We start from the raw sequence: 144,179 nt of genomic DNA on the forward strand, positions 1-144,179 counted from the left end.
GCATGTTGAGCAAAGCAAGATGCTCAGTTGGCTGTTTTTTTTTAATCTTTGATTCACTGCAGTTACAGAAGAATGTAATGGAAATCCAGAGTAGGAAAATATGTCAAAATGCCCATAGAAACTTCTCAGACCTTCTGCAGCATAATCCAGGTCTCTTCTGTTAGTCTGAATGTGCAGTCTTTTACCAAACTCACGTAGTTTCTCTGCGACAGAGCGACACTCACGGATTCTGTGTCGTCGTATTGCCTCGCAGTTCTGCTACCTGACTGGGGCTTCAGGTCGGGTTTGGGTATTTTCAAATGTAATTTGCTGAGAAATTTCTTAATTTTTTCTCTCCGACTGAGCCAGTCGTCTGCTTCCCTGTGTATCCTTTGATGCAAGTAGACTCACAACGTCGAGTGGAAAGAGGACAAGCCAGTGCTATGCGATGGCTCGGCGAGCTAATGGTCAGCCCTCGGGTCCGGTTCAAGTCTCCGATTTGGCAGCTAGTCAGCTTCTGGTCTTAATTTCAGGCTCATGCAGATGTCTATTGCCTCCTCAAAGCTCTGAAGCTCTGCTTGAAGTGGTGTATTTATTGAAACCAGCAGGCTAAAGCAAGGCTGGGTAAACTGCAGGCCAGCCGGTTGCACTGTAGCTACACCAGCAAGCAGCTCTTTGTTCATTGCTGAGCTTTCTGAACTACATTCGTTTGTCAGTTTACTGTATTAGGTCCATGTAGATAAAACTAATGCAGACTATTACAATTGTCCTGTTAAAAAAAAAAAAAAAAAATCATCCCTACACGAAGGTTATAATGTTCGGTTTTCATTTAAACTGTTTCAAAAGAGGCGCTGCTTTAACTCTATTTTCTTTTGTAGGCTGACGTTTGTGGTGCTGTTGAACTGTACTATGTTGTACTGGCAGGCGTTTCTAATATTTTGTTCTCCTGATTTACATCAGTGAGGGTGGATTAAAAATGACAGAATCACATCTCTGTATAATGTGCTACAGTTAAAAAACACATCCAAACTACGTCCTCAAAAATGATCATAAAGGTGAACCAACACCTCAGCTAAAAATAAAACTGAACTTTATAACCGTCACGAAGTTAGGATTTATTGCATGACTGTTGCAGTAGACTGCGTTAGTTTTAGATAGGTGTACCTAATAAACTGCCAACTGAGCGTATATTTCCTCGTATAGCAGGTCGTATGACATAGTTCTGGGGAAAAAACTTCACAGAAGGGGTTAAAACATTTAAAGTTGCAGCTCATTTGTTATTCTTCCCTTTTTTGTCCTTTCTTGAGCTGGTCGTAACGTTGAGTTTGGCAGCTAGAATGTTAACATGCTAGAGTACAGCTGAGGCAGTTGTGATTTGGTCATTAGTTTTAAATGTAAGCTGAGGACATTTTGACCCGTTGGTGCTTCTAAAAGAAAAGTCTCCTTTTCTAACACTAGAAGGAGAGTAGTTAAATGAGCATGACATTTCGGTGGAGGGCGACTGGAAAACAGCATAAATTAAAAGAGTCATGTCTGCACACTGAACCAAAAATGTATTTAAATTGGCAGCGTTTCGATCCCAGTTGCACCTTTGACCTGATGAAGATTCGACTGGAATCAAAGAATTGTCCACCTAAATGAATATGTGGTTTGGAGTTAGTGTGCAAGCGTCAGGCTTTTCTAAGACTAACATTCTTGGTCCATTTAATCTGGCAGCATAGAAGCTTGGGAAATCTTGATACTTGGATTAAGCCCAGAACACTGGTGATAAACCGGGAGTGAAATGGCAGAAATTCAAGCCAAAACCTCGACATTCGGCTCTGCTTACTGCCTGAAACACACCAGCAGTAATTACTCACCTGCAGTAAAACTAGAGTGTGACAGTAAGCTGTTTGTTGACCTGTCTGACTCGTGTTTTCAGACGAGGCCACCGTGGTGTTTTTCTGTCTCTTTTACCTTCAAGAATGTTTGCCGACCTCATTTGAGAGTTTCTCGCCACAGACCAGCTGCAGTCACATGCTCAGTGCAGGTAATAAAACTATCAGCTTCTGTTTGTTTCACAGAATGTTCTGGAAAACTGCTAAGTATCACACAACGTGGTGGAGCCTTTTTAGACGAGTATACAATTTTCAGGACATGTGCTGCGTAGATGCAGCTGGAAATACTGAATGCTGGCAACATTTTGCCAAAATGAAAACCCCAGCGTTTGGGAAATGGGTTATTCGAGCTCATTTGAAAATGATCAGTAGCGCCACAATGTTAAAGGCGCTCTGTGGAGTGTTTAACCTCTAGTGCAGCAATATTTTGACGAGCGGGTCCCCATAAAACATGAACAGGTGAAACATCTTGAACAGATGGAAAGCAGCTAGAAGATGTCATCAGTCGCTAGCCGAGCCTGAACCCCAAATCGCCCAATGGGATGGTAAATGTAACCGGAATTGACCTCTTTTGATACTCCCAGTGGGGGCACCGCCAAAGTCAGAAATGTTCTAATTGTACAGATGACCTTCAAGTCAACATTTAATTCACAAAGAATGACTAGATGGGTCCAGATTTACACTGTTCACAAAAAGGCGCACCTCAGTCTTCAGGAGTGACCCTGGCATGCTCGTTAGCCAACATGAGCATTAGTTTGGGCAAATTAGAGCCTTTGCCTCCTGCTCAACCCTTGGTGGGGGGAACAGTCTGTCTTGGGTTCGGTTTTTTTGTTTATAAAGGTTTTTTTTATTGACATGCCTTGGAGCATTGAACTACTATAGGAATTCAATCAAATTAGCTGTTGGAAGCTTCATCAGGTCCACCGAATGAGTGAACGAGGACGGGGTAGTTCTGATAGTTCTGGCTAAACATTCGATCAAATTTTGAAAAAAATCAAATATTTGAACCTTAATGACCTGTTTGAATTCAAAATTTACAGTCTATGAGCGCATCAGAGCATTTGAAGTAGTTTTCCTTTTGGTCCAGCAGAGGTTCACATAAAACTCACTATCGGCTTGACCTATTGCATGTCCTTTTGATCTATCAGTAAAGTAAGCTAAGAAATAAAATTGGAGGAAGACATTACGAGCAGCGCCGTGCTGATTGGATAATGGTGACACCAAAGAATCTGAGAGCTCTGAGCTTGATTTTTTCAAAAGGTGACAGCCCTAGTGCAGATGTGGCCTGTAAGGTGGTGCTGATCGGGTTACTGGCCAGCTTGGCATATGTAGCTGGTTTCTGAGAGGCTGTTAACCCTCTATTTACCCTTTCCTTTCAAAGGTTTCTCGGTTCCCTTTTCTGGGAACCTTGAAACCTTTTAATGAACTCATGAACTTTACATGTTTTGACAGGAGAAACTGAGGTCTAAATTCAGTTCCTAAACATTAGCTCGTGTTCCTGGGCGAACAATCAGGACAGAGCTTGTTATACTGATTGTCATCGACCAGCCAAACACAAACCTCGTGGCTGCTACAACTTATACACAACATAAATTAAACAACTCTGGGTTTTGCTGCCATCAGTAATGAACTTCGATTAAACTATGGAGCTTACTTCCCGTCTAGTCTAGAAAAGGGCCAAATAAAGATGTGGTGATCTCAAGATCGAGTGTTGAAACAAAATGAAACATTACTTGTTTATTGTTTCAGCTCAGTAACGTACTAAAGCAGAAAGTTAACTTAAACCATCATCAGATTGTCACCATCATTACTGGCCCGACTCCCACCGCCCACGTGAGGGAAGGGAAGCCACACAGAGATGAGTCGAACTCACTGGAGTTCAGGTTGGCCTGTATCCTTTCTTAGGTGTTGGCAACAGATGGCACTCAGTATATAAATGTGTTGGGGCCTGTTACTAGCTGGTATAGCCATAAGGCTTAGAATGAATAAATTCCCTTAGATGTAACAAATAATTTCGACATGGTGAAATTGAAATAGGTTCAACTTTATGCGGATGTCCTTGGACGTGCAAGGACAAAAACCTGTAGCACTCACATTAATTCCCCGATGAAACTGAAGCACGGAGTTAATTTCTACTTCGATCAATCACAAAAAAGGAAAAAGCCAAATGAAAAGAAAAGTCAATGGCGCATTAGAACTTTAGCAAGCTACCGGGACTTGAATAAGAAAAACGATTCAGGAAAATGCGGAGCTCGTGAGATAAACTAGCTCGTCATGTGTCAGTATTGGGGACACGAGAAAACTAATGCCCAATCAGACGTGGATATGTAAACTATATGCTAATCGCAAACATGGCTGCAGGCTTCGGGCTCGTGAGAGTCAAGAGAGAAACTGACTGTGAGCTCCTTGGTTTCTCCTCCACAACAACCCCTTGTCAATTATAGCTCTTTAACATGGCCGGAGCGTTGTCTCAGCTCTGATCAGGACATGTTTTGACAGATAGGAGGTCAGATGTGAACCAACAACGCCTGTTTTAAATAAGGTCTGCAGTGGCGGCAAACAGCCAGCCAGCCTGCAGCAGTGCAGGTCAGGGTCTTTGGTCTGCACTACCCCCCCCTTCTGCCCCCACAGCGTTGCTTCTCAGGCAAAACCATTTTCAAGCTGCTCTGCTCTGCAGCCAGCGCTGCAGCTCAGCTCTTTGTGTGTTGGGGGAAGGGAGCTCAGCAGGCAGAGAAACAGCCGGAACAGTAAACTCCACAACTGCTCGCTCTCCATTTTGGAAAGGTTACCTCGTGACAGATATTCTAATCCCAATATGTCTCAGCTGTAGAATTACACTGCTCCATGTACTTTGTGTGCACTGCTTTCTGCTGAGCTGTCAGGCCAGTAAACTGTCTGACAGCCACATGGACAGCCGAGGGAGGAGGTCAGATTTGTTTTTTGTGTCTTGAATGTCGGAGGCAGGGAAGGAAAGCTATTTAAAGTGAAGGTCTACAGAGAGGGGAAGCATTTGGGTTTTTTTCAGTCTGAGCCAGCGGTAGACGCAGCAGAATAACAGCGGTCCCCTCTTCTATCTTCTTCTGAGATTTGAGCGGAGGAGCCGATGAGAGGAAGGAGAAGAAACAAACCGGTTCCTTCCATCATAAACAACATGGCTGCTTTCAGACGGAAAAACCTGCGCATTAAAAAACTAAAAAACAAAAAAACAACTGCTGGCTGTGTAAACAAAATACATTTCTCATTTCTTCTGTTTAGACAGCCACGTGGAAAAACAGAAGTGGGAAGAGAACCGACGTAGAGGCCAATGAGACAAAAACACATCAAATGCAATCAGAGTGATGACTAAGGCAGATTTCTATGGTTTTCATGTAAACAAAACAGATTGAAAAAAAGAAAAATCTGCTCTGGCAGCAAAGAAATGAAGGAAAAGCCAACAAAGGATCATAACTTCATGTTTTTTTAATTGAAACAGCAGCAGGGTCTGATGATGAGTCTTTGGCTTTAACAGCTGTTAGTCACGAAAATGTTTGTGATGTTTCCGTTGAATAGAGAGTAACGATGAGCCCTGAAAACTGGGTCAGCTCATCCTTTCCTGTGCTGCAGTTGGGGGGGGGGGATTAACTTCAACAAACACCAAGATTGAAACTAATAACTTTAATATCAATTAATCTTTCGATTTATTAGTCATAAGAGTGGCATGGCTCTCAGTATGGGTCAGTCTGTTGGTCAGTCCACACCACTTTTATCCAGCATGAAATAACTCAACAACTGTTTCATTGAAAGACATTTGTGGTCTCCAGAGGAGGAAACCTGATGACTTTGGCTTTCCCTTGACATTTCCCCTGGTGCCACCATTAGGTTGACATTTGTGGTTTTTAATGAAGTGTTTCAGCACCTGTTGGAAAGATTACCATGAAATATGGAACAGATTTCCAACGTCCACCTCAGGATAAAGCATAATTTAATCTAACACCCCCCATGAGGTTGAATTTTAATTTGTCCAATGGTTTATGACCACACACCTGCAAAACTAATTGCAATGCTGATTTTTGCATTGCTTCATCTGCACGAATTTGACCACTGGACCATTTGTGTCACGGTTCTTGCCTTGGTCCTGTTTTTGTTGCCTGTTCTGCCTCCGTCTCTGCCTTCACCCACATTCTCACTTCCCCCATGTCCTCGACTTCTCTGGAAATTTCCAGTAACTGCCATTCTCCATCCAGCCACCAGATGCCCCTGGACTTTCCCTTCCTAGGCACACACCTGTTCCCAGTTTCCTCATCAGTTCTCCCAGTTGCACTTGCTCCCTGCCAGATCATTATGTCTCTCATGATGGGCACTCCAGTTTCTGCCATCTGTCTGTGTGTCTGCATTTGGGTTCCTTCCCTGTTGCCCCAAACTCCAATCATGACAGTTTGTGCAGTCTGTGTTGATCGCCCCAAACAGCAAATGTATTGACTGTAAAGATGTTAGGATTAAGTTAGCTAATAATGTACACACCAACCATGTCTGTGTGTTAATTCAGCGCACCCTCTGACTGATCTCTGAACTCACCAGAAACTCTATTTATTTCCCTCCAGACTCTCTCCTCTCCCTCTCATCTCTATACATTTATGAAACAGGTTCATAAAGCCCCAAGTTCAGCACAGTTTTTAAGAGCTGGTTGAAAAATTTTCAAGTTGAGTCTAACTCTGCCAACTCTTATCTTTCCTTTGATTTTTTTTTTGCAGTCGTGCTGCCTCTAAAATCTACTTCACGTTCTGTCTGAACACAAATTTAATCTCGTTTTTTAAAATAAACACTTATGAGAATACTGAAAATATCCACCAAAATTTCAAAGCGTCAACAGTTTAAAACCAGATATATTCTGTTTATGATGATAAAACGGGGGAAAAACAGCAAGTCTCTTTATTAAATGACTTCTGGTACTTTTGGTTGACTGGTCCGTCTTTCATCAGCATGCTGCTCAGGGTGTAGGATGAACATGAGGATTTTATGGAGATTAAAAGTGACATTGACTTCATGGAGCAGAGTCCCATGAATTTAGTTTTTTCTCAAGGTGAAGTTGTTGGACTCGTAGATAATGGCACAGCCCAGAAAAGCAGTAGGTTTTTTAATTAACTAAGCGAAAAGCACATTTTTGTTTCTTACACTTTTTTTTGTGCGGATTAAAACGCACTAAATATCATGTTAGTTATTGAGCTTTACAGGTGTGTAGTTCATAGACAGATTTTGTAAATGTTGGACAGAGACAGGCTAGCTGTTTCCCTGTTTCCAGTCTTGATGCTGAGCTAAGATAACCAGCTGCTGGCTGTAGCTTGATATTTAACGGAAAGACTGGAGGGTGACATCGATTCTTGTCATGTAACTCTCTGCAAAAAATTATGCATTTTAACAAAGGGACACAGCATTAGATCTTGTGTTTTTTGTTTCACTGCATCCATCACTTTCAACCTCCGGAATAAAAACTTCTGCTTCGTGGAACTGAAAGTCATTGCACTGTGATATCAATCAGTTCAGTCCGATATCACAGTGCAATGACTTTCGGTTTCACAAAGCAGAAATTTTAATTCTGGGTCAAAACATGTTTACGTGTTTGGAAAAAACCTTTTTTTAAATTTCTGTTTGTGCGTGTGTTTGTGCATGACTGCACATTGATTTTGGAGGTGAGTAAGGCCTGTCATGACTAGTTGACGCTGGATCATTGTGGTTCCTTTGTTCTCAGGTGATGTGGGTGCAGTCAATAAAAACATCGCAACAACTGTTTTTTGTTTTTGTTTTTTTTTCCTCTCAGTCATCGCCCATGACGGTGTCAGATCATCTTCCGTCTTTGAGGCTTGTGACGGTCGGGGGTATCGCCGGTGTCGGAAGACCCCGCAGTGATTTCCTCCACAACGCCTCTTATGTCATTTAAATGTTTTCTGACAAAACCGGCACATTCACAGAGCCTCACTGCTGAAATACAACACCGTCAGTGACTGACAACAAAACTAGAATTACTGCCTGGTGGTTGTTTGCCTCCACCAACCAGTCAAGTTGCAGTTTACATCCATGTCTGCCCAGAGTCATATGAGTACTAATATATCAAGTGAAGACTTTGAAGGAATTTAATTAAAGGAATTAGGGCTATTATGTCATAATTAGCGTATGAATTCTTGAGTTATGGCCAAAAACGTGTTCTGTGAGGGCAAAGTGACCTTGCCCTCTGACCTTTGACAATCAAGTTCTAATCAGTTCATCCTGGAGTCCAAGTGAACGTTTGCGCCAGATGTAATGAAATTCCCTGCAGGCTTTCCTGATGAGTTGCATTCAAAAGAATGGGACAGATGAAGGCACAGACGAACATACTGCTTCGGGCCACGGCTGTCGACAGCGCAGAGGCATAAAAAAGCAGCAGACAGCCAGATGGATGGAGTTTAATGTCTTCTCAGAGGTTGTGATTTTAAACAATAGGGGACATTTGGTTGTTTGAGGAAATGCAGCTGCTCCAGTGTGACAGTACTTTGTGTTTAATTTTCAGCCAGTTTCTCTCTGAGTGAGTTAAAGGATGAGGCTTCGGATTTATTCACATTTGATGCTAGAGAGTGTTTACAGCAGCAGGAAGGTGTGTGAATTAATAAACTATAGTGTGTGTATATGTTCATGGTGATGAAGAAACATATCACCCAGTGCAACAGTGCGTCTCACTGATGTGTGTTTAATAGTTTTTGGACAACATCTGAGCTGCAGAGGAACAAGATAAATCAGGATTTGTCTTTGAATTAACAACCAACTCTGTATCTCTATGCAGGGTTTTTTTTTTTTCTCTGGACTTACAAAACCAGCTGCTCTCAGCTCAGCAGACGGACACAGTTAGAGACTCGCTGGTGAAAAAATTGGAGCATTTACCAGCTTAAGAGCCAGACACGGTTCTCAGCAGTTGGTGGAGAACAAATAAGAGTCAAAAGGAGAGTGAATATTAGACTCAGGTGGAAATAAACACAACTCCAGTGGGTTGATAATGTTGTGTGTGCTGAAATGTTAGCCATAAGCCTGTTAAAAAAAAATAAATTATATGCCCATTGCATTTTGTTTTTTTTAGGGCTTTTCTGCTCACTAGTGGTCAAAAATACCTTAAGGCTGTGTGTGTGCCAAGCTCTTCGTCTCAGAGCTTTTGTCCATCATAGAAGAATCAGTAACAAAGATATTTATTTATTACAATAAAAGCATGAAGCCGCTGTGGCTAACGTATTGGCAAACCTACTTCCATATCCAGTAGACACAGAGCAATATCATCGTCCCATTGGAGTCATGTTTGTTTCCAACTAATGAATGTAAGTCCAATGCTGTCTGCTGAGACTGAGCCATACAGTAAAACCATAAAACCAAAAGTAGGAGCTAAAACAGCCTAAAAATCACCATAGAGCCATTGCGTTTGTTTATAATTCTCGGGTGGCTTCCCAGCTACCAGAAACACTTTCACATTACACAGAATCATTTGACTGATTGCTAATAAAAATACTGATTTGATTTTCCTCCCAGAGACCAACTGGGTTAAGTAAACTGAAAAAAAAAAAAAAGCGGAACCATGATACAGCCAACAGGTTACTGTGGTTTGTAAACAGACACCTCCAGTTTTACTGGTTCAACTGGTTTTACTGGTCCAAGTCCAAAATCTTTGGAGGTTCTTCAGGTTCTTCTGGCTCGGCCCCCTGACTGTTGTCCTGTAAGAAGCAGAAAAAAATGATCAAAGCAGGAAACCAACACCAAAAGTAAACTTAAGTATGTGAAGGGCTGTCCACATACTTTTGGTCAATTAACATGAATATTTATGGCCATTCCCATATTCATCCCACCAGGCAGTACGCCTCCTGCTGAACTTCAGAGTGAAGGAAGTGGTCTGGACTTTGTGATTCTCTTCACGTTTGACCGTTGTAATTTCATAGAGAGGCTATGGCCTCTAGAAAGCCTTTCTGCTCAGTGAAAAAACAGTTAATTCAAAGAGTGAAGCCTGGGATTCAAACTGTCGATTGAGTTTGTTTGAAAGAGTGGAAAGAACCTGCTGTGGGACAACAAATAACAAGATTCAAAGGTCAAAATGTCCCTAAAGCAACACATTTTGGGAAATTCGCTTATTTGCTTTCTAGCAGAGTTATATCCAACCTGGCTCTGTGAAAGGTAATAAAACCCATCCACCAGCGCCTCTAAAAAGTTCACCAATTAACACGTTATATCTTGTTTTGTTTTTTTAATCCGGGCAAAAACCAAAATCTACAAACAACAATTTGCCATTTTACGGGGGATTTGGAAAGACCATTTCTTGGCTCTGAGCAGTTGTCAGGCAAACAGCAGAGACTCTGGGAAGTTACTGCGTCTGGCCAAGAAATTGTTTGGTAAAAAAACCACCTATAAAACTGTGAACTGTTGTTTTTACACATCAGGTTTTTTTTGTACAGATTAGAGCTGAAACAATTAGTCATTTAACCGATTAGTCAATCAACAGAAAAATAATCGACAAATGTAAAAAAAAAAAAAAAAAAAAAGCCAAATAATCTCTGATTCCAACCTCTCAAATGAGAAGATTTCCAGTTTTCCTCTGTTATACTGTCATACTGTATAACATTTGCACTTTTGGTTGAACACAACAACGTCACTTCCGGCCCTGCAAAGTTATGATGGGCACTTTTGACATTTTTTTTTTATATTTCATTGACTAAACGATTAAGCTAACCCACTGCTGGCTGTAGCCTCAACATTTATTTTTTGTCGATTAAAAACAAAATACAACAAAGTGCAAGAAATTGACTTAGTGAATAAATCATAACGTACATGAAGCACGTGGGTAAAACTGCCACTGAGGAGACGAAAACAACAGTTTGACTGCCGCGCTGTTACTTACGTCATCTTGTCTCCAATGGTTTAATGGCACCCGACTGGAAAATTAGCGCCACCGACTGTTTATTTCGATGAACCAATTCCTTTTATTTGCATTAACAGTAGCGGATTGAAACATGCATTAATTAGCATTTTCTTTCGCGGATTTTCTCAAAATTTGTTTAAAATTCGCGCTACATTTGGATAAAAGCCCACCTATTGTCTCAGGCAGCGGCCGCAGTGGCTGAACAGCGGACTCTAAATTGACTTTAACTACGTTTGTTTTAGACTTCGACTGACTCGATGGTCAACGTGAACTGCAGGTGACTGCAGGGGTGGAGCACAAAAAGACTGCCAGCGAGTTGGACACATTTTACTTCCCGTAGTGTGAGTGAGCTCACAACAGTCAGTTTTGGGCTTATATACTATACAGCAAATAAAGGCTAATAGAGAAACACAGAACACCTGTTCTGTTTGAAAAACTTTAAATTTAACAATATGAGTTTTACCCTCAATATGTCAGACTGTTTCATAAAAACCTATACGCACTGTTTTTTAGGCCAGACACTAGTTTTCATTAGGGGTCAATCCATACCAACTCACCCAGGGCCTCCCAGTTCGCATCATGGATTTTCTTGAAGAAATTAATGTGAAAACTTCTATTGAATTAATACCTTGCAAAATCCTATAGTTCAACTCTAAGTACTTTTTAATTATGAATTTTGAAGTCCGGCCCTCAGACGTGAATTTGATCATTTCTGCGACTCTTCGTAAGCCTCACCAATCGCTTGTTTTTCACTGGATTGGGTTGAAATTTGTACTGAACACTCAAGAAAACCCGGAGGATAATCTGCAACTTGTAACTTGTCATGTAAATAGTTTTTTCTGAATGTGTTACAGTAATCAAATGATCTTTTTTTACTCGAATCTTTCATTTTCAAAAAATTACTATCTCCACTGGTTCTATTTTTTGCAAGCAAATTTTGATTCTCTGTAGGATTGATGTAGCTCTGTCACATCTAGAAGTTACTCAGCCCTGCATAAAAACAACTGTGTGCCACAGATCTTGCTAAATAATGCTTTTTAAGATATTCAGACTATATATTTTCCCAAGAGGGATCATTTTTAATTTCCTTGAAACTTTTCTTCGTGGGAAAGTGGTGATTTAACTCTATGTGTGATACCTATTGAGACTGTTCTTCATTGGGTTCAGGAAATTTGCGCGTTACAGCTTGTAGCTCGGTTTGTTGCATACTACATGATGTCATCTTTATCTCTGTGTCTGGACAAATAATAAGAGTGACATGGTGATGTTCTGCAGCGCTAGCGAAAATCGGGCAAAATTTCTAACCAGTGTGGTGGCAATTCTCTCTTTCCCATATAGTACAAGGCGTCATATCTCGTCTTTCCGTATGTTTAATTCAGCATCTGCAGATGGTCTCAGGCATACAGAGATCAAAGGTCACGCAGCAATGAGCGGTGCATGGCAATGAGCAAAGAGTACAAAACTTAGTATGCATTTATACACTTTAGTGTCTGGAAGGGAGAGGTTGCTGTGTAACTGTTCAAAGAAATAAGACACACACATATTAATTGTTCCATGGCAGCTGCAGGGAGGAAGGCCATCGCCTGGCATCGTTTTATTGCCGAAGGCCAGAGGAGCGGTGAGCAATCAGTGCTTTCTATAGATTAACATAACTACGACATAACAGGTGAATAGTAAAATGTGAACACTATTAAAATTTTCCATTACAGCAGCATGCATGGTTCTGAGTCCAGCACGTATGAAGGAGCCTTATAGATCTGTATTAGACTCTGATCCCGTAGGCTCTGACAGCAGTGAGATCACAAAGCTGAAAAGAAAGTGAAGTCAGTCTGTTCTCTGATAGAGAAGGAATGTGTAAACTACGGAGAAAAGTGAAGACCGCAGAGTGTCTCTCACAGACAGTAAACAACAGTGGGAACACAGCAGTGTTTGTGTCCAACCACGTCCAGATATTTGCTTTTTATTATAATGAGGACACTCAGACTTTTTAAACAAAAAACAGCAAAAATCTGGTTCTACATGCATAAAGATCAGCTTGTGAAACAAGCTGCTTGATTTACGTAATTTTTTTTATTCAAGAGACTCTGCATCTGTACTGAAACTTATAAGAAATATATAGTATTATATAATGAATCATTATCCGTAATTAACAAAGTTTATAACTTTCAGATTTCAACACATTTACATTTTTGGCTTAAACAGAAATACATCAGTATATTCCCACTTTCATTTTCTTTCCAAATTTTTCCAATTTCAAGGGACATTTAAATTAAACTGTCTTTATAAACTATGTGACCTGATCAGACAGAATTCGGGAGCTACCGATAATACTGGCACATCGTGACAATAATTGCTCCTTTCCGACTAATCGCAGCATAATTTTAATTTCATGTAATTTTAATAAATGAATTTGTCTCCTTTGTCTACATATACTGTGTGGTGTGTTTGTTTTTATGAGCTGCCATTATGGCAGAAATGTAATGGTGGCGCCTTATGCCCGTCTTCATGTCATACGGGAAATACTAGGGGTGAAGGAAAAAATGTATATATCGCAATTCCTTTTTTGTGTCCTCGCGCTAGACCCCTAACCCTAAGTTGCCTGACTTGTAAGTCGCTCTGGATAAAAGCATCTGCCAAATGAGTAAATCCTATATAATGTAATGTAATTATTGTACTTGACTGTAGACTGTATTTTATCATATTGTTAATCAAATTAGTTGTTAACTCCTGTCCATCTATTAATAGTGCTTGAAATCATATTAACAGTTAAGTGGTCCCGTACACCATTCTGAATAATTCCTTGATGTGCTGTGCTGAGAGTGTTGTTTGATCCATACGCTTTCCTTAATATTCAATGCGCAACACTTTTACTAATTTGTGTTGAGAATCACTACTGATTGACCATGGTGATAAACTGAAGTATGTGATCTTTGCACGTAGAAGCCTCAGTTAATCTCCGTGGAACAAAGAGAGGTTCCAGATCAGATCACCCCCCCCCCCATTCCTTGAAACAAAGGAGTGAATTCCCATTAGAGCCAATTTGCATTTTGGGTGCAAAAGTCCGATTCTCTGCCCCTAATGCACGCCTAGACCTTGATTAAAAAAAAGAGCTGACTGATCTGTGCTCCTCAGCACTTTTGGCCCTTACACTAGCTTCCTTTTTTTTTATTTTTCTGCCCTTCTCTTGACTTCTACTTTTGGCTAGATTTTTTTTTCTTTGCCCTTCAAGATTTTCTTGTAAAGCCTCACCAAGCCTTTTATTTTATCTAAAGACTGGTATTCCTGCAACATTTTTTTTTTCATTGTTAAGCTGTGTTTTGATCTTTAGTTGAAACAAGCCTCAGTTTGTAACTCAATACCAAACTGAATGAGCCTAAGTTTTTATAATTTTGTACATCAGTAAGTCTCGCTTCCATAGCATTTTGCAAGTTTGGTCGTCTGGGTAACGCAATTACTTTCAAGACTATTTTAACAAGTCTAGTTAAGGAAAGTGAGTGTAGCAGAGCCCTACCCGCCTACAACCACAACTGACAAAAAAAAAACAGCAGAGGCTGCATCATCTACCAACATCTGCCTGCTTGCAGGAATCATCATCAGCTTCAACTCCGCTCCACCAACCCTGGAGTGAGCTTGCCAGATCAGCTGAGAAGCCTGCTGATGACCCTTGTTGCCAGGCAGCCGCTGCCTCCTGGGAAGTGTCACCTTGCTTGGGAGAGCCGCGCGTGAAGTCAGCAAAGAAACTTCAGCCACAACATTAAAACCAGTGGTGAATACAAACGACGACAAGCTAGCTTCTCTCGAGTCGCTTCGCAAGGCTCTCCAGGATGGATACAATGAGCAGTACAAGAAGCTGGCAGACCTTGGGATGCCGGAACTTCAGGATTACCGGGATCGCAGAGGGCACAGAGAAACGAAAACCAATTGAGTTAATCTCTGAACCGTTGTGGAAGATTTTCTACAAAGGACTCTGAACACAATTAAACACACAAAACACTGATCGGGTTAAAGTGAAATATATTGTAAGTTACAGTATAGGACTCAAATCCTTATCACAAGAAGTCAAAGGAGAGTCTATCAAGACAAAGTCTTACAATCATCTTTATAGTGTTTCTTGAGACAAGGAACTTAGTCCCAATTGGTCATCTTTACTTCAACCCAAACACATCATCCAATAAGACAGAAACATAAACAATGTTCTCGCTCTGCCCATGCACTGGTCATAAATTGAAGCTCCGTCAGGCAAAACTTGGCGTATTAACATTTATGGTACGGTGACAGGCTGCTCCATAGGTAGGCCCCCCAGGAACCATAAAACATCAGTCTAAGACCCCTGGAAGAGACCTTGAAACTTCCATAGGAGCATCACCAAAAGTGAAGAAATGATAAACCAACTTTTCCTTCACAGACCTCATTCCATCTCTGCTGGCAGCTGACCACTTCCCAGGCAAAGTACTGGTGGATGGAGCACGCTGCTCCTTGGGCCTTGAACTTGCTGTGGGTAGATGCCCTTGTCCCTTCATCGTCAGGCAGCACTACTACCGAACCTGAATTTATGGCAAAGCTTGCTGCTCAGAAAGCTCCACTACTCTACCACGGTGTGAAATTTTTTTATCTTCACTGATCTAACGGCTGATTTACTTACCTGCCGTAGAGAGTTTGACAAATGACTACAAACTTTGGCTGAGTACAAACACCGGCTTGCAGAGAGCACACAAACCAGACAACTTTCATTTTGGCCTGTTATCAAGTTACTCTCAGAATTAACATTAATTAGCAACAGCTGGTATGACCTGTAGCCAACAGTCATTTTAACTGGTGAAAGCAAATGAGAAACCGCTACCTTAAACCTTTTGTACACAGAACTTTGCTAATAATAATTTGCCAACCTCTTTGTCTGAACTCGGAGTCAATAACTGGTGTGCACAAATAATTTCACACACACACTCTAATTTTCGCTCAGATATGCAATGAAGTGGTCGCGGTGCAGAGCCTGGCCGTCATTAAGGGGAGCAACGCTGCTAAACTAGCAGGCTGAGATGGACAAACTCACTAAAGAAAGGATCTTGAACTGGTTCATTAAGATATGCCTGCATCTGCACCGAGGCCAATTCTAAGGATCGGCTTGGGATATCTCTGCTTAGTAATATGACAAATTGCCATGAAATGGAAACAAAAGATGCGTCTTGTCAACCAAAGTATGACACTCAAGGTAATTTAAACCAAATTTTATGGATATAGTGTTATATTGACCATGCAGCAGTACTGACGGTTAAAAATACCAGGTTCAACACAAACGTGTTGAACTTGTCTATACTTTTGCTACAATGCAACATCATCCAGCAAGACGCCTAGGTGGCCATTAAAATACATGTAATTGCACATTCCCGGTAGATTATTTTGCAATATAAACACTGTACTAATACTGTTTAATTCAAAATTGTGACGAAAGATAAAATAATTACTACTGTCATAACTTCCCAGAGCTGTAAAATCCTGTCTCATAGTAATATAAGATGCTGTGCAGTGTTTTTTGGCAAAGTCATGGATCTCTTACTGAAACTCGACTTTCTGGTTCATATTTAATTTCTCACCAGTGCCTGAACCAATACACCCCCACCAACACAGCCCCTTGCATTGTTTTAACACAGAGCTGTTTTCCATCTGAATGCCCATTTAGTCTGGATCCTCAGTGGTTTAGTTTAAAAAGAAGTGGGCAGCTCAGCTCTGCTGCTGACGTAAATGTTCAGATTGGTCAACTCACCCCAAACGGCTCGCTGAAGGCCCTGGAGCCGCTGTACAGGGGGTTTGGGATTGAGACCAGTGTGGGTTTGGTCCTGCCTCCCACTGCACCGTCCTCACCCTCATTCTGTCACAGAGGAAATAACAGGAAGCACTGTCAGCTGTTAGCAGGGCAACAGTGAACCACCGGCAGCTGAATCACTGATTAATATCACGTTTTTTTTGTTTGTTTTGTTTTTTATACACAAGGATTAGAATATCAAACAAAACCAACATTAAAACCTGTTTGACAGCTTCAAAATTCACAGTTGAGATAGTAAAATATGTAAAATTGATATCACACACCACATGAAACTCTCAGGCTTCAAACCAAAGAGTTTGTTTTCTGAATAAGCGGGAAAAAAGGAACCAAATGCCTTAAAGTGCTGAGTCACTTCTTCACTTCATATGGGTATCCCTCCTATTCAAACTGGCCGTTAGACGATGCCCGTCCAACGTGCTTCAAATGGAAGTGATGGGGGACAAAAAGTCCTTGTTCTTTGCAAAAATATATTACTAAGTTTATCTGAAGTTAATATGAGGCTTCAGCAGTCTGAGTTACTCAAATCAAGTCGGCCGAAATCTTCCAAAGTTAGTCTTTTTAGTACCAAGTTCCCTCTTTGTGTTTCCCTGGACAGTGTTTCTTTGCTTATCTTTGGTGGTAGGATAGTAAAACAGAGAGAGAAATTTCATACTAAAGTGACTTTCTCTCACAGCACGACGACTGTTGATTTAACCCCCATCACTTTCGAGGAATCTTCCAATGGTGACAGGAGGAATGATAACAGCAAACGAAATGTGTTTCAATGTTCATATGACCATCTGACTGATTGTTTTAAGACTTAAAATATTGTGAACCTATCATTTAATCTGTCCGATCTAGAAGTGCATAGCTGAGGTGTGATATCTTTCCCACTTCATCTGGAAACAGGATGTTATTGATTTATGACGGGAAAGATTTCTACATTTATGACTTGCGAGCATTCACGTCATCGCACAACTCAGGATGGCAGCTTTCCGCTTTCAGATAGCGGTCTTGTATTACTGCTTCTCACTCATTACTGGAGATTCCAGCTTTCTTAATCAGTAAACGCTAACAAATAAAAATAGAAAGACACTGATGTTGGCTACATTTCTTCAAACACCGTCATACGGCCTAACAAGCAAATTGTTTGCTAAAAAACCCCTTAATGGCGACTGTACAGGAGTGTGATATGAACAAAGTGCAATAACAAGGAGTGATGGTTGTTTTATTGCAGAGTTGGATGTGTGAGGGTTCAAAATACTGTGCTTGTTCAATATAAATCTATATCTCTTACATTTCAGTCCTTAATTACTTTTAACAACAGACTTTACTGGCACTTCTGTACTTTTTTAGCTCCAAGTCATGTATGTCTTGTTACCTTGTTGTCTGCGCTTCCAGAAGAATTTGACTTTCCCAGTCATAGTTGTGACTTGGATGATGACGTGAACGCTATTGACCAGTGGGAAACTGGTAACCACAGTAACTTCAGTGTGACGTTAACGTGGCATGAGCCGGTAGTTTTCAAACTGAAAATTTTGACTTGATGGTGCTACAGAAAACATTGAGGGATAAAGGGATACTAAGAAGTGATAATAATTCATCCTGAGGGGGACATAAATGTGTGTACCAAATGTCATGCCAACTGATTCAATGGTTTTGAGAATAATACCTCAAAAACATAAATGTGAACTTCATCGTGGTGCAAGAGGAAAAGTCAGATGATCACCAAAGTCATTAGGATTCATCATCTAGAAAACATGAATTTCTGTGCAGAATTTCAGTTTGAGTAGTCGTTGAAATTTTCAGTCTGGACCAAAGTGGCAGACTCAACGACCAACAGTCAGACTGACATTGCCATCCATGGAGTCACGTTGTGAGCATGGCTAAAATGTAATTACCATATTGGCCTGAATATAAGATGATATGCTTTTCTGGAAATTAGGTTAGAAATAGTGGGGGTTGTCTTATATTTGAGGACTAAACAATTACGTGTTCACAAAATCAGATATTCTTTTTGAATAGAGAGAGCACCAGTGTAACTACACGGAGTGTTGAATTAAGGGTTGTTTGTAGCCTTAATGTTTCTAAGCTGTCTGCTTATGGCAAGTCTTTCAGAGTCTGTCAGCCCTGAAGTGTTTTGTAAACACATTTGAACCTGCAGGAGTTTCTGAAGGGCCAGGTAATGTGTTTTCTGTCGAGGACATAAATTAATGACGACTGAGAACAAGTTCTTATTTCTCCCGACGTCTTTAGTGCAGAAATGAACCAGTGAGAAAATCTATCCAACAGCCAAGAATTACAGCTGGCAAAGATGATGATCTCAAAAAGACTTGACTGGAGAGAGTGAGAGTCTGTGACTGATAGACAAGATAAACAAATGTGCTTTTACGTATTACCGTATTTTATGTTTATATTATAAAAGAGAAAAAGCTTCGATGATGAGGACTCTCTTATCCTTGGATATAATGGTATCGCAGAGAAACTTTCCCAACATTACGACTGTAAAAGTGTTTTTTTGTCCTCAGAAAGGCTCAAAATCTTATAATCCTATGCGTCTTATAATATGGTAATTAATTAATTCATGTACTCATTAAAATGCCACTGAAAAAACGATTACATCTACAAACAGTGTCACTTCTCAGCCAAATTCAGCATCAGCACATACTGGGAACATAATCAGCTCACACCAGTTCCGCCACTCTGTGTTTGTATGTGTGTGTTTGCATGCATGTGTGTGTGTGTGTGTCTCACTTGGAAGTAGTGGAAGCGGAAAGCATCGGTCTTGTGTTTGAAGACATAGTAGCCGAGCGCAGCCAACACACATGCCAACAAAACCGACACCAAGATGGCCGACGCCGTGCCGCTGGAGTGGGCGTGGCTTCGGGAAGCATCGTGGGAGATCTGAAGGTGACAGGTACGACAAAGACACACGTGAGAATATCACATAAAACCTTTTAATCCTCACCACAGGATGTCACATACACACTCACTCTTTATCTGTCCAGCTCTAATTGCCATGGCAACAGTGCAGCAAAGTGTAGCTGTTGCCATGGAGATGTGACTCTCTGTACCAGGTCGTTACCACCAGCGTTATTTCCCCAGAGGAAGATAAAATCTCAACCAGTTAAAGTGATTAATTAATGTTAAAGTTCCAATCAGAAGACCCACAGGACCAATGATCCTGTTCACATGTCCACAGGAACACCCCCGTCCCCTTATTTGACCGTTCCTGGCTCCTCAATCCCCGCTTGATCCGGGAATCGTTCAGGTTCTTTATCTACAATAGTGGATCTGTAGGTCAGATTGACAAAAGAGCCATGGATGACTTTCTCCATTTGATTTTATCCTCTTTTAATGTGTTTCCTGAATAATAATATAATAAGGGCGAGGAAGACAATCTGTTTTTATCGTCAGTTCCATTCAAACACATGTGAGGCTGAAAAACTATCTCTAGTACAGGTCAACTGATATTAGATCAGTGATCAAGGAGACCGATAACCGATATTTGGAACCCATATACAGTTGCAGAAGAAATCAAAATCTTTTTGTCAAAATTTAGCCTCACAAAAAAATCAATACAAAACTTTGCTGAAATGCCTTTAAGCATATATTGAATCTAAAGAGAACTTTTCAACATTATCTTAATGCACAAAAAGTGCAGGGAGCTCTCAGCAGCATTTCTTATAAAGTTAACTGAAAATTTGAGTAAAATAAATAAATAAACAAAACAGCTGTACGTATTGCAGACTGCCTTCCCTGGTGTTCCCAGGATAAGTGTAATACTCCCATACTGCACTTTTTTTTGTGCATCCACCTATAATGAGGGATTAAACCATCCATGCAGCCCTTGTATGGATTAACACAGGCCTTAGATGCAGTTCTATTATGTCTAAAGTCTCTATATCCTGCACCTCTCTACAAGAAACAGAGTAAGAGACAGCGTCAGGACACACTTCAGTAACTTTACTAGTTGTTGTGGGCTGAGACTGAGAGTACGGCCGGCCCTAGTAAATTACGTGCAAAAAATTACGTTATATAGCCTATCAACTTTTTCGCTAGTCAGATGGCTAAAATATGGATCAACAAATGAGCCTCTCGACATTAGCTATCGCATTCAAGTTAGCTCTACAAGACTCAACGTTAGCTTACGTTATTATGACCATCGGCTACCTATAAGACTTAAAAATACCAATTCATACAGGCGAGTAATGTTATGTTCGCAATATGGTAGCTAAAATAAGTTCCAGTTGCCCTGGCACCAACGTAGCCATCGCTACATAAACGAACTATGTTATCTCGTTATAGTTGACTCTATATCACTGCAACAAAGTGCATTATTCAGACATCTTCGGTGAACCTGGGAAGCTGGGCATGCCTGTCATCATTGAAATAGACCTGAGGATTATGATGTTTGTTGCAACCAAATGCAATGCAAATGCCTTCCTCTGTGCCCATCCGTGGCACAGTAGCCTTTAGTGTTGATTGGCTATTACTCGTGATGTGTAACCAATCAGATCACATCAGACCACAGAGTGGTGACCACAGACAAACAGGGGCGGCTGCATCAGAACCAAAGTAACGCATTTTTAAGTTAATTTTTTTCAAAATCAGCAATCGGGTAAAAAAAATAAAAATCCCGATCATGATAAAAAATGCTGCATATCAGATCCGATAATCGGCCAAGACCGATAATCGGTTGACCCCTAAGAGACAGATGCTTGTTTTAACAGTTTAACCAACATTATAAGGAATTCATTACAGATAAAGTATATGACAAGAAAAACAAACATTTTTGCATCAAATTATACAAAGATATTTTATAACTACTACAAATTTTAATTGTTAACTCAAGTTTGACCACAGTTAGTTTTACAGTTATGATAAATTATTAGGGCAAAAGTTAGGTGGAGTTCCTTAATTGGTCTACTTGGCCAAAAAATATGTACTAGCCTGATTAGGATAAATTATTTATGCCAGTGTTTTGATCTGGATTTAAAGTGGTTAAATGAAATAAAGCACCCTGGTGGAGTCAACATGGTCAAAAAGGTTTTGTACAAATCAAGATTCCAAAAAAGTTTTTAAGTTTTACACCAAATGCGTTTAACTCCCACATGATCTGGCTCTTTCACACTGAGAGGGAAACTTCTCCAGATTGAGAACTATTTTGACGCCGAGGTGGTGTTTTTGTGTTAATACGCCGTATTTTGACCATTTGTTGTGGTTTTACCTGATTGAAGGCTGTGAGTTCAGACTGCAGTAAAGTGTCAGTGGCTGCTGAGTGCTGTTGAGAACTCAGTGACCTTGTGTAGATGTGTGATAACGTGATGACGTTCAGAGGAGGAGACCATAAAACAGCAGCACTCAGGCCTGTTTTTGGTTAATCCTTGAGGCCCCACAGTGTCTCTGCTCTGACACTCGGGAATGTGCTCAAAATAAGAATAAAGAATCTTTAACAAAGATTCAGGAGATACAGAGTTTGGAGTGTTTGTTAAAATCTACAGTTTGTTCTCCCATTCTTACCTTTCCGCAGGCTGTAGACAGGTTTATATCAATTTATTTGATTAGCAAACTGTATCAGTAATGTGCAGTCTGTTAAAACTGTTCCTACACAAGTGTGTCAGAGTATTTTTTAATAATTAGTTTCTTCAGATTCATCCAATGGTGCCTTTTTAAATAACTAAACTTTAATCTCAAATGATTTGACTTGACCCCTCCCTTCTTTTGTGAGTCCAACTGTGTAGCCATGAGGAGTTTCACAACTCTGAAGTTGGGTTTGAATCAAGTGGATTGAATTAGTCTCCGCTGTTATATATACAGTATCATCCTGTAAAATTTGTTTCAGGGATGTCAAAGAAAACAGAGTCTGTTCGAAGAGCAAAAAAATGACCAAAAAAAAAAAAACGTACGACACGTCAAGCATAGAGTAAATGCAAACTACGAAAAACACAGATGGAAATGTCCTTGGTATTGGACTGTAGTGATGCACTGCAGTGTAATAATTAATTGAATTATTTACTCAGTGGGTCATGTAGGTTTTTCCACTGGTACAGTCCAGCTGTTTGAGTTACGTCTCATTCATTTCCGTTTCTCCTGAACCACAGCAGGATGTCGCCACATGACCTGTGATATTGGCCAAAATGTGACGTCACCTGCAGCTGAGCTGCGTCAGCATCAGTCTGAAACATGTTACATTACATTTTAGTGACAGCTGCAGGGTCTTTCTTTTTCCACCAGATACTGGATCGAAATACAGAACCACCAATAGACGCCAATTCGCACTTTATGTAGTCGAAGAAATTAAGTTCAAAAGAAAAAGTTTGAAACCTTATGAAGATCTCTATTCAGTAGATGTAATAGTATGCCCTAACTTTTGCACATGCCTTAGTTACTGTTTGATTTTATTTAACTTCATGAAATAAAAAGTACCGGTGCATTAACATTTGAAGACGTGCCCTTTTCGGACGTCTGTTTGCTGCAGAGGTTGTATTTATTTCTTTTCACTTCAAAAACCACAAAATCTACAAAATATGTAATTTTCCCAGGGGTGTATCTGAGATCCAACTTTGTTAAACTGACCCGTTCCACAGTCAGTTCGTGGAGGGGGACGAGGACAAGAGGAAATAAGCGGAGCACTTAGCATTAGTCATCTGGGGGAACAAAAATAATTATTAGCCAAAGGTTTCAGATTAAACTGTTGTGATCTCGTTCTCACATCATGAATACTGATTAGTTGTGATGTTATGAGGATGGAAATGTCTTCATTTCCTGACAACTTTGCCAAGAAACTAGACGCAGCCATCTGCTCTCTGCTACAAGTGCTGCCTAGCAAGAACAGAGAGAAAGACAAGGTCACCATGGCGTTTCCTGGCGGCTGGTGGTCAGAACTTCAATAGTTCACTATACAGGAAAACATTTCATCTCATTGTTAACGGGCTTATGAAGGAAAAAAAAGTCAATTTATGATGAATAAAATTTCAGTTTGGAGCACGTAGATTTTACGAGAATAAAATAATCCCTCTGTTAAACTTAAAATGTTGCTGCTGAGGGTCAGAGCAGGACCGTACAGTAAGAACGAAATTAAACTGACGTAATAATACAGACATAAAGAGTCTTTCCTAAATGATGCCTTCCCTCTCGTCACCTACACTTCAAGAGACTTGAGTGTGATATCACACATTATTTCTGCTAGAAAGGAGAAACTCCAGAGTGTAAGTAGAACATGACTGTTGTACTGATGAATTTGTGCTGTGGAGAAGTACATTATACTAAATTTACCATCCGAGCTGTTGTAGTAGACTACAGGTAATTCCCTCAATATTTTTTACCTGGCCTGTATCAGCGGCTTGTCCTTTGACTGTGCTAGCCACGTCCCCAACTATTGAGGCTGTCACTGTTTGAATATCGGTTTATGAGAATTTGCTGTAATTCCCTTTATCACCACACTGCTTCATATCAGCACAGTCCAAGAGATATAAGTATATTTCCATCTGCGTGTTTATTTGTTTTCAATTTATCAATTTAAAAAACCTGAATAGAAATGAAATGAAAACATGTTTTCATTCTCCACCCAGGTGAGGTATTGATGAAGAGAAAGTGTTTTTAAGGCCAATCTGAAATTATTTTTGGGCTTTCTACTTTTACTACTAACTTTATCCCAGCAATGATGGGACATACTGAGCCTTCACTTTAAAAAAAAAAGAAGAAAAAAGTTTTTTTAAAAAGTATATTATGTATATATATATATGTAAACCACTCACCACCGGTGGGGGCGCTGTCAGCGGGGCCTCAATGACATGGATGATCCCATTTATGGCGGGAATGTCCCACTCCAACAGCAGCCGCTTGTTCACCAGTTTACAGCTCTGAGGGCGACCGTTCAAAATAACAAATATATAAACATTTGATAATAATTTTGTTAATGTATCTGTCAACTACTATAACTCCTCCTGTTGACACCCATAGGTAGAGGCTGGTGTACAAACAGATAATGATGGACAATACAGTAAAACACGCAATGTCGTCATAGGAGAAGCTATCTTGAATGGCACCAGTTTCTCATACGGCACCATTTATAAAGGGTTCATAAACAGTAATTAATGGCTTTAGCAATGGTTAATAAATAGTTTACTAATGTTTTATAGATCAGTTATAAGTCATTGATAAGAACAACTTTCGGGTTGCCAGGTTGCAGAAAATCCTCCTCCAGCATGAAACCTTCGTCTGGACCAAAATCCATTTACAAACTCCTTCTCAAACATTTATAACTACAAACTTGATGAATTATTGTAGAACCCTTTATTTATGGTTTATTAACATTTATAGGTGACTGACTAACGTTTACTGATGGCTTATTAAAAACTGATAAACCCATCACCCTTCATTTACGGCTTACTAACATTTCATAACTGCAGACTTGAAGGTTTGGAGAGTCTCCCTTACAAATTTAAGTGCTAGCAAAGTGTCATGCTGGGGGAGGATTTTCCACAACCTGGCAACCCAAAAGTTGTTCTTATTAAAGGTTTATAAGTGATCTATAAAGCTTCTGTTAACTATTCTTGTATGTATGTGTGTTGGTCTGTTTGTTTGTTTTTCTGACCTCGTTGCTGCCATGGGTAACAGTCAGGTTGAACCCGAGCCGCGACGCGATGACTTCATCATGTCCCAGATCCTTGAATGGTCGTCTGCTGTGGTTGGCTGAGATGTGATACTCAAGATCTCTACCAGACAGAGTCTAAACACACAAACACAGAATAGAAACAGATTAGATTTCACCGACAGCTCCATCTGTTTGAACCTGTGGGTGATCTGATTTAAATACTTCGGTTCTAAAGGATAAAAACTTCATCAGGTTAATATGCGGTAGTTAATATGTTTTAGTATGGATCTGTCTGTTTCTTGAAAATCCAAACACTTAGGTGACTCATAGTTCATTAAAACTCTGTAGTCCACATTCTTTGTTTTAATCCTTTACTTAGAGTAAATATAAAATGAAAGATGGTTACAAAATACAATAAAACATTAAAAACATTCAAATACTTGTGTACTGTCCAGGCCCAATATCTTCATCTAAACTGGCGAACAAACATAGAGGTGACTTGTTCTAAATATTAATGAATTAAACCAGAAATATGACTCCATTATTGGTTACTGGAAATATAGACCTTGTTATAATCAAAAAGTTAAATAATACAAAATACTAATTACAGTATTTACAAATATTTCTCTTTTGTAAGAATGGCTATAACAATATGTATCGGTAACTGTTGATTTTAGATTAACTTGTGTATTTTAAATTCTTGCAGTTATACTATTATAATACTAATTAATTTCAACCTAACAGACCTACTGTAACTGTACTTTAAAGGTTAATATATGTATTATTTAAATGTAAAATATATTGTACTTATTAAGTTACTCAAAAAATAATATATTTGTTACATTTTTAAAAAGTAAACAAATTAATGTATTAACTTTTTAAATGTTGTTAATTATGATAATTTTGCTTACAGACAGGCAGTTAGCAAAATTATATTTCTAAATCTTCAGATGTTTCCATTAGTCATCCTTTATTTTTCTGTGCTACAATATTTGAATTTTCTGTTAAAATGGTATTTTAATATTTCTATTTATTTCTATTTCTATTTTGTCTAGTCCTGTATTTCTAATTTTTTTTTAATGTTAAGAGCCATTTCATTTGCCTTTCATTTGGAGATGCACAATAAAAATGAACCTTCCTTGTCTTAATTATTAATGGGTGTAGTGTAAATATTTTAATACTATTCACATTTTACTATTCACCTGTTAAGCTGTAGTTATAATATCTATGGAATGCACTGTTTGCTCACTGTTTAGCTGAAAGGTACAGCCTGACCTTCAGGGATGAAACGAACCAGTTGGTACAAGGCAGCCTTCTCACCAATAAATAATGAAACTAGGTATATGTGTGTGTTTTATCTCTTTGAAAAGTTACACAGCAACAGCTCCTTTCTGTACTGACTAAGGCGTATAAATGCTCTACTACGTTTTGTGCTTTTTGCTCATTGCCATACACTGCTCATTGCTGCGTGACCTCTGATCTCTGTATGCTTGAGACTATCTGCAGATGCTGAATTAAACATACGGAAAGACAAGAGTTGACTCCAAGTGCTTTATTGAATAGAAAATTGCCACCAGAGTGGTAACACTTCCAGTGCATTCAGAAAGTATTCAGAACCCTTCCCTTTTTTCACATTTTATGTTGCAGCTTTATGTTAAATTGCTTAAATTCATTTTTCCCTAGTTAAACTATACTCAATAGCCCATAATGACAAAGCGGAAACAGAATTTTAGAAATTCTTGCAGATGTATTTAAAAGGAAAAACTGAAAATATCACATTTACATAAGCATTCAGACCCTTTATTCATTACTTAGTTGATGCACCTTTGGCAGCGATTACAGCCTCAAGTCTTTTTTGTTGTGACACAACAAGATTTGCACACCTGGCTTTGGGGACTTTCTGCCATTCTTCTCTGCTGATCCTCTCAAGCTCTGTTGGGTTGGATGGGGACTGTTGGTGGACAGGCATTTTCAGGTCTCTCCAGAGATGTTTGAACGGGTTCAAGTCAGGGTTCGGGCTGGGCCACTCAGGAACATTCACAGAGTTGTCCCTTAGTCACTCCTGGATTATCATTGCTGTGTGGTTAGGGTCATTGTCCTGTTGGAAGGTGAACCATCGGCCCAGTCTGAGGTCCTGAGCACTCCAGACCAGGTTTTCATTAAGGATATCTCTGTACTGTGCTCTCTTCAGCTTTCCCTCAACCCTGACCAGTCTCCCTGTCCCTGCTGCTGACAAACACCCCCACAACCTGATGCTGCCACCACCATGCCTCCCCGTTGGGATGGTATTGGGCAGGTGATGAGAGGTGCCTGGTTTTCTCCAGACATGAATATTAGAATTATTGCCACACAGTTAAAATTTAGTTTTTTTCACACCACAGAATCTTGTTTCTCACAGTCTGAGAGGTGCTTTATTGCAAACTCCAAATTGGCTTTCATGTTTCTTTCATTTAAGACAGGCTTCCGTCTGGCCACTCTGCCATGAAGCCCAGATTGGTGCAGTGATGTTTATCCTTCTGGAAGTTTCTCCCACACAGGGTCTCTGGAGCTCAGCCACAGTGACTATCAGGTTCTTGGTCATCGCTCTTACCAAGGCCCTTCTTCCCTGATTGTTCAGTTTCACCAGATGGTCAGATCTAGGAAGAGTCCCTGTTGTTCCAAACTTCCTCCGTTGAAGATTTATGGAGGCCACTTGCTGCATTCTGGAGATGAGCAGCAGATTTTTTTTGTTTTTGTAGCCTTCCCCATATCTGTGCCTTGAGAAAATCCAGTCTCTGAGCCCTGCAGGCAGTTCTTTGGACCCCATGGCCAGCAATGAGTCCTGACTTTGATCCTATTGAAAACCTTTGGAGAGAGCTGAAATCTGCCGTTGCAAAAAGGACTCCTGCAAACTTAAAAGAGCCTGAACGTATAGCAGTGGAAGAGTGGCAGAAACTACCAGCAGACAGGTGCAAAAAGCTTCTGTAAGGCTACAAGAAACGTTTAGAGGCCGCCATTGTTGCCAGAGGTTCTGCAGCCAAGTAGTAGTGAAGGGTGTCAATGATTGTGTCTGGGGTACATTTTAAGTTTGTATTTTTTTCACTTTTATGCAAGTTTAGTTTTTTCTTCTTTTGTTCAGAAACCTTGGACATTTTATTAAAAATATTTCAGTTTTTCCTTTTTAATAAATTTGCAAAAATTTCTAAAGTTCTGTTTTCTCTTTGTCATTATGGGGTATTGATTGTTATTGATTATTTATTTTTTATTTTAGCATGAGGATGCAACATAACAAAAATACCTGACCATTAAGTTAATACAGAGATTGGCAAGTAAAGTAGTAATTTATAATACGTCCAACCTGTTTAAGTTATTGGTTTTATTTACATTAAAAATCATTAGTCATTTAACTTGAAATCATGTGACAAAAAATGGTAATTAGTGTTGGTATTTTAATTAATTTAGCAATGAATAAGTAATTATTGAAGTGTTGAGGCTGTACATCACCTGGTTTTGGGCGAAGCCGGCATTATGAGGAACAAACAGTGTGACCTCAGATTTCCTGTGAGATAGAAATTCAATGAGCTGTTTGCCGTCCGAGGTCGAGTCGCTGTAATCCAACAGCAACTACAGAGAGAGAGAGCCAGAGCGAGAGCGAGAGTGAAGTTATTTAGATTTACAGTCAATTTCATGTCAACACTTAAAATCTGCCCAGTCATTCGTGATGCGTGCTCATATTTTGTAAAAACTGGAAACTGTAACACCAGACAAACACATAAAATTTAGTCATGTAGAATTTTTACCAGATGATCCAATGGGATATAGGTCAACAGATCACTGTGGTGGATTAGAGTGCGTGGACCTGGTTCAGGTAAATTCAGGTCATCTAGTTTTTGGGATTACAGGTAGTGAACTTTTAAGGACCTGCTGTCCTCGCTGTCCTATGAACTACTATATGTCAAAATAAATATATGGCTATTTACTATTTTACTTATTTAGTTTGTATTTCTTGTTGTATTCTGTTGTCTGCTTTGTACAATACATTTGATGGTATCTGATGTTGCCTAGCTTTTACGTGAAAAACAACTGTTGATACTGTGTGCGTTTGCTTCGTCATTGCTTTTGTTGTACACGACTAAACTGGAATCAAGTTTGACACTGAAGAGACAAAGTGTGCCGCTCTGTTCTGTTCTGAGGCGTCACTTTGTTTGAGGATGAAGAGGAAATGGCTCCATGCTGAAACTCACCTGGATCAGAGCCAGAAAGACCTTTATCCCAAAATACACTTTAAAGTCCTAATCACTGAACGTAATGAGTGATGTCTCCAGATAAGTTTATAATTATGTAACACCAGCTTTTATCTGAAGATAATTAATAATGAATTCAGCCTCATTAAATAAAATCATTAAAATGATAACAATGTTGTGTCTATAGTCTAAAAGTCTCACACTTTGGCGCCCCACAATTGGAAGTTGGAAGAAGAAAAGACCTTCTGTAACAAAGGAACCCAGAGGAGGCCCTGAAAACATATTTTCACACTATTTTCAGCCAAAGTTACAACAGTTTTGGTTATTTCACATGACAGATTTCTTCGCCTCTGTGCTTTTCTCACTAGTTTGAAGTATCTGTGGCTCAGTTGGAAAAATGTGAAGTCATTAAATCCAACCAGGATTTCACAACATTTGAATCAAAATGTGACGGCAGTCGTTTGCTTACGTTTCCAAGCCACAGTCAATAAAATCTGATCGAACCATATCTACACAATCCTGATAAAACAGTTTAATTTCAGATTAGAAAGGAAGACAGCATTAGTTGTGTGGTTTATTAAAGCTTTGGTCTTATTTTTATGGTTTTGTCCGTCCTTGTTATTAGGTCAGAAAGAGTTTTTACACTGAAAACACTGCTTTTTCAGAGCATCTGCAGGTCTTGAAAAATTCTTTAAAAAGCTTTGAATTCAGTTTCTTCGGAAAAAAGGCCTTAGAAAGTATTAAAATGTCAGTTTGGAATATTTTCTCTTGCCTGCTGTTGACAGCAAAATTTGTTTTAAAATATTTTTGTATCTGGTTGCTGGGAGATGTTATACGCCTACAAACCAATAGTGGACTTTGTGAAGGAGGCTGTTCAGTCCTTTTTTGTGGAGTTTCAGTAGGCACCATCAGACCTGTACTGTCACTGCTGCTAGCTACAGTAAGCAGGAAGCTCATCAACTCATAATGGACAAATGTTGATTTTAGCAAAAACTGAAATGAACTTGGCTGACCCATTCATCCATTTTCTGCTGCTTATCTGTGTCCAGGTTGCATTGATTTAATTAATTATACCATTAGAAATTATCGTTGCTGGAAGGTGATGGAGAAAGAAGCGGTATAAAGGTAATCCCAGGCCTATCGTCCCTACTGGTTTTAATCATACATTCACAGTTTGGCTGGGACGATCATTAAACAGGTACTGATTTGCATTCTGTGTGGTATTAAAAAGGTCTTAAAAAGTCTTAAATTTAACTTGGTGAACCCTGCAGAAACCCTGTCTATAAGGGAGCTCTTAAAAAATCTCGGCTGCAGTAAGGCTCCTGTTGAATCCCATTAACAAACACACATGAACATTAGATCTTAGTTAAAATCTACAATACCAAAATAAAGCACAGAGGGAGTAGGTTGTGGTGTTGGACGAGCTGCAGCAGCAAACGGTGCTGGTATGAGTGTATCAGCAGAGTAATATTGAGAAGTGTCAAGTTATCAGGGCAGTGCAATCTGCATGAATATGACTGGATGTTATTAGTCAGCTGGTAGACAACCGGCTGACTTATAAGCCACTGATGGCGCAACATGAATGAAAATGCTCATCAGGTACTTGCAAGCACACTGCGTGTTATTATTACTAAGAAGAATTAAGGGAAAAAATGGAAATACTGACTCAAGTTATAATAAAACAGAATTATCCTTGAACATCTAAAAGAGTCCAACTATCACACTCACCTTGTAAAAGATGGAGAAGTTGCTGTATGTTGCGAGGACACTGGTCAGGACGCCGTTACAGAAGTCTCCGTTTCCAATGTAACCAGCGGGACATGCACATGAAACGTCTGCACACACAACCCATTTATTATCACTAGTACTTTTAACATATTAGGGTTGTCAGGGTTGTTTGTCAGTGACCACTTTGTTATTTGTTAGTTCAACATCGTCCCCCCTCTGGTTTGTTATGCGTTTTTAGGTCTGAGGTTGAGTCACAACTCTCTTTTGTTGTTTGGTGAACATCGTCTATTAATTCATCAGATTGAAATATTCTGGAGTTCTTTGTAGAGTAGGACAAACTGATTGATATTTGTCACTGCTTCACAATAATATAAATTACTGATCTGTTGGCATTGTTAAGCATATTAAAGCACAAACACTCACAAAATTTAAATAACTATGTTGGTGCTGAAAAAATTTGTCAACTAACTGATTAGCCAATGGACCCGGATTAATAATTTAAATAATTTATGAAGCCAAAACAACAAACACTCTTTGATTCCAACTTCTCAAATGTGAAGTTGCTGTTTTTTCGCTTTATGATTTATTTTTTGTTTTGTGATTGATTTCTGATTCATTTTTTATTTTAATTTAATTTTCAAATTTTTAGATTCAGTTTTCTAGTTTTTTTGTTCTTATTTGGCGTAACAGGTCCAGGATTTTATCGTTTTGCGCATGACAAAATCTGATATCTGATATGTATCTGACATATAATATATTTTATAAATATATTGCATTGTTGTCAGTAAACCAAACTGATTATCACTGTACACTGAATATCTTTCATTTTTAGTCATCACCTTGGACTCTGGACACTTGTGATTGGCATTTTTCACTGTTTTCTGATATTTTACAGATAATTAATGAATTATTGGAAAAAAAAGTGGCAGAATACATGGTGAAAATATTCATTAGTTGCAGCTCTGTGTTATAAAGCCAATACAAACAGCCTTCTTGTGACTGGGAGTTCAACTGAATCCACAGAGAGGTTGGTGACACTGCTGCAGACTTAACGACAAATTAAAAAATTCACATGAAAACAACAGATTCTGTTCAGCAACTTCAGTCTCCAGTGGTAAAAACAGCAGGGACTATTTCCAAAGATCTGTAAACAGGTTGGACCTGCTTCTGTGTGACCACAGAAATTGTTCTGCCGTAGTACCTTTGAGCCTGTAGCAGTAGGCGTCGTATTTGCCGCTCTGGTCCACAGGGTCTTCCATCATAACCAGGCCCACGTGGTTGTTTCCACACTTGACTGAGGGGTAGAGGGTCGGGTATCCCACCCTCCCCCCCTCCATCCAGCCGGCCACGCACAGATGCATCCCCAGCTGTCAGGACCAGAGAAGGATGACAGCAGCAAGATAAATGACTGACCACAAGTTCCAGCATACACTGCTGTGGTTGGGACGGCTGATAGATGAGAATAAATAATTCACAATTAACTGGAGGTTGTTACAACGTGGTTGTAAATACTGTGTATGAATACATGGGTTGGATTTTTAAACAGACCTCAGCTGTTTGACAGGTTGATTGATGGCCACCGAGGATCAGTTTTCAGTCCTATTTGTCTGTTATTTAACAGAATATCTTAAAAACTACTCAAAGCAAAGCTTGATTTATACTTCTGCCATAAGGAGAGAGAACAGAGCAAAAGTCCATTCTACCCGAGCCTCCGCTCCCCTGTTTGGAGACCATGTAAGGAAAGGACAAGATCGGAAGAGAAGAGAGAAAATGTCTGCGTTAATTTACAGACTGAAAGGACATTGGAGAGCTGCGGTTTAAATGAGGGATGTACTTTTGAAGTTTGCTGACCATACATAATGTTAACTGCTGCTGCTGCTTATCAGTTGTGAGAGTAACGGAACTTACTTCCCAGTGAAATGCTTAGAATTCTAAAATGTATACCACGTATGGACGACTGATATGATGGAAATAGCGAACCCCTCCTCTCAGCTCCAGCCATATAAAAGATGTAACTTGGAGAAGGTTGCGGTTTTAAGGTAGATCTCAGCTTGGGAAGAAGCTTAGTAAGAAGACAGAAGAAGGACTTTAGGGAGGAATATCTTAGGGAAAATAGCTTAGAGGATTTTTTCAGAAACGTTACTCCCTTGTTTTAACAAGGAATAGTTATCTTTTTTACTTTTCTATATTTTTAGATTTTGTATTTGTAGATCGTTTTAATCTATTGAAAGACAGAATCCTTTCATCTCTTTTGTGCTGTCACTGCCTCGATCCAAGGCTTCTTCGACTACTTTTTGGTAAGGCCCCTTGCTTTTTAAGAATTCCCTAATACGTTAGATATGCTAATCCCTGCTCCTCCAGAGAGGGAATAGTGTTAGATTTGTTAGGAAAGGAGCCACCGTATCCGGGTTAAGCCTAGAACATGCAGCATATCTTCCTCTGTGCTGTGGCTCTCTGTCAGACACTGACAAATTTCTAGGATGAAAAGAGACTTCTTTAACTCATACTGATTGCACTGATAATAATAAGCTACCATGTTATTACTTTTTTACCCAGTGATTAGAGACGCTGGGAAGGTATTCATTCTCGCTCACCCTGGTGCTCTATTACAGTGAGTAAAAACCTGACAAACCTGACAACCTGGCTGACAGGCAGGAGGTAGTGCAGTGGTCCAAGTAGCTCGAGCCCTATGGCGGTACTTGAGAACGGGAAAATAGCACCAAACCAATAGGAACAGGATTTCATTGGACCGTGGCTTAGGGTCCTAAGCAGTGCCCTGATGGACATTTTAGAGTCCATCAGAAACAGTTAACACATAAGCCATACCGACGATAACTAAATGCGAGGCACTGAGGTTATGCCTCAGCTGTTGTGCGCCCACTAAAAAAACTTTAAAATGTAACTACACATTGGGGTTCCAGCAGCTACAGGCTTTTCAAGTATCATGTTAGGACTAGAAACTGTGATTGGCAGAATGTGCTCACACCTACACGTTTCTGACACTGGTGGAGATTGTTGACAGTGAAGACAACAATTAAACAAGTCGGAAAATGCTGTGTTGTCCTCTCATGTTCTGTCGAATTTTCATTAACAAAGATATCTCCACTGCAAACACTTAAATACAGTGACCGCAGGGAATAGTTTCATATTGAGTAGTGAACTCGCTTGTATCACAGAGTAAATGAAAGAATGAACACACAGTTGTTGTAGGGAATACAATTAAAGCACAATATGGGCTGATGGTGTACGATACGTCTGTCTGGTGTTGCGCTGGTTCTATCAGCAGGCGAACTATCGATTGAAACCTGCAGGGTGATATGTACGGCTGGACTCATGTTAACCCCCTCGCATCAAGAATAAATCTGGCTTCATAGTTCAACATTTGCGGAAATGTACTTTCTTGCCTTCTTGCCCTGAGTGAGATGAGAAGATCAATATTAATGGATTGATGGTTCGATAAACTGTTGTTCATCAGGACAACATCAGCATTTTTAAAAAGGCTCAGTAATTTCCTGAAACAGCTGAACACTAGTGTCCAGCTAATGTTACTCAGACAGGAAGATTTAGTGAATTTGTGGGGGACTATTTTCATCAGCGGATTAATACACATTTGTTGCTCTAGTGAGTATTTCCAGCAGCAGGATGGTAAATGTGGAAGGGAGTCAAAATAAACTACAGTGTGTGTGTGTGTGTGTTCATGGTAGTGAAGGAACATGTCATCCAGTGCAACAGTATAGCTCACTGACGTGTTTAATACTTTTCGAACAACAATGGCGCTTAATGGCAAAGAGTGATAAGATATATCAGGTTAACAAAACTTGTTAGTAGCTCAATTCATTGTTTGATTTTTTGACAATAAGAAAAATATAGAATATCGCCAGTCTTATGCTTTATGTCCACAAAATGACAAAGTAAATAGTTAATGTAAATTTGCAATATGCAGGCCTAAGCATACAAAAAAATTCCTAAAATTTCTCTTGATATTTGCTTGTGATTTGCGCCAATTCAGCCCCAGTGTGATCACTCTGGTGGTTGTATATCTCCATTCTTCTTCACACTAACTTGGCACCAATTAAATACCCAACTTCAGTCTGCCAGAATGACACTGGACATGCTGTGATGAGGGAGGTGTCTTTAGGATCAAATTGAATTTAGATAATTTTTTAATGGAAAACCTCCCAAAATGTAAGGCAGCTGTTTAGGGGAGTGCAGATGCATTCTCCACCAAAATAGTAGCAGTGTTTGTCTGCTCAAATATATATATTTTTAATTAATATACTGTAAATATGTGAGGTGTATTGACCTGCCTGCTGTCACTATGACAACCACTTCTGTAGGTGGTTTACCTGCTGTGCATCTCCCATCTGTTTAAAGTTGGCCAGCGTGGCGCCCTCAGCCTGGCAGGCAGCGGCGGCTTGACTGAAGTTCATTTTGTTCTTCCCCTCTGGAGAGCGCAGGTGGAACACTCCAGCTGTGTCGGCTGAACCACAATAATCATGTTACCTTGAACATTTCCTCAGATTACTGTCATCCTATAGTGCTCAGTAAAAAAATGTAATCTTGACGAGTGAAAACTAAAATTCAATTCACTGATTTGAGGCTGAAAATTATACTGATATGAAAAATTGCCACTGATTAAATAAAGTTCTGCTCTCTGATTGGTGTTTGATTCCCTCGCAGTATTATAAACATTTTGAATTTCGACCACAAAACTGCAGAATATATTATGAATTCTGCATAACCAATCCACCCTGATTAATGAACACCAGGTAAAAATCATCTCTGGGTATTAACAGGCTCTGAGCCTTAAAGAGCCCTGGGCGTTGCCTGCTGTATTCCGCTTGTGCTTGTTGACGTTTGTTTACAGGTCTCCAGAAAAATCACTACTCAAACCTAGAACTACTAAACGAGGTCCTTCATAATATCACCATGGTAACATGATCACCATAAAGGTCAGCTACCATTGAATCTACAGTTGCCATAGCAACTTCAGTGGAGTAGGACTGTGGTGCAAAAATGGCTCCTGTTTAACAGAGGCCACACAACACATGAATACACTGCAGCTACTGGGTCATTGCAGATGTGTTACCACGGCAACACAAAATAATTGGTGTTACAGGATGAATGTTGTGGACGTGTTACAATCAACCTGTTACTGTTGCATTGATAAACATTGTAACAGAAGTCACTGTGGATATGTTACTATGGTAATAAAAGGCAGTACAGGTATGTTACCATGGTAACAGACATTACTACCAGTGTGTTACCATGGCAAGTCAATGCATTTCTGATAAGTTGCCTTGGTAACAGTTATCAGTATGGATGTTACCAGTGTACTCTGGTAATAAAAGGCACGTGTGTCGCCATGGTAATAAAGTTCATTATGGATCTGTTGCTCATGGTAACAGAAGTCATTGCAGATGTGTTACCATGGTGGTAATTCAAGGCATTTCTGATGTGTTACCATGGTAACAGATTCGTTATAGTCTTGTTATATATACATAATGTTACAAAGGTCATAACTGATCCGTTACTTTTGCGATGGAAGTCATTAAAAATGTGTTACAATTGTGATAAAAGTCAATGCAGATGTGTTACCATGATAATGCAGGTCTTTGCAGGAGGCCACAGGGTCGCAGCCTCCATTGTCTTCCAGGCAGCGGTCAACAGGGGGCACCACCTTCTCCAGACACTGGACTCCATTACCCACATACCCTGGCAGGCACTCACACTCTCGCTCGTTCTGGAGGAACCAAATTACTGAGTCATCAGGTTAAAGCAGGAAATCAGGTTATGTGTTTAGATGCTGTTGGTCAGTGATCTTGTTTCTGACCTCTCTCCTCCTAGTTTTCTGAACCAGGTAAAGAGAGCCCACCAGCAAGGAGGAGCGAATTTGGGGTATAAAAGATGATGTCTAGCAATGCTTTTTTCAGTTGGTTTTCGGAGCTAACTCGGGTTTATCTCTTGTGAAAGAATAAACTCCACTGCATTAAAGTCTGATCATCTCCAGTGAGCTTTTTTGAACTTTCTGAGACTCCAGTAACTCCAGTAAATCACCTTCACAGAAGTTAAGCGTTGGAAGCGAGGTCCAGAAATACACTCTGATCTGGGCATCTTTTTCTCCCACAACGGGTTGTAACAGGAAGATCAATACAGTTTTATTTGTTGAGTTTGCTGCACTGGTGCCACACTGACACTCATTTCCTGGATCTTTGTCAAACAAATATCATTTTGGAAAAAAAAAAAAAAAGACACCAACTCGCTTAATTCTCAATTTTGATAAAGGAAGGTTATGTATGCAAAGTCAGAAATTATATTACTACTGTAAGACATGAGAACTCAGATGGCTCAAACTGTTGTACTGACAGTGACAAAAGGATAAATTATAAAGAAAGATAAATACTGCATATTTATCTTTTTTTTTAAAAATCCAACGGTTTTTACTCACTGGACCAGTGAACTCGCAGGAGGCGAAGTCACTGCAGCCACCATTCATCTCCTCAATACACCTGTAATACAGACAAACAGAAAAGCAGCAGCCTGATGTCACCCCTCTAACTGTATCAAATCATTTTTGATAAAGAAGAAAAAACCACAGAAGCGTAACAGGAATATAATTTAGAGAAATTATATTACACCCACCTGTTGATGGGCTCACAGGAGTAACCATCGCCTTGGTAATCACTGTGACAGGTGCAGTTGACGACCAGTCCCGTCTGGTAACAGTCTGCGTTCTGGTGACAGCCGCCGTTATACTCGGAGCAGAAGTCTGGAGCTGCAGAGTGTTTAATGAAAATGTAATCTGATCTGATCACATGATGGACTAAACAGATTTCATTATCTGCTCTGTAAATGTGTAAACTTCAAATTTTCACATCCTCATTATTATGCAGTATATTGAGAGCAGAGAGAAGTGTGGGATTTCCAATATCAATACACACAACTGAAATGTTGCGCCTCAGACAACTGAAATTTCTGGTAACCATTTGTTTGAAGTGGCAATACTCGCTATAGTATCAAATGACAATGTGAAAACTGTGACAATGTGAAAGGAGTCACTCATAATGATGAACCTACAGAGAATTATCACTTGAATCTGCAGCTCCCCTCGGCTTTACACAGCTATTATAGTGAGTTTCAGCTCATTGTTTAGCTGTCCAGCTGCAACTTTACTGTTCTGGTTCAGTCTCACAGCTCTCATAGTGCTGTTTACGCCCTAGCAGGCAGCTGTTTTCAGCAAAAAAAAAAACTATTGTACACTACCTGCTCAGCACCAAACGGCAGACAGGCACACTTAGAGACCAGCTGGTGAACATAGTGGAGCATTGAGCAGCTAAAGAGTAAGGTATTTTTCTCAGGAGTTGGTAGAGACCAAAAACAGAGCTAAAAGAAGAGTCAATATTGGACTTACATTCATCAGGTGGAGACAAACCCAAGTCAAATTATAATGTTTCTCCATAACTGCCGGATGTGTAAATAAGCAACTGTTTGCTTAGAAGTTCACCACATCAACTTAAAAATTTACGATAGGCTAATGTTGTGTTCACACTTGTTTCTACTTCCCCCAAGTGGCCAAAAATATTACTGCAATTTTAAATTTTGTAAATGGTCAAGACATAATATCAAATAAAGAGAAAGAAGTTCCAAAGAAATTGTTTTTTTTTCTTTAGAATATATATTTAACTTGTTTTGTCTGTGCTCTATCAAATTGGATTTGAAATGAAACAGCATCTATGAGGTTAAAGTGCTGGCTTTCAACTTTGAAGGTTTTTATATCCAGACAGGATAAATAGTGTTAGATGCATAGCCCTTTTTAAAGTTCCCAGTTTTAGGACAATGCAGCAGGACAATAACAAATCACACAGACATCTGAAGTAAGTGAGTAGCGTACCTTTACTCACTGATTTTGATGTACCCATGCATTTAGGTTTTTGTCTATTTTTATACGCTGGTCCTGAGAGAAACAATAATTAATTCAGGTGTATTTTCTATGGTAGGACAAATAATTAAAAGACTTGAAAATTGCAAGACAACCAATAACTTTTTACAGCCAAACAGTCGATTAATCTTGACTGGCCAAGTGAATCATATGACCTCAAGCCACTTGCTCATCTGTATCACTGCTGAAGACCAGGTTGGCGGCAAAAATCCCCAACAAACAAGCAGGAAGTGAAGCTGGCTGCACTCCAGACCTGCCAGAGCATCGCAAGGAAGATACCAGGAGTCTGATAACTTAAAGTTTATGTAAACTTGACCAGTTCTTACACTGTTGATACAATGTAGATGTAAGCACCCTACCGTCAGTCAACACTAACTCCATAGTCAGAGTTTTCTTCATCTCAATGAGGAAAAAAAAAAGTCTGAAGTCTGAAGCCACAGAAAGGTCAGGGTGATCTAATATCCTGCAGCAGACTTGCAGCCAAATCATGTAGTGGAGTTTTCATTGTGTATTAAGCTTTGAAGGTTAGAATTCTAACCTGTTTCCAGTTTCTCGTCCTTTTGTGGTTGCAAAGTACTTTACAATCTGTTTTTAAATAAGTTATTATTATTATTATTATTATTATTATTATTATTATTATTATTATTGTTATATGAGACATTCACCATGCTCTGGTCAGTTTGAAATGTCTAATTATTATGTTGCTCCTTTAACTCAAGAGAAACTATCATCAAGCGGACAAAAGACTGCAGAGATTTAGTATCTCCAGCTGGTAAATTGTTCTCCTGAGCTGCAGAACACTCACGTGGCTCTGGGCTGCAGAAGGTGCCATTCCCCTCAAACCCAGATTTACACTGACAACCAACACCTGGCACACAGTCGGCCTGAGCATGGCACTGCCGGCACTCCTCTGGGATCGAGCCTGGAGAGACAAACGGATGATTAATCAAAGGAGGAGTTTAAGAAGGTGATCAAAAACTGTAAAAAAAAAAAAGTTCAGGAGTTGACATAAGCAACGTGCCTGTATGACAAGTAACAACTAGAAAGCACTCAGACAGCACACGTCCATCAAGGCTGCAAAATCCTCTAAGTCAATTTTAAAAGGGAAAAATGTCACACACACACACACACACACACATATATTTCAGTCTTTGTAAACTAAAAACAGTCGAACTGTCAGTTGAAAAATAATAAGATGACAGCAGTTCTCTAGGAGTGATGGTTTAGGTGAAAATAGACTTGGCCTATAACTGCACATTAGTCCCTAGAATGGTAATCGCAAAGCTTTTCATTTAAATAAGTGTGTGTTGACTCATTATCTATCACTGAATGAGGTGACACAGTGGTGATTGAGCCTAGGGCCCCCTGATGAAATATTGCAATATTTATATATTTGCAGTACTTAGAATTGGGTGTCTGCAGCGACATTCCCTGAAAAAATGTTGTATTAAGTTACCGCTAATGCAAACTGAACATTTTCTACTGATGCAGCTTCACAATAAAAGCATTTAACCCGTAAAACATGAGTTGACTTTTATTATGAAGTGGCCACAGGAAATGCAATGTGTTTGTCAGCAAGCTCACCAATATTTTTCTTCAAAAAAGCATCTACATAACATGACAACGGTCGTTTTCATTTGTATTTTTGGGCAGTGGATCGGTTTGAAATATTGCAGGCTGTAATGGAACAAGAAGGAGCTGCCACAGTGAGCTGTTAGATGAAGAGCTGCAGGCGACAGGCTGCACGCCTCCAACTTCTCAGCCAGGTGACTTCTTTATTAAAACGACAATAGTTTGTTTTGCTGCCCCCAGAATTCTGTGACCTGTAGTGTTAAATCTCATTTGCTGTTACCACCTGTAACTAATGGGCCTGCGGCGCATTGGTTCCATAGACAGGGTAGGGGAATATAAAAAGGCTCTTTGATTTTGGTCTTTTCATGGGATTTGTTGACAATGAGAAAAATACAGAATATCACCAGGCTTTCCCTTTTAAACATTCTGGATGTAGGAATATTGAAAATATTATAAATATAAATATATTATTATACCATACACAATGTGCTAATGTACATGTCCTGTAGAGTCAGGAGGGAAACTCACCTATTTTGTTCTGGCAGCGATCGCCCTCCCAGCCTGGGTTACAGACACATTGTCCAGAACCTTCAATACCCTCATCACACCTTCCCTGCTTCCCACAGCTACAGACTGAGAGAGAGAGAGAGAGAGAGAGAGAGAGAGAGAGAGAGAGAGAGAGAGAGAGAGAGAGAGAGAGAGAGAGAGAGAGAGAGAGAAAGAGGGGGAGAAACCAAGAGAACACATGACTCAACCTCCCTGACTCTGACCATTTAAAATAATCTAAAAACAGAGTTAAGATGGAGGAGTTATAGACAATGTTAAACACTTCAGGGCTTGGATGGATGTGAAACTTTTTTCATTCAACCACCAGTGTAAAAGATTAACAACTGCGTTAGAAAATATGCCAACGACTGTGTAAGTTTACTGTATGTCACACTGTGCGAGACGGGACTAATAAAATCCCGGTTCACAATCAGACTGCAGTATATCAATATGAGGAATGTCACATTGTGCAACGAATGCCTAGAAAAATCATCAGCTTATGGCATCCATCCATGTCAGGCTCACGTTTTGAAAATGCAGCAAAACAATAAAAAAGCTTTGGCCACAGTGCTGATACTTCTATGTATTGAAAACCCACGAGAGAGGAGGAGGAGGAGACTGTGGACCCGGCTGTGGCTACGGAAAATTGTGTGGGTTTTTTTTTTTTTTTTTTCCTACACTTTATTCAAAAACAGTCCTTACAAAATTGGCTGCTATGTTCTGCGTCAATTCATGTTGTATTGTGATTGGTTGGTTTGCAGACGTGGGTCTGAATTTTTCTGCACGCTGTCTTTGGTCGCCACAGCTCCAAATCGGCTGTCACTTAACGTGTCCTCACAGTGCGATCCACACCTGTACTCTCACCTTTGCACTGGCTACCCCTCAAATACAGGACTGAGTTCAGTCTTCTTTTATTTGTTTTTAAAGGTGTACATGCTTTAGGAACCTCACTACATTTCTGAATGTCACTGCCCCTAGTGGTGGAGGCTAGTAGGCATGGGAGCTCGTGCCTTTGCAGTAGCTATGGAAAAGATTTCCACTTTTAATTAAGTGTTCCCCGTCCATTGACACTTTTAAGGCAAGACTCAAGATGTTTTCAATGGCCTTTGTAGCTCCTAATAACTTTGTTATTATTATAATCTTTTATTTAATTACTTAATTCTATATTTATTTTACATTTTTAAAATGTTATGTTTTACATTCGTGTATATACTTTCACACTACCTTGTATTTTATCATTGACTTATCATTGTTGTCTGTATTATTGTCTTATCTCTACTGTTGTGCCTTTTATCGTAACTTGTACAGCACTTTGCTCAACTCTGGTTGTTTTTAAATGTGCTCTAAAAAATGCAATTGATTTGATTTGATTTGGTTTCACTGTTTCGGACTGTCAATGACAGATTTGACCACATTTCTCTCACAACGGTCAGCTTACGTCTCAGATAGCCCAAAATCGCACGAAGTAAAGAGACCTTAAAAGCTAAAGTGCCACGAGCCTGTGAACATAAAACCTGAGGACGGGAAGTCAACTACAACTCCCAAGGTGTTTTTCTGTAAGAAACATCCAATCACTGAGCTTCAAATTCTGTTGTTTGATCCACAAGCTGAAGCTAGGGATTTACACTTTGTAGAAACCTGATAAAACATCCAGCAGTAAAAATCAGTTTCATTTTCTGATTCAGGATCAGCTCAGGAAGAATTCAGTAACCATGGCAGGGACAAATTCAGTAACCATGGCAACTTTTCTTGTGTCCAACTACAACAACAATGAGTTCTGAATTCACGACAGCTCAGATTCATAACTCTGACTGGCTTCATTTAAAGAAAACTTTGAAACTTGCACAGAAGATGATCAACAGATGTTTAATGTTGACTCTGAGTGAAGTCAGCTGGCAGGTTTGTCTTGAGCTTGAAGCACACCCAGCTGTGTGATGGTAAGTGTGGAGTGTTGCTATGACGACAGACTGCTGGAGAGCTGATGGGGGTGAGACTGTCTGCCGACTTCAGATTTTTTTTTTTTTTTTTGTTGGAGGTGGGGGATGGAAGTGGAGGGATAAGGATCAGCAATTATTTTGATAATTGTTAATGGTTTCAGTTATTTTTGAAGCAAAAAAATCCAAATATTCTCTGGTTTCAGCTTCTCAAATGAGAGGTTTAGATGCTTTTCTTTGTCGTATGTGACAATAAACTGAACATCTTTGGGTTTTGGACTGGTGGTTAGACAACACCAGCAAACTGAAGATATCGCTGCAGGTTCTGAGAAACTGTGAATGTAACTTTCACTTTTTCTGTAAAAACATTGTGGCATGTCCCCCTTACTTTTAAAAATCATTTTTTTGTCCACTTCACTTTCAGTCTTTGATTGATTTTGTCACCAGTGTCTCTCTGAACTAGAAAGAGAACACATACACTGGCAGCAGCATGATGTTGTATCATTTAAATTGATCAATTAACATGCAACCATGGTGGAAAAGAGCAGTAATATAAAAATAATAATGTCCTAAGAACAAATTTAAAACCATACTGCAGAGATTAAAATAATCCATTTTAATGCTTCAAAGACAAATTTATAAAATATTGCACCAAAAATAAAACATTCTGTAGCCAACTGGGAAATCAATGTACAAAAGATAATGTTCTAACCTATCTAATATCTGTGAATCTAATTCCAAAAAGCTGTAATAACATAAATCTTTAGGCTATTAATTTTCCTAAAATAAGCTCTGCTTCAGTTCCCTCATCATAACAAAAGCTGCAACATGCATTGTGTCCTTGGCTGACTTGGTTTATTTCCATTTCAAAGAAAAAATCTGAACATGTCTGAATGATATATCTGAATGATATATAACATGGTTTCAGTATGATGATCACCTGTGAAGTGATGGTGAAGTTCACAGTTATAACTCTCCCTCTCGCCTCAAGCACAGTTTTCTCCCGTAGTTGTGATTAGGATCAGAGCTCATACTGCGTATGCTCCGGTTCGGATCCACTCAGGTATTGGACATATGGACACACAGATCCGATAACAAAATAACAGAAAAATGAGACACCTGCAGTTACTACCCTGCGTTCACAGCAGTAGGCTTAACTAACTGCAGCGAATGCTGTGAGGACTCTTTTTGCCTTTTGGGCTACATACAGGCTGCCTTATCTTATAGGTGAAGGTTGTTGAGGCTATATGTCGCTTGGAAGGAACACCTGCAGACACTACTCAGGGCTGGAAAGAGGGACTGCTGACTTCGGTACACAGCAAAATGTTTGTTTACAGTTAATATTCTTCTAAAAGTGCCGATAGATGAACATTGGTCAAAGACAAGGCGGCTAAGGACGGTGCTCTTTGTAGTAAAGACAGAAATAAAACATTATCTTTAAGAAAGTACCAGGTATTTTTAATAGCTGGATGTCACCCCAATTACACAAGTAATTGTGTGCTGATGATACAATCTGCTGCCGGTGATATTGGTATTTTCAACAAGAAGCTGGTGCCTGAATGTTTTTTGCACTGGTCTCTGCTAATTAAAATGACAAAGAAGATATGAAAGGTCTGATGAGAGATTTGTTATTCTCGGAGCTTAGAAAATTAGTGTCTTTGTCAACCTAGAACTGGACCCAAATGGAACCAGCTACTGTAAGCCAACTCTCATTTGAAGTGGAACACTGTATCTTACCACATTCACTGAAGTTAATGACTGACAGAAACCCTTGCTTCAAAAGAACATTTTTAGAAACTAATATGTGATGCTAAAGACTAAAATATATTCGTATCATATGATGATTTTGCTGTGAAAACTGTCCAGAGAGATTCTTCTTACTTTTTTTCTGATATTTTTTTTCTGAAAGGAGGATCTAACGAATACAAAGTCTTACAAAGACTTTCACCAAGGGTCCAAACACTCTATGTTCTAGTTTTGGGCTGAAATCAAACCTGGCTGTATGTTTATATCTGCTGTACCTGTGCAGTTGGGGCCGTAGTGGCCGGTGTCACACAGTTCGCAGGCTTTTCCTCTGAAGCCCATGTCGCACCCACACCTTCCTGAACCGTGCAGACCATCGTCGCAGTGACCGTGGTTGCCACAAGGGGCCTCCAAACCGCCTGGACAAACTGAAACACACAGGGAAGGAGTGGCGTCAAAAACACAGTCCAGACGAGGAGGGCTCATCAAAATAACTGACACCAAATTAAAGTCCAACTGAAATCACATATAGTCGTCCCTTTTTGTAGAACGAAACAATGTCAGTGTGTTTTTTTTAAATGTATTGTTAATAGTTTTGTATTATTAAAATGAAGTAAAAGGGTCTTGGACAAAATCAGAAAGGTTCGAGGGGTGTGTCAATGTCTGCGTTTGATTGACAGCAGCCAGTGAACCAGAGACAAAGTAAACAAACTTGCTCCATAGCTACAAGTCATGAACCGAGAGCACATTGTTAGTGATGATATTGAAGCATAGGCATCTAACCGGACTAAAGTGACATTTGCAGGTAAGTTTGCATGGTCTTTGATTTTCCCCTGTGAATGTTTGTTTGCTTCTTTTCTTCATAACCAGTACAAAACCAACCAGAGGGGTTGTTCCTGGAGGAACACATAACTGCCTCAAGCCAGGATTTGTAAAAGCCAGGTAATAACCACACAGCAAAGATTTCAACAGCTCTTTAGGCCAGCAGTAAATATCTGCTCAACTGTTTTCCAGGTTTCCATAAAATCGGCCCCAGAGGATGATTTTGATTAGTTTTGGTGCCCCCTGACCATTCTTGTACAGTAGCACCACCATGCAGACAAAATTCTCTCATGCACATTAGTATTTCATGTGCAGTTTGCCATGAAATGTCCTGATTCTTGACTAAAAAGTGAGTTGTATCTATGTAAGATTCCATTGTTTGCCTGCAAAAATGCAATAACTAAAAGCAAGTATCAAGAGGAACCTCCCAGTCTTAAACAGTGGATGGACATACTAAGGAACATACACAGTATATGTGTGATGGAAAACTGACAATGTCCCTGAGGAAAAGGGCGAGACTTTCTCCAGAAAATGGCAGAAATTGATTACCTTCATTGCAAACCCTGAGGTCACTGTCACATCTCAGTTTGGATAAAGTCAAGGACAACGTTGACACAAAGTCAACAGAAAAAAAATGTCTCACTTGGTTCCCACACTTTGTTGTTTGTTTCTTCCCCCTTCCTTTGTAAAATAGAATTAAATTGATACATAATACCAAATGTCAAAAAAGCAATGTCCTGAACCTGTTCCTACCCTCCAGAGGATGAAACCTGGATTTTAATGACCAAATTACCTTACCTCTAGCGCCACCCTCAAGACAATATGTACATTTTTAGCTTCACAAATAGTAAGGATCCAAGAGTGAACACTGTAGCCTCTAGAGAACACAACATTTTTTCCAGACTTCTGTGGGCTGGATGAGATGAAGGTCTGACCACAGGAGCATCTTTCCTATGTGCCTTCCTTCCTTCTTTCCTTCCTTCCCTCTTTCCTTCCTTCCCTCTTTCCTTCCTTCCTTCCTTACCTTGACAGTCTCGGCCGTAGTGGTTTTTGCAGCACTTTTGGACCCAGGAAGGAAACTGACAAACTCTGTTACAGCCCATCCGGCTGAAATGATCGTCCAGGCCGGGATACCAATGTCGGTAGCCGGTCCCAAAGCTGGAGCGAAATTTCAAACAACGATCCGTCTTTCCCTGGAAGAATGCAGGAATGACATTTATCTCTGCATATTTTATGTATCGTACAAGCTTCTAATGTAGAAGACAGGCAGATCTTACCGTATCGTGGTGCCTGAGGGGGCAGGATGGAGTAAACATGCAGCTTCCACAGCGCCCCTGAGACATTTTAAGACAGAAAGCTTCAGTCCAGCTTCCAATACAAGGACAAAGCTGTGTGGAATGGATATTTGCAAAGTGCAGTAGTAGGAGTAATAACTGTATTAAAGCCCGGTCACACCATGCAGTGGCACAGTGAATTTCACCCACGGATCTTCATGAAAGATTTTGTTCTAGAAACTCTGTGACAAAGGGACTACTCGCAGGGTTGGTGAACTAGTGAGCTAACGGCTAACATGCTAGCACTACTCAGTCACAAAAGCTCTCCAAGCTTCGTTCCATTTTTTCTGAACTGGGCCATTTATTCCCCCCTTGCAGTTAGTTCTCAGGATTGTAAATCATTTCATTTGGTAAAGTTATTATTGAACTTGGTCCTTTTAGCAAGCTTGTTAGCTCAGTCACTAACAGGAAAGTAAGTTTATAGTTTATTCAGAAGACATACATCGATTCCTGTGCCAATGCTGTCTGCAAACCATTACTCTTTTGAGGATCACTTTACACTCCAACAAAAGAGGTTAAATAAAAGCTAAAAAGCTACGATAGCTTCCTCCATTATGGATTCTCTGGCTCTTTGTTTCTTCAGGGGTTGGTAAACGCCACAAATGCGCTGATGTAGTTCACCAAAGGTGACCTTGATGGGAAAGTTTTACGCAGATTTACTTCGCCCGTGAGCTAAACCCACCAGATCAAAGAGATTGCATTAAAATTAATTGATTTTGCCAAAAAGTTTCTCAGTTTAAAATGCTGGTGTGAGCGGGCCTATGGAGTTACAATAAGCAGTGATTGTGGCAGATCTAATACTATTGAGTATTATTTGTATTTTGTAGCCATGCCAGCAGTGTGTCATGTGATAACTTGTTTTTGTGTTTTGTACTTGTCAGCTTGCACTGTCATGTTAAATGTGACTGTCTCTTAAGCCAAAAAAACATGTCCTGATCTCAACAGATTATCCTGGTAAAACAGAGGTAAAAATAATTGTACAACAAGTACAAGTATTAACATTTGAGCTGTGAGTATTAAAGCATTTGCAGTATTAAAAGTAATAGTATTAGCACAACTAACGTAAGTTGTTCGGTTTTCGATGCTGTCGCAGTACGCTCCCAGGCCAGGTGGCTCCAGTAACTGGTCGATTCCATAGGCCAGGCCCTCTTTGAAGGTCAGGTAGCGCTCCACTAACCTGGCCTCGTTACCATTAATCAATACAGCCCCCTAAACAAATGAACACGTTTGTTCCACCACAGACACAGACACAGACACAGACACATAGACACAGACACACACACACGATCAGTAACTTTTTAAAGGAAGAAGCAGACTGAGACCACCAGAAAAGGAGGGTCGAGGCGTCCTCTGATGCAGTTGTTGTGTGATGTGAAAGCAAAACAGACGTACCATAGGATTTTTTGATAGTGGATATGCAATGTGAACATGTAAGGCAGTGTATCGCTGCCACCATTTCAAAAAATTTGCTAATTTTCTCATTATAACGAGAAACTTTTCTTATTTTCACATTTTTCACATTATCATGACATATTTTCTTAATGTTACTAGATACCGCATTATTCAGTTTTTACAAAAAATCTTTAATTACTACTAATACTTTATCTTGTAATATCACAAAACTTTCTCATTATTTCACAAAATCAACATATTTCATTGAACAAAATTTTCTCATTATGGCATGATACACTGGTAAGGAGAAGAAACCGAGCAAATATTGCTTTGACATGGTGGAAGCAATACGCCACTGTAAACGTGAATTCAAAATATCTGTTATTAATACATCTGGCTTATACATTTCTGTAAGAGCATTTGGTAAACATGGTACCATGTGAGTGTGACAATTTTTTTGTGATAGCAATTCAAACAGGACTGTTGTGTATTGTAGGGAAATTTAGCAACCATCAGGAACTACTCCGACATGATATTACAGTACAAAATGTCTCTTTTTTTGTCTGTGTTTCTGTTTGTGTGTCACCAACCAAACATTTTCAGTCTGGACTAGTAAAGCTCATGATTAGATGTATTTTTTGTGAGCTGTTGGTGACATCAGACAAGATAAATAAACACATTAGGTTCAGTAAAGTGCTGCATGACCGGCTTTGAGCGATTTTCCTTTGTGGGTCCATGTAGCTCTGATGAAGCAGGACGACATCATCAAACAAAAACTCACCTTTCAGTCCATAGGGCTTCCTGTTTACAGCTCTTGCTTCCTTTTTAAAAAGCCAGTGTAAAAATGAAACAGATCAGAACTAAAAGACCGCAATGGATCATTTTCTCCTTTGGTCTGGGCCCCATGTTCTACACTGCAGGTTTGGTAGCAACCACTGATCATCAGGATTAGAATCCAGGATGTTGTTGCTGTAAATATGAAACTGTGTACTCTCCTGCATCACCATAGTAATATGAAACAACATCAGTTACTATAGCAACAGTCAGCTGCCAGGTACATTAGAGACCGTGGCCACCTGTTTGGTTTTTATCAGTGTGTATTGACTCACCACCAGGGTCCTGTCACAGCTGTACTTGATGGTGGAGCCGTGCATGGTGCGGATTGACGAGAATCTATCTGGCAGACTAAGACCCATCAGCTTCACACACGCACGCACACACACACACACACACACACACACACACACACACACACACACACAAAAATAAAATTGTGCTTATCTGTTTCTAGACCCACAACAAACAGAGCCTATCTTCAAATGTTAATGAACTGTTACTTTCTATTTCATGAACCTAAACAGTAATTGTGGCCTGTCAAAAAGGTGTCTTGTACACAAAGCATGTTTAAGATCTAACAACAGACTTTCAGTGATGTTCAGGTCAGGGGGCTGTGGGGGCCGTTCCGAAAGCTTCAGCTTGTGTTTCTTGTAGTGGTTCACGGTGGATTTTGAGGTCCTGTTTGGATCATCATGTTGTAGAAGCTGGCTTCTTTTCAGTTACACAGGACACTTGCATCCAGAATTTGCTGACATTTAGTGGAATCCATTCTTCCCTACTTCCACCCCTATGCATCACAGTCAGCAAAGGAGGTTTGCAAAGTACTGACTTAGTCGGATGTCCAAACTTTTGCCTATGCCACAATTAATGTATAATTTTTTCTATTATTTTAAGTTAATGAAGTAAAAACTTACAACGCATTAACATTTGAAAAAAGGCTCATTTTTAGTGTCTGTTTGTTGAAATGGTTGTTATTTAAATCTTTTCACTCCAAAAATCAACAAAACAAGTAATTTGCCAAAACAAACTTTTGTATACAACTGTACACAGTTCTTTATAAAATTATAAATACCTGATTAGGACACAACCACAATCAACTAAAAAACAAAAACTTGTATTTCAGACCACTATAAATCAACAAAAAAATATTAATTTCTCACTTGAAAATAAACTTCAAAAGGATTGTAGTTCATAAAAAATAACTTTAACCTTGTCTGAAATGCTCATCTTATTTTTTTGATACAGTGTGAGGAATAGACAGCCACTAAATGATCAAATAAAAACTGGACATGAAGTGTGACAGTGAAGTTAGCACTTTGACAACACTGTACAGCGTACATCACGGATGCAGAGCTGAAACGTTTAATTGATTAAAGGATTAGTCAAACAAAAGGCAATTAACGAGCAACTATTTTGATAACTGAATCTTAATTTGAGCGATTTTTCAAACAGAAATGACAAACATTTACTGCTGTTTTTTGCCTTAGGTTAAATATCTTTCTGCTTTGGATGGTTTGTTTTGAAAAAAACAACAACATTTTTTACTATTTGTTGGCATTTTATAGACACTGTGGTTGAGAATAAAACTGACATGTAGTCACTAATGAAAATAACTGTTATTTGCTGCATTACATAAGTGCTTTTCTTAATCAGCAATATCCCTCTGGGCTGTAATAACCTCTTCATCCTTTAGGGGCCCTATAAATTGAGTTACCTTTGAATATCTAAGTGCTGACTAATGGGTTATTGATCCAGCTACCCGCCCCTTTTCCTACCCTAGCGTTGCGTATGATGTGAGCCTTCACAGTAGCAGCCAGTTGTTCATGGTGGTCGGGGCTGGAGAGCCAGCGCAGTCGTTCAGCTGGCAGGGAGTTGAGGGCCTCGTCTGTGGGCCAGAACATGGTGAACGGCTGGTGGATGGACATGTGGAGCACAGGGAGTAACCCTGCATCCTGCACAAAGCGTTAACAGTACAGATTAGTAGCAGTTCTTTCATTACCAGTATAACTTGTAGTAACAGGCCATTTTTGTACCCCAGTCCCACTCCTTCAATATTGACATTCTGATCTTGTATCTATTTATATTTATATTAAACCTTATGAAAAAATACCAACTTCTTTATAAGTCACTAATTTTTTAGCTGGGACTTTAGTCAGTCTACCAATTTGGTCCAGACTGAAATGTCTCAACAAATATTGAATGGATCGCCATGAAATCTGTCATGCATGGTCAAGTCAGGATGAATTTTAACAACTCTGGCCATTCTTTGACTTTTCATCTAGCGACATCATGAGGTCAACATTTTGATTTTTCCAATATTTTTGTTTATGGCCAATAACCCGCAAAACTAATGACATTCCCATCAGCCTCGACTGTAGGGTTGCCGATAGGGCTGAAAAGATTGGTCGATTCATCAATTGCAGATCAACAGAAAATTAATCTGCAACTATTTTGACAATCGATTAATCATTAAGTAATTCTTCAAGCAAAAATGCCCAGCAGCTTTTTGGAGACTCTCCAGTTTGAGGATTTGCTGTTTATCTGTTTTTATATAGTTGTAAGTTTTAGGTGTGTTGACTGTTTACTGGACAAAACAAAATATATAAAGAAGTCACCTTGGGCTTTTTTCATTAGTTTTCATTTCTTTAAAGGCAAATAAAGTATTTTATTAATCAATAAAATTATCGCCATATTTATCAATAATGAAATATAATCATGAGTGAGTTGCAGCCCTAGTTGCCAACTCTCACATTTCTCGCGTCAGACGCTTGTTTTTCAGGTTCTGTGTCATGCTCTCACACCATCCAAACAAATCTCACAACAAACAAGAGGAAGCCATAGAGACAGTCCTTGATGAAAAACATAGCTACAGTTTATACAGTGAGTCAGGCTATATGGTGTAAGTTACCTGTGCATACAGTACAACGTCTGAACATCAGGCTTCTCTCTACATTTGAGTACTGACATCAGTCCATAAACATCACAAAGGACAAAAAATCCACGATTTACATAGTTTCAGTTGGCAGTGTTGCATGCACATAGAGAGGAATCAAAATCCCAAAACATCTTTCATGTATGTTGAGTTTTGCCTCTTTCATTTTGCTCTACAGTTTCATTTATTACAGAGTGAAATGATCATTAAAATGTAACTTCTGATGTGATTTTGTCTGTTATCAGAATTACCAACTGGCAATGGCCCACCCTACCACACTTCTCCTCCCACTGTGGCATAGTGGCGATAACCTCAGCGCATTCCAGGAAAATGCCAGTTCGCTTGTGCAGAGCTGCACTCCTCACCGTATGCCGGTTACAAAATAGAGCCGATTAAATCTTGAAGTATAATAGCAGTGTTTCCCACATACAGACTTTACTTGGGCGGGCAGCCAAGGTATATTAATGGCCGACAAAGTATATTTAGCATTTTTATTTTTATATTTTTATCCTTCTAAAAGGTACCACGTTTACTCCCCCTACAGCCTGTTTTGTCCTAACAATGATGCTGTTGTTTCTGCTGCATTTCTTTTTGTTCTCCAAAAAAAACAAAAAAAACAAACAAAAAACAGGTGAACAGCATAGTAGAAGGATCAGTTGGCATTATAGAAGTAGTTGTGAGAGGATAAGTAGTGATAGTTGGGCAGAGGTCACAGATAGGTGAAGTATAAGAAGAGTATGTGTACATGTGCAAGTGTTGGAGGAGTAAATGAAGAAGGAGGTTGATTGCAGAGTGAGCAGTGGCAGATGTAGCTGTAGAAGGAGAAGAGGTGGTGGAAGAAGCTGCAGGAGGAGAGGCATGTTTTGTTTTTGTTTGTTTTACCTCAACAAGTTTGTAGAAGCGGCTGTAGCCATAAAACATAGCTGCTGAGGTAAAGTTCATCTAAAGTGAGAAAGACAGAGAGAGAGAGGTCACACTGCTTGTCTGTTAAAGCTGATCAATCATCCATCAATTATTCATTTCAATCAAACTCAAGGCACCATTTTAGGCTGGATACGTGGTCTGTCCTGCAGCCTGTAAGGCATAAGCAGCGTATCGATGTGGTGAATGACTCCGTTCGATGTGGTGTAATCACTCTTCACGATCCGTGATCTGTTGTTGATCCAGACTGAACCCTTCAAGGGGAGAGAGACAGATGTGGAGAGAGAGACAGGTAAAAACAGACAGGTAGAAACAAAGATGAGGTGAATGGAAAAGCTTACTGTGAGACAGGTGAAGACAGAGACAATTGGACACAGACAGAGGTATTCATTTTGTGTTGGTTAAACAACACAGTGGTCACCAGAGGTCATTACAAGCTGTTGTTGAACTGTTGTATATGTGTAGCTACTAAAGGTATACTTCACTGAGAACATTTTCTCTTGTAAAATGTTTGAATTTTTATCCTTCATGGACAATGGAAGGTGTACAAACTTTGGATTCATAGCAGTTACAGTTTATTCAAATAATGGATGGCTCTTAAAAAATAGCCTCGGTTCATCCCCTCTGCAGATTTGTCAGTTGCACATTTATGCTGCCAATTTCCTGCTCTACCACATCCCAAGGGTGAAGATACCGATCTGGTGACTTGGAAGGCCACCGAAGTTCACTGAACGTTTGCATTGTGACATGGTGCATTAATGGAAGTAATGCACCACCATCTTGTCATGGAAGTAGCGATTAGAAGATGGTAACTTTGGCCGTAAAAGGATGCACATGGTCATGGTGGCATTAAGACCATGATTGGTATTAAGGAGTCCAAAGTTTGCCAAGAAAACATTCCCCACATCATTACAACACCACCAGCAGCCTGGACTGTAGACACAAGGCAGGTTGGGTCTATGGATTCATGCTGTTGATGCCAAATTCTGACCCTACCATCTGAGTGCAGAAATCCAGATTCATCAGACCAGGCTATGTTTTTTCCATTCTTCAATTGTCCAGTTTTGATGAGCCTGTGCCCACTGCAGCCTCAGATTTCTGTTCTTGGCTGACAAGAGTGGAACCCGACGTGGTCTCGTGCTGTTGTGGGCCATCCACCTCAAGGTTCAATGTGTTCAGCATTCTGAGATGCCTTTCTACTCCCCACAGTTGTAAAGAGTGGTTATCTGAATTACCATAGCCTTTCTGTCAGCTCCAACCAGTCTGGCAATTGTTCTCTGACCTCTCTCATCAATAAGGTGTCTCCGTCTGCAGAGCTGCCACTCAGTGGATGTTTTTTGTTTTTCATACCATTGTGAATAAACTCAAGACACTGTTGTGCATTAAAATTCCAGGAGATCAGCAGGTTTAGAAACACTGAAACCAGCCCGTCTGGAACCAACAATCATCCCACGGTCACAGTCAGTGAGATCACATATTTTCGCCCCGTCTGATGTTTGGTGTGACCATTAACTGAAACTCCTGACCTGAATCAGAATGATTTTTATGCATTGCACTGCTGCCACATGATTTGCTGATTGGATAATAATTACAGGTGTTCCTAATAAAGTGCCCGCCTAGTGCAGATGTTAAATGCCATCTCACCAGACCTGACAGAAAATGCTGACAGAAAATGATCTGGGCACGTGGAGGAGAGAGGCAATTTGTGACCTAAGGGTTCTACTAGGTGTGTAGACTGGGAGCACATCTGATATGTACTCTGGAGTCAGACCATTAAGAGATTTATATGCCAGGAGGAGAATCTTTGTGTTCTGAAAGCAATGGTTAGCCAATGGTGGATATAGAGAACCAGAGTGATGTGGTCTGAATTTTTTTTGTCCTGGTTAGATCTTGTGCAGCTGCATTCTGAATAAGTTGGAACCTAAGAATAGTTTTAGTTGGGAGGCCCATAAACAGAGACAATAGTCAGTCTGCTCATGACAAATACATGCATAGGTTTTTCTGAATCCGACTGGGAAAGAAAGCTTCTGATTTTGCAGATATATCTTACTTGGTAGAAGGTGACGGTGATGCTGTTGATTAAGTTCACCATCCAAAAAAACTTCAAGGTTAGTCCCCACACAGTATATCATGTTTACTGGAGTGAAAGTCACCCACTGTCACACTGACCTTTCCCACCAACTATGTCAAATGCTGAACCTCAAGAAGTAAAGAAGTAGTAGAGCGGAGCTCTTTTTTTTGTCATTGCTGATCCTTAGGTCATTAACAACATTCAACAGAGCAGTTTCTGTGGTGTGGGAGGCGTGAAATCCAGACTGGAGTTTGTCATATGTTATTATCTGTAAGAAAATGATTCAATTGTTGAAATACAACTTCGTCTATAATTTTACTCAGGAGGTTTGAGATTGGCCTGTAGTTGATAAGTATATTTAGGTATTCTTTTTAAAAGTGGTCTTTTAAGTGGTTTTTTAAAAGTTTTTAGTTGTTGGGGAAAAGTAAGATATATATTAAAATTTATTTATAAATGTTGTTATTAACTGTTGTCATGCTGGAACGGTTTAGAGATGGTAGGGGCTAATGATAGAAGAGCTGGGGAAAAAAATTTCTTCGGTGTTTACACTGGAAGCACTTTACCGGTTACAGACTTCATCCCTTTACATTTACAATGACAATAAGGGTGATTTAACACCGAACTTGTTTGGTTCAGTTCAGTCAGACTGCGGTTGGTTTGGTTTGTTTGGATTAATGTGAGCTAAATGATCGGACTGAGATTAATGTCTGCGTAAATTCAGTAGCTAAATTGCTATTAAATCCATCTGCCAATCGTGAACTGTGAAGACAGCGTTCTCCCGATCTGTATACACAACAGTTTACACTGATAGAGGATCATTTGGTAACCAAGGTAACACGTACGAACATCAGCAAAAGCGCAGGGATTTCCCTGATACATCAAAAAGGTAAAAGGAGTTATAACACGTGTTGAGTTCCACTCTGTACATTTCAGCAGTTCCCCAGTAAAAAGAAAGTGAAACAAATGAAATGAAGCAACCACACAGTAAGACAGCCCATTTCTGTCTGTTCGTCACTATTTATGACACAAGGTCCAGTTTCAGCCTCCACTAATAATGCTCATTATCAGTCATTTCACTGTGAGTTTCTTGTGAAATATAGAGCAATCAACGGGGTTCGGTGTCTTACTCGAGGAGGTGGTCAGACATATTTGAACCTTCGACTCCTGTCCCGTCCTGTCTCTTTTGTGGAGCAGTTTATGATGCAGCAGAGGAGGGTTGAATAAAATCAGACGGTGCAACACAGCTAATAGGATATGATGACTCCCTGCCCACTTAAAGAGCAGCACTGTCAAGACGGCTTGCTCTTAGTCAAAGGTGCAAATTTTTGTGTAAAAATTCACCAGAGTTGGAGTACGAGCAAAGAATCATTTTGCCCCCTGAGTAAATCAACTGATTATGGCCATTGAAATTAATGGGTTTCGCTTTCAAAATTTCATTATTTTAAAATACTGGTGTGATCAAGCTTTTACTGAAGCTGCTGTTCCTCACAAATGAATAAGATAGAAAGTGTTTAGAGGCTCCATCAAGACTCCAGGGAGTGAGTCAATGATAGTAAATCTAAAAACTCATTCAGACAGTAAAACCTTATTTATAAACTTGAATTTACTTTTGTTCCATTGAGGTGATGATCAATATTCAGTATTATTCAGACCAAAACCTGTTTGTTCAGTTAGTCTTTGAAAAGGCATCATCATGGCAAGTGTGTTCATGTGCATGTGTGTGTCTGTGTGTTACCTGCAGTAGGCTGAAGTGCAGCACGTGTCCCGACACTGAGACGGCACGCTCAGTGGTTTTCAGGTCACTCAAGGTCAAAGTCTCACAGGAAACGATGTGGTAACGAACCAGGTCAGTGAGACTACCGAACGCCTTCCACTCATCGATCTACACACACACACACACACACACACACACACACACACACACACACACACACACACACACACACACGCACGCGCGCACACACACACACACACACACACCAGTCAATAATGTACATATCGTGCATTAGCAGCTATATTTATTCCAGACCTATGACTCACATACAAAAATGGTCTTACATGGTTGTTGTGATTCTGTCTGTAAATGACTGTAAAGTTTTTCTAGTAAGACACTAAATCTTAGAGATAACCAAAAACTCAAGAGAAGATTGGTAATATACTTGTTGCATTACAGAATATACAAAAAGCAGTTACAGTACTCACAGAGGACTTGTTGCTGGTTTCCTCTACAGGGACGAAGACAGTGAATGGTCCGTCACCATAAACATTACGCATATCTGATTGCTGAGAAAAAAAGTGAACTTATGTGATGATGTATCTGGGGTACGTATCACAAATCAAGTTCAATTTAAGCCACTTTTCAACCAAAACGTTCCAAGAACTATGGAACCAGAGGAACTAATCTCAGGACCTAGACTAGTAACTGAAAGTCCCTTTTGCGTGTTCCTATTTCCATCGCATCCAAGGAACCCAGATGGCGAGCTGCAAAATTATATTCCTCTTGGTAAGCCTAGGTAGCTAACACTAGTGATGAGTTCCACTAGACGTTATTTTTCATTCATGTTATTTCAACACCTGCTGAGTCATCTGCAGCTCCCACACGGACTGTGCCCATATAGAAAGAAAGGCTGGTGTTAGCTGTCTCTCTTTCATGGGTCCAGGTGTGGTGAATAATCAGATGGTCAAAACTCCCAGCAACAGAAAGACCTTTATCCTCAGGGATCCCCATATTACTCCATGATTAAATTGAGTAATGTAGGGAGTCACCACGAAGTCTGGAGGTCACAGATAGGTCTGATGGCCCGGTCAGACCAAACAGTCAGCAAGTCTTCAGGAAATATTTGACTGCAGGATCTTGATGTCTGCTCGCAGGGCTCGTTGATGAACTGCTATGGCCTGCAGGGTAGCTGCTAATCTAGCCAGTGCTGGGTAGTCTCAATAGGTCCTTGAGCTGCTTATGTCCCCCCCCAGCATTGCTCTCTTCCAGACAGACATCATTTAATCAGAGAAGAGAAGATGAAAAAAAAAAAAAAGCTTTCTTAGCTCTTATCTCTCTCTCTCTCTCTTTAATATTTTACTAAATGGATTAACACAACACACAGTTAAGAAAGATTTATATATGCCATTCGTTGATGCACTGTTCATACTTTTTTTTTTTTTTTTTTTTTTTGGTGGAGCAGACACTCATAAATAAATAAATTAAAAAAATAATTGGTAACAGCACATACAATAATAAATAGCTAAATAAGTTTTATAGCTTTATGTTCCTAGTGGGTTAGTGCTTGCTACTAGTCAAAATTTTGTGCATCAGTGTTCAGTTTGCACAGATTTAATTTAATTTAATTATCCACACCCATTGAAGTTAATCCATTGAATTAAAAAAATTTTAACAGAATAAATACAGCTTTTTTAACCACTTTAAATGTTGGTGTGACCCTGGTTGTGTGTCTGTTTGAACTGAAGTGATAAAACAAACTATTTTTAGTGCTGATATTGCACCAGTCTAATTACAGGACCAACATCACCAGTCACTACCAATCATTCACACCACTGGACACTAACTATAGGGAGGGGTGTGCTCTACAATAAAAAAAATTACATTTTATTTTTTTTTTTTTTTAATTTATTTAAAAAAAATAATAAGGACAGGTCACAGGACACACAAACCACCAACATATATCATCATATTTTTTTTTCATTCATCATTTGATTTTAACTTTATTTTGTGATTTGTCAATTTTGTTACTTTAATTTTATAATATGCGTGATGCAGTGTGCCAAACAAGATTCAGTGAAGTCCAACCCAGAGAGCTTGATGATTGGCTGTTATATGTTGCAGTCATGTGTGGGGTCATACTTCAATTTTAAACAAACTATCCGTTATTTACTGAGCAGCAGATTAATAATTGGAAGCAAAGTTTCATATACTGAGTGGATTTCAATGTAACTGACAGCTACTCACGGATAGCATTTGAGTGAAGAAGGCATTCTCTGACTGTTGGAACAGCTCCTGTAAGACATACAGACAGACAACACAACTTCCTGTGAGGGGGGGGGGCGTGGCAGTGGGAAGTCATGGGTAAGCGGGAGGTCAGTGGTCATGTGACTCACATTGTTGGTGTTTCCCCGGCAATCGAAGCCATCGCCTATGTGGCCTCTGGTGCAGGAGCAGTTCCTCTGACCCTGACCCATGTACTCACAGCGAGCATACTTACTGCAGCCGCCGTTGTTCTGCACACAGACACACAAAAACATAAAACTTATCTTTAAATGCTGATACAGGACAGACTTTTACAGTCTGTACACTGCAACAAATGTCTTAGTACAGAACCGGCTCTAGACTAACTGATGCCAGAGGCCAGCTCTGAAAATACACCCACTTTTTTCAAAAAAAAAAAAAAACGACAACAATGAAAAAGATTTTTTTTTTTTTTCAAAATCTTTAGTTGATAAAAATGCTCAGAACAGCAGGGTGAGTTGAAGTGAGCTTCAGCAAAAGCCAATCATAACCCTTTAAAATCAGCAGACAGTTTAATGAGTGGAGAGCAGAGGAGCTTCTCTGAGGGAAACATCTCCAGAAACAGTACCCCACATGTTCAATATTTTGCCACAAATATGTTATCAAGGGCAGATGATGTGGATTTTATTTTTCAGGAGACACATACATGATGTGCATAAACTATCGTAGAAGACATTAACAGTATATCTGTGGAGATAACAGGCTACAAATATGGAGAGCTCGCTGTAATAAAAATTCAGTGGCGGCACACATGATTTGTTTGGATTATCCAAAGGAAATTGGGTTTGAAGATTTGCTTAAAGTAAAAAAAAAAAATCAGTTCAAGGAGGATGACTGCCACTATAGTCCCAATGATCCCACTGTATAAACTTGGAATCTGTGTGGAACAGTTCAGTGTTATTTCCTGGATAGTATTAAGATTAAAATGACTAATGAAAACAACCCACTGTGTCATCCGTGCGTAAAACTGTGTGTTTTGATGCAACGTACTGTACATTCAGACTCATTCACATTCACACAGTATGACAACCACAGGTATTTAACCGACTGAATGGAAAGGAGAAAAAACTCTACATAACAGAGTTGAGGTTTTTTTTCGTGGGTGTGTTTTGAAGAGGTCAGAGAGTCTTTTTACAAACACGCCACGAAAATTGCTCTGTTTTTGTCGAAGTTGGATCTGAACAGGCGGAGACACGAGTAAACATAATCCACTGACGAAATGGGGGACACCTTCTGCCTCTACAATCTGCATGTAACATTGGGTTAGTTTTATTGGTTCACTAGCAAATACTACTGAACCGATTTGCACCGAACTTGGTGGAGGGACGGGGCACGGGCCAGGGAGGAACCCTTTAAATTTGGGGGCAGATCCAGCTCCGTCTTAAGAACTCATTCATTCCTTCAAGTTCCAGTTGCTCCCACATCAGTTTTTATTGTTTTTTTTCCCCCCCAGAAATCAAGTGTCAGCGTCTTGTAACAGGACAGAATAAACAGATGATGTCGCAAACATACGTTTCTGCAGGGGTTGACAGGAAAACAGAACCTCCCCGATCCTTGGAAGCCCGTCTGACACCTGCAAGCCGTCTGGAAACGACAGCAGAGCAGAGCAGACAGAGAAAATAGTCAATCAGTTAAACAGTCAATCACTTCATCCACCTGTTCTCCCCACCCCCCCCCCCCTCCGTGCTCAGCCAGTCAACAAATCAAGTAATGATTTCTCCCTCACTGCTGGTTTTCAGCAGCACCAAATAACAGATTCTGAGCTGCAAACACAATCAAAGAATTATGAGTTGTTGTCTTTTTTTCTTTTCTACAATCTGGGTCCTAATCACAGAGCTCTGACCATCTTTCGTACTGGTCATGATGCTCAGTTCAGAAACCGAGCACCTATAGACGATATTACACAGTGAGAGTCATAAAATGACAGGAACTGTGTGGAGAGAGAGATGAAGAGTGACATGCAACAAAAGGTCACTGTCCAGACTTGAAATTGGGGCCAATGTGAATCACAGTCACCACCTCAAACCCCCCGGCCACCAGGAAGCCAACCCCTGAGAGTTATTACAATTTCAAACTGTAAGTGAAGTATTCTGGTGAATGGTGAGATGAAAACAGAATGTTTTCAGTTAATAAGCAAGCAAAAAGGACAAAAAATTTCTGATTTCAGGTTCTCAGATATGAGGATTTGCTGCTTTTCTGTTTTTATATCATAAAACAGTAAATTAAATATGTTTGAATTTTGGACTACTGGTCTGCTATTCACCAAAGAAGTACAACATGAACTAAAACTAGATTTGAAACAGGGGACCTCTGAGTAAAAATGGCAGCGTGACGTTAGGCCCTCATCAATTCATTTGACATTGTATTTCAGATGTCATATACCCAAACGAAAATAATCACATTTCCAGCAACCAAATAGCACAAAGTAAACTTTCAAGGTCTCTGGATGTCTAGAGCTGCAGTTGCCTGCTTTGCACAGCTGGTAATCCTGCACTCATGTCACTAGCCTGTTGAATGTTGCTCCATCCCCAGGGCTCAATGATTAAGACTACGTCTACATTAAGACGTTTCAATTTCAAACAGTATTCATGCAGAAAACAACCACACTAGCGTTTTCAGGCGGCTAAATCCTCTTGTTTCTCAGCCACTTTTAGGCATGCACATTACAGCCAACATCTGGTAAGGAGTGGGGCAGACAGCCCAGCTGAATCATTATTTCAAGGTCGCGACGTCATCTGACAAAATTAACATAAATAGAGGTTAATGACAACAGCTGTAATGTATCATCGGCTATATCAACGTTTAAAATACGTGATCACAGCGAAAGTTACAGACTACAGAAAGTTATCTTCTTAATTTCCCCACCACACATTCAACTCTGACTTGGCAGTGACACAGCCGGTGAATACCGGCTATGGGTTAATTAGAACAATATAGCTGTTGTAATTTACACATATTTCTGTTTCTGTTGTCGGCAGAATGAGTATGAAATAATGTTTTAATCACAGCCCATAAACACTAAGCTGCTGAGCCGCGGTGATAAAATGCTTTTTTTATAATCATGTCATCTGACAAATCATAAATATAACATACTGTATTAGAGGTTAATGACAACAGCTGCACTGTATATTGGGCTATAGAGACATTAAAATGAGAGAAATGAGACAAAAGTTTGATGCACGAGAAAGTCCTTCTTAACTTAACTGCCACACAGCCCCCAACCCTCAGCGGGTAGCTTACGTCATTCTTTTTGGAAAAGGTCTGTTTTCCCTGTAAACACGGAAACACTAAGCTAGCGTTTTAGGACTTACGCTCTCTGGAGGCCATTCAGGAAAAAATTGTAGGGGGGAGAAACGCTGTGTTAGTCTGGACAGAGAATTACTAAAATAAGACCAAGATTGTAAAAGACTTAAGTTTATTTTAAAGAAACCCCCAGATGTTATTTGATCCTCACTAAAATGACACCCTCCTGAAACTGAGGAGTAACTGAAACCATGAAAGCGTGATGACTTAGGGTTGGGTCATGTCTAACATTATGCGTGACCAGAAACTCAGATTTTACTGAGGTACAGTGTTATCTTACAATTTTGGGGCCTGCTCTGATGCAGTCTGCTGACTTGTGGCAGCCCCCGTTGTTGATCAGACAGCCGTCTATCTCTGTGAACACACAACAGATTGGATATTCATTTTTATGACATAGACAAGTAGGAAATACGACAGCTTTGGTGTTGTTGGAAGGTATGTTTGTTTCTTTTGATAGAAGTAGGCTAGCAGTTTCCCCCTGCTTCCTGACTCTGTGCTAAGCTAGGCTAAACACATCCTCGACCTATCTCTGTACTGGACCCACAAAGATGAAACTGGTAACCATCTTCTCATCTGACTCTGGAGAAGGAAGAGAACAAGAGGATTTCCAAAAATGTCAGAGTTTTACATTCAAGGGCTTAGATTTACAAAATTTCAGATATTTTAAGACTTTTCCAGGTCTTGGTAAGACGTCAGGAGTTTCAGGTTAGGGGTGTGAAAATCAGGTTTCGAGACTACAAACCCAGGCAGATGACCCCGTCTCCAGTGTACCCCTCTTTACAGGTACACATCCTTTCTCCTGCTGAGACTTTCATACAGACGGCAAACTCTGAACATCCACCATTAAATCTGCTGCACAAATCCAGCTCTGAGAGACACAGGGCGAGACAGAAAGAAAAAACATAATCAGATTTTATACATGCAAAGTGTGTTTGTGTGTGTGTGTGTGTGTGTGTGTGTGTGTGTGTGTGTGTGTGTGTGTGTGTGTGTGTGTGTGTGTGTGTGTGTTTGTGTGTGTGTGTGTGTTTTTTTTTTTAACCTTTGCAGTAGGTTCCGTTGCCTTCATATCCCGCCACACACACACAAGCAGCAGCTGCTCCCTTTGGCCCTGTTATACAGCTACAGCAGAGCACAAACTGTTCAATATTTTTGTCACACATTTCTACTGAAGCTGCTACTGATGATTTCTGTTGTCTGTGACAATTTTGCCATGTTAAACAAGAAGTCTGGTGATATTCAAATTTTTTTTCTTGTCATTGAGCAAACTGACAAGTATTGTGAGTCTGATATATCTTATTCCTCTGTGCCATAGGCCTCAATTGTGGTTCAAAACTATTAAAAACATATTGCTGAGACACACTGTTGCACTGAGTGACATGTCCCTTAATAACTATGAACGGACACTATAGTTTATTTTGACTCAGTCCCACAGACACCATCTTGCTGCTGAAAATACTTACTAGAGTATCAAATGTGTATTATCCACTTCTGAAAATAGTCCCCAACAAATGCGCTATTTCCTCTTGTTTGAGTAACAGTTCCTATAAACTACAGTTCCCAGCTGTTTGGGGAAATCATTCACTTTCAGTCATTTTTAAAAATTAAACCGAATGTTTGTGAGCCATTTTTAAATATTTAAATCTATGGTCCTAAATTAAGGTCAGTAAGATTTTCAGGTAGTAAAGTAAAGTTAAAGTTGTAAAGTTAACAAATAATTCCAAAGTTTGTTTGTTTGTTTGTTTGTTGTAAATCATCCTTTGTAAATCTGTGAAACAAATCTGCATGAGAAATTTAAGTTTGAGCATGTGTAGAAAAGATTTGTACTTGTAAAAAAAACCCCAAAAAACCCAAGAGACTGAATAAAATCTATGACCAAATTATATCCGTGGTGAGGTGACACAGATAATGTGACAAAAAAAAGTGCTTTTGTTAAAGCTGAAAACTGCGTGTAAAACTCAGTTCCTACATTTTGTGTGACGCTGAAATTTCAGGTGTGGATTTTCACCTCGTCTTTACATCTGAATTTGATTGCACAATGACAGTCCAACAACGACAGTGTTACAATTCTCAGTGGACATTTAGATAACATTACAAAATACTGAGCGTGCCATGGTGATTAGTAAACGTTTTCGGATAGGCAGGTAGGTCTTTCATTCACTCCCCTGTATTCTGGGTAAATTTATAGCTCCTCCAAACCCATTGTTGATTGATCCAGAACAATCACACAACACACAACTCAGCTATAGGCACAACAACGGGAGGAACTTACTTGGCGTTCTCGTCACACACACCTCCACAGGCGTCATCCTTGATCTCTGAGACACACACACACACACACACACACACACACACACACACACACACACACACACACACACACACACACACACACACAAACAGGTAAGAGAAAACACTGAGTGAGGTCATAATTTGTCTGGGTCTGTGTGTGTATGTGTCTTACCTGCAGAGCAGGACACTCCTTTCCAACCTTTGTAACACACACACCTGCCGCTTCCTGCCAGACCGTCCTCACACTTCCCGTGGTCACACACACACTCTGCAACACACACACACACACACACACACAGCGTCAGTTGTGTTGACATTGTTTAAGTTGTGGGTCTGTTCTCATGAGTCTGTTTGTGTCGTAGGATTGCTAGTAAGGTTTTTCAGTGTTGTAGGTTGTTAGCATTGAGGGTTTGTTAGCACGGTACCTTTTTTTGGTCTCACAAGCTTCATGTGTTTGTTATCCCCGCAAGTGTGTTGGCATCACAGTTTTGCTAGCGTTGTAGGACTGTTAGCCCTACAGGTTTGTTAGCGTTGTAGATTTGTTAGCCTAGCAGGGCTGTTAGCTTAGTACGTTTTTTTGTCTTGCAAGGATGTTAGCATCATATATTTGTTAGTGTTAAAGATTTGTTAGCAAAACAAGGTTGTTAACCTCATAAGATTTTTAGCCTTGCAAGCATGTTATCATTGTAAGTTTGTAAGCTTTTTTTAGTGTGTCAACATCACAGTTTTTCTATAACTGTAAGACTGTTAGCCCCACAGGTTTCTTATGGGTGAAAGGTATGGGTCAAAAGCGTTTGATTAGATTCGTTCACCGAGCAGGGTTATGAGCCTTGTAAGATTTTTTGCCTTGCAAAGGTATCACCATTATAGGTTTGTCTGTCTTGCTTTTTTTTTTAGCGTTGCAGGTTTGTAATCTTTGCCCAGTTTTATAGTATTGTAGATTTCTTAGCCGCTTTGGTTTGTTAGTCTCTCAGGTTCACTGGCATTAAAGGTTTGTCAGATTTCCAGGTTTATTCCTCTCTCAGGTTTGTTAGTCTCAGGTTTGCTAGCAGCGAAAGTTTATTAGACTTGCAAGTTTGTTAGACTCAAAGGTTTGTTAACCTCCAACAGTAAGCCTGCATCTCACAAGCTCAGTTTTCGATGAGATTCAAGGCAGAGCAGAGACATGCGGAGACATGTTCCCCTTACTACTATTTGCACATTTTCCCCTTAGGCAGCTGAGCTCCTCCTCCCTCTTTGTCTTCTTCTACGGTCACTTGATTATTTAACCCTGACGCATTTCCTTTAGGTCTGACATCAAATTCCTACATTTTTTTATGTCTTCATATAGTCAGCTTTAGTGTCCACTATCAGTCTTTCTGAGAAACAGACACATGTTTCTGAGGATTTCTGTCCATATTCTAAGATATATGTGTGACTACAAGTGTACAGGACAGTAAAAGATGAACATGTAGTTGCCTTAACGAAGATAAAAAAAATAACAGTTGTTTTGTTAGCATTCAACAACTACAGCTTCCATGTGGCTTAGATAATACTTCAAAAAGTCTGCTCTTGTTTTTTGGTCAGTCTAACTAAGTAACGCCCCCTTGGAGCAGAAATACATTATGGCATACATAAAAGAGGCTGTTTCTTTGTGCTCAGGAGTGTGTCTGTTAGGATGAGTGTCCTCACTGGAGGAGCAGTTGACTCCATATCGTCCCGGCTCACAGTCCTCGCAAGCAGTGCCATGGAAACCCTCGTAGCAACGGCACTCCCCGTTGCCATGGTGACCGTCCTGACACTCCCCGTGATTGGAGCACCAGCTGCCGACGTCCCCAGGGCATTTGAAGCACTCGTGGCCAAAGTAACCGGGGCAACAGGAGTGATCCTGCAGGACAAACCATCAGTATTATGTAAATGTCTGTCTATTATGTAAATGTTTATTATCCCTTCTGAGTATTTTGTTATTTGAGAGTCAACTCATCGCAAAAAACAGGAAATCACAAGTGATTAAGTCTGTGAATTTGGATTACAGACTGAAAATTACTCCCAATTCAGAGACAGTTCCCAATACCTAACCTGAACTACAGCATTGAACAGTAGTGGTATTAGCTATAAGGGCAAAACCAGTGCTAGTAGTGGTAGTAGTATCAGCAGACCGTAGTAAACCGAAGACATTTGATGATACAGCCTGGCACTGACTTCTTCCTGGAGCCAACCCTCTTCCTGTATTTACAGTTGGGCCGCATGTTGGGTGGAAACTCTGCTCTGATCTGCAGTTGAAGACATTAGAAACACAGTAGAATCCTAAACTGAGAGCTGTAAAAGAACAAAGGCACCTACAGTGATGAGTGAGAGAAACTGATAGCTCAAAAACCGCACATAAATACATCTTTGTCTTCATTTTGTCAATTAGAACATGCTCAAAAAGTAAACACGACTCATACACAGTGTGTGCTGCAAATACCATGAACACCTGTACAACAACGTGTGATGAAATCAAACTCAATCCTCTAAACCTTCCCTTTTTGATTTAACTCTGATTTTTTTTCAGGCTGTAAATAATGTTTTTGGATTATGCTACAGAGGTGTTCATTTTATTGTGTCCCCCCCTGTATGCTAACAGGTTTCTTACTGGTTTGTAGTTGAAGAGACATCGAGGTGGTCCATCACAGTCTGAACACCTTCCCTGCAAACAGGGACAGAGAGCGAGACAGAGGGGTTGGAATAACAGGAACAAACTTCCATCCATCCACCCATCAATGCATTTGTTTGTTTGTCCATCCATATTAATGTATTCCCTCATTGCAGCTACTTTATTTCAGTTTCTTTTGTTTTTCTTATCTACTGTATGTCCATATACTGTATATTCTCGAAATTGTGGAATCAAGAAAAGTCGAAAATGTTCTAGGGCCCTATTTTTGTGGCACCCCAGCAGTTGGTATTTTGGTGAAAAATGGGTCTCATGGGTCAGAAACACCTCTGTTTCTACTGCGAAGTCACTCCACTGCCCATCTGGATTTTGTCCACAAGTGCAAAAAAAATACTTGGAGCGAATGTGCTGCAATAACAGAATAATGCTTAAAAAGTGTTTTAATTAATCACTCCCCCAGCAGTAGATGCATTTAAATCCACATCATAAAGTTAAGTTTAATGCCATTAAAGCAACAACGTCAGTAAAGAAGTCTGCATTGATTTATCAACTAATAAGGTTGATTCTTACAGTAGCAGCCATTTGATAACAGCAAGAAGGATATGTTGATAAACTTGCAGCCTTCGATTGGAAAAGTGCCGTGTCAGACTGCAGTGCCATTACGCATGGTTGTTCACTACGTTTACCTTGTAAAAAAGATTATAATTCAGTATTCTGCTGTTTATTTGTTAAAACATCGGATTACTGGGATTTATTGATCCTGTGCATCAATCTTTCCTTTCCAATTTTCTAATGTATTTCTATCATCACTGAACTAATAAACATTTAAAAAACTGTCAACTGCCTTTGGCTGCAGATTTGTGGTGGTATTGCGATGCTCTGCATCATCCACAACAATATGATTGCCTGAAGATAGTAGGTTCTTTTTTTTATTTTTTGGGCATACATGTCATACTTTACTGTGATTGAACTGGCTTCATCGCCCTGAAACAGCTGTGCAAGTCAGAGACACTTGCGTCAAGGAAGTGACCATTTATAGCGAATGGTTATACAGCTAGATTTGGTAGAAAAGATCCTGCAGTTTGAAGCAACTCTCAAGGAATCCAAGCAGTGATGTGGATTCTTCTGAGAGAGTTAATCCCCCAGACATGAACATGAATCTTATTTAAATCAACAACACGACATACCACATAGGGTGGAGGTTGGGGAAGTTGAGGAAGCTGTGGCAGCAAACAGTATTGGCTTGAGCATGATCATCAGAGTAACAGTGAGGAAGTGTCAGGTTATAATGTCTGCAATGTACACCTGAATCATCAATCAGTCATTGTATTGCGTACTGCAAACGGCTGGAGCCAATCAACCAGTCACATCAATGAGCGAGGCTTCATTGATGTGACTGGTTGAGATTGAATTCATTAATCACCACTTTCCATCCTGATCTATATTCCAATTTACCCAGCCCTGTTGTACTTTTCATTGCTGCACATACATTAAATAAAACAGGTTCATCCTTCCATTCATGTAGCCATCCATTCATCAATCCATCTGTCCATCCTTCCATTGGTCCATTTATTCATTCATTGATCTGATTGTCCATCCGTCCATTCCTCGATCCATTCATGTGTCCATCTATCCTTGTTTCCATTCATTCATTCATTCATACAACCATCCATCTCGCCTTCCCTCCCTCCATCCTTACATTGACCTGCAGGGTGATTTGTTTGCTACATCTGTTGCGGTGGACTTTGAGGACCTGAGGGAGGACCATGATGACACCATACTGCATCTCAATAAAACTGCCGTCAAGAGGAACGTTGTTCACAACTGTCTGAAAGACGAGAAAAAACAAATCAGACTCTTCACGCCACCTGGCTGGTAAAGACTTACACATACACATTATTAAAAGACCATACCGGAGTGTTTACATGTTTTAGCATATTAACCTTTTATAATCTTATTTATATCTTATTATATTTTACAAAAATACTGATCATCTTCCGAATCATTCCGTCAGTTTTTAGATTGATTTCCCTCTCTCCAAGCAGCCCCTGATCTCAGTTCATTTCAATGAAAATTAACATATACAGACTTGAAGCTTGCTGATTAGAGATAATCCATCACTGTCAACATTAAGGAAGCTTTAATTTTCTTTTTTTTAAGAGTTTCAGTATCATCACCTGATATACAGGTGTGAGCAGGAACTGTTTTCAAAACTCTCATCAAACAGCTCATCCTATAACTGACAGTCAGCTTCGGAAATTCATTTTATTGACAATCTCTGTTGCTTTAAAATCAAACTCAGAAGATAAACGATAAGCAGATATGGACGTTTTGAAAAGAGTGATATGAGTTTACTTGTTTCTTGTATTAATGGTTCTGTTCAGCAGACCTCAGATGTCAGAATGTGCTTGAAAGCAACACAAGAAAAATACTACAAAATTTAACTGCAAAAATTTCTAAAAATTATGTAACTCTGACTAAAAATAATTTATTCTACATGACTCTGACAGATCATTTCAAAACAAACTTTGTCTAAAATAACATTAGAATTGAAGATGGAGCTTCATTGATATATATTTATTTGTGAACTGAATCATATATATACATGGTTTTAAATGACATAAAATAATGCATATGTTGATTTTGTATTTTGGTTTTGTTTGTTTAAATTTGTATATTACTTGTGAGGCCATGTGTATATATATTTTTTATTTCCATTGTCGGATATCTCCTGGGACATTTTTATGTAGGCTATTTATATTTTTATGAGGTCCATATATATTAATGTGTTTGAAAATGAGGGATGGGTCATGTTAATGGCCAGACACAAAAATATACAATTCATTAATTCAACTCTCTGCAGGTTGATTTTCATAGAAATTAACTGGAACCTGGAAACATGGCTGCCTGGAAGGAAGAAAATCAATCTAAAACTGATGGGAATGCAAAAGCAGCAGTTTGTACCATAAACTAACAGACTTCTCAATGTTCTGTTGAGAGAAAGATTCTGGAAGGCTGTGTCACATTACTGTGAAGCTTGTGTTGATCCAGTCATTGTACCTGGTTGTTGTCGTTTAAGTGGAACTGGACCTGGTAGTCGGTGCCCAGCAGAGTGCTTTTCAACGTGCCATCAGACAAGTGGTCAGGAAAGAGTAGCTCACCCAGAATTACATGGTACTTGAAAATATCTGAGTCCTAGACAGATAGAGAGATACGGAGATGCACATAAGAGAGACAGACAGGAGAAGGGGTTTAAAATACTACTCTGGTTTATTGATTTGTTTGTTTAGATTCCAGTGTTGTTGGCTGTGCTGATTGGTCAACTGTTTCCCCAGTTGTTTCTCCAACTGGGGAAATGGAGGATATGAAGGGATTTGAAGCTGAACAGGTTTTTGTAAGTGAACTTACAGAAATAACAACTTTTAAATCGCCATATTTCTTTGTTCAGCATAACAAATGTTAGCTACTGTTAGCAACCCCTACCAAAGATTCTATGAAGTGAAGATTAAATGGACATTCAACCTGATTATATGGCTCACTGTAACCAGAATAAGAGATTTGTAAGGTTTGAAGTCGTAAAAATGTATATCACCACTACAAACTACCATCAGAGGCATTTTACTGGACATCATATTAACTTTATCGCTTGAACAAAATAATTCTGCTAAATGCCTAAAATCGAGGACACAAATTCTATCCTTAGCTCAGAGAATGCTGAGCTGATCATGGTTGGGAATGTTTGGTTAGCTTGCTTGTTGTATCTGCATAACATGAAAAATGAGAATGTCCAGACCAGTATAGATGAGCATTCCTTCAGTTAGTGTTGTGAGCAAACACTGCGGGGGTAAACTAGGTCAGAAGCAGTTTGTGCACTCGCTCACATTATCTGGACCTACCAGGAGGGAGGAGTTAGTCCTACTGAGGTGCTGCCTGATGGCATCGTCTGTCGGCAGCAAGAGGGTGAAATCAAACACACCCAAGTCCTCTGACAGGTTGTACATCTGTGAGAAAACACAAACAAACACACACACACACACACACACACAGATACACACTAAACTTAAAAAAAAAAAAGAACAAGGTTTCGTTTAAGTAGGTAGACAGATAAACAGTCAGACAGATGTCTTACCAGAGCGTACTGTCTGAAGAGAGTGAAGTTGGAGGAGGAGTTCAGGAAGGCCATCAGCGTGGCAGGCTCGGGGGGCAGATCTGAGCGGGATGGGGCCAGCAACTGACCACACCCAAACAAATATCTAATAAATCAGGATAAACTTGCTGCACTACTGGTAAAGCTCTAACACTAGCTAAATCACCAGTATGTTTGCTCTACTCAGACTCCTGGCTGTTAAGAAGCTGAATCTTACCTGGTCTATGATGTGAATGTAGCCGTTCGTTGCGGGTAGGTTGTGTGCGAGGATGGAGGCGTTTCCAATGTGGATTACCTGGAACAAATTAACAACAGTCAAATATACAGTATATGTGTGTGAAATTAACTCTGAACTTGGGCTCCATATATGTCAGGTGTCGTAATATGTGATATTTTTGACAGGGCAAGGACCAGACACTTGCAAACTGTGTGTAATTAGCGCCTCATTTGCTGAAGCAGCAATTCATTACACTATCTACACCTGGGAGAGCCCTCCAGTCTCCGTAAGCAAAATAGAGCTCAGTAGGGAGTGAGATCAATCTGAGAGCACCAAGGTCAGATAATAATAATGCGATGTTCCATAGACATATTCAATAATTAAGTAACAAGATTTTAAAACATTACTGAGGCTGCAGTTCAAGTCGTCCTGAGAAAAACTGTGTGTATTATTCAATACACATAATACAGCCTGATCTATAGGCCAGTTTATATTATTGGAGCCATTAAAGGAATAGTTCAACATTTTGGGAAATACAGTTTCTTCACTTTCTTTCTAGAATGAGATGTAATGATGGATATCTCTAAAGTTAAAAAATACACCTACCAACACCTTTAAAACCGTAAAAAGCCGATTACAAACCCAGTCACATGTGTACATGGCAAAAGAAACATACTTCTATTTCTTTAATCATGTTTCTCTAATCCCCTTTACAGATTATGGAAACCACATTTGCACCAAACTATCACAAAGGAATCTGCAGCCCATATTACAATGACTCTCCGGGTGGGTTTCCGGTCTGCTTGCTGTAGACTTGTCCACAGCACAAACCACTGTGTTGCAGTGCAACAGCAACACCTCACAGAAGAGATGGCACAGAGAAGGACGCAGGCACCCTTTGTACCCCCGCAGTAGTTGTCCCTACTCTTCAGAGGTGGAGAATTGTCCACAACAAACTGATCCTCGTAAACTGCACGAGTGTTAGTAAATCCACCTGCATATGTAGTCAGTCGGTCAGTCACAATTACACCATTCTTACCCCGCTGCTGTTGCTGATCTTCCAGTCAGTGGGGGGGTTCAGGGTGACCAGCCTGCTGCCCACCAGTCTGTCCAGATCTTCTAGAGAGTAGATCCCCGGCAGGATGTGGGCCCTGCAACCAGGAAGAGCAATAGGAAATGGTTACGACACATTTCACTTAACACAGACTCACACCCTGCTCCTAGGATATCACAGATGCCATTTCAAGCCTGAAAGATCTGCGATATATCAAGTCCTCTCTATCAAGTGTAGTAAAAAAATTCCAGTGAATACTGATTGCTCAGTTTCCTTGTGGATCCAGTTCAAGGATGATTAAGTAAAGGACAATGCTAGCAATATTATATATTTTTCATATTGTCAACAAATCTCTTGAAAAGACTAAGGCCAATGATGAGTTACGTAAATCTTTGACGTACATCCATTAAAACACCTCCACCTAGTGAGTATTTCTCACAGAGGAATGGCGTATGTGGGAGTCATAATACATTGCAGAGTGTGTGTTCTTGGTAACAACAATGGAGCTCTATGGCACAGAGAAAAAAGATATATCGGGCTTTGGATAAACAGATAATAGTTGCCTGTAAGATCAATTCATTAGCATTGGTCTTCACAAAATAGGCTGTGTTGGAAGCTCCCTAAATGTAAACATGGTAGCGCCAGCCACAACAGCACACCAAGCTAGCTGGCTTGCAAACTGCCACTAGCGCTGTCACAATAGTACACTATTGGTAAGGGCAGTACATCATATCCCTGTAGCAGCTTCCAAGCATGGTGTTTAATGGATTATTTTCTTGTGAAATGTCTGTCTTATCAAGTTCTTTTTGACATGGAGAAAATATTTGAAAACACCCATTACTATATAGAGAAGTTCAGACCTCCGTGAGTTCAATGACACAGGTGTGGCTGTGTGAGATTATAAAGGGGTAAAAAGTGCACCAAATTTTCCCCACTGAACTAATTTTAGGTGACACAGTAAAGCAATAGTCACACATTTTGGTAAATCCTTTTGGTAGTAAGTCAGATGAGAAGATTGACAGCTAGGCTAGCAGTTTCCCCCTGCTTTCAGTCTTTTTGCTGGGCTAGGCTAAACACAATCTGTACGTCTCTCTATATTGGACACATAAGCTGGAAACTGACACCCATCTTCTCATCATACTATGGGGAAGAAAGAGAGCTCAGCAATTTGTGTGTGTGTGTGGGGGGTTCTGTGTGTGTGTTTTACAAATTTCTAATCAGTGTGTGAGGTGACTGACCGCAGGAGGTGAGGCAGATGGTGTCGGCTGGTCCAGAACGACCAGCTCTGCTGAGAACTCATGTTCTTCAGAGCTTCTCTGGACGGAACCAATACTGTGAAGTTCCCACTCAGGTCCTCAGAGAGGTGACTATACCTCTAATCACACACACACACACACACACACACACACACACACACACACACACACACACACACACACACACACACAAATACAACTCAGTATTATCTTTTTTATCTTTTTTTTGGTTTTGGCTAATTTTTCAACAATTATAACAACATTTTACAGACCAGCGGGTTGTTTCAATTATGTGTAAATTTAAATTAGACTAGATAACTTTTGAATCCCCACAGCAGAAAGTAGTTTGGTCGCCCAGCTAAGTTAGTAACAACTGGACACAACATACAAGTTAGTTTAATAAATAGAAAATTGAATAAGTGAATAATTACAGAGAAGTGAGTCTGGTTCTTACACACCTGCATCAGTCGGGAGAAACTGTGCAGCTGTGAGTTCATGTCCAGCTCCTACAAACACATACACACACAGAGTTAACATGGTATTGAGTCAGACTGTGCATTCTCAATGTATTCAAGTTATAATAGCAGTATACAAAACACAAAAAAGGTAGCAGCCTCGAATTTTAGCCAGCGCTTTCACCTGTTAAAATGACAAACGTCACCATTAGCAGGTACTATCAGCTGTCGCTAATGAACCTTAATTTCGTGAGTAATTTGGTAACAGGCCAAAATTAAACATGGCTGTTGTCTGGTTTAAGTGCTCTCTCCAAGTTTGTGTCTGTACTCGGCCAAAAATCTTTTGTGAAGGAAGAATCTCCACCGAGTAACACTGCTGTAAAACTGAGAGTGGACCAACCGTTTCTGTAGTTCCATCAACTTCCCGTCTTCTCTCCAGCAGATAACGTCATGTCAGTTTTAGGAGTCACATTCTCCATTTAAACTTTCATTCATGTCTATCATATCTATGATTCAAGCTGATCATTTCAAGAGTTTTCAACCAGGTCTTTCAGTATTTGGATCAAGTAGCTCATTCCTAATGTGTCAGATGTTATTTTAATTTGTCAGATACATATTTAATTAACACTGCATATATTCTACTGCTATGTAAATATAATTATTGGTTCAGACTCAGTAGCGGCAGATACACAATATTAAAAGGATCAGGACCGGGAAACAAAATGTTGATCAGGACATCCCTATATTATACTGATCTGAATATTTACCTCCAGTAATGATCCAAAGCAGATGGTTCCATCTCCAGCGTAGCCATCAGGACAGATACAGCTGTGAATGCCGCTCTTATTCATCTCACACTTTGCCTGACAGACCGTACAGCAGATAGGGATCATGGGAAATGTATCTACCCTGCTGAGATCACAGTGTGTGTGTGTGTGTGTATGTGTGTGTATTTGTCTTGCTAATGTTGTATTAACAAATTTTTGTTCAAAACCATCGCTATGAGGATACATTGGCCGGTCCTCATATCTTCAAAAGGTTGTTTGAGTGTTAAGAATTGTGTTTAGGTGAGGGTTGGGGTTAGGCATTTAGTTTTCTCTGTGTGCGTGCGTGTGCATATGTGTGCATATGTGTTTACCAGGTCATGGCAGCCGCCGTTATTTTTCAGGCAGGGGTTGATCAGGTCACACACGATCCCGTTCCCCATGTATCCTCTTTTACATATACACTCACTCTGCAGTCACACAGACAGATACAAAAACAGTTCTTAACAGTCTTCTACAATATGTACGGTCAGACAGCTGATTAGTAATTAGTTAATAAATCACATAGACAGTAGATGATTATAACAATTAAAGAGAATAATAATAATAACAACTACTAATTAAAGAAAGGCCTTTTTAAAAAGATAAATATTGAGAAGTACTGATTCCCTAGTCTCAGATCTTCAGGCAGGGAGTTCATGAGCTGATGGGCCCTGACAGCAAAAACCCGGTCTCTTTTAGTCTTGACCCAGGACTTAAGAACAGCCAAGACCCCTGCCCGAGGATCTTAAGGGGAGCAATAATTCGGCAATGTAACTGTGAGTTAAACCACAAAATGTTTCAAAAGTAATCAGTAAAATCTTAAAACCAATTTTAAAAGAATAGACTTGGGATTTCTAGGGGGGGCTATTACAGTGACATACATCTCTCTGAATTGATGCGGATTGTAACATTTGTTAAAATAAAAATGTGAGACTGAAAACACCAAAAATGCTTTAGAAAATGCTGCCAGTGTCAGCTGCCCTTTAGAAGGAAAAAGACTGCTGAACAGAGGGGACTGGGTAAGAGAGGAAAGTATAAACATGGTTAGTAACTGTTAGTGGCTGGTTTTTTAATTCATCATTAAGCTTTAGTAAACTGACCTGTCCGGGTCCGATGTGGTTACAGTCGGCGTTGGGGCTGCAGCCTCCTCGACTCTCCAGCTGACAGTTGTTAATCTCCACACACACTCTGCCATCACCTGTCCAACCCTCAACACACACACAGGACACGTTACCTGGACCCACATACACACACTCTGCCTGTAGACACAGACAGAGAGAGGGAGGGAGAGGGAAGACGTGTTATAAAGGCAAGCAGAAAGCTGTGAATCCAAGTCTAAGCTTAAACATATATTATTTTTGCAGTCATACACAACACATACAGGCAGGGAAATTATTAAATATTAATATTTAATATCTTCTATTGAATTTGTATGAACAGAGCTGATCCAGGTGAAATGAGGACACCTGCTCCTTCTGTTGAATTCCACTAGGAGATAAACGGTGGGTTTAAAGGATAAAACTTTACAGACACTCTCAGCATCTGCCAGGTGAACTTCTCACCTCTTAATAAAAGTGTCAGAATCAACATTGAAAAGACATGGAAATACTTTTCTCTAACCCAACAGAGGCCAATGGTTTGTCATAATAACAAAATAACGGGGGACATGAACTCACTTTAGGACCTATTTGGCTGTGCATCCCAGGAAGAGGACAGACAACATAAGTACCCACGGAACAGAGACTTTACTCAACAAACTGAAATATAGTTCACAAAGGAAAGTGATCAAAACTAAACATTTTATCAACAGTTTTTCTCTCTCATTCTCTCTCCCTGTTTCTGCCTTATACACACAAACATCCATCCACCCTCCCTCTCTCTCACTCTGAGATAAGAAGTTGCCATACTCCAGTCGTAAATTACAGACACATTCCTGAAGGACATATGCTGGTATATTCTCCTTGGTTAAATACATGTCTGAAATAACATGAATACAGCTATCCAACTATTTGGCAATCCAGCTAATATTACTCAGCAAATGTTTTTAATAAATTTGTCCAACTTCCATATCCAACAATGTAAAATGACCAAGTTATGAATTGTAAAATTTAATGCAATGTTTACCATATGACCACACAGCCACCCAGTCACCATGGATGGCTCTGCCTCTGCAGTCCTTTTGTATGTCTCTGTAATTATGGTGACTTGGAATGTATAGACTAGACTGTAAGACCTTTCTTTATTATATAGTTAAAAAAAATTGTTGTTGTTTAACTCTTGTTCTTGTATTAGTAGTATTGAAAATCATCTTGACTGTTAACTAGTCCGGTGGACCATTCTGAATGATTCCTGGATGAGCTGCACTGATTGTTGTTCAAACGATACGCTTTCCTTGATATATTGGGTGTAATATTTATTTAAATGTAATCTACGTAATACACCATTACATACAATTTACGTTAAACTAAGGAAAAATTTTAAAACTGTTCTTCTTCTCCTCCCACCATCTTTTGAAACAAAGGACTGGACACTCAATGGAGGAAAGTTACAGTTCGTGTGTGAAAGACTGGTTCTCCGCTCAGAATATACAGATGATGAAAAGAGCCTTGTCCTTTGTTTGCTCTCTTTTTCTTTTTCGCTGCACTCTTCTGCAATTTTTGTACTTCAACACTTTCTGGTACTATAACTCTCTTCCTTTTTGCAGACCTGCTTTTGTAAATGGGATTAAACAACTTTGAATTCTTTACATTATGCCAATATTTTTTAATGTTGAAATTATTTGTACTGGCTCATATAGGGGCATATTGTAGATTATTTCTTAATTAAATAGGAAGGTCCAGTGAAAATATTAATAACTCTGGGGAGATTTAAATAGTTATTACCAGCCACACACACACATAAGCAGTAAGTCTTACGTTGGTGTCGCAGCCTCCTCGGTTGCTCTTCAGGCAATGGTTGATGGGAGAACAGGAGTGACCGTCACCCTCGTATCCATCCCTACACACACAGCTGGTGGAATACACATGCAGATTAGATGTTGAACAAATTCAGCAGCTGATCAGGTAACAGAAGACTGACCAGTGTTGATCACTTGGGAACTGATGCTGATAAATTCTGTTTATTTTGCAGAAAAAAAACACTGGATAATTACTGAATGCTCCTTTAAATTCTGATAAAGGATGATTGGGTTGAGTGTGGTGCTGATCACTTGATGTTCCTGCCTCAAGTGTCACTGTAAATCAACAGGTTACCAACACACACAACAGAGGAGGGAGCTGCAGTAGTTCAGATGGGAAATAATAAAATCCTGGATGAGCACCTGGGCTGTCTCCCCAGTGAAGAAGGGTTGAATTCTCCTGATGTTGTACAGGAGGAAACTTACGGGAGCTACTGCTGCCCTCTTTGGTGACAGCTCATCATGAGGGGTCACACCCAGGTTTCTTGCTGTTCAAGTCAGTTCTTGGATGGACGCAAGACTACAGCCATGCCAGCAGCTCTGTGAAGTTGTACTTAGGCACAGCGGCGTTTTGAGTTAAATCCTAAAATGTTCACAGTAATAATGATAATGTTGGTGTTTAGCAGGTGTAAGATTTGCAAACTGGCACAAAACACAAGGTAAAACCTAAGGCCTAAGGGGATGTTCTTTTAGTTTTGCAGGTATTTGGTCATAAATCAAAGGTGATGATGGCACCACATGACAAGACAGAAGATCAAAGTTTTTACAAATCATTCTCTGGGGGACATAAATGTCTGTACCAAATGTCATGGCAACCCATCTAATAGCTTTCAATATTTTTCACTCTAACCCACAAATGTCAGCCACATGATGGCACTAGAGGAAAAGTCCGGGGATCACCAAAGTCAGTAGAATTCATCCTCAGGTAACCACGAACGTCTATATCTAATGACACTGCAATACATCTAGTGGTTATTGAGATATTTTGGTCCGGACGAAATTGTTGGAGTGACTGGCCGACCGGCATTCCCATCCGTAGAGTTGTGTCAATAACTTGGCTAAAAAGTGACAGACTTATGGACTAAATGCATTGACAATCCTACTGAGAAAAACAACAAGAACAGGGAGGCCAGCACGCTGACATATCCAGAAAGGTAAGCTAACGTTAAGGTATTGTGATGAAGGACAGTAGATCTAATGTGAGCACTATTTTCAGTTGTCCTTTGTGTTTAAAGGATTTCAGTAGAATGAGTGCAGGATTAATGTCAGCTCCCAAACATCTAAATCTTCCTTTAGATGTTCACTAGAGTAAAGTTACTGGATTGTTATCTGACATTGTAGCTGCTCATCTGAAGCTGAACCCAGGCAGCGAACAGCATTTTAGTGAACACTGAGTGAATCCATACTCAGAATGATGATAGAATGACAACAGATAGCTGAAAATAATGTCAAGTGAGCAAGAACGACAAAATGAGCGGCTCTGGTCAAACACCCAGAGTTTGAGATGACAGCTGGATTTACTAAGGAGAGTCAGTCTTTTAAATTACTGCTGAGCAGAATGACATCAACACTCTGTAAACACACTGTAAATATCAAGATGGTGACAACTGGAGTCACAGAAGGCTTACTAATAATGGAAAACAAATGAGACTAAAAAACATCACTGCTGGAAACTAATAAGACTAAAATGTCTTAGGTCTTGTTGGCTAAAGCTAACATTAACAAAATGAGAAATGTGATGAAACTTAATACACACTTTTGTTAAAAGACTAAAAATAAATCAAGATCATGTGCCAAAATGAACACTAGTAGTTGTAGTAGTAGTAGTAGTAGTAGTAGTATCTTACATAGTATGCAGTCCTGTGTGTGTACAGTATGCGTGGATGTGACAGTGTTCCTGCAGGCCGTCAGAGTTGCAGGGCGTGGCCATTTTGTCACAGTTTTCTCCAGAGTATCCCTCCATACAAGATCCTCTCTGACACACACCACCACTGCCTGGACGGTTATCACACAAACCGTGGACACACAGACACTCTGAAGTCACACACACACACACACACACACACACACACATGCACACACGCAGACACACACACACACACACACACACATACACGTCATGTGATAATTTCAGGTTAGTCAGTCACAATAGTGGAACAATGTACCACTGGGAAAAACACATCATTAGGCCGCTGTGGTATATTTAAAGTTAATGATGCAGTGGAAATTTACACACTACAAAATTATACATATGTGTTATTATAATTCAGTTAAACTTCAGAAAATGGTACCTATGGATGGTAATTAATGTTAGAAGACTAAAGATGAAGCAGGTACTCATCCGGTGTATGGCCAGGAAATTTGGTACAGAAATTTATGTGCCCCTCAGGATGAATTGAAATACCGGCGGTGATATTTTTTCTCTAGCTCCATCAAAATTTTAATATGTCCAATTCTTTGTTTTATAACCAAATACCTGCAAAATTAAAAACATATCTCATGTGTATTGGGTGGATCGGACAGCTGTCCGATCTCAAAAAATCTAAGTGTAAATGCATCCAAGAAGCATTCAAGACAGATCGAAATCTGATTGTTCAAACCACCCCCGGAGGTGTTGAAAAGATGTAAAGACAGTGAAAAAGGTGTAAATATACCTCTGTCTGAAAGGTGTATGTGATCTTTACTCCTCCCTGCTGTATCTGATCCCCGATTAGTTCAACCACTGAGCCTGTGACGATGATAAAACTTCTGTCTCCCTCTTAGTTCATTCACATGACTCATTCATTCGTTTGTGTTGGGTTATTATGGATAGTTGTTGTAACTAAACTGCTAAATCACAGATTGATTCTTCTTGTGGCTTTTCTGTCAGTTAAAAGCTTCAGATGCATTACCATCCCCTTATGGACTTGAATAATGTCGACCCTGATTTGCATGTAGCCTGGGGAGGACAAAGATGGATTGTAATCCGAACTGTGATCTGACCAACAGAGAGGCACATTTTTGGCTACCCGTCAATGTGTCATATGTCTCAAATCTCTTCTGGATTTTATACGAATATGTGATACTTACTGTAAAATGACAAGGGTAAATGGAGCCTTTGTCTTGTCTGAATTTGTGAAGGGGTGTGTTCACGCTGGAACAGGCTGTAATGGTTCTCTTTTAGAGTTAACGAAGAGGAGCTGTTACCTTCGTCACATTTGTCTCCATGCTTGGATGGATCAGAGCAGATGTGGCAGGCAACACCCTTGAAGCCTGACTGACAGCTGCATGAGCCGTTGCCATGGATACCGTCAAAGCACTGCATGTAATAAATAAATATTTTAATTAATTAATTAATTTAAAAAAAAAAGAACCCCCCAAAAAAACCTCATCAGTTGAGAGACAAGGCTCCTGTGACAGACTTGTTTGTTGCGCACCGTTCCTTTGTCGTAGCACGGATGCTGGAATCCTCCAATACAGGGTTTACAGTCTGGACCGTAGAAACCTTTACAACACTCTGCTACCTGTTAAACACACACACACACAAATAATTTAAAATCATAGACATGTGCTGGCAACAAAGACAACAAATGTTTCAAAAGTTATATACAGGACTAATCCACCATTTGACCACTGGGAGCTGCACAGTATAACCATCGACTCTGTGTCAATGAGATCAACTCCTGGTTCCTAGCTCTTTAACTATGAACCCTTCTGATGTTGGTCCTTGTTTGACTTCATGCTACCTTCACATAGTAGCTGTGAGTTTGTCTTCTAGACATGGTATTTCAAAGATACAATATGCCTGGTGTTGAAACATAGTTCCTTGACAGATGATAAAAATGGACACCATAACACTCCTTTGTGTCTTCTTCAAAAAATGTACACGTAATGGGAAAGTAGAGATGTGAATCATTTTTGGAAGCCAGTATGTTGTTCTTTATCTGACTTGCTGTTTGCAATAACTGATATTTTTACTGCCAGTGGTAACAAACTGCCGCCAAGTGTTACACAACATCAACATTTTATCATCTTTTTAGTTTATATGGGGAATTTGTTAGCAAACAAGTTCTCATTTACATATCTAGCAGATCATTCATTTAGAATGTTTCTGACTATCTAGAACCTAATTCCAATTTTCACTCAATGTTAGCTCTTTCTTTGGTCTGTACCTACTCTTGATTAAAACATTTCTCTTTAGTTCTGTAGATGCTAAATGCTCCACTATGTTCACCACCTGGTCACTAACTGTGTCTATCTGTTGTTTGGTGCTGGGCAGGTAGAGTACAGTGGGTTTTTGGAGCTTTTCAGCCTTCGAGCTTTGTGTGCTGCAGTCGAAAACAGCGGTTTAAGATCTTTGAGAGTGAAACAAAAGTACTATTTCAAAACAATTAGCTGAAAAACACCACATTATTCTGTAGAACTGGGAAGAAATACAGATTCAGGTGATATTTTTCTCTGGGTTTGTCACTAAGACTGACCCCTATCACATACAGTCACTGAGCACTTTACAACCACACCTCACTACAGTTGTAAAGAGTCGTTATCTGAGTTACCATAGCCTCTCTGTCAGCTCCAACCAGTCTGGCAATTCTTCTCTGACCTCTCTCATCAGTAAGGCGTTTCCATCTGGAGAGCTACCGCTCGCTGGAGGTTTTTTGTTTTTCATACCATTCTGATTAAAGAGAGAGACTGTTGTGTGTGAAAATCCCTGGAGATCAGCAGTTTCAGAAATTCTCAAACCAGCCCATCTTGCACCAACAATCATGACACGGTCAAATTTTTTCCTCATTCTGATGTTTGATGTGAAAATTAACTGAAGCTCCTAAACTGTATCTGCAGGAGTTTATACACTACACTGCCGCCACATGACTGGCTGAATGGATCATTGCATGAATAAGCAGTTGTAATAAAGTCCCCGAGTGTACAAGTAGTGCTGTGATCCGATGTTAATATAAAAAAAAACATTATAGCCACTTTAAATATGAAAGAGTGTTTGAATTGTCATCTGTTCTTTTATCATTATTTTACTATACTTATCTATAATGTCTTCCAGATTCCTAGTGAGTTTTCATGTTTGTGAGAGAAGGACTGATGGGTGGTCCATGTGGAGTTAATTTTCTTTTATTTCTTTGTTTCCATGTAACTAAACGAACAGCTGGTGGCAAAAAATGACGACCCATATTTTTTTGCATTTTAATACCAATCTGAGGAACAAGAGGAGAGCACAAAAGGAAGATGAGCTTCTACGTGTGTCACCATTTGTAAAAGTATCAGCATATGTATGTCAGAGTCAGTAACCTCTGAAACTGCAGGAAGTGGGGATAGCACAACTGTGCTGGTTCATATGTACTCGCACAGGCAACACAGCAAACACCTTCTCATTTGAAGGCACCATTAGCAGTAGGGACAGATGAAAGGCAGCTGAATGAAGTTAAAAATGAAGCTCCTGAAGAAGGTTTCACTGTTTCCACTCTCACCTGTTTGGTGGTGTTGCAGTATTTGGCACAGCCTTTACTAAGTGTTGGCTTCAGAGGAGATGTGACGTATTCACAGCCGACCTGATGACTGTCCTGAAGAGACACACACACACACGCACACCCAGAGATCTGTTGGCTTTCTATTTTTGGTTATGCCCACCAGGGGGTAGAAAACAAAAAATGTGATTTAGGCAAAATTCTGATGCAAGATTTCTGGAGAATGGATTTGGCAATCAGAATAAAAGTGGTGAAGCATAATTCTTAAAAGGAACATTTTTAAGTAATGTAATACAGCATTTGTTAAGAAACAAACAGAAAATAATATATGCTATATTCTTTACTTAATAGACAAAAAACAAGAGAGTTAACCATTGTACAGTTGCTTCTGATTGTTATGGCTTAAGTTATATGTCAAAATACTCTCTTTACTTTATAAAACTTTACTTATAAAATCTAAATTAACAGTCAAATAGGAGTGTCATCGTGTCTAATTAATACACAGTTCTGAGTGGCCAATTATCACTCCGTCTTGTGCAGAGTACAGGAGGGGACAGGTCAATTCTATTCTGTGCCTTCATTCAGCGGGTATAAATAGCAAATTACATCACCAAACACTATTGAATCTTCAGACCTTTAATTCAGAGGTCACATCAGAAGTCTTATTGTTCCCTTGAACACAACTTCACTGTATGTTTTCACCTTATGGTTTATTCATTTTTGTTCATAATTTACCAAAGTAATTACATGGTTTATCAATCCAATCACATGGCTTTCTGGGGGGGGGGGGTTGATCAGAATAGAAATGTTGCTGTAATAATGATGTATTTTACCATTTCAGTGCTGCCATCTGGACACTCTGTCTCATAGAGATAACTGCAGTGAACACATTGTCCCTAAAAACAGACAATCACAAACAAATTAATACAAATATTTACAGGAATACTTAACCTCTACTGTTAACATTACTGTTACTGCTTTAAGCTTCTCCTGGCCTATTTATTTTCTCTGTGTTCAAAGATTAAATATTGTAAATCTCGTGATGCTGGCTGAATTAATTTTGTCAACATGGAGGGGGCGGGGGTATGGGTGATTCACTGGAATGTAGCCTAGAACTTTTCACCAGGGGAAGTAGGATTAGGAAATTATCACAAACCACCTGAAACCATTTTTATCTGCCCAATCAAACAACATGTAGCCAATCTAGGCAGAAATAAATAAATAAATAAATCCCTATCTGACAAAAGTGTGTGTGTTTTCTCTGAGGCTCTCACTGAGTTTGATTCAGAGTCTTTACTTTTTATGTCCTCTGTATGTTTTTTCATAGTTTGATTTGACTTTCAGCCTCCCACTTCTCACCACGGTGATCTTGCTCTCGATGACGTCACAGCGGTGAGGTAGGATGGGGAGGATGGAGGGCGGGTACAGCAGTCCGTCAATCATGTGGATGATTCCGTTGGACGCCACAATGTTGGTGGTCACCAGACGGATGCCCTTCTCCCCCAATAGGATATCACCCTGGAGCAGAAAGCCAGGAGACAGGTAGTGTTAACGGAAACTGCTGATGTTTACTGTGAATTAGTCGGTGAACATGACAAACTATGACAGACACTGAAGAACGAATCAGAGGCACTTACATCATCAGACACAGCAATGGTGACGATCTGATTGGCCATCGTCAGAATCTTAGGAAGAGCAGCCAAATCGTCGACTGTCAGCTACAGACAGAGGGCACAATCATCAACTAAAACTTTTAAGGTTTACATACTCCCATTTTTCAAACATTATGTCGGACAGACCAAACAATATCCTGATGACTTCACTATTCATAGTGCCTTGCCCATAGTGGAGCTAAAAGTGTAAAGTTCACAGTTTTTCAAGTCTGTCTTAAAATGTTAAGTGACTTATTTCCCACAAAAACTTCTCTTAAAGGCGTCACATCTGTTGATGCACTGAAGCAGGCATGGCAGGATGACCTGGGCTTGGAGATCATGGAAAAAGATTGGTCGAAATTACCTTCAAGAATGTACAGTATGTACTAGAAATACTTAAATTCAGTCCAAGGTGGTCCATAGACCACATCTTTTCAAAGTCAAACTCTCAAAGATATAAGGTATCTAAGCCACTGGTAATTTGTGCAACAGATGAAAATATTCACCTGTAACTTTAGTCTATACATTTGGTTTTGACTGGGGCTCTCTGATTACTGGTCCTCCATCTTTAATGCTTTGTCAAGTGTTTTTAAGGAACCAGTACAACCAAACCTTTTACAGCACTGGTTTACTACTCTGAAAGTGACTCCCTTTCTGAAACCCATTTGCACTGTATGGCCTATATTTAACTATTAGCAAAAAAATGTATTGTGCTTAACTGGACATAATCCGCTCCTCCCTGGTTTACAAATTGGATCAGAGATGTTCTCTTCTTCTTAAAGTTGGACAAGATTAGATTCAGCTTGCCGAATCAACATGATGAATTTCTCAAGGTGTGGCAACCCTTTATATCCTACTTAACAAACCAGATGTTGTGTTGAGAGTCTGCTCTTTACAATAATATCATTCACCATTACAACATCTTATTTTTCCTCTTCTTTCTATTCTCTAAGCATATATTTATATATTTAATTGACTACTAAGGTGCTTGTTGGACAAGTTTTTGAGGTCTTGTTTTGTTTTTGTGTTTTTGTTGGAAGGAAAAACTTTCTATTTGTAATGATGAATGATATTTGGCATACTGAGATGAATAAATAAAGTTGGGAAAAAAAAACAATAGTCAAGTGCCCATGTGAAAACTGTAACAGTTTTTTCTTGCTTTAATCATTCCTCCTGTTCATACTGCGAGACCCCTTCCTAATGCATTTCCAACATAAGTGGTGGGGGACAAAATGCGAAATCCTTGTTTTGTTCAAAACTGTTCAGAAGTTTATCTGAAGCTAACATGAGGCTTCAGCTGTCTGAATTAGTCATGCCAAGGGGGTATTTTCATTAATTTACAGTGTTTTCCCTCTTTGCGATTCTCTATTTAGCTTCAGTGGAAGGATATTAACAAAAATAGGGCATTTTACACTAAAAAGACTGTAATTTTGGAAGATAATCTGCGTGACTTCACAAACTCAAACTGATTGTGTTAAGACAGACTTCAAAAACTCTTAAGGCATCCTTTAAATCTACAAAGTTTATCCTCTGAAGAGTAGGAATGGGATCAGAAAATATCATGACAGTTTATCTTCTAAAACTAAGAGGTATGTGTGATGAGAAAATGTTTATTTCTCATTTGATTATGTTTTATTTTTCCTTTAATGTGTGTTTCCCCTTCCTGTGTAAACGACTGACCCATGTCCTGTCAACTTTGGCCGATGTTCTCCCTTTTGAGCTAAGGTTGTTTGAATGAACTGTACGAACTTATTCTGGCCAACTGATACAGGCCGGAACTTGCTGATCTCCTCAAAGATTCTTGTGGACAGGGAATGGAACTTGAATTGTTTGTCTAAGCTGATGCAGTGCCTACGTGACCACAACTGTATTTAAAGACAGGATTTTCCTATTGACAGCGTTCAGTCTCTGAAACATCTGTGGTGGAGAGACTGCACCCTATTTGGCCAAATAGTACTGAAGAGCTTGTCTCTGTCTCTGTTTGATGATCTTTGCTGATTATTGCTGGTTGTTCCCTTTAATTCATTTAATTTTCTGTAATAAATTCTTAGAATCTCAGTAGACTCATTGTTGTCTTTACTTCCTCACCATAGAGGAGATTTTTTGCCTCTACAGTATGTTGTGTGGATGTAGCTTCTTAGAGGCCACAGGAGATATCTTGCTGTAGACCAACATGTTGGATGGAAAGGCATTTCTTTCTTCACCTTCTTCACTAGCAGAGCAAAAAGGACAAAAGGCAAAAAGGAAGAAAGAAGCAGAAAGGAAGGATTGATAGATGGATTGTTGGAGGGAGCGTTGGGTCGTGGGTGTCTTACCACAGCCTGGGAGAAAACATGGTGTCTGAGGAGTTCCTGAAGTTTATGTGTGGCCTTGAAAAAGAGCAGAATATCATGTAAAGATTTCTGATAATCTTCACATAGCATAATGATAAAAGGACTAATACTTGATAGCTGAGGTGGTTTCTGGCGTTATGTTTGGAAATTATAGAGCCTTTATGGCTTGACCGCAACAGTGGGGCCAGCCCAATAGGCAACTTTTTGGACAGCCTTAGCTGCTTTCTGTAGAAGAGATTTGCCAGTTTTGCCCCGTGAGCGCAACGTCGGGCTTTCCCTCCACAGGCACACCTCTCTATGCGTCTCATTCAATTTACTGCATGGTAGCTGACACAGAGTGAATGAGTTTCCAACACTCTCTCTGAGTGATCATTTTACAAGTAAATATAGTCGAAATAACAGCACAGTTATTGTCTTTAACTTATGTGTATGTTCGTCAGACAACATTGTGGTTATAAAATCAGGATTTTAGCAGTGCAGATCAGCAGCTTGAAAATGGTTCGGAGGTGACTGCTGGTTAGTATATAGTATTAATGGGCTGCAGTTCAGTCACTATTTCATACTTTTTCTGTTTTCTGACAACAGAAACAGAAAAACATGTTAATGAGAACAGCTTTATTGGGAATTTGGCTGCATTAAATACTGTATATGTGAGCACAGACAGTAGGAGAGAAGCAAACAGATAAAGGGTGGTCCAGACATATACTAGACTTTTGACCCAGTGTTGTTTAAAATAAACAGAATATTTGTGAGCATTTTTTTTTAAAGATTTACATCTTTAATAGGAACCTACAAAGTATTTAGATTCAGAATAACAAATTGTTGGTTTTTGTCTTTTCATGGGATTTGTAGAAAAAAATTAATAAATTGCATATCAGCAGACTTATCCTACGCCCACCTGTATGTTATCTACGATAACCACAAATAAACAAAATGAATGGAAAACTAAGGAACTAAGATGTGACTCCCCTCCCTGTGTCCTTACATCGTTCAGCATGTACAGGATACTGCCATCTCTGGCTCGGTCCACAGCTTGGTTGGTGGGGATGAACACAGTCAGGGGTCCCGGACCCCGTAGAGGGGGGGGTGAACCACAGTTCTGCAAACACACACAAACACATCATATGTAATTAGAGCCTAGGATTTAGCAGAAGCTGACTTGTTTGAAAGAAGAATCTTATTAATGGGTCATTAATATGCACATGATGGCTAACATACAGTACCGTGCAAGTGTTTTATGCACTATAGATGTTTAAATTCTTATCCATCACGCGATACCATCAGGGATCTGTCCCAAATTCATTCTGCAGAATGACAACAAGCCCAAAAAAGCAGCCACAGTTATAAAGAACTATCCTAATAGACATGAAGAACAAGAACTCCTGCAACAGATGGTCTGGCCCCCAAGATCCCTGATCTCAACATCATGGAGTCAGTCTGTGATTATATGAAGAGACAGAAGACACTGAGACAGACTAAATCCACAGAAGAATTGTGGCAAGTTCTCCACAATGCTGGGAACAACCTACATGCCAAGTTCCTTGAAAAAATGTGTGCAGGTGAATTGGTGCTATTTTAGAGGCAAAGGGTGGCCACAGCAAATACTGATGAATTTTTAGTTAATTGATAAAATAAAAAATGATTCATGGCATTGTTTTTGAAAGCCTCCTCACTTTACTTTTAGCGCCTAAAACTTTTGCCAAGTACTGTACACACATGATATGAGGCTAAAAGACAAATCCCTGGATAAAAGTCAACATGCTTACCAACTGATGATTCTTGTAGAAGACAAGGAAATAAAAGAGCTGCATTGTTTTTGTACAGCAGTGTAAAGCTGGTTAGTCCTGATATTAGAAGTATGATAAGGAAAAAACTGACAAAAAAAACTAACAAAACCCTGTTTGGCTGCTGAGCATACAGTGCATTCAGAAAGTATTCAGACCCCTTCCCTTTTTTTACATTTTATTTTGCTGCAGCTTTATGCTGAAATCAATTAAATCCTTTTTCCCCAATCAATCCATACTCAATACTCCATAATGACAAAGCAGAAACAGAATTTGAAAATTTTTGCAAATTTATTAAAAAGGAAAAACTGAAATATCACAATGTCATAAGTATTCTGACCCTTTTCTAAGTGCTTAGTTGAAGCACCTTTGGCAGCGATTACAGCCTTGAGTCTTCTTGGGTATGACGCAACAAGCTTTGCACAACTAGAATTGGTATTTTCTGCCATTCTTCTCTGCCGATCCTCTCAAGCTCTGTTGGGTTGGATGGGGACTGTTGGTGGACAGGCATTTTCAGGTCTCTCAGAGATGTTAGAACGGGTTCAAGTCAGGGCTCGGGCTGGGCCACTCAAGAACATTCACAGAGTTGTCCCTTAGCCACTCCTGGATTGTTTTTGCTGTGTGTTTAAGGTCATTGTTCTGTTGAAAGGTGAACCATCAGCCCAGTCTGAGGTCCTGAGCGCTCCAGACCAGGTTTTCATTAAGGATATCTCTGTACTGTGCTCTCTTCAGCTTTCCCTCAACCCTAACCAGTCCCTGCCACTGAATAACACTCCCACAGTGTGATGCTGCCACCGCCATTCTTCCCCGTTGGAATGGTGCCTGGTTTCCTCTGGACATGACGTGTAGACATGATGCCAAACAGTTCAATCTTGGTTTCATCAGATCAGAGAATCTTGTTTTTCACAGTGAGTCCTTTAGGTGCTCTTTTGCAAACCCCAGGTGGGCTTTCATGTTTCTTTCGCTTTCCCATAAAGCCGAGATCGGTGGAGTGCTGTAGTGATGTTTGTCCTTCCGGAAGTTTCTCCCATCTCCACACATAATCTCCAGAGCTCAGCCAGAGTGACCATTGGGTTCTTGGTCAATGCTCTTACCAAAGCCCTTCTCCCCATTGAAGAATTATGGAGGCCACTGTGCACTGTGCTCGTTGGAACCTTCAATGCAGCAGAAATATTTTTATGGCCTTCCCCAGATCTTTGCCTCGACACAATCCTGTCTCTGAGCTCTGCGGGCTGTTCCTTGGACGCCATGGCTTGGTTTTTGGTCGGCTATGCATTATCAGCTGTGAGACCTTATATAGATAGACAATTGAATTAAACACAGTTGGACTCCAATCAAGGTTTAGAAACATCTCAAAGATGATCAAGAGAAATGGGAGGCACTTGAGCTAAATTTCAAATGTCATAGCAAAGGGTCTGAAAACTTATGTCAATGCGATTTATCAGTTTTTCCTTGTTAATAAATTTGCAAAAATTTCTAAAATACTGTTTTCACTTGATGAAGGTGAAGGTAAAAAGGGATATAAATGATTTTAACATAAAGCTGCAACATAACAAAATGTGAATAAAATGAAGGTGTCAAAATACTTTCTGAATGCACTGTAACTAACCAATCATGTTAATGTTAGTGTCTTACATTATGCTAGAAAAACTGTTTAATCCATTCGTTATACTTTTTCTCTTGTGTTTGTGGTGTTGGATTGGGTTCAAAAGAAGACACCGCCTTCCAAAATCTTTAAATGCTGACTCTCTCTATTACTACAGGCCAATCAACACTGCTTCAAGATGTTAAGAAATTCAAAAACTGACAGACCTGTGTCCTCTGACAGAAAGCGCTGTGCCTAGTTACAGCTGCTGAGCCATGGTTGGACCATCACTGTTCAGCAGTGGTGGAAGAAGGTTTCAAATCCTTTACTCAAAAGTACCAATGCAGCAATGTAAAAATACTCCAAGTAAAAGTCATGCATGAAAAAGTAAAAGTATGTGAAATGTTATCAGTAAAATGTACTTAAAGTATCAAAGTAACAGTGCTTGTTTTGTCCCTGTCAGAGATACAGTATATAATTATCTGACACAATGACATCTTCAATACTGATGCATCAATGTGTAGAAGCATTTTACAGCTGTACCTTGTTGAGGTGGTGCTACTTTTAACCACTTTATATACAGTTAGCTATATACAGTTACAGTTAGTACAGGGGCTCCCAAACTAGGGTTTAGGCCCCTCCAAAGGGTCACCATATAAATCTGAGATGATTAATGGGAGTCGAAAGAAGAAAAAATACAAAATACAAAATAAAATTTCCGATACACAAATTTAGATTTACCTTCCAGACTTTTCTCTAATCTCTGCTTTTTAAAATATTGATTAATTTGACCTCTTTTTACCTCAAACAGAGACCATGATTTTAATCTTTAAAAATGTGCTGTATTTCATAAGATCATCATATTTTTCTGTATGTAAAATATCATTCTGAAAAGCAACTGCTTAACTAAAGCTGTCAGATAAATGTAGTGTAGAAAAATGTACAATATTTTCCTTTGAACTGTAATGAAGTAGAAGTATGAAGTAACAAAATAGAAATACTCAAGTAAGTACATTACTTGAGTAAATGTATTTAGTTACTTTCCACCACTGTTGTTCTGGGAGCAGTTTAAACAATGTCAACTGTCCCGAAAATCAGGACTGTTTCGTCCTAATGACCAATAATGTTAGTTTACTTCTCATGTGTAGATTAAAGCAGATATCTCTGTAATGTTAATAGCCAGTACAAAATACTCACATCAACCAGAGACAGGAACCGGTTATATTTTCCGTCCTTAGTCAGAATCTCTCCGACAGTCACATCAGCAAACTGGACACACAGAGAAGAGCAAAGAACATCTAATTACTTACATTCATATAGAGCAGGGGTCAGGAATTAGGTTCAACCATAGGCCTGTTTTTTCACACATTGTTCAATGGCCAACATAGTTTTACAGGCGTGGTGGAAACGCAGGTGATATCAGTGTTTTGATTGTTAATGTATTTTATTTTTGAATATTTTATTCCATTGAAGAATAAAACTGACTTATTAAATTGATTTTTTGAGGATTGTACCTGAGGGAAGATATCATTTTTCCCATTGGTAAAGTTGTGCCAACAGATTTACAGCAGAAATATGCTAATGCTCATTTGGCAAAAACAGACTCATACATGCAAACGTATCCTTTGTGTTTCATCATGAGACCTGAAATGTAATTGATAGGTTATCCACACACAATAAATAAGGTCTGCTTCAGTTATGGTTGACTGAAAAAACTATTCTTATTGAGCCATTGTTGTTGCCTTGGAGGGGAAAAAACCATCGTTAGGAAAGGCGTGGGAAAGGTGTTCCAAATTTCAAAGCTTTAAAAATACTCTGACTCCCCAAACCTTATCCCAGCAATCAGCAGCCACGAGTTCCTCGAAGTAGCTGCCAAGCAGTCTGAAGATTAAAATAATTGAAACCCAGAAAGCAGGAGAAGGCTAAAAGAAGATAGCAAAGCATTTTCAGGTAACCATTTACTCAGTTTGTAATGTAATTACAAAATGGCAGTTAAAAGGAACGGTGGAGGTCAAGTTGAGGTCTGGAAGAACAAGAAAACTGAAAAGAGAGAATTGCTCGTAGGATTGCCAGAAAGGCCAATCAAAACCCCACTTTTAGTGCAAAACACCTACGGGAAAATATAGCAGACTCTGGAGTGGTGGTGCACTGTTCTACTGTGCAGCAATACCTGCACAAATACGACATTCATGGAAGAGTCATAAGAAGAAAAACTTTCCTGCGTCCTCACTGCAAAATACAGCAGCAGAAGATTGCAAAGGAACATCTAAGCCTGAGACATTTTGGAAACATCCTGTGGACTGATATGACAAGTCCTGTGGACTGATAAAGTAAAAGTAGAATTATTTGGCTGCAATGAGGAAAGGTATGTTGGTGCAGAATTTCACCTCTCCAACTGTTAAGCACAGGGTGCATCAATCATGCTTAACGCTTGTGTTACTGATAGATTGAAGAATGGATTTAGTTAAATACCAGCAAATTTTGAGGTCAAACATCACACCGTCTGTAAAATAGCTGAAGATGAGAAGAGGAAGGCTTCTACAACAGGACAATGATCCTAAACACACCTCAAAATCCACAATGGACTACCTCAAGAGGCGCAAGCTGAAGGTTTTGCCATGGACCTCACAGTCTCATCAAAATCTGTGGATTGACCTCAAAAGAGCAGTGCGTGCAAGACGGTCAGATACTCTCACAGAAGTAGAAGCCTATTGCAAGGAAGAATGGGCGAAAATCCCCAAAACAAGAACTGAAAGACTTTTAGCTGCTACAGAAACTGTTTACAAGCTTTATACTTGCCAAAGGGGGTGTTAATAAGTAAAAGGGGCCTTTTCCTTTTATGTAACTTTGAAACTGTAAAAGATCTAAATAAAAAAAGTAATTTTGCTTAAAATACTAAAGAAATGTGTCATCTTTAACTTTATGCCTTTTGGAAATCAGGTAATCTTTTACTCGCTTAACTATTCACAGTAACAGAAACTTTGACCAGGGGTTCCCATACTTTTTCATGCCCCTGCATAATGCAGGTGACACTCCAGTTAGCAGGAAGTTATCTGATATACTTTGAACCTGACATAAAAATTAAATAGTCAAGGAATTACATATTCATTTTTACTGAACAAAAATATTGAGCACCACAAAAGCTCAAACAAAAACCTCCAAAGAAGACTTCCTCAAAAATGAGCATGACAGTTTGGTTGACGCACAGTCACAGAAGAGTTCAAGTGACCCTTTAACTCACCTGTTCGTCACGAGGAGGCCTGTCATTAAGTGTGTTTGTGATTGGCCGGTCTATGATGTGGATGATCCCATTTGCCGCTGGCAAGTCTTCCTGGAGGATGGTGTACATTCTTCTGGGGTCGTCCATCAAGATGAACCTCTGCAAAAACAAGGGAGAAACGAGACCACACGAGAGACTATCAGTCCGTTTCTGTGGACCTAAGTAACCTGGTTATTGAAAATTTCAAAAATAATCTGATTTCCTTTACATTGTGGGAAGTTTCAGTTGATTTCTTTGACTTGTGGACACGTAACCTGATGCCTAACAAGGTGTTCACATGTAAAAATGCACATGATGGTAACTTCAGACAGCGAACATATCACTGTTAGCAGGATGAGAGGTAAGATCATTATTATATATTACCGCCTATACTGTGCTCAGACTGCTGAAGCCTCATTTTATCTTCAGCTAAAGTCATTTTTACACAGAATAAGGACTGGGGATTTTGTCCTCCATCTCTTACAGTGTAGTCATGTTAGGAAGGGATCACTTCACCAGCTCACAGTCAGTATGGACAGGAGGAATAATTACAAACACTATTAAATCTTTTAACATACATACATGTATGATACATGGCTATGGTAATAAAATAGAATGGAACCTATCCTTTAACATGCAATAACTTGGTGTGTTAAAGAGATGCAAAAGATGGTCAAATGGCTTGCAACACACACCTGGTGTGTAAACATGAACAGTCTGGAGCAATGTCTGAACAAAGCTCCACCCACTCTCTGACGCAACACAGACAAACAGGAAACACAATTTATTCACAGACACACACACACACACACACACACACACACACTGAGAGACAGACGATAAGCTTCACCTTCAAACCAAAACAACCACCTCCACTGAAAGAGGACAGCTGCAGGAGGGAACACTGGGATACTGGAGAAGTGTAAAACCACACCATGAACTGGAAGAGCCACAACTCAAAGTGAAAGTAATTTTCAAGTAAATTTCTAGACTGACTTCACTGTTTGTTTGCTGTGGTTTCACTTTCACTCAAGGACAAAATGTCTTCCAGATCAGACGAGGATCTCTCTTGTCCTGTCTGCCATGACATCTTTAAAGATCCTGTTGTTCTGTCGTGTAGCCACAGCTTCTGTAAAGACTGTGTGGATAGATGGTGGAGGGGGAAAAAAGTACGTGAGTGCCCGTGCTGTAAGAGAAGATCATCAAAGAGTGATCCACCTCGTAACTTGGCTTTAAAGAATCTGTGTGAGGCCTTCTTACTGGAGAGAGCTCAGAGAGGTTCTGTGGGGTCTGACTCTGTCTGCAGTCTGCACTCTGAAAAACTCAGACTCTTCTGTCTGGACCATCAGGAGCCAGTGTGTCTCGTCTGCAGAGACTCAAAGAGACACACAAACCACAGATTCAGACCAATTGATGAAGCTGCACAGGATCACAGAGAGGAGCTCCAGAAAACCTTGAAGCCCCTACGAGAGAAACTGAAGCTCTTTGAAGAAGTTAAAGGAAACTGTGTTCAAACAGCAGAACACATTAAGGTCCAGGCCCAACACACAGAGAGACAGATTAAGGAGCAGTTTAAGAAGCTTCGCCAGTTCCTACAAGAGGAAGAGGAGGCCAGGATCGCTGCTCTGAGGGAGGAAGAGGAGCTGAAGAGTCAGATGATGAAAGAGAAGATTGAGGATCTGAGCAGAGAGATAGCAGCTCTTTCAGACACAACCAGAACCACAGAGGAGGAGCTGAGAGCTGAGGACGACTCTTTCCTGCAGAACTACAAGGCTACAGTGGAAAGAGTCCAGCAGCGCCCCCTGCTGGATGATCCACAGCTGGTCACAGGAGCGCTGATAGACACGGCCAAACACCTGGGCAACCTTACTTTCAACATCTGGAACAAGATGAAGAATATGGTCTCTTACACTCCTGTGATTCTGGATCCAAACACTGCCGATCCAGACCTCGCCGTGTCTGAAAGTCTGACCTGTGTGAGATCTGGAGAACAACAACAGCTTCCGAAAAACCCGGAGAGGACCAAATTCTCCTGCTCAATTCTTGGCTCTGAAGGTATCAACTCAGGGACTCACAGTTGGGATGTTGACGTTGGAGATAACAAGGACTGGGAACTGGGTGTGTTGGGAGAGTACATTCAGATAAATGAACGCCTACAGCCTGGACTGTGGAGAATTTTGTTCTCCTGCGGGAAATTCACAGTGTTCTCCACATCAGGTACAGAAAGCGATCTGACACTGAACAAGAAGCCCCGGAGGATCAGAGTTCAGCTGGACTTTGACAGAGGAAAGCTGTCCTTCCGTGATCCTGATACTAACACACACATACATACCTTCAAACACACTTTCACTGACACCCTTTTTCCATACATTTATACTGAGAGTCGCCTCCCACTGAGGATTTTACCAGTGAAGGTTTTTGTGAGGGTGAAAAAGCAAAGTTAGAGAATATCATGATTGGGTTGGGCAATATGACAATATCTGCTGTGAGAGGAAATTTGTCAATTGTCACAGCTTTTTGATTACATTTAACAAGCTTTTTTTTTTTATTAATATCTTCAGTTTCATTAGACAACTGTGGGCAATGCTGGATTTAAAGGATTGATAATGATTAAATTGTTGAAAATGATGATTTTGAACACAATCGTTCTCATTTCTCATAATAATATTTATAGAGTAGTGATGATTAGGGATGGTGTTCAATAACATTTCATCAAGTCTGAATACAGTCTCGAATCTGCTTATCAAATCCAAACCCTTTCAAATCTCTTACTGTTTGCTGTTTTCTTGATGGGGAATGAAGACATCTTCATTAAAAGTTAAAAAATGTACTGTTTTTATTTCACTCAGTGCAGCAACAAAACAAATCATCTGTTTTGTGAATCAAAAGATATAACTTGATATTTAAGAATCTAGTTTCTTCTAATCACATTAATAACACAGGTATTGAAACTGCGGTAATTAAATATCACACCTAAACAATGGAGACTCTCCTGTGCTGAAGGGTGTTCACCTCATATTTTATCACTGCTCTGGGACATTCATTAACACTGTCCTGACTCATCTTTCCTTTTGGTGCGAGGGAAAATGGTGTTTGCACCTCACTGTGCTGCAGCTGCAGAAGCTATAGAAGCTAACGTAAAAAAAATAGTAATTATAATAATTAATTCTACTTTATCAATCAGTGGATATCAACCAAATAAATCACAGATGTTTTTCACAATGCACTTAACATTACCTGAAGGTGATCTCTCTGATGCACTGCTACAGGTCACAGAATCAGACGGGTCATAGAATACAGTGTAACACCAGCCGTGAGCTGAGGTCAAGCACTCGTCCTTCTCAAGTTATCAAAAATGCCACAAGTTCTAGTTAGCTTTGTTGTGAGCACCCTCCCACAAATATTACATTTTATAGTTGTTTCCTTGACTTTGGCCATCTGCCATGTTTGTTGTTCACGACAGCATTGCTGAGTTATCACGCATTACTTGTTTTTTGTTTTTTTTTACCAATGCGTGTAGTGTCAGAGAAAGGGAACTAAACAGAGGATGCGTATGAAAGATTTGATAAGGGATTTGCTAGCTGCGGAGCTTGAGAAATCTGGATACTTTGCCAACTTGAAAGTGGATCCAAAATGAAACCGGTTATTGACACCCTCCCTCTGATAATGGTGACGAAGCGTTGATGATGTTTTTACAGATACCCTGACACTGTATCTTTACTTTCTTCGTGTGATGTAAATACTTTTGAAAAAGGATGTTGGGACAGTATGTTGTGGGACAAAACGCTGTGAGAGATCAGTGGAATACCTCTTAATGAGAAAAACAGAGGTTTCATTTGATAGGAAAGGCAGTAGGGCAGTAATACTTAAAAAATTGTGTTATGCTATGTTAACAGTATAAATGTTGACAAAACTAATGAAATGAAAATTACAAATGATTTTCTATAGCAGAAACCAATCAAACTTGTTGTGAATTTTCTTGGATTTTTTTTTGGATTACTCTGATTGTGGTACCAATAAAAATTTAGTTAAAAGAACAGTTTATATTGACTGTATCATGTTTGCTTGTGATCATCTTTACCTATCAAGACGGTTTCAACATTTTTACCTCATGAGGACTTTTCACATCTTCCTGATCACGTAAATATTCGTTCCATCTTCAGTTTGGCTACTGTGACCGCTAACTATCCATACTATTGTTTTAACTGTTTAAGACGCTGATCTAAGAGAGGTTTACCTTATACAGTAACTGTGAGTGAAAGAGAGAAAAAAACAGCTGCCGCCCCGGATATGTGGATAAGTACTCCCAAACCATCCACCAAAACTTATCTTCGGCCCTAAGAGGGCTATGGAGTTTGGAGAGGAAGTATTACCTTGTTGTCTTTACTCCTCAACTTGGCTCCTCCGTAAAGGTTGAAGTCTCGTCCCTCCAGATCCTTGTAGAGGTGCTGACCCAGGATCAGGTGGTTTTTACAAACCAGCTCCTCATTAACACCCTGCAGACATATTGAGTAGATCAATGATCTGGAATTTATTTATTGATCATTTTCTTCTTAGCAGTTGGTGAAAATCGGCTATCAAAGGTGTGTCGTACGCTATGGGTCCTTTACCAAACAGGCAGTTAGCCCTGGAACCTCAAGGGTATCTGCACAAATATTCAAAGGTTCAGCAATGTAAAAGGAATGGAAGCTGCACACTGTGAATGAAGGTACTCCAACAAAAGTCCAACTGATCCTACAAGATATTTTACTCACAAAGTGAAACCACAACCCTTTTTCCTAGAAATTATGTTTATATAGTACTAGTTGATTTTCACAATTGCATTGTGGTAGCAAATAAAATCGCTGCCCGGATCATGTTCACAAGCAATGTTTTCGTAGCCAACATACTGGATGTCGGAGAAAGGAGTAGGTGTAATGAGCTGAGCAACTTTGAGAAGGGCCAAATTGTTATGGCCAAAAGACTGGGTCAGAGCGTCTACCAAACAGCAAGTGTTCTAGGATGCTCCCAGTCAGCAGTGGTGAGTACCTACTGACAGTGATCTGAGAATGGACAAACCATGCACCAGTGACATGGTGTTGAGGGATGTGCTGGAACAAGTCGGATCTGGGGCGGCTCAACCCCGAAACTTACAGGACTTATAGAATCTGTCGCTAACATCTTGGTGCTTGATACAACAGGGCACCATCAAAGGTCTTGCAGAGTCCGTGCCTAAAAGGTTCCGAGCTGTTTTGGCAGCACACGGAGAACCAACAGCATTATAGGCGTGGGTAGTCTTAATGTTTTGGCTCATCACTGTGTGTACCACACAGATGTTGTGGGGAGGCGGTGTGCAGGGATGGTGAGTATACAAAGCACATGACTTCTACACCAGAGTCCGGGCATTTGCATACTGAGATTCATGCGTGGTTAGGTTTAGGCAACAAAAGCTTTGGTTAAGGTTGGGGAAAGATTGTAGTTTCAGTTAAATGTAACACATCCTGTCTCATGATTCAAGTCACTACAGGCTTGGTTCCTCTATTAAACTAGACTAGCATGTTTCCCTAAACGCAACCAAGTGCTGTGGGTGCCAAGAAAGTTTAATTATGCTGTTACAAGATCAGATATTTTGGCAGAAAACAGATGAAATACGAAGGTTGTAAGTCACCACTTTACTTACACGCTCAGTATCAACAATCAGCAACTTGCCAGATACGTTAATTAACATTTTCTGACCGGGCTGGACATTCAAGTCACATAGTCCCAGTTTTTCATAAGATTTAATGATCTAAACAACTAAACACAACTTATTCAAGTTGTGAGGATGTCAAAAAAGATTGAGTTGTATTCAAAGTATTTTGATTTTGGTGCTGGAAAAAAAGAAAAAGCATACCTCAAATTATGGGTTTAAACACTTTGTACACATAAAATCTAAAACAAACAAAGTGAAAACATAAAAATGATCCTATCAAGAAGGAGCCATAGTTGAGTCACCAGTATTCACGGATTTTATCAAATTGAAATGGAAACCATTCATCTGACTCTAGTCCCTGTAATGTAGTTATGTAGTCCACATTTACTCTTTATAGTATGCAAGTTCCTTTTAGTCTTTTACTATTTAAAATTCCACTAAACATCTTTTGTTAAATTCTTGCTTTAAATATCCAAAATTTAAAATATCCAACTGAGGTTTCTATGGTTACCTCAGATTTCACAGTGTGTATGCATGTGTGTGTTTGTGCCCAGAGGACATTTTGGCAATGTGAGGATATTTTGGCTGGTCCTCACAACTTCAAATGAGTTTGAGGGTTACAACTTGGTTTTAGGGTTCAGGTTAGAATTAGGTTAAGGTTAGGGTAAGGGGCTAGGGAATGCATTATGTCAATGAGTGTCCTCACAACTAATGCAAGACAAGTATATGTATATGTGTGTGTGTGTGTGTGTGTGTGTGTGTGTGTGTGTGTGTGTGTGTGTGTGTGTGTGTGTGTGTGTGTGTGTGTGTGCGCGCCCAGAGGCCTGTTCTAGTTTTTTCTGACCATCTGTCATTAGTTGTCTCTGTTCCCAGGCCGGGCTGAGAAAGAAAGAGAGAGAGGGAGAGACAGCAAAACAGGGAGAGAGAGAGAAAGTACAGTATATATCTTAGAAAATTAAAGGAAAAAATCAACATGAAGTTTCTTAGTAAGGTGTTGGGTCACCACGAGCCGCCAGAACAGCTTCATTGCTTCTTGGCATTGATTCTACAAGTGTCTGGAACTCTACTTGAGGGATGGACACCATTCTTCCGAAAGATATTCCCTCATTTGGTGTTTTGACAATGGTGTTGGAGAGCGCTGTCGCACAACATCAGTCCAAAATCTCCCCTAGGTGTTCATTTGGGTTGAGATCTGGTGACTGCAAAGGCCACAGCACATTATTCACATAATTTTCATACTCGTCAAACAATTCAGTGACCCCTCGTGTCCTATGGATGGGGGCATAGTCATCCTGGAGGAGACCACTGCCATCAAGATAGAAGATGTTTCATCATAGGGTAAAGGTGATCACTCAGAACAACCTTTTATTGATTTGCAGTGACCCTTCCCGCTAAGGGGACAAGTGGACCCAAACCATGCCAGCAAAATGCCCTCAAAGCATAACAGAGCCACCGGATCCCCTCTCTGTAGGGTTCAAGCATTCAGGCCTGTACTGTTCTCTTGGTGTACGCCACACACGCATTCCCCAACTTGTCAAGAATATGGTGAAGGATGACTCATCTGACCATATGACTTCTTTCCACATCTCTGTAGACCACTATGGTATTTGCACCACTGAACTCTCAAATATGCATTCATCTTTGTAATGAGGGGTTTATGCACAAAATTTAGTTTCTCCGCAATCATCCTTGTGCTGACCAAGCAAACCACTATGCTAACTGCCTGCTAACGTGTTGCTTATGTGTAAAGTAACTGTTATTGGTAATTCACGTTAAAAAACGAGATGTGTGAGGCAATCCACTATCTTCAGCCTTCAGTGAAGTGTGTTTAGCTCACTGCATCGCTGTGCACCTACATGTACAGTGAGGGCACAAGATTTTTACTTTATAGAAACCTGACAATACATTGAGCAGTTTAAATCTTATCACTGTCACCTTCTGGATAAATTTGCCAACTCTGGTAATGGGTTTTGTTCCAAATTGTTCTTAATTTACAACAGCTCTGATTCACACCACTTCCCCAAACTGACAAAAAAAAAAGATTTCTCATAAACAAAGCTGAAATAATTGAAAAGAACCCAGAGTATTGTTAGAATATCCAGGAGACTCCTGTGTTTCTGTGCTTAACAGCACTGAGGAGAAAAATGGTACAGACAGACAGTCAGCTGGCTATCTACAGACAGACAGGTGACGCCAGACAGTCGACCTACAGTTAGAGGTGTTTTCAGCAGGGGGATGAAAGCTGTGAAAGGTCCGTTGTGACTCAGCAGCAGTGAACAGCCTCTCTCTGAAACACACACACATAAAGGTCAAAGTTCAGAGGAAAGAAAACAACATACTACCACCGCCACAAGGTACTAAACTGTGGTGAACGACAGGTTGTGGCAGAGAGGGCTTGGACCTTTTTTGTACACATCAGCTACACATCAACTACCTGATTTTATTCTGATGAAATTTTAGAAATTCGCTTCCAAGTTGTGCAACATGTCAATGAAACATAACTAGAGAAATAAATGCAAGATCAAAAAAACACATTTAATTATTATTGACAGTGATGGACTATCTCTGCAGAAAGTGCAAAGTCTCTGCAAGCTGATTTTAATAGAAATGAACTGAAACCAATGTCTCTCTGGAAAGAAGAAAATCAATCTAAAAAACTGTTATAAAATAGCAATCATTTTGTCATGGTCCTGGCCAAGGCTCCAGGTGTTTTCCCCCTTTTCCTTGTGTTTCTCCTCTTTTCCCGCTCCCTTCCGTTTTCTGTGCTGTCTCTCTCGCTCCCTGTGCTTGTTTTTCTGTCCCTGGGTGTGGCGATCCTCTTTGCACCTCACCTGCTCCACTCCACCCCTCCTCCTGATTGCATCAGCCAGCACACCTGCTCCTCATCAGCTCATCAGCTCTGCAGTACTTAAACTCCCTGCTCTCCAGCCACTCAATGGCAGATTGCTTGGTCTACCTGTGTGGAACGATGTCAAGGCCTCCTGCTGGTTTTTTTCCTTTGCATTTTGATTAACACATTCCTCCTGTGCTTGAGGATCATACCCCTCCTGTCTGTCTGTCTGCCTGCCTGCTGCTCATCTCCAGCCCACCTTTCCCTCATCAATGCCTTCTCCACCCTGCCACTCATCGCCTGCCCTTCTCTCATTCATCTCCGAACCTTCACCTTTTACCATAAATCCAGTTCAGCTTGCTCAGCTGAGTCTGTGCTCTGCTTCTGAGTCCACTAAACAGTCGTTGGTTTAACAAATTTACAGTAAGGTGAAGCATATATGATATGTAGTCGGTGGAATAAAATATACAAAACACCCACTATGGTCCTCTTAAGTAGGGTTAAAGTTTGAGTTCCGGATTAGTTCCTTAGGGTAAACTCTTGTCATAGCTCTTCTTTTGAGCTTGGTTGCCAAGTGTACTAAAAAAATATATTAAATATACAGTATGCACTGAATAATTAGTGTTGTGTGTGTGCTCAACACACTTTACACTGACATCGGTAAACACTGCTTAAAAAGCACTATATCTATTTTATTAAATATAGAACATTTATTATCGTATGATTTGTTTAACATAAAACTTCCAGTGGGACAACACTGTTTACTACAGTCTTCAGTCTTCAGTGTTTTGGATCATATAATAATACTTAGTAGAAACCCCTGACATAGTACATCGCAGTGTAACAAACATTTACCAAACAGGGCGACGGTTTCGGTCAGATTTTCTCTCTGGCTTCCGCTCCTGCCAAGCTCTATGAGCCGCTCCATCAGGTTACCATAGCAACGCCGGCCGTCACCAATCTGACCTGCCTCACACACACACCTGGGAGAGGGGTGGGGGTGGGGGGGTGAGGGGCTAAGTAATTACACTACAATACACACACATTCATACAAACTAACACAGAGCTAAAGACAGAGATAAACAGTATCTGACATCAGCTGTTAGTTTAGACCAGTTTAAGCACTATGTGTTTAAAGGGCTCTATCTCTCACACACAGTTCTTTCTATATTGATGTAAACCTGCTCAAATTAAAGCTGAGACTTAGCACTTTAATATAGAATACTTAGCAAATTCAAACTCCTAAGTACATTAGCCAGAACGTGGCGTACTATGTATTAAAAAAGGCCTATCGTTCGTGTTGGAGCTCCTAGGTTCTAGTTCTTGAGGTAAAAGTCTCTGAATAAAGAAAGACAGAATCGTTTTTTCTGAATATAGGCCTTGTATACTTCAGAACTTGGTCCTGGTCCTAGTTCTATATCCAGAGAACAAAAGAGAGACAGAAGTAGAGACTGCGATATCTCTAGTTATAGTTCTGGTTCTATAGCTAGTTCTATGGAGCAAGACTTAGACAGAAATAAAGAAAGACAAAGAAACTGGCTTTAGGGTCCACTTCTGGCTCTAGTCCTTGTCTAGTTCTAGTCATGTGCCTAGACCTGGATCTAGCTCTAGTTCTCGAGAGCAGAAGGCAGACAGAGTGTTTGTGTGTCTGACCTGGGTTGTCCATCCAGTTCAGTCTGGCAGACAGCTGTGGGGTCACAGGTGTCTGCTGAGCAGGCAGAAACCAGGTGACAGCCAAACTCAGGACTGCCACCTATAGGGGACATACCAAACATACACTCACAGCTGGACTGAGAGACGGACAAAGACAGACAGACAGACACAGACATATACAGAGACAGTGTGAGGTTAAACACAGTTTCAGGGTTTCGTTGAGGTCTTTTATTCAGGTTGTAATTGTAATCTTGACTCTCCTGAATTTCTGACATTAACTCTCTGTGTTGTTGTTTCTGGTTCGGATGACCATTCGAGTCCTGGTTCTAATCAAAGACAGGTTTTTTTCTAAACCTCTCTCTCCACCTGGTTCAGGTCCCGGCTTTTGAGGTCTCCTCACCTTGTTGGGTCCTTTAAAGACACAGATGGTGGAGTTGATGGGACACCCTCCATTGTTGTCACTGCATGGGTTTCTGGGTACACAGATCTTGCCGTCACCCTGGTAGTCGGGCTTACAGAGGCAGATGACCTTTGACCCGTCTGAGGAGCACTGGGCGTTGACATCACAGTCCCTCACTGAACAAATACCTGAACAGGAAAATCAAGAATACAGTTTCAGGATGAGACTCAAAGATTTTTATCCTCAAAAATAATTCAACAATAACATTTACAAATGATCAGTTCACTGAAATAAAAGTGAAAACCAGAGGTCTCAGGGTTCTAGCCCTGGTTTTAGTTCTGGAGACAAAGAAAGAGAACAGGCATAGAAACTGGTTCTGAGTCTATTTCTAGCTAATCCTTTATTAGACGTGTTTCTAGCTCGTGTCCTAATTCCAGTTCTGTATGTAGCCAAATACTGACTCTGTAAACCTGTAGAAAAGACCTGGGCTGAGGCAGAAATCACTCTCTCTTCACTATCTAGTACACTATATTTACTATCCGACATTTTTATTTGCGAGAACAAATTCTGAGTGTGTGAATCCAGAGTACACCACATAGTACCCTGACAAATTCCACAATGCTCTACATTTTATAGATGTGAAAATAACTGTTGACGGCTCAATAGCTGTGAGTGGTGACGCAAAGGGACGATGATTAGAAACTGATTTTTACTGCTCACTACTGAGTGAATTACTGAGTGCCATTACATAGGGAGCAGTGAACGAGTGAATGATTTTGGACATAGCCCTAGTTCTTGTTCTAATTCTAGAGAGCAAGAAAGTTAAAGGAAGAGAGAAACCTTGTTCTAGTTGCAGTTCTGGTTCTAGTCCTTGTTCTGGATCTAGACGTAGTGTATTTCTAGAGATAACTGGTGCGCACCACCACCACCACAGTGTTGTGTTCCCACAGGACACAAAAATATAGAGAAAAATCTTTCAGGACTTTGGGGGCACTATCAAATTCGATTAAATCACAGATGAAATTTTATTGACCGTTTATTACATAGAAAATAAAATTGCTGGATGAATGAGAAATAAACAAGTATTGTTAGAATGGTACCAATTGGAGGGAAAATAATGTCAAGTTTGTCCTGAGGGAGAGGAATTGCAATGTTGCTGTCTAAATCAAAAGAGTTTAACTTCCATACAGTGACCATTTTGGGACAGATCAGACTGCACTTGCTAAACTAAGCTCTGTACTCTCAGTGTTAGCTTTACTTTTGTCGGCTAAGCTGAACTTGGTCAGCCACAGCCCTGCTTTGAGCTAAATGCTAACATCAACATGCTAACACGAAACTGGACCGATGGACCACCAGACCAAGCTAACCGCAGCTTTAACTAAAATCAGTAGTACCCATAAAACTGAGAAATCGGAGATGACTGTGGAGCTGTGTGCTTACTTGCGCATCTGCGCTGTGACGTCTTCCTGTATCCGGGCAAACATTCGCAGTAGGCGGTGTCTCCCTCTCCTTTACAGAATGAGTAGGGGCTGCAGCTACTGCACCCGGAGCTGACTGCCAACAACACAAAGACAACAGCAGTTCAATGCGGGCAACAAATAAACATCATACAGATGGTAAACATGTACCGGAGCAACAAATGCAATGTGTGTCACCTCACCTCTAGCTGACACCCAGATTGCAAGGCCAACGAGTTGTACGTGCCCCACTCACATTTCAAAATCCTTTTTGGTCCCCTCCCTTTAACTGTGTCGGTTTCATTTGACTCACTAAAATCTCTCTAGAGCAGCGTCCTCTGACAGTCTAGCTGCGAAAGTCCCGCCAATTCAGTTCAAACTGTCATCTAGTCGCCTTAAATTGTTACTGTGAGCTTCCAAGGCAGCAACAAGTGCTTTTTGCCTAACCCTCCGGTTGTTGGAGCCTTATGGGGCCACATTGCAGCCTGAAAAGGGAGATCTGCAGACACTACTCAGGGCTGAAAAAAAACCCGACTGCAACCTCCTCTGCTTGTTTTGTGGGGAAAAAATAATTGAATCCATATTTTGATTCAGAGGTGTAAATTTAATTTATTCCTACACGCGCACGACTGAATATCAATCAGAGATAAGACAGTTGTCCTTTTAGTCAAGATGCAAATAAAACATCATCTATCATTATGTGTTCTCCGTCAATTACACTAATTATTTTCTGTGTGGATGGTGAAATAATAATAAAGCCATTTTCATAGCTTGGGGAATTCTACTAGCCCAGCCTAGACAGCCATTATTACTTTGGAAATTTCAATACATTATGTTATGATTTAAATGCAGCTAAATAGCATTCACATATTTTCTTTGGTATTTGTGTTTTTTGTCCATCCATGGGTAAGGTATCAGTATCGAAAAATGTCATATCATACCCATTCCTAATGAGTATTCATGAATGATATAATCTAATTTAACCCAATAATATGCAGCAATACCGTCTGATATAACCTATTATGGTTCTTGTAATGTAATACAGTAATATCAAGCGTGCCATGGTCTTACCTTGGTCACAGCGCTTCCCAGTGTACGGTGGCTGACACAAACACTGTCCATCACCCTCTGGACCTTTATTACACACTCCATGCACACAGTCACACTCTGTACAGACACATTGACAGAGAGAGTACAGTAATAGTTTATGAAACAGCTGTGGGATGTTTTCTTGCAGCTGCTAAACATGACGCCATTTTTGCCAGAGAGGTCAGAAGTCAGAAAGTTAGAAAACCCACCTTTATCACACTTTTCTCCAAAAGCGTTCTGATTCTTACACTCCTGACAGGCGAAGCCAGAGAACCCGTCCTAAAAAGAGAGAGTTTTTTTTTTTTTTTTCAGTGATGTGCAATTTCTGTTTCTATTTTATCACCAAGTCATCAACAATCTAAAACACATTTATAAATAAATAAATCTAATACCGGTATGTTCTTCCCCAGTGACCCGTCCCCAACCAAGTACACACAAAAAAAACACAAGAGGTTGACAGAAATAAATCCAACACTCCTGTCAGCAACGTTGGATGACACTGAGAGATTTAAGCAGTGATCAAGTCTCTCAATTAGGGATATAAACATTATCAGCGTCATTGTTTAGTTAAGTGCACGGGCCCTACAAATACATAAAAGATAGTGAGCTCTTAACTCCTTGACAAACGGGTAGGATAGGCCCAGACAGAAAGGATACTAACATCACAGACGCACGTCCCGTTGCCGAGGTCTCCATCCAGACAGACTCCACGGAAGTTACAAGTCTTCCCTGACCAGCTGGGACAGGCTGCAGACAGACAGACAGGTGAACAGAAAGATGGAGGGACAGGAGACTTCTGTCAAAGGCTCCTACACACTGTGTGAATACGCCGATCTTGGACGTTCCCGTCATGTCAGACTGTGTGATGTGATCATGAAGATAAAATCTTAATTTACAATAGTTGATTTCAAGTGGTGCAATTCTTTTTTTTATGTTTCACAATAGGGCTGCAACTAATGATTATTTTTTGGACCAACAGTCCAAAACCCAAAGATATTCAGTTAACTATTATATATGAGAAAGATAAACTGCAAATCCCGCCATTTGTTAAGATAGAATCTGAGAAAGTGTAGATTGGTTTTCTCAAAAAATGACCAAAATGATTAATCGTTTAATTAATAGCTTTCGATTATTTTTCTATTGACCAACTAATCGTTTCAGTTGTAGTTGACAAATTCAGATTGAAAATTCATATGTCCCATTTTTATACGTATTCACACATTTTTTTTTCATTATTCAAGTTGATAAAATTCCGTTAGTCAGGTTCTAATCCAAAAAATTTAAGTCAAAAACTCAGGTTTCTCAAAGTGGACTGGTGTGACTAGATGAGTGTGTGTCACAGCAAACAATAATAGACACATGGTATAGAATTTTATTTTTTTTCTATTCTCAGTTACCTAAACTCCTCAGCTAAAAATGATGAAGAATATAGACAACAAGCAGTGTGAGCCACTACTGTAAACGGTCATCTAGTAGTGCTTCTATGGAGGTCATTAACAGAAAACGGTTGGTTTATAACGACCCTGAGTCCTGACTGATTTTACAGGAGGATTTTTGATTTTACAGGACGAGGGTAATTAACTGAACCTCAGGCAAATAAATAAAGTAGCAGTGGCCGGTCGTTAACAAGTGATTCCTAGATGTTAACAGAAATAAATTATCCCTTACTTTTTGTCGTACACACACAAACTCACAGGACAACAACAAATTACGGCAACTGAATGGCTCAAAGTCAAAAATCTGAGGTTACAAAATTAGAGCTCTGCTGTTTGGCGTGACCATAGCAGTACGTGATTGGTGCAAGGGAATGACAGTCAACGAGACAACCAATCAGAACTAGAGGAAAAAGAAGTTCTGACTTCTTGTTAAATAGCCGTTTGTACAACATGAATGTGTTTTATTTAGTTTTTTTATTTAATTTATTTATTTATTTATTGTTAGATTAATGGTGGAGAAACACAAAATTTGCTTTCGATCAGATACCAAGTAATTCCATGCAGGGAATGGGCACCGCCCTCATGCAATTCCGAGTGTGAAGTACGTAATATAACGAAAAATCCTTTTTTGTTGTTGTTGTTGTGTTGTGTGTGTACATTTGAGTTGTTAATCTCACATAAATCATTTATAAGTACAGAAACATGCGATGGCTAATGAAAAAGTGCTGCCTATAATCTTTATCTGTGCGCCAGACTTCTCTCCGCCCGACGACGGCGGGCGATCTTGGCGGGAAATGTTACGCCCAAAAAATGTTGTGCCTTGGGTGATTTTTCGCTCGGTTTGGGCAGCTTTAGGATGGAGTGTGTCGGTAAAAATGAGCTTAGGTGGGTCCACAAAAATTTCGCCTGGTTTTGTCATAGTGCGGATGTTTTCTTTTTTTTTTTTTGGTCAATATTCGTATTCATTTTCTGGCTAATAAAGATGTTGCAATCGGGCGCGTCTGATCGACCGAGCTCTTTGGCCGGCTAGTAGCAACAATGGCAAATATAGATGAACAATTTCAAAGACTTGAACATTTAACGGCCTTTTGTTCAGGATCAAGGGAAGTGCTACATTCGGAGTTTTGCTAGCAAGTGGTATCAACACATTCAAAAGGTGAAGCAGCTGCTAAGTGGCCACCAAAAGATACTGTTTTTACTTTTTTAAACTTTAGAAACCGCTAGTCACCGGCAGACATGGTAACTGACATGCTCACGGCCGATATACACAGAGCTACCTACCCAACTAGTGGAAAAGGTTGCTGCCATTCTCACGTATACCAGATGCTTTTTATTAATAAATGTGGCTTGTATTATTATGTAGGAGAGAGCCGTGTGTCATGATTATTATGATGTAAATGGATAATTATTAAGCCAATTCTGAACACATTTTCATTACTGTGAAAATATTGGACAAACATTGAGCTTTATTTTTACTATTATCTGTCAATCTCTTAATTACATGAATATCAAAACACGAAACAGTTTTTATGGTAGATATCGATGAAACACTGAATACTGGATCATTTTTCCCCACTTCCTCATCCTTTTTTGTTGCAGCTCCGTTTTATTTATTTATCTCTTTTGCCTTCCTGTTTGTTTGTTTTGTTTTGAATGATGCTAGTATCAATGCTTAAAACAAGATGTGGTATTGGTTGCATTGATATTTAGGGGATAGGGATTATTATGCCCACTCCTATTTACCACTTGAATTTTTTTATCTGTTTTGAAGTCACAAAAAAACAAAAAAAAACAAACAAACAAACAAAATTTAACATCAAGTTTCTGAAATTACAAACTGAAATTGCTGTAAGGGAAAGAGAATGCAGGATATTTAATAATGCGCAGAAAAACAGACACTCAGTGTCAAAATATGTCAATGCTAAAAATACAGTGGGATTTAAATTTCCCGATTAAGTATTCAGTGAAGTGTGAAGTGTGTGACTGTTTATTAAATAAACATAAACACAGGTTAATGACAACACCTGTGCTTTGTGGTTGGTTATACTGACACTGAAAATAGGTGATCACACGGAGGGTTAGAGGAGACCGAAAGTTGTCTTCCTAACTTAACTGACACACATCTCCAACCAAGCGCACGTAATCATTTTCCAAAAGCTCAGTTTTCTTCATCAACACCAAAACATGTGGCCCGGGTGTTTCAGATTCATCCACTCTGGAAACCATTTTCTAAAAGCTTTATTTTTTGGCTGACAAAAACACTGGCTTAGTGTGGATCAAGGCCAAAACAGAAAGAAAACGGTGTGTTTTTTTCGCATTTTTGCTGCCTTACCAGGTGTTTAGACTAAAAACAGCAGTGCAGTGGGGTTGTGTTATTGTGAGTGTGCTGCTTTAGGTAGAGGTTAGAGGATAAAATTCAATCCAGGCAGGTCAGTTTTGTACTAATAGAGTGGAGGCTTATCAGATACCAAAGAACAGCCCAGAAGTGCTGAATATGGGGAAATGAGATCCTGGTATCTCATGGGAATTCCTGGGAGAAATTCATGTGCGAGAATTGGTGTAACTTTATGATTAATTATCAGCAGTACTGTTCAAATTAATTTTAGGCCAGTTATAGTCTTGGCAAGAAATTTTTTTGAATCACTGGAAAATTTTCCATCCTCCTCAACTGCATGTTATAAAAGCAAGAGCAAGGATGTCACAAAACTGCAAGATTCCATCTCCATGATCTCCAGGTAAACAGCAGAATTACACCACTCCTGTTACGAAGTAAACAACCATGTACGTGACTATGCATGTATTTGATTGGACAGTGTAGTGTGTTGCCAGATGACGTTGTATTGTGACACATTTTTCTGCCCGGAGCCCTCTGTGTCAGGACCCCCCGCTGAACCAACTCAGTCAGAAGGGGCTGCGTTTTTTTTTTCATTCACCTCTGTTGTCAGTCTGAACACAGCCTTAATGTGGATGTATGCTGAGTGTGTGTGTGTGTGTGTTTGTGTGTCTTACAGAGACACAGCGGTCCCCAGTGCTGTGGGCAGCACTGCGGCTGCATGAACCTCTTCACACAGATGTGCTGACATCCATCCAGCTCCATCTCCCTGCCGCCGATCTGCACCACGTAACTGTGAACACGAGGTGAAGGACACACGCATGAAGTTACGTTTTGCGTGTGTATTAGAGGAGAAAACAATCATTCTCCGCTTTACTGTGGATATGTAAACTGGTATCAATGGTGGAAGAAGTATTCAGATCCTTTACAAATACAGCAGTTTAAAAGTACTCCATTACAAGTACAAGTCCTGCTTGAAAATCCTACTTAAGTAAAAGTACAATAGTATTAGCAGCAAAATGTACATTCATTATCAAAGTACTCTGACTTTGGATTATATGACATTATTAGATTATTATTACTGACGCATCAGTGTACACCCAGCTTTTTACTGCTGTAGCTGGTCAAGTTGGAGCTCATTGAACTACTTTATATACAGTTAGGCAGGGTCAGGCCCTTTCAAAGGGTCACAAGATAAATCTGAAGGGTCGTGAGATGATACATGGGAGAGGAAAGAAGAAAAATCAAATTACTGCTACACAAATCTGTATTTTATTTTTTTGAACTTTGGACAGTAACGCGAAACCATGTGAGAAGTTTATAGTGGAAATGTCTCTGGTGGAGCTGTTAACAGCTCGTAGACATCTGAAATGTGACAAAGGGCCCCAACTACACACTGCTTTCAGGGTCACAAGCCATAAAGGTTGGAAACCACTGGTTTAATCATCGACAATATCGTGTTTTATTAGCTTGTCATATTTTTCTTTATGTAAAATCTTATTCTGAAAGGTAACCAGGGACTGTATCCGTCAAATAAATGCAGTGAAGTGAAAATCAGGCTACTTCCTTTTGAATTGAGGTGGAGTAGAAGCATAAAATACCATTAAATGGATATACTCAAGTCAAATACAAATATCTCAAAACTGTACTTAAGTACAATACTTGAGTAAATCCACTTTGCTCTTCACTGCTGCCCGGTGTGTACCTGCAGTTGGTGGTGCCCACGCTGCTGAAGCCACGGGGGCAGCTGCTAGCGGCAGCGGCGGCACAGGAAGTGCAGGAGGTGTGCACGTCCAACCTCTGTGAGATATCACATCGACCCGGAGGAGAAGTCTGAGGGAACAGAGGAGATTTGTGACCTCACAGCCTATATTACAATCTGACAGCACTTTCTCTTTCCCCTGTTCTTTCAACATTTCTCTTTATAAATACAGATTTCTGTTCCTCTGACTCCAGATGGTACTGTCAGCATCAGCACAGCCCTGTTTCCAACGAGCAGCAACTTTTACAAAAACCCCCACTGCTACTGCCACAGCTGTTCGCAGTAGTAGTGGTAACGCTGGCGTGGGAAAAGCTAACAGTACCAGAGCTAGTAGCGGTATTACTAAACCAATGTGACTAAACGAATAAAAATGTATTACTCGTGTCATACACCAAAGAGGAAAACAAGCAAACACCCAATACTAAAATGTATCCATATGTGCTTTTAAATCTAAGACCTAGACAAGTAACAGTAACCGTAGTAGTAGTAGAGAAGTCACTTTATTGATAAATCCAGTGTTTTATTATCATATATATTTGACTGTTGGATTTTTATTACTGGCGCATTTATGTGTAAGCAGTATATTTAATGGTACAGCCGGTTGAGGTGGAGCTATTTTTAACTACTTTGTGTCCGGCTGGGAAATTCTATAGAAGTGCATCACATCTTATTTGTTGATTATATGTTTTGCATGTAAAATTTTAACCTGCGTAGTAACTAGTAACTACAGTTGTAAAACAAATGAAGTGAAGTAAACGGAGCGGACCAGAAGTATAAAGGAGTATAAAATGGAAACAGTCAGATAAAGTACAAGTACCTCAAAACTGTACAAAAGTAGAGTACTTGAGTAAATCTAGTAAGTCACTTTTCATTACTGGACAAAAAACATTTAAGATCTACACAGGTTTGACAAAGAATAATATTCAAAGCACAGGTCGACTGTGTACAAACGCAGTAGTGGGGGCACGCCTAATATTAAAAAAGCACAGGCAGCTGCTGCATCAGGCTTTATTTGTTAGTGACAACAAGTTCTGCAGTTTTAATGGTGGTTAACCAGGTTCCAGTGAGCATCCTCTCTCTATTTGTGACTATTGGGCTGGAACGAAGACTTCAGCCGATTATTGAACCTCGGTATGAAACTGCCGACATTTACATTTAACTCAAAGCACCGTTGTGCTTAACTACAGCCTCACAGAGCCAGTAGCGTGGTTGCAGACTCTTAATAATGAGTTTGATCTATTTTAGGGACTAAAAATCTGGATATCTGGTCTAGGTCTCATGTGAGTCTTCCAGCTTTCAGGAAGCGACCTCATAAATCTTTGGAGTACTCTCTTAAGGTTCCAATACGTTTGGGTTTTTGTCAGGCCTTCATTTTACCCCTTCAATTTGCACTTAATGCAAAAGCTAAAGTTGAGTGCAAGACGTCCATAACTTTTCATTGATTCATTCACCTAAAATGGCATCAGGTTCTCTTAAAACTCAACTCAGCACAAATATCCTGTGAGTTTAGGCCCCTGGAAGGAAAACAGCGAGTAGTGTAGTTGTATTTATCAGGGACAAGCAATCCACTTATGATTTAGAGATCTAAAGAGAATAAACAGGTGATACAGGATCTCAGTGTAATGGAGTAGGAAGTGTGTTACCTGTTCTTGCAGTGAAGTTTGCAGACAGAGGAGCAGCAGCAGGGACAGCAGCATGGCTCAAACTGTCACATCCAGGGGGAAAAATAAATCCACCAACCCAGTCTGCTACTCGGTCGATAGAAAAAAAAATCTGTACAAAAAGTAGAGAATGTGTCCAGGCAGAGTTAGATCTTCACCCAGTTTTCTCCTCTCATATCTAATCTGAACCTCAAGCACACCCAGCTGCCCGAGCTATAGGAAAAAACAGACACGTAACAACACCCCCTGTGCAAGGATAACAGAACTAGAGATTTGTATTCCAGCAGTAATGAGGGCAAGAAAACTGAAAGCAACCTGCTGTTAGACGGAAAATCTAAAATAACTACTTAAAATATGAAAAAATGAATACAGGGTGGATCCGGGCAGCGTTGGGATTATCAGCAGTGTTCTTGGCTCATTTGCAGCCTGACGGCGACAATCCCTGTAATATGGGAACAAACAAAAAAATAACACCTAACAAATTAAGTCTCAGCTTAAGTGTCTGGTAGGGCAGAGAGCAGCCAGGAAGGCTGGGGCAAATGCTGGCGTCACGTGCTTTCCTCTCTAATCTAGGAAAAGAAAGGAAAAAAACAAAAAACAAAACAGAAAAAACTGGCACCTCCTGGAACCTCCCAGCAGAGGTCATCTCCTCCTGCTGCTCCCCTCGTAGTAACAGCAGCAGGACTTGTAGTGACAGTCTTGGTACTGATGAAGTAGCAGTTGGAACAGTACCACATTTAAGACACAACAGCAATAGTACTAGCAGTATACTCTAACAGTAAAAATATAGTAACAGTAACATAAATACTAATCCTAATAATATAATACCTATATACCACTGACCCCCAGCCTGGAGTTCGACATCCTCCAAGTGGTCAAGAGATAATTAAAAAGTAAGGACATAGGATTTTAGTTGCACGTAATTATGGTTATTTGTCTGATTGTTGTCTCTACACACACACACACACACACACACACACACAAACACACACAGAAACACACACACGTGTGCTAACACTCAGACTCAACAGCTAAAATGAATTCAGTCCAACACAATAGCCCCGTTAATATTTTGTCTAAATATTTTAGCATTACACAATACAAGCACCTCAAATTACAGCCTCCAAAACGATCGCACAGTTAAATCAACCCTTTACTAAATCAGTTGCAACAAAAACTGAACATTAAAACCCTCGGGCTGTCGTACTAGACCAACCCTTTTTTAAAAAGTAACACGTGTACATGCTGGTTGTAAGTATCACACACAATACGTCTACTGCTGCTTTAGCCTCACTGGCATCTCTGCTAAACTGGCATGCTACATTAAAACTTTGTCAAAGAGGAAGAGGATAATAACTGGTACTTTGAATCTAATAATCAAAAAAAAAAACAACCTGATGTTACTCATCAGGCTTGCGAGTGGTTCTCGGCTGTATGCACGACACCTGCCTCATGTTGGCCATAATTAATATTATTAGTTACACCTTTTTTTTAACGAGTTAAAATGTCAAATACTGTGAGAAAGGTCTACAAGCATAGTACACTGGTTAAAGTATTAAATCCTTTAAAAGATACTGTCATACACAAAGTAAATGTCCTGATTTCAAAATGTCACAAAATTTAAACGGTTTTGATTCTGAACAGGCAAAAGTCAGACACCTTATCATTTTACAAATATGTTTGTTTTTAATTATTGAGGCAGTGAAGTAGTGTTGTACTACATTACACACATTCAGCAGTTGAAACACTTATATATAAAACCGTGATGATGTTGCTGCTTAAACAACCTCACACTCATGTTAAAGTACAGCACTCGAATAAAACTACTTGGTTACCGCCAACCTCTGCAGCAGCAGTTTCAGTCAACTACCACTGCTTGATTTTCCACTGCTACAAAATAAAACTACTCACAGCACCAAAAGGACACAAAATGACATTGCACAAAGTTCAGTTAGAAATATGAATCATAGAAAACACACTGACCTTAGCCTCTAATCACCCTTGTTTATCACTTTAAAACAGTTTTGAGAACGAATGTATAAAGAAAGATAAGTCCATTTTTGTTAGATAAAAACTGTTCACTGGACTTGTTCCTTGGACTTATTCTAGAATTACTTTACTTGGTTTATTTAGGGCTGTAGCTAACAATCATTTCCAGTTATCGATTGATCTGCCAATTATTTCCTCGGTTAATTGATTCGTATTTTGGTTTTGGTTGGTTTTAGAATTTCCTAAAGTACAAACTGAAGTGTCTAGTTTTGTCCAATAAATAGTTAAGTTAACCCAAATTTATTGAATTACTCTCAAGTAAATAAAAGAAAAAAAGGCAAATTCAACAATATTCAACAATATATATAACATTTTATCAACAAACCCAAGATCTTTGGATTTATTACAACCCTGGATTAAAGTAATGATTGTTGGGTTATTGCATGTCATATTTTTACTACATTTTATAAATTTTCTGGTCATCTTTTGTAATTTACCTTTTCTCTCAGAGGTCGCCTACTGCACACCAGACTGTCTGAAGACAGGAGATCTGTCTCTGAATTTATTCCCCTGAGGATTCTCACTTTTTTTTTTGCCCTTTGCTCATGTTTTTGTTGAGGAGCTGTGATTTGTGTTTGCAGAGAGTTTGGTCTGGTCAGGGGCTGCTGCAGTTGTAAATAAACTTTTAGACATTGGACGTAATATTGGATGAGGCAAATAAAAAATGGATACTATATTGATTGAAAAATAAAACTTTTTAATCACTGCTACTACTGCTACTACTAAATAATTGTAAAAGTAGGTAATATTATAATATTCTGTCCTCTAACTATGAGGTCTGTCTGGGAGGAGAGAGTGAGAGATCATGAGAAATCCTCTTTCTTCCTAACAGGAAGTTTTGGGCGGTTTGGACGGATTTCCTCGTCAGCTGACACAACTTGTCGTCTGCTTCTCTGAATGAAAAGGAACAAATGTGAAAACTGAGTTTCTTTCCTGTTAACCCAGTTTAACTTGACAGATGGCAGACCCGGCGAGGGGAGTCTGACCAGCGAGGGGGTCAAAGGTCAATATGCAAGCAGACGGAACAATAGCAGGAAGCAGGCTGACGCTCAGGGGCTGAAAGTAAACCACTGCAGAGGTTTACTGCCTTGCTCACTGGGTCTCCAGCAGTAGAGTTTATCTGCTCCATGTGGACAACTTTGGAACTGTTTGTTATACCGTCACAAATATCTGTTTTAGGCTTTGTGAAAAAAGAATGAAAAGTCCACATCAAGTCTTAAATGTGTTGGCTCAAAGCTTTAGAGTAACCATTGCATGCTTTACATCAATGCTGGGTTGTCAAGTCTGATGCAATCCGGTTTTACTAAAACCTTTTCAAAATGGCAGAAATGTTGGTTAGTTAGGTGGAAAAGAGTGGACAGCTGAATCAGTCAGCCACTGGTGTCTGAGTTATACTGTGAAAACAACCCTTTGCGTTAATGAAATGTCACTGTTGGATAAAGGTTTGGCAGGGTTGTTCTAAAGGTCTCCCTACTCCAGACCAGAGAGTCTGATCCAGATTTCACAAAAGCAGCTAAATCCTCAACTTGATTGGTGAAAAATTGAGCATTGTGCTTTATTTTATGTATTGGATAGGTATGGGTGATTTGGTGTGTTGGCAGTTGTGGCACCTATATTGACTTAGGCTATGTCCATTCGACAAAAGTTCCCAAATGGAGCTGGTTTTGTGTTGGGCAACACCCATTAGAAAGTGATGGCGACAATCCAGTTCATCTTACTTTGCTGTTAAATATGTTGTTTGCATCAACACAATCATTACCGTTGCATCTGAAGCCTGTCTAGCTATGGACCGAATGTGGTGCAAAGTTGTCATCAAGCAAAAGAGCCTAAAGACGTGATCAGACTGAAGACAAAGCAAACTTTAGTCTCGTTTTTTGAGCGAATTTGTGCAGCAAGATGTTTTTGTGGTCTATTTATTTGCCCCAAACAGCTGATGTACCAACTTCGTTAACTATAGCTAGCTAGTGACACGTGCACTGACTGTGTTTATGTGCTGCAGTTCAGATTCTAGCTGATCTCAGAACTCACCAACAAATCCAACTCTCTTATTTTCCAGATCCTTCCACAGTTCTTCTGTGGATTTAGTCTGTTTTACGGTCTCCTGTCTCTTCATGTAATCCCAGACTTAAACCATGATGCTGAGATCAGGGCTCTGTGGAGGCCAGACCATCTGTTTCAGAACTCCTTGTTCTTCTTGTCCCTGAAGATAGTTCTTAAGTACTCTGGCTCTGTGTTTGGGCTCATTGTCCGTTTAAATGTTTACAGTTTTACATGAAGTCTGTATTTTACACATTTATGATGAGAATACAGACTGACATAAAGAGAGATTATCATTGGACCACCAGCAGAACTACCACACACCTTACAGGACAAGACTGCAGGTAGTTTCTTCCTCACAAAGTTAAACCACTATGTTTATGTTTGGTCATTAGCTTGACATAATGTCCTTCCCTTCGCGCTGCTGACTAGCTGATATTGTGCATTGATGTGGATGTATTTAGGTCTTACTTCTGTGATGTGGTCTCACAGCTCTGTGTTGCCTTGAGACTGTGTGATTAAGTCCACGGCAAACGTAATAAAAGAATTAAAACATTGTGTGAAGGACGCCATGATAATTGTTATCTTTGAGTGTTTCATAATGGAACCAACAAACAGACACACACACATATACACCCACACACACACACACACACACCGTCCCTAACAGCTGACTCCTTAAAAAGTGAGAAAAACATTAATCAAGAAGAAAAGAGAGAAAAGAGCCTGAGCCAAAGGCCGTGGATCTCTCTCGGGCCCTGTCCCGGTGACCACCTCAACCTCAACAAATGCCTCCAATCAGCACTCTGAGCCGGAAAACAGCAGAATAGACAAGAGAAACCATGAAAGATAAGAGGAAGTGAGAAAGGATTTACTATCAGTGTCACATCCCTCTGGTTTTCCCTGGTGTCTTTCTGCTTCATCTGTTTATGATAGGAGATTTTAACTGGACTCAAAAGAATATCCACATCTCCTCAAGTACCGTGAATTTGAAGTTTCAACTTCACTATGTTACCAGTGGTTTTCCAGCTATGGGGTGAACTACCAGGCTGAAAAATGTGCTGTTAGTAAAACTAACAGTGAATTAATCTGTTTCATCCAGAACCAATTAACAACAGTGCTTTCATGCTCAAGATTTGGGATATGCATTTTTTTCCCCTTCTCTTTAATTATCTCACTCAAATTAAAACGGAGATGACTTACCATTAAGTTTAATTTGTGACTCAATAAGTTCCAGCTGGGAAGTAGAACCGTTAGGGTCTTCATCAGTTGAACAACATCTCTGTTTTTCATGCTGAACCATCAGCTAATCTGAACGAAAGTTGTAGATGTTAGGCTTAACTTTTAACTGTGAATTTAACCCAAGTTTTAACATGAGCCAAACTGTTACAGCTGCCAGTCTGAATTGTTAGCTTACCCAAATCAAAGATCTGCTGTTAAACTCAACTATTAACTAACCTGGCAAACATACTAGTTGCTAAACTGAACTGTTAACTTACTTCAACCACACATTCACTTAAAATCTGACCTGTTAGCTAACCAAAACCAGATCTTTAGCGGCTAAACAGGATCATCCACTAAACTGAACCAGACTGTTTTAGCTACTAAAACTGAACTGTTAGATAACCTGAATTAAAAATTTGCTGCTAAGGTGGACTGTTAGATAACCTATACCAAACCAATGGCTGTCGGTCTGAACTGTAAGCTAACCTGATTCAAAATTTTGCTATTAAATTTGACAGTGAACTAAACTGAAACAAAGTTTAGTTTAGCAACTAAACCAAACTGTTAATTAACCTGACCTGATAAACTGAAATGTTAGCTTACCTGACCCAAACATTAACTGGAAATCCATTCTGTTAGCTAACCAGAATTTAAGTTTTAGCTGCTAAACAGGAATGTTAGTTAACCTGAACCAAACTATTTTAGCTGTTAAACTGGTCAGTTAACTGACGGCAACCGAATTAGCTGCTACACTATAGCTGTTAGATAACCTGAATCAAAAATTTGCTGGTACATTAACCTGAACAAAAGCTTTTGCGGCTAAACTGGGCCTACTCGAACCAAACTTACAGCTGTCAGTTTGAATTGTATTGAAACGTATTAGGTGCTAAACTACTGATTAGTAACTGAAACGCTGACGTGTTAGCAAACCAGAACCAAATCTTCAGCTAGCTACTGTTTGTTGATAGACAAGCCAGTTAACTAACCTGAACCAAACTATTATAGCTGTTAAACTGACCTGTTAACTAACCTGAACCAAACTGTTATAGCTGCTAAAACGAACTAGACAACCTGACTCAAATATCTGCTGCTAAATCTGACCATTAACTTACCTGAACAAAGGTTTTTGCTATTAAACTGAACTGTTAACTAGCCAGAACCAAACTATCGCTGTCAGGCTGTCCATCAACTGTTATCAAGATTTGCAGCTAAACTTGACTGTTATTTACACTAAACCAAACAGTTTAAGATGCTAAACTAAACTGTTAATTAAACTTACCCAAATATTGACTGAAAATAAACCAAATAATTTACTGAAAATCTGACCTGCTACCAAACCAGAATCCAAGTATTTGCTGCTAAACTGGGCAGTTAACCGATCAGAACCAAACTGTTAGATGAACTGAATCCAAATTTTCGGGTAAACTAGACCATAACCTGACACAAACTAAAGTTTTTGCTGCTAAACTGGACCATATACTAACCTGTACCAGACTGTTGTAACTGTTAAACTGAAATTAACAGTTTTAGCTGTTAAACTTGACAATTGACCAGAACTCTGCTAAATCAATCTGTTAGCTAACATAATTAAAAAATTGCTGCTAAAGTGGACTGTTTGCAAACCTGACCCAAAGTTTTTGCTTATGAAATGAATCGTTAGCTAAGCTTTACCCAAGATTTTAACTGCTTAATCAAACCTGAACCATTAGTGCTAAGTGGACCATTACAGCTGACCTTAACCAAAATGGGTGGTCACAGGTCATTTTCAGACTGGGTACAATCTTACTGACCCCTGAAGGGGTACTGTACCAGTGACTTTATATGGAGGCCCAAATTATGCATTTCATACTAGAAAGCATATGAGCGCACAATACCACCAAGGCAGTGCAATCCGCTAAATTAATTTTAATAACAGAAAATGTTCTTAACTTTTTAATCTGCATCTGAATATGCAGTTAAATTCATAGTGATGTACAATCTTTACATGAGCTGACAATTTGTTTATTTCTTTCAAGTGCAGTGCCTATTTCATGAGAAAACAGCAACATGTCCAACTTGTAAAGTGAAGAAATCCTTTGAAAAATTCCTGATTACACGGAATCAATCGCTCACTGGCTAACAGCTGAATTCAATTAAAATATGCTGAGAGGTTTGATAAATATGCTGCTAACGTATGGGACAAAAAACCTCATAACAAATAGATTGTTCTTCAGAGTAGTTTCCCTGTCAAACCTGGTTGTTCTGTAAAATGCATTGTCATGTCATCTTGGCACCATGTCACTTTTTTCCAAACAGAACTGTTGTTTGGATCCCACCTCTCCATGTTATAAAGTTTCAAAATATGATGAGTCTCTTCAATACAGTCTATTTTTTCTTTACATGAAGGCTGTAGCTAAATTCTTTCCCATCGGTCAGTTGACCCACTGGAACCCAAAGAATGCCAATCAGAGGTCAGATTGCCAATTTTGCTGATCAGACATTTCCTGGTACAGTATCTCTACCCTTGGCCCGTTCAAGTGTCCCTAAAAAGGAAATCAGTCGAACTTCATGACAAGCAGCTCCGACAGACAGGAAATAGAGGAAGTGGAATAAGTTGAAAGGTGGCATTGCATTTTTTGCTCCTGAACCGCCATGTCATCAAAACCTCACTGAGCAGCGGGAGCGATGAACTGCTGACGAGAACTTTTGGTGAATGCGCTGATTTTCTCACACATTACATATTGCTTAACAACCCGAGTACAAGCTGACAATACCGCGCTAAAAACCATTAGGTTACGCAAACACTAAAAATCTTAGATAAGACTCATAAGTATCACCATTGTAATATCCTGAAGGAGTATAATCTTTTAAACCAGAAAAACATGATCAAATACAGCAGATCATGATTAATTTATAAGAGGGCAAACACTAAGGCTCGTCCTCCCCTCTGCTCGTCTATTACACCAACTCTCGACCAAACAACTGCAACATCCACCAGAAGAGATCTTCTTCTCCCCAGGAGACAAAGTAATTTCAAGACAAGACTGAAATAATATACCAGTATACATAATACTGGCCCTGTACATTCGGATAGGGTGTGTGTGCCCTTACTGAGTACTCATGGATCGGATCGTCAACATGTGGATGGGCATCGCGGCTGGTGTGATCGCAAGATAGTCTCTAGTTTTTTGTATTTGAGATTGTTTTTATCTTTTGTATGTGCCCAGAGCCTACGGATAGAAGTTTGACTTTTGACATATTTTCAGAAATGTAACTAATATGTATTGTCCCTGTTAAAGGAATGAATAAACTAAACTCACTGTATAGTTACGCGAACACCAAGTCTGAAGCATCAGTAGCCAAATCTGGATCAGGATCTGGTCCCATTGGGTTCAGTTCAAGTTGCAGTCCTGTAAGTTGACCATGGCTGTCCTCATTGAGTGCAAACCTGAAGTCCCTCAAACAGACAGATTGTAAAGTTTTTAATTCAGAAGAGTACAAGCCATTTACAAACGAACCTCAGCGGATGAAAGTTGGACCCTCAGTGGACTGTTGTTCGGGTCATTCAGGACTTAAGGCCCGTGTCATTTTAAACTGGTGTTTCACTGTGCATCATCATTCTCTGGGTCTATAAGAGTAATTCTGCTTTATTATAACATGGATCTTATTTTGGTAGTTTGGTTCACTATTTCTATCAGTAATTACTCACCAAGTTAAAAGGCGAGATCTGGAAACACAGTGACATTAGTAAATATAAATCTGGCAAGTCAAAAAACATGAGCAGTCAGGTGACCAGACAGTTTAGGTTAGTCAAATTATTGGTCTGTTTCTCAAAATGGACTTCCTACATCATATTTCATGTTTGTCTACTCCAACTGTCGTTTCATTTAAATCAGGGCTTAAAACTTTTTACACAAATTTTATTTTGCTCTGTTTCCTTTCTTTTATATCTTATGTAAAGCACATTGAATTGCCTTGGCATTGAAAGGTGCTATTCAAATAATCTTGCCTTGCCTTCAGCCAGTACATGAAGCACCATGCCCGTACCAACAAATAGCAACCAATCGCAACAAATAATAGTGTTGTTTTAATGCCTGAACGCCTGCTAATATATCCATGAGTTTTAATGCTTAACAGAAAAAACACTGCAAAAACGCTGCACGGTGGTTTATATTAAATGGGATTTTTCAACTTTTCAAAGTTATCATGATGGAAATTATTTCATAATAACTGCGGAATGACTGCACAATAATGCAGGTCAATACAATAATAACATATTACAAGTCACTGCACCACTATAAAAGAAACATTCTTGAAACTTCATTTGTATTGAAATGAGGAATAATTTCACACCAAGCTGGTTTTTTTTCCCCACTAGTTTTTAAGATTTCTGGCCCTACTAAACCTGTTAAAATAGACTTTTGCAGTGATTGTTCCCATCATAGTGTCAGTTCTAGTTGGCATTCCCAGAGAAACATGGAGTGACTCACTTCTTGTTGGCCCCAGAGTCAGACTGGTTTTCTAGTTTAATAGCTTCGTCAGCTGAAAAGTGCGCCGACTGTGGTTGAGTCCTGCTGATTTTTTAAAAACCAAACCGCTGTCGCTAAACCAAACAGGAATTATTGTTACATGGAAGGCTTTCATTTTCACTTTAATTCAGTGGCATTCCCCTATAACAAGACAACAACATGTAACGTAAACAACAGGGGTGAAGAGTGGGGAGGTCCAACAGTGGCCGGCTTCCCATTTGTCAACAGTAATGTATGAAAAACAAAAAACACCAAATACATCAAAATAAAATACAAACAAAATATAAAAAATAATCCTCAATGATAATACTAAATATTTCAGTTTTCATGTCAGAAATATCATCAGGACCTTCATGTTTAGTACAAAATCAGCTTCAGGATGGAAAACACCTGTCTGTCCTAAAGCAACAATTATATTCATATCATATTAATAAAAAGCTTTAGTATACAGGTCTGTAATACTGCTTAATTAATTACAATGTGCAAGGAATAAAATGTTCAGAAAGCAGATTGTGCCGAGCAGCTGTGTGTGTGCGTGTGCATGTGAGTTACTTAAAATAACAGTCCAACATTTTGGGAAATCCTCTTGTCTCCTTACCTAGATTCAGACTGACCCCATGCAAAAATGGAAATATATATAAAAGTGATTTTTGGTTTAAAGATCAACTTTACATAAATAACATGTAAATCAAACAGCTTTGGAGTTGTGGGAGATGGATTTTTTTTTCCCCACTTTTGATGGAGCTAGGCTAGCAGTTTCCCCCTGCTTCCAGTCTTTGTGCTAAGCTAGGCTAAACATGTCCTGGATCTCTCTCTGTATTGGATGCACAGAGATGAAACTGATATCGTTCTTCTCCTCTGACTCTGGAGATGACAGAGAACAAGAGGATTTACCATAAATGACAAACTGTTCCTTTAAGGTAATGATTAATAAAATCCGGTAGAAACTCCTGTGGACTGTCTACAGCGCCCCCTGCTGTGCAACACCTGTCTGTCTGTGTCTGTCAGTCAGTCAGTCAGTCAGTCAGTCAGTCAGTCAGTCAAGTCACCCAACGAATCAGTAAATTTCCTGTGTCAAACACTTTGCGTGAAGGTGTGGTGGTGCCAGAAACTCCCACTGTTTAGGCTCCTTGTGAGTCACGGGTCCCGCCTACTGTCGGTGATGGCAGTCGGGTCCTATTAACCCTCAGTTTTTTTTTTCTGCGGTTGACACCGAAAAACCTGTGAGCAGAGCCACATCCCCTCCGATCTGTAAAAAGCCAGCCTAAAGGTGTCAGTATGCTTCAAATGAAGTGCTTGTCGGATCATCTCACAGCATTTGGTGAGCTCACTGAAGCCTGATCTCAACAGACAGTGGTTCAAATCAAACAAATCTCATGCTGTCTATATGTTGCGATTGGCCAGATTCTCTCTCAAACTTTTTTTTTCCCCCCATTCTTCACACTGCTACAAAATGCTTTGCCTTTAGACATGGTAAGACAACATTTTGCACAAACTCCTTCGTTTGAGCCATATTGAGGCCTTTAAACCAATCGAGCTCTGAATCCGACCGTGTAAATTAGCCCAGTCACGTGACGACTCCACCTGCCAATCAGCCCCCAACCAACCAGAGAGGTGCTGAACAGTCGCCCATCTGTTCGTCATTCCCTGTCGACCAATCAGCCAGTGAGCTCCACAGGGAGCTCCCGGCTGCAAAGTGCCTCCCACTGACGAGCGAGGAGTGAGATGAGCCTCTCCCTGCTGTCGGCTCCTGGGACGAAGACGCACCACTGGACCTCACCCTCCGCGCCCCCGCCGGCTCCAGCACCTCTGGGCAGGGTTTCCTCTGCCCCGGCGGTAAAGTGGTCCATGGTGAGGTGGCAGAGCAGGTCAGGGCCGGGCAGGTCATCGAACACCAGGGTCAGAGCCTGAGGGTACGTCTGGTAGCCCAGCAGGACCCGGTCCAGGTCCCGGATCCTGCGAGCTTCACGCAGCTGGTACCGCTCCCTGAAGGAGGACATTATGACAAAGATGATAATGAGGATGAGTACTAACACACTGTCAATAACCATCATAAAAACCTGAAATACATCACTTCAAACACACAAATATCCTATTTTTCTTTCAGAAAAAGGGCTTTTTAATCCCAATTAATGTGTCAGAGATTTTTAACGTGTTACCAAAGACATTTAATGTGTTATCAGACTTACAGTATACTGCTAAATTTAAATAATCCATGAAAAGTAGTTCATTTCCCAGATTCCAGAAAGGGGACCTGGGATAAATCCACTTGGGATTAAAATTAAAGGCAACAAAGGTTGTAATTATTTGTAATCAGATTTTTTTTTTTTAAGATTTAAAAATGTAGAAAAGGCTTGGTCAGCAACAAAAGCAGCTCTGGACTGAGTAAAAGCCTCTTTTTAGACATTTTCTGCAAGTTTCTAGAGGAAGCAGAGCGTCGTGGGTCTGCTGATCAGGCTCACAACTTTGAAGTTGGTTTAGAGTTGTGGTGAATGCAAAGCACTTTCTTCAATGATTTGTTCACATTTCCTGTATTTTACAAGCACCCGACTGGATTTCTGTGTACTGCTGTTCAGGCGGCCCCAGATATTCTTATTTGAAATTATTTTTAAAGATTATGCATCATAAAATCATTAAAAATTCAACTCAAAAGCCCAGTTTGATTATTATTCTCAAGTGTTAGCCTATAATTAGGGTTTCGGACTGATCAAGACATTTTTAATGGATCTGTATCAGCTGTGTGAAGCTGACACATTATGAGTCAGACGACTGCAGAGGAACAAAAACAAACAAACAAACACCATCCAGCAGTTCCAATTAATGACCTCCACACTAAGTAGAGCGATGCTGCTCTGTCTCTGTGCTGATAAAAGTGTTGCTGCTTCTGCTTCAGCGGCATTTCTCTCAGATGGATCTTTTACGTGCTGCTGTTAATTAAGAACTGCATGTAGAATTTCAAAGGTTTCGTTTATGGGGGAGATAAACAGAGGCAGATTTAAATCTGGTTCATATTTTCCCACTCTAGCAGATAAATAATGAAATATATTATAAAACAACACAACACCTCGAAATCACTGCCAACATTTGATTTGGTCAGTGATTCAAATAGGTCTGGTTTCAATAATGGCTGTTGGCAAAATAACTTATAAGTGCAAATCACACTGATTCAGAATGTCATCTTCTTGTGCCAGAGCCGGTGGCCCCATTGGGGATAAGATGTTTGAGGCGGTACAGTTGTTTTTTAGTCAACTTACAGAATTAAAAACTCTTTCATCGACAACCTTTTGCTCAGCCACAGAAACACTCCTAGAAACAAAAAAAATGACGGAAACGGGACAGATACGTCAATCACTACTGATTGGTTAGGGCAAAATAACCCACCTTCAAAAAAAAAAAAAAAAAAAAACTAAGATGAACACAATGTCAGACTGAATAATGAAGTGAAATGAAATGGCAATTCAGTCGGATTATCGGGGTAACAACACTATGGGCCACTGCACAAAGTATTATAGGAAACCATCACAGGAAATCTGCATAAGGACTGATGTTTTTCAAAAAATCCTCAGAGGGGGACTGACCCGATTCACCACCTCTCTGTTTTCAGACTTCAGTGAATATCGATTTCAGCTGCCCCATGTTCCCTGTGACTGAACTGTCTACACATCACACACAGTATATCGCCTGCCAGTCACTGTCTCCTCTTCTTCCTCTTTTTCTCGCAGCAGACGAGCGCAAACACGAGGGAACGTTTGGTTTTGGTTTTTTTTGCTTCCTGCCAAATTAAAACTCGGGGGTTGCATTCAGGGGAGCCGTCATGTTTCACTGATTTTTCTGTTTACTGTTTGTAAGCCCAGACCAGACCCCACTCACCTGGTTAGGTAAAGGTACTTAAATTTGGTGGTATTTTGTGGGGGGGGGGTCATGTCTGCTCACCTGGAGGGAGGTTCTTTGGCGAAGTCGGGCAGAGGATAGCTGATATAGTCCTCGTCCAATAGGAACACATCGGTGCTGGTCAGGATCAGGGTCCGGGGCTGGAGTACGGGTGACGGGGCTGAGCCTGGATTGGAGGAGGAGGAGCCTGAGGTGGCGGACCCTTGGCTGGGCAGACTGCTGGGGACCTGGACCTAGAGGAAGAGAGAGTAATAATTATTTTACATGTGACTTTACAAAACAAAAACAAAACAAAAGCAAATTCAAAAACTGGCAGTCATCCCTACCTAACAATTCAATCAGTTAAAGGGATAAACCTACAATTAATTATTGTTTTGCCTCTTGGGGGCAGTGGAAACAGTCTGCGAACACAGCTGTGACATTATTAAGTTGATATGAACTTGTTAACAAAGAGATGCCCACTCACACACTCAGCAGTCATGGCGCAACATTATTATTCATTCTGATTCATTTTTGTATACACCAGGTGAATGTAAGCCCAATATATGCATAAACTTGTATACCTCACTGTGCCCTTTCTTAGGAACACCATACTAATACTGGGTGGGGCCTCCTTTCGCTCTCTAAACTGTGTCAGTTCTTCGCGGCCTGGATTCCACAAGATGTCGGAAACCTTCCTTTGAGACTCTGGTCCTTGTTCATATGATTTCATCACATCATTTATGCAGATTTGTCAGCTGCACATTCATGCTGCCAATCTCCCGTTCTAACACATCCAAAAGGTGATGATCCACATCTGGTGACTGGGGAGGCCACTGAAGTCTACTGAACTTTTGCTTTGTGACATGGTGCATTATTGTGCTGGAAGAAGCCATTAGAAGATGGTAAATTGTGGCTATAATGGGATGCACATGGTCAGCAACAATACTCAGCCAGGCTGTGGCATTCAGACCATGATTGATTGGTATTAAGGGGTCTGAAGTTTGCCAAGAAAACACTCCTGACACCATTACACCACCAGTAGCAGCCTGGACTGTTGACACAAGGCAGGTTGGGCCCACAGATTCATGCTGTTTAATTCTGACCGTACCATCTGCGTGCCTCAGCAGAAATCCAGATTCATCAGACCAGGCTACCTTTTTTCCAGTGTTCAATTGTCCAGTTCTGGTGAGCCCGTGCACACTGCAGCCTCAGGTTTCTGTTCTTGGCTGGCAGGAGTGGAACCCAACGTGGTCTGCGCCTCAAGGTTCGACGTTTTGTAAATTCCGACATGCTTTTCTGCTCACCACAGTTATTAAAAGGGTGGTTATCTGAGTTACCGTAGCCTCTCTGTCAGCTCCAACCAGTCTGACAATTTCTTCTCTGACCTCTCTCATCAATAAGGTTTTTCCATCTGCAGAGCTGCCGTTCACTGGATGTTTTCTGTTTTTCATACCAGTCTGAGTAAACTCTACAGACTATTGTGTGTGAAATTCCCAGGAGATCAGCAGTTTTCAGAAACACTCAAACCAGCCCGTCTGGCACCAAACAATCATGCCACAGTCAAAGTCACTGAGATCACATATTTTCCTCCATTCTAATGTTTGATGTGAACATTAACTGAAGGTCCTGACCTGTATCTGCATGATTTTATGCACTGTACTGCTGCCACACGTTTGATTGGATAATTGCATGAATAAGCAGGTGTTGGGTGAGTGTATTTGTTTTTGCTCTCCTCCAACTCCTGAGCAAAATATCTGGTCCTTAACCTGCTAAATGCTGCTTTTTCTTCACTGGCTAAGCTCTAATTGCCATTTGGTGCTGAGCAGGTATTGTACAGTGGGTTTTTAGAGTTTTTTTTAACTGAACATCTGCCTGCTGTGATCAAACACCGCGCTATGAGAGCGGTGAGAGCAAACATAAAAAAAGTGAAAAAGCTTTGGACCAGAAAACCAAAATAGAGCTGACAGATGCTATAGAGCTTCGTAGAGCTGAGGGGAACTGCAGAGTTGAATGATTCACTGTGGGCTCAGAGCTACGAGTTACTACTTAATCTGTACACAGGCAGAAATGCAAAAAAGCTAGAACTATTTTTCAAAGGTAGGTGCAGTGACTGTGCTCAGATACCTCAAGTCTTGTCAGCACATTTGGGTTTGGAACTATAGTTCCTGTACAAAAACCCAAAACAAAACCTGTGCTCACCTCACCGCAGTACTGGGCAGATGGACTGATGTTCGTCAAGAAATAGCTCCAGCACATTAAGTCCCCTCAAATCCAAAATTACGGAGGAAGAAAGTCTAACCTGGAAAACCAGCAGGTACAGCAGGACATTAAAGGAGCGTGATGACGAAGATGCCGCGCTGGCCGGAGTCTTCCTCTCTGCCACGATGAAGGTCAGGTCTCCCATCTCCTCCTCACTGGGGTAAATAAACTTCACCCTGCTGCTGTGGACCAGCTCGTAGTTCTGCATCTTACCTGCAGGAGGACACAATTTATTCTACTTGTGCACAGATCTAATCAGGGCCGGGACGATAAGGAATTTGAACAAATCCATACATCAGGACAAAAACATAAGTATCTTTATTATCTTAAATGAAAACAGTACATTTATTTAACAGTTGAGTATTCAAATACAATCAATAAGTAATTTACTATCTACATTGAGTGCAACATTTGTTTTGCTACTGCTATCTGTACCGTAGCTGTCATTTTTCATTTCAATATTCCTATAAATCGTCACTTTCAATTCATCACTGACAATTACGTTGTTCTGTTTTGCACATTTTGTCATATCCATGTCTACAGCTGCACTGTTTAAATATTTTTATTACACTTTTGATTTTTGCTTGTTGTATAGAGCATTTAGATTTGACTAAGAAATGTCTTTCTCAACCATGCCTTGCTGTTGCATTGAGCATGTTGGAGGCACAAGAACCTCCTTCGGGATTAATGACGTTCTTTCTCATCTTCTTGTCGTACATGTTTGTCCATACTCTGAACTTCTTATTTGCACCAAAGGGGACAGAATATAGGGCTACAAAACTGTGAATAATATGGGATTCACAATCTTTTTCATTCAAAAGTGAGATTACAATTTTCTCTCACAATTTTGGCTTTCAATCGCCTATTTTTTTTTAATGCTGTAGTTTTTTCCCCCTGGATATTACTTTTGAAAAAGTGGGGTTGTATTATATTCAAGAACTCAGCACTCTCTTCTCTATTTAAATGGAGAGAGTACCATTTTCTATGCTCACAGTGTTGCACTGTTGGTTGCTTGTAGCCCTAATATTAAGAGCCTGACAAGAGGGAGTCTAAGTACATGACTGATGCTAGCCGCATGTGAACAACATGGTTTTACAAAATATGGGATTTATACTATAATGAAAGTGTTTTATGTTTCTTATTAAACTGAAAGTAATAGCTAGTTAATGATTATCCTTGAAAGATAAAATTAAATGAGAGTAGAAAGGCTCAGTACTTAACAATAGTTTGACATACCTGTGGATTATGTTGTTTTAATTGGTTTTTAGATGTCATTATTTAAATGTCACAATACATGTATACAATATTAAATATGGCCTATTTTCTTTATTAAGAATGTTTCTTATTTTCAAAAAGTCTTTTCTGAAGTCTTTTTTTTTCTGTATGAATGATTGGCAGCAAATCGGGTTGTTAAAGATCCCCTCCAGAAATGTTCAGTGATTTAAAAAAATACCCTGCTTGGAATAATAATTTGTGTCTGATATGTTTTTGCCCCAAAAAAAAGTTAAAGATTATCTCAAAAAGACATATTTCTCCCTCACTGAAAAATCATGCATACATGTCTTAAATTCAGATTTAGGATGAGCACAGATAAAAATTTTCCCCTCCAGCAGATGAATATGAAAACAGGCTTCTAGTGTCAAACTCTGCACATACATCATTCTTCACAGTAAGGTAACAAGCAAGCAAAAGACAATATTAAGTGGAGGGGACTTTAAGGTATGATTTGATGTCAAAAAAGATATTACATTTCCTCTGAGTGACAGTGTCCGAGCATGGTTACCTGTGTTTGTGTTGGTGAACTGGGAGTAGAAGTCCTGATCCGACGGCTCTGGAGGAGGAAGCTGCTGCTGCTGCAAGCTGAGAGCTGACATCAGCTCCTGAAGAAAGACGCCCGTCCCATAACTGTCCCTGCTGAGACAGCACACGATGTGATCGGCCGAATGACCTGCAGAAAGTGGATCCATGGAGAGATATGGGGGTGACACAGAGTGATATCAGCATTAAACCGCAGTTCGATATTTAAACTTGGGTGACCTCTGCAGACACTGGAGACATGGTGTGTGAGAGTCCACTGACCTACGACTCTGAAGTACTGGTCGAACAGTCCGACGTTGACGGACAGCAGCTCAGACAGTCTGATCGACAGACAGCAGCACAGACAGACGTCTGGATCTCCAGGGTCTGTTATGTCCAACACTGACAGACAAACAGTGACAGAGAGAGGGAGCGCGATAAGAGGGAGGAGAGATTTTTCAAAACTTAAAGTCTACAGACACACTTATGACCCTCTGAGGCTGTAAATTCACTACACACTGGAAAACAAATAGCGGAAAAATAAAGAGAAACCACTGCTGTTCCATTATAGGGGTAAAAAAAAGTAAAGTTTGTTTACTGCCTCCGCCAAAGTGGTTATGATTTCACTCGTCTTTTTGTTTATTTCTCAGCGGGATTTCGCAAAAGATATTGAGCCAATTTGCTCCAAGCTTGGTGGAGGGATGGGGCGTGGGCCAGGGAAGAACCCATTACATTTCGGTGAAGATCCGGTTAAAGGGATGGATCAAGGATTTTTTTAAATCACTTTCCTTAACATTGGGAAACAGGGCCTTTTTTCGATATTTTCATCAATATTTGGCCTTGGCGAAGTTATGGGCTCTCCTGAGTGCCATTTTAGTTTGTTTATTTATTTGGATCCCCACTAGCTTAGCATTACTCTTCCTGGGGTCCACTGGAAAAAATAACTACAGAATACCGTTCAGTAGAGTTCATATCTCCACTGGCGAAGGCGAAGGCCATCTCACACTGTTAAGGAAAGTGATGATAAAAATTCCGGGATCTGCTCCTTTAACAGGATCCACAACCAAAATTGAATAGGTTCTTCCCTGTTCCATGACCATCCCTCCAACAAGCCGGTGCAAATCGGTTCTGTAATTATTCCGTAATCATGCTGACAAACAAACAAACAAACGGACACGGGTGAAAACGACATGTGAAAACCTAACCTCCTTGATGGAGGTAACATTGTCGTGTCATCATGTAAATCAAAAGTAAGTGAACATAATATACCAGACTTATGCACATATACACTTGCATATACATGTTAACCTAAAGCTAAAATTTATCCTGTTTAAGGGGAAATCCGTCAGCCTCAGCTGTACTTTGAGCGGAATGCTAATGTTAACGTGCTAACATGCTAATGATACTAAGAGCATATCTAACAGCATGTTTATCATATCTTACTTACCTCAAAAACTAGTGGTGAGAGGCAAATTGTAGAGAGCTTTGGATAAAAGCGTCATATAAATTCAGTCCATTTAGTTCCTCTAGTATGTTAGCATATTAGCGAACTATGTTAGCACTGACCTCAAAGTACAGCAGAGGCTGGTGGGAAATGTTTGTCCAACAGACAAGTTGACATCGTTACCCCAAGACAAAAATCCAAAAACATTCTTTCAATATTAATGTAATCTGGGAGACAACTATGGTTTTAACTGATTTACACGGATGAGAGTTTCACTGGTAGCACATGTTTTAATACTAGCACTAGCACTAGCACTAGCACAAGTTAAGTCAAATCAAGGCAGATTTTTGATCGACATGACTTATCTTAAAAAGTTTATATAAGCGATAGTATTAGCGAAAGTAGTAGTAGTAGTTGTTGTTTAAGTAGTAGCTATAATAGTAATTGTACAAGGCTACCAGTAGTAGTAGTAGTAGTAACATTAGCAGCAGCAGCTGTTCAGATTATGTGATTTTAATATTAATCTTTTCTGAACAAATCATGCCTGTTCCTCCTACCTGAGTGATGACCGAGTGTGGAGGCAGAGTCCTCCAGCAAGAAGTAGATTGTATCGGTGGAGAGCAGCAGACAGCAGGTCAGCTCAGCCTCCGGAGACTTGTAGAGAACCACAGACAGCCACAAGACCTGTCTCACCTCCTCTGCCTCAGACTAATAATAAGTGGCACATGAAAAGTTAAAAAAAAAAAAAAAAGTTGAGCTGGAATTTTTTTTTAAAGACAGCACAAGAACTGCAAATTGTCTTTCTGAACATGAACGTTGCCTTAAGAACTTTCCCAAAGCTAAAAGTGATTGATGCAGTGGGAGAGAAGTCTGTCTTCGAGCTGGAAAGAAGAAGAACCAACTTGGCTTCATCACAGGTCAAAAATCACTCGAGAAAACCTGACCAGAGTCATATGACTGACAAGTAAATCAAGGAAGGTGAGCATGGTAATAGTGTTTGAGATTACTTTTTTGTCTTTAGTGACTATTGTGTCACAGCCCGACTCTAAAACTGTACATACTGTCTGTGTCCTGGGCTCTGCCTGGACTAACAAAAGGCAATGTTCAAAAAAAAATAAAATTTAGAGCTGAAACAGAAAATTAATTGGCAACTACTTTGACAGACGATTCATCTTTTAAGTCATTTTTCAAGAAAAATTTCCTTTGGTGGTTTTCTTAGTCTCTATAATAGCTAACTTAGTCTTTGGGTTTGGACTGACAGACATTTTAAGATGAATTTCTGATCGACACTTTTTGCTATTTGCTGACATTCTAGAGACAAAAAATGCGAAAATGAATCAAGAAAATAATCAGTCAGTTAATTGATAATAAAAATAACTTGTGGCTGCAGCCCCAATAAAATTAAAACCTTAAACAGCTATGGTTTACTTTGGAAAACAGTTGACAATAAGGTGATTTTGCGCTAAAAACTAAATGCAGCATTTGATTACACTGACACACACAGGGAGCCAAGGAACACAACTGTGTGTGTATCTGTGTCCTACCAGTGCTATGTATGTTCGGAAGAAGGCCAGCAGCTGCTGGTCTCCGAGTCCAGCCAGGAGCTTCAATCCAGAGGAGAGACCCGGGATGAGGTGGGGGGACGGCTGGTTCTCCTCTAGCTGGAGACGAGAGGAGCCCCAGCTGAGGGGGAGAAGGGAGAAGGAAGGAGGAAGGAGGAGGAGGGTGAGGGAAAAGGAGGGAGGAGAAGAGAATAGAGAATATGAGTTAAATATAAAAATCTACAACAGTAATAATTCCACAGTTAGGTCTGTCATGATCACTGCAGAGCTGCTGCGGGAGAAGAAGATGACACACTGTGCTCCCTGATGTTTGTTGACTGATAAAATGAGACCACTTATTGCCCCCGCTGAGGCCAATCAGCACAATTTTGGGAAAACAAATTGGATTGTGTGCGTATGTTTCGCCAACATCTCATCAGCATAGTCTGAGATTTTGTTTTTGAATGTAAAGACGAGTTTGTGTAATTCTACTCAATTAATTATTCTTTATATACGGAAGGCTGAAACATGCGTAAATATCAGGTGTTATATGGCATCCACACAGAAGTAGTGAAGGTACAGTCGCTGGGATGTGATAAAACGGCTGCTTCCCTGAAGAGTTAACACTAGGAAATAGGACTGTGGCACATGTCAGGATGTGAAGAAACACGTCAAACACTGACAGTCAAAGAGGAGTTAATGTGATGTGCATTTCTAGTGGTCCACAGTAGAAAAAAGGTCTGAACCCTAACCAACACAAACCTGTGGAAAACCTCCCCAAACCAGACATGCATATGTTATTTTCTTTTTAAAACACAACAGACCCTTTCCTTAAGGAAAGCGATGATTGCTACACCCAGTCTGAAATTTGGTGGTACTGAAAACAATCAAACAGAGAGAGTAGAGCAACACTGACAACCAGTTAATGAGCAGCAGTGGAGGAAAAACAACAGTAATACATGTTGCCCACACACACTGTCTGTCTCAAAAAAACAAATTTTTCTCCTGTGGTGATGATGATGATGATGATGACAGAGACTTTGCTTAGATCTACTATGTCAGACATATTGACACACAGGTGTGAGACCTGCAGCAGTACAAGACGATCTACCAGACCTGATTAGACAGCAACTGTGATATTACTATGTTGCTCACAAGCAGAAGAAGAATTCTGCAGTTATGAGGAGAGAAAGTAATCTACGTTTGACTAAACGGAAGTGCTTTAGGAGTCTACCTGCTGGAGTTGTGTGATTTCCTGGTACTGGTACAACAGCACTGGTCTCTGGATCTGTAACCGTCTGAGAACACAAAAACAAGGAGGTGCCAAACATGGTCATAACACTGGGAGAAGAAACCAAAGTGGGTTGAAGTAAATGACACAATCAGCTGAAATAAGGCCTGATAACATCTGAGTGTATGAGCAGGTAGTTGGTCTTCACCTTGTGTATGTTCTTCTCTCTGTGGACAGGGCCTGCAGGTTTGGGGCAGGGCAAGCATCTTCAGCCCCTCCAGGGACGCTCTCCGCTGGCTCAGCTCCCCCAAGAAGGAGCTCCTGTCCCGGGCCAGAGGGAAGAGCAGCAGCAGCCTCTGATTTCCCAGCAGCAGCTCCACAGTGTGACTCCTCCTGGTCACAACATGATAGTTAAAATGCAGATAATGACAATGTTTAAAAGCAGGGAAACTAAAGTACAGAACGAACAATATATGAGAGCATAAGATGCATGAGAATCTATTTTATTGTTCTGTCGTACAAAGACATGGAATTTTTTGTGAGTCACCAGGATAATTACAGACATTCCTATGTGTTTAATTTCAATCAATCAATCTATCAATAACATTATTCATTTAAAAAAATTGATTAAATAAATGATGTTAATGACATTAATAAACTCAAATTAAAGTAAGCAGAAACTGAAAACAAATGAAAACTGTAAATATTAAAGCAGGAGACAAATGAATTGAGAAATGTAATATGACAGAAGGGCTGGATATTGGCACTGATCTCCCGATCCAATTCATTTCCACTGATAATTCATAATTCAGTTTCTTCAGTTAAATAACAATAATACATAAATCGCTTATAAGAATTTATTTCGGGAACTTTAATTTCTCCTTAATCCACAAGAATCACTTTTGTTTTCTCACAGGTTAAAACATGTGAACAGTATCCAAACTTAAGTATAAATAAAATAATATAAACATGTTAAATCATACTACTTATTACTCAGCCAAACCCAGATACACATAACTGATGCTGTTTTAATTTTTTTGTCCTGGAAATTTTCCTGCGGACGGGCAAGCACTTCTAAATCGCACAAACTTTTAATATGAAACTACTAGAGTCCGTATCCGTGATTATCTGTTTGGCAAAGATGCACAAAAATAACCACAAAGCTGCAGTCCATAGAGTTGGACCCTGAATTCATCTAATCACAGCCTCTGTACCTGTGGTGGTGTTTGGGGCCGGGGCAGGAGGTGCTGCTGGTCCTGCCCCCGACCTGAGGAGCTCTCTCCCTGGGGTGAAGCACCACTGAGCCGAGGGGCACACGGACTAGCCTGCACCAGGAGCAGGAGGAGGAGGAGTGATGAACGTCAGCGTTGCTCCTCTCTCTTTCTGCCAGCTCCCTGAAGTCCATCTTCAGCACCCAAAGGTGTCGGTGGGTGAGGAAGAGGAGCGAAGGGAGGCGGGGTTCTTCTCTCCGAGATAAGATGTCCAACAGAAGGGGGTGGGTGTATAGGGCAGAGGAGGAGGAGGAAGAGGGGAGGAGGTGGGCAGGGTAGCCTCCCTGGGCTCCCTGACTCTCCTCCAGCTCCCAGGAGTTGAGGAGCGAATGAGGGAGGAGATGGGGAGTGTTTGGAGGCTCCGGCTCCGCATGAGACTCTGCTGCCTGGAAAAACAAGTGAAAAGGATTTTGTTTTCCAGGTGCTCAGACAATGACTGACCCCAGCTTGATTTAGGCATCATGAATGTCTACATATGATACCAGTGTGTCACTCTTCTTTCAACATTTTCACAATGTGCACTCTTATACATGTTTCTACATGGTACAACATAAATTAAAGCTCAGTTTGACCCAATTATGGACTAGACTGTTTCAAATGACCTGTTCATAAGTCGGATCTAATTATTTAATTGTGTTGATGTTATGTTGTGACATGAAATACTTTCTGCAAATCAAATTTAACTTTTGGGACAGTAAAGTACTTAATGCACTGCTCTCTACTGGGAGAAAGTAATACTATTTAAAACAGCATTTAATTTAAACACCTAGTATGAAGGAAATACAAGAAATTCCTACCAATGAAATCAAAGCTGAAAAAAAACTGTCCTTTAAATTTAGGGACTCTAAATGGCTCATGTGCTGCACTCTGACCTGGATCAGCGCTGTCAGTTCTGTCCTGGTCTGCCGGAGCTCCTTCGCCTCGGAGAAGACGTACCAGCAGGTCGGACCAGACCGGAGCCCGAAGGCGAGGCAGCAGTCAGGGAGCTCGCTGCGGGAGGACAGCAGGAGCCCGGAGTAAGGCAGCAGCAGGTCCATCTGCAGGCCTGACAGCACCTCCTTCACAGGTGGACTCTGGTCCCGGTCTGAGGAGAGCAGGAGAACAGATGGCTCTTATCATTTCAGCTTGGAGCAAAAATAATTACTCACAACATGTCAATCACACATCACGTAATTTATCGTATATCAGCGGTGCAACTAATGATTATTTCAGTACTGATTAATTTAACTAATATTATTATTGTTGTTTTGTCTATAAATGTCAAAAGGTGCCATCTTATCATAATTGGTTTTGTTTCATCACATAAAACAAAGAAAAGTATCAAATCTCTACACCTGAGATGCTGCAACCAGGGAATGTTTGACATTTTTACTAGAAAAAAAGGGCTTCAGTGATTAATAGATTATTAAAACAGTTGCAGATCAATTCTCTATCAAAAGATTAAATACTTCTGCTCTAATGTATTTATCTGGATATTAGAATCTTTTTTCAGTTTTGTTTATTCCAAGACACTATTTTAAGTTTATTAGTAGCTTGTAACTGGTCATACCATATACTTTTACTGGCCACCAAGTTAAATTTTTGTCCTGTGTGGTGTTAATCATGATTTGGTCAGTAATGATTTGAGTGTGGCAACCATTAGTATTGACAGAGGGGAAAAGGTCGTTGTCTGCTTTGTTGAGCTTTGTGATGAAAAAGAAGGAGGAGGAAGAAAAAGAGCGGGAATCAAAAGGAAATGAAGTATGATTTTACACACAGTGGAAAAAGAAATGCCCCTGTATTAACTTTTCAGTTATATCATGGTTTCTGTCAAAGATAATAATATATAAATATAAAAAATATCAATATTCATATATACAAATCTTTCTCCTTTCTCTTCCTGTAAAATGTGAAAATATGTTTGATGACTCATTCTGCACTTGGTGGTGTATAGAGTGGTAAGAAAAAGTAAGTGGACTCTTTGGAACGACCTGGTTTCTGCATTTAATTGGTCATAAAATGTGATCTGATCTTCGCGTAAGTCACAAGTTCAGACAAAAACAATGTGCTTTAGCTAATAACACACAAAACAATTATAATGTTTTGTGTCTTTACTGAAAAACCAATTAAACATTCACAGTGATGGTGGAAAAAGTAAGTAAAACCTTGGATTTAATAACTAGTCGTACCTCCTTCAGCAGCAATAACCTAAAACATCAGACCTGCACGACGTTAAGGAGGAATTTTGGACAACCCTTCCTCACAAAACCTCTTTTAGCTCAGGCATATTCTTAGGAAGTCTTCTGTGAACAGCTCTCTGAGCTCATTCCACAGCATTTCTATTGGATTAAGGTCTGGGAACTGCCTGGGCCACTCCAAAAGGTGGCTTTTCTTTGTTTCAAGCTTATTCTTTCGTAGGTTTACTTCGATGTTTAGTGAGCTTCAGCTGGCGGACAGCCACCCTGACCATATCCTGTGAGATACCTTGATAAACCTGGGAATTCATTTTCCCCTCGATGATGGCGAGCTTTCCAGGCCCAGGGGCAGCAAAACAGCTCCAAATCATGACACTCCCTCCATTGTACTTCACTATTGGGATAATGTTTTCATGCTGGTATCCACTGCCTTTTTTATGCCATACAAAACAAGTCAAATTTAGTTTCATCAGCCCACAAAACATTTTACCAGTAGCATTGTGGAGAGACAAGGTGCTTTTTGGAAAACCTCAGGCATGCAGTGGTGGGTTTTTTTTGTAGAGCAGTGGCTTCCTCTGTGGTGTCCTGCCATGGACACAATGCTCAAAATGTTTGAGTGTATTTCATAAGTCAAACTAGCTCTGACCCACACCTCTGATCTGGTTTCACTGACTGGACTCCAGGTTTGCTAACTCCTTACTCCAATTAGCTTTCGTTGATGTCATTAGCTGAGGGGTTCACATACTTCTTCCAACCTACGCGTCGAATGTTTGAATAATATATTCAGTGTGGAAAGGAACAATACAATGATTTGTATTATTAGTTAAAATGGATTGTTTTTGTTCATGACACGACTTGTATGACAACTTTATACATAAATGCAGGTAATTCCAAAAGGTTCACTTACACTTTCTTGTCCCTGTACACTGTACAAATCTGATGCATGAAAACAAATATTAAAAACAAGAGCTGCAACCACAGCTTCCAGATATGTTCGCAAGATGCATATAAACAAAGTCTGCCTGAGGCTGATTGTGTGTTTACCTGCGTCCTGATTTGTCCATGTGAAATCATCTGATAGGTACAGCAGTCCCAACAGTCGGTCAGTCAACACCAGGCACGCCTCCTTCTGCTTCACCTCCTCCTCTACCTGAAGGCAGTAGCACCACAGAACCCTACTGACATGCACCTCCTCCTCCTCCTCCTGCTGCTGCTCCTCCTCCTGCTGCTCCTCCTCCTCCTCCTCGTCCTCGTCCTCGTCCTCGTCACACAGTCCCCCATGGTGGCCACCGGGCTTCTCTGCAGGAGGAGCAGCGAGTGACGTAGAGGAGGAGCAGACCGACTCCTCCACAGAGTCATCCAGACCCATCTCAAAGTATCCATCCCTGGAACCTGGACTGGAATAATGAGCAAAAAACAGTGGATGAATCAAGAGGCACCCTTTTGTAATTTAAATATGTTCCCCTCCGTTTCTAAGCAAATATCAGTTGATTAATTATTTAATTAACTGTATATAACAAGTGCGTGACCTGCACAGTCTATAGTAACAGTCGTCTATACAGCCCTTCTCTTGTGGTTGCAGATACATAGAAGTATTGGAAGTACTGGAAAAGTACTGGAATTGGAACTTAAGGGGATCTTAGAAACTAGTTTGAATTTTAAGGGATCTCAGAAGTCACTGTAAATCCAAAAACACAGTTAGAACTTTACAGGATTCCAGAAACCCGTGTGAATTTAAGGGTATCTCAGAAACCAGCCAAAATCCCTGGCACCAGCAGGAATGTCTGTGAATGCCAAAATGAATGGGACTTTAGGGGAATTTGAGAAACCATTCGGAATCCCAGAGACCAGCTGGAACTTATGGATATCACCTCAGCCTTTTAGGGACTTTTAGGGGATTCAGATCCCTGAAAATAGCAGGAATGTCAGGAAATCCTGGGAAACAGCAGGAACTTCTTGCTGGTTGCTGGGAGTCCAAGAAAGTGGTGGAAACCAAAAACAAAAGGAAACCAGCGAGAGTTTTCCCACGAATTCCCACAATCCCACAAATGAGCAACAATTTAAAGGAATCAAATAAGGGGGAATGTAGGGATTCTCAGAAACCTTTGGGAATCTCAGAAATTGGGGGTTCCAGAAAACACAAGGAATTTTTGGGAAACCACTAGAAATTCAGAAATAATCACTGGCTACTTTAGGGAATCCCAGAAATCAGTAAGAATTTTAAAATAAATCTCAGAAAACACTGGAAATCCCAAAAATGAGTGAGGGAAAGTTTTTCTGGTCTAATTACCTGGGACTGCCCACCTTGGTGTCCTCCACACGGGACTGAACCTCTCTGGATTCAGATCTCTCCACCTCCTCCTCCTCCTCCTCCTCCTCCTCGTCGTCGTCCTCCTCCTGCTGCTGCTGCTGCTGCTGCTTCTGCTGCTCCTTCAAGGTGGCACTGAGACACTGGGAGAGCTGGGTAATGAAGTCTTTGTTGGAGGAGAGGGAGAGCAGGTGAGAGGGAAGTAGAGGGCAGGCGGGGCACCTTGTGCAACTAGCAACTGGTTTCAACTGGTCGCGAGGAACAGGAGGAGTAGACGCAACAGAGAGACAGAGAGAGAGAGACATTTTTAAAGAAACAAAAAACACACAGAAATAACAACATAAATAGAAATCTATAAATAATCTCCTTCTTTTATATGCCATTTGCATTGTTCATTGTTTTGGTGCTGTGCACTACTTTATTAAATTTATATGCTGCTGCTGCTGCTTCTGCTGCTCCTTCAAGGTGGCACTGAGACACTGGGAGAGCTGGGTAATGAGTCTTGGAGGAGAGGAGGAGGAGAGCAGAGAGAGGGGAGTAGAGGGGGCACAGTGCCCGCTGCTGCTGACTGAAGCAACTGGTTCAACTGGAGGAGGAGAGGAGGAGCAGAGCGAGGACAGAGAACAGAGAGAGAGTTTTCTTTTTTTTTAAAATTTGACAACAGAAAACAGGTACTCTACAGATAATAATCTATAAATAATCTCCTTCTTATTCATTATGTGTTGCGATTTGTTTGGTGCACACTGCTACCCTCTATTTATTAAAATTTCCCATTAAGTCATTAACACAGAGGAAACACCTTGTTAAATTTGACTTGACTGCATGATATCATTCACTCATTTCAGTTGTCAAATCAGCTCATTTTACTTTCATAAACACCCCTCCCACTATTCAACCACATTACGGAAAACATATCTTTAATGTTACCCGTTCCTTTTCTTTTCCTTCTACTGTTGTGGGTCAATAAACTCAATTAAACTGGCAGAAAAGCCAGAACCGGAGAGATTTGGGTGTAACACAGTAAAATTGTGTTGACAGTGCTGACTTGTCCTGATGCTGTCCTCCAGTGGTGGACAGCAGCACTTCCAGCTCGACACATAGTAGACTACACCTGCCTCCATCTGGACTTCCTGCAGGTCCTGTTAGCAGGAGGGAGGCCTGAACGACAACGCGGTACTGCCTGAATAATAGTAATAAGCAAACTGCAGCAGCTGTAAGAGCAGTACTACATCATTAGTAGTACTTGTTGTAACAGTTACAGCTGTAGTAGTAAAACCAGCAACAAATAGCAGCAGGTGACATATTAGTCTTTGCAGAAGAAGTTGAGGGTGTACAACTGTATATTTACTCTGTTTGGACCAGGACTAGTGGGCAGCAGTGTTAGCAGATGTTGACCAGGTAGTACTACAATTTTTTTGTGGAACTTTTTTCTCACTGAAGATCTGACAGTTCAGAGACAAGTGGGAAACAAACAGAGTATGACATTTAATAAGGGGGCGGAGTCTTAACCACTCAGCCCCCAGGAGGCACCCAGGTAGTATTATTACTAGCAGTATTATTGGTATAATTAAAAGTACTAGTAGTCACTGGTGTGAATAACTGGCTTAACAGTATTTAAATTCCTTTCTTATGGTACGTTTTCAAAGGGCTTTATTTTAGACAATCTTATGTTTGAGACAGACATTTTATTTGTCTCGAATCTCCCTGTTTTAGACGTATATTTGGTCAGATTTAAGTTAAAAAAACCTTAGTTTTCTGATCTGCTCCTGTTTTAATTTACTAACTCAACACTTCCTTTGTGTTTACGTTTACGACAGCACTA

At 40.0% G+C, this 144,179-nt stretch overlaps 3 protein-coding genes across 3 annotated transcripts in view; 1 reads left to right on the forward strand and 2 right to left on the reverse strand.

Moving 5' to 3' along the window:
- Positions 1 to 8,523: 8,523 nt before the first annotated feature.
- stab1 (stabilin 1) lies at positions 8,524 to 115,137 on the reverse strand. Its single transcript, XM_040158736.1, has 70 exons — positions 114,624 to 115,137; positions 112,924 to 113,051; positions 111,896 to 112,011; positions 108,112 to 108,197; positions 107,660 to 107,729; positions 107,433 to 107,528; positions 106,345 to 106,458; positions 104,905 to 105,092; positions 104,505 to 104,641; positions 103,707 to 103,834; positions 102,232 to 102,308; positions 98,724 to 98,846; positions 94,333 to 94,470; positions 92,289 to 92,360; positions 88,708 to 88,821; positions 87,705 to 87,758; positions 85,375 to 85,455; positions 85,097 to 85,255; positions 84,571 to 84,633; positions 83,741 to 83,833; positions 81,698 to 81,784; positions 81,468 to 81,579; positions 80,129 to 80,315; positions 78,241 to 78,334; positions 76,426 to 76,584; positions 75,658 to 75,753; positions 75,287 to 75,382; positions 74,523 to 74,570; positions 74,047 to 74,183; positions 72,794 to 72,905; positions 71,755 to 71,832; positions 71,520 to 71,621; positions 71,287 to 71,391; positions 70,451 to 70,585; positions 69,090 to 69,218; positions 67,373 to 67,426; positions 66,897 to 67,010; positions 66,430 to 66,625; positions 64,931 to 65,026; positions 64,739 to 64,784; positions 63,509 to 63,588; positions 63,212 to 63,337; positions 62,750 to 62,823; positions 60,679 to 60,750; positions 59,259 to 59,378; positions 59,110 to 59,157; positions 57,351 to 57,431; positions 56,884 to 57,030; positions 53,197 to 53,331; positions 53,039 to 53,098; positions 51,000 to 51,176; positions 49,497 to 49,586; positions 48,058 to 48,204; positions 46,939 to 46,995; positions 46,686 to 46,854; positions 45,118 to 45,267; positions 41,145 to 41,249; positions 39,850 to 39,966; positions 37,748 to 37,880; positions 37,554 to 37,614; positions 36,704 to 36,848; positions 35,452 to 35,585; positions 32,307 to 32,472; positions 31,106 to 31,212; positions 28,638 to 28,757; positions 25,155 to 25,289; positions 24,316 to 24,420; positions 19,310 to 19,459; positions 16,517 to 16,621; positions 8,524 to 9,559 (listed from the first exon to the last, which is right to left on the reverse strand). Exons 1-70 carry the CDS (start codon positions 114,675 to 114,677, stop codon positions 9,491 to 9,493), a joined length of 7,659 nt encoding a protein of 2,552 aa, XP_040014670.1. The 5' UTR covers positions 114,678 to 115,137; the 3' UTR covers positions 8,524 to 9,490.
- LOC120807082 (E3 ubiquitin-protein ligase TRIM35-like) lies at positions 95,172 to 98,354 on the forward strand. Its single transcript, XM_040158738.1, has one exon. The coding sequence runs from the start codon at positions 95,391 to 95,393 to the stop codon at positions 96,792 to 96,794; it is 1,404 nt and encodes a 467-aa protein (XP_040014672.1). The 5' UTR covers positions 95,172 to 95,390; the 3' UTR covers positions 96,795 to 98,354.
- A 9,247-nt stretch (positions 115,138 to 124,384) lies between the features above and the next one.
- The window catches only part of nisch (nischarin), a 36,827-nt gene continuing 17,032 nt past the window's right edge, over positions 124,385 to 144,179 (reverse strand). The window contains 14 exon segments of the mRNA XM_040159601.1: positions 124,385 to 126,445; positions 128,393 to 128,583; positions 130,632 to 130,804; positions 132,375 to 132,539; positions 132,671 to 132,790; positions 134,390 to 134,540; positions 135,377 to 135,515; positions 136,608 to 136,671; positions 136,813 to 136,997; positions 137,819 to 138,261; positions 138,748 to 138,959; positions 141,094 to 141,446; positions 142,340 to 142,591; positions 142,593 to 142,641. Coding sequence (XP_040015535.1) covers positions 126,118 to 126,445; positions 128,393 to 128,583; positions 130,632 to 130,804; positions 132,375 to 132,539; positions 132,671 to 132,790; positions 134,390 to 134,540; positions 135,377 to 135,515; positions 136,608 to 136,671; positions 136,813 to 136,997; positions 137,819 to 138,261; positions 138,748 to 138,959; positions 141,094 to 141,446; positions 142,340 to 142,591; positions 142,593 to 142,641 — 2,825 coding nt within the window. The 3' untranslated portion in view covers positions 124,385 to 126,117.

This window comes from Xiphias gladius, chromosome 21 (assembly GCF_016859285.1).
Source record: "Xiphias gladius isolate SHS-SW01 ecotype Sanya breed wild chromosome 21, ASM1685928v1, whole genome shotgun sequence".
In the NCBI taxonomy this organism is placed as follows: domain Eukaryota; kingdom Metazoa; phylum Chordata; class Actinopteri; order Istiophoriformes; family Xiphiidae; genus Xiphias; species Xiphias gladius.

Coding starts and splice junctions, on each gene's coding strand:
- LOC120807082 (XM_040158738.1), top strand. CDS start 95,391: ATGTCTTCCAGATCAGACGAGGATCTCTCTTGTCCTGTCTGCCATGAC.
- stab1 (XM_040158736.1), bottom strand. CDS start 114,677: ATGCTGCTGTCCCTGCTGCTGCTCCTCTGTCTGCAAACTTCACTGCAA. Junction 92,361..94,332: donor GGCCTCCTCGTGACGAACAG/GTGAGTTAAAGG, acceptor CTGTGTGTCCAG/TTTGCTGATGTGACTGTCGG. Junction 28,758..31,105: donor ACTTCTCCATCTTTTACAAG/GTGAGTGTGATA, acceptor CTCTCTCTGTAG/TTGCTGTTGGATTACAGCGA.